Below are 130,131 nucleotides of genomic sequence, written 5' to 3' on the forward strand. Positions count from 1 at the left end.
ATTACTGAAATTCTAACTTACCATGCATCACAAACCAAGACCCAGATACGAAGAAAATGCTACACCTAAGTGTTAAACAGCCATGCAGTGGAAAAAATACCACATTCCCGCCCCGCCAAGTTATCCTATCTTTTCCAATGACCCGCCAAATCCCATCTGAGTTCAACTGTGCATAATGATTAGAGAAGTAAGCTTGACAAAGTCAAGACTGAACTCAAATGCCCAACGTACTTGTTTCTCTCTGCCCTTCTTCTCGGTGGCATGACGCGTGGCTTCATATTTAGAGTTGGGAAAGGAAGAAACATCTATGAAAAATAATACAGCGACTTGCCATCAAACCAGGTTTTCTGTTGTCCTGGAAAACCAAGTGATGCAAGTGGAAAACAAAAGGAGGATGTTGAGAGGGCTCAGTGGCACACGGAGCTCTCCACACCCGGTCTCATGGCATAAACCACATCAGACTGACCCAGACATGGTGGCCGTAAACCTCTGGGCTCTGGTGAGGCAGACCTAAAGCAATTGTCTGGCTCAGAATCAACTCAAACTTTCAGGAACATTTTCAGGCAGCAGGTCCTTACAAACATGTTCTATAGCATCCAAGCATTCAACCAGGGACAAAACAAGGTTACTTAAGTTTTAGCAGAATATGCAATTAAAAAAAGATGGCTTTTCTACATTTATAGCCTTGCTTTTAATTTTTTTTAGAATTTAAAAAAAATTTTTAGAAGATTTTATCTTAGGAAGAGAGAGCCAGAGAGAGAGAGGGGACGCATGAGTGGGAGGAGCTGAGGGAAAGAGAGAGAGAGAGAGAATCTCAGACTCCATGCTGAGAGCCCGAGGCAGGACTCGATCCCAAGACCCTGAGATCATGACCTGAGGCAAAATCAAGAGTCCGATGCTTAACCAGAGCCACCCAGGCACCCCTATATCCTTGCTTAATAAGCAAACATAAACCAAATACCCAATTTCATTAGCTTCTTAACTAGTTATCACCCTTCAAAATGGAGACTTTAACACACTTAATTTTACTTGCTAAATGTTTTCCCAATCCCAATCTTTAAATAAAAATCTGCTTGCAAAGAAATTCTCCTTCCTATTCTCTGCCTCCTTAGACTCCCACCCTAACTAAAAAAATAAATAAAAGTTGTTTCTTTTTAGGCTCAGGAGCTGATTTAAGGAACTAGTTAGAGTTCTCTTAACAGATCTCTACAGAATTGAGACATTATGAACAGCTTTATGTCTTCCTATAGTTAACTGGACATGACGATGCCTTTTCCTTTCACTTAATTTGTTTCTTTCAACACCAACACTAGAATACAAGCTTTATTTTCCTGCGTTTTTTCCAGTAAGGGTGAAATACATGCTACTAAATTAGAATCTCCCCTCTCTCACTAATAAGAAAACCAGGAAGCTGGATTTAAAGCGTTTGGTTTGTCCTTGTCCTCTTGGAAGAACTCCCGGTCTTTAAATTGACAGTGCAGCTGTTGACTGAAAATTATACAGAAAGATTAATACATTCTCAAACTGATTTTCTGTCAGGAAAGTTGAATGTTAAGGGTTTACAAAATACTTACATCTAAATAAAGGCAATGCTCTTTACATCCATAGGAAACAAAAATAATTTCGATGTAGAATATAAAGCTCAATTTTATTAACCCAGCACTAAATGACAAGAGTGTCCTGTGATGACCGAATGCTTGGACAATGTAGGGTGTCCGCCATCACTGAGCCAAAATACGATCACATGCTTCAGAGTCAGAGGCCGGTTCCTCAAAACAAGCCAGCTTTCCTCGGCAGAGACAAGAACAGGATGCCAGTGGCTTCTATCAACACCCAGATGACAAGTACGAAAGAGTGAAATTCATAGCCATAAATCTTTCAGAAGCAAAGTAAATCTCCAACTTATTAGTAATTTAAGAAAAATACAGAAAACAAGGATAAAACAGTATTATGGTGCACAGAAAAAAGCAACTGAGCTAGTAGTCAAGGCTGAATTCTAGTATTAGCTCCTTCTAACAGAACTCAGGCGAGCCCCTCTACCAGTCTGATGAGAGTTGGCCTGATGGAACTTGATGGTCTGCAGCTGTCTTTCAGCTGTGAAGTAAGTATTTTAAATGTAAGGAGGGAGGGGATCTACCTTACTGCAATTATATTTTAATGTCCATCACCTATTCAGTCTTAATAAATGTTTAAATATGGCGATATTGATGCTTAAAAATTCTTAGACTTGGGCTTGGATGAAAATCCTCACACATCTAGCCATAACCAAGATAAAACTGAATTCAGGTCAAGACATGCAACCAGTCCAAGACAGAGAGTGATGTCAATATGACACCTGGAAATTCCAGTTCCATAACATAATTTGATACTGTTAAAATGGAACTTCCTCTTGAATAGAAAATTTAAAGAAAATCCTTACTAAAGTAAGTATAAAAAATGTTCGTGGTTGTTAAAAAATTAAGGGACTTCAAATTTACTAGAAACGCCCCAATACATAAATACCTAACCTAAAAACCACCTATAAGCTTCTTAACTGTTAAATTTTACTCAAAAAAATTGTGTGCTATTCATATATTAATTTGTCAATCTTGATGGTGGTACAGACCAGTTTAGATTTACACTGGACTTGTGTGAAATTAAATACTGCACCAATAGTTAGGATGACCACTGATACAGACTTAAAAAAAAAAAGGTATGGCTTATTTATGTAGACATGTTTTGTTATAAAGCCAAAATTTTCAATGGGCTCCCTTCATGCAAAGGAGGATACATGTATCACATGTTGACATAAAGGCAGTCTTAGCATTAACTGCAAAGTATGCTCCCCATCATATTCATAACACCCAATTTATTACACCTTTTTCCAGGGGCTTCACTAAAAAGCAAAGGTTAAAAAAAAAATCCATCAATGAAAGACTAAGAGATTATAAGAGAATACTGTATTTTGGAGATAAAATCTAACAATGTCAATAAAATGTGTGCAAAGTGAAATTTCTCTTTTCCATAAAGAATTTTCTATTGTATATAAATAGACCTTATTTCTATATTTGTCCTTTAAGAACTCCATTTCTAAAGGACAGTAAGTTATTTCAGGAATTTCTCCTTTAATTAGATAAATATAATATGACAAGAGCAATTCTGAGGCATTTGTCTCTCAAAAAAAATTTTTTTTTAAAGTTTGGTTAATACATTCTTAAGTGTTCACATCTGCACAACAGAAACGAATTTTTAATAGAACATATTATTGAAATGTTTAAATTTGGCTAAAGTTCTTGGAAGGCATTTTGTAGCATCCTACACACTAGATTCCATAACTCAGTTTAATCTTCAGACACCCACTTGTGCCAAAGTCAGCAGCACAGAAAATTCTATTTATCAAAACTGAGGTTCCTGTTTAATGTACCATCTTTGATACCATTGATTAAGAACTATTTAAGTCCCACATGAACTGCTGTATTTGGCTTTTACTGAAATGACCAGTAAACTGCAGTATCATTCTGATTTTAGGGAACTGCAACATTTTCAGTATGCCAAACAGCTCCAGGTTGACCTTGCAATGTGAATGCTCTGTATACCACAGCAGTGGCTTCCAGGGAGCTGAGCAGCTGTCCCATTTCCCAGCAGAACAGGGTGTAACATTCTTTTTGCTCACCGTGTTTATTTAATGGCACACTCCCTCAGGGCATGCAGTCTGCTGAAAACTTCAACCATCATCATTCACTGCTGTGTACCCTTTACTATAATCTACAGTTAAAAAAAAAATGTTTTTATCCATTTTAATCTCTTCACAATAAAGAAAAACACAGCATTTTAGCCTATTTGGGTCAAATTAATTTTATTATGCTCCATGATGAATTGCCACCAGTGCAACATCCTATCACTATACATTTCAAAAAAATTCACATACTAAACAAAATTTCAGTTGATAAATGGAAACGAATGATTGAAAAGTCTTTATGAATCTCACACATACAATATGTGGCTAGCTGAAATTGTCTATCACGTAGCATATAAAAAGCCTCATGCTAAGTTTGTTAAATGCGAAGGCTATCAGACAATCATTTAGCTGCAGAATATATGGGAGGCTTTCAGACAACGCACAGGTACAGTGCTACCCACAGTGCAAGGTGGTGGAGGACCGAAACATGCAACCTTTACATCTACAGTGGACTTAGTCTTCATGCCTGGACTGAACCCCACAGCTGCTGTGTTTCAACCAACAGTAATTTAGACTTTGTGCAACAACAATAACAGAAAGCCTTTTTTTCCTCAAGAAGAATAAACTCAATTACCTTTGGCAAATTTTATACTCATATTACATGTTTAAAATTGTTTCCAACTCAAAGAATTGATATCCTTTTATTCAGAGCAGCTCCTGATAAATACCATACCGAAGTTAGCTGGAAAACCCTGAATTCCTTGGCCAAAAGTTAAGAGAGATCTTAAACTGGCATTACCTTAAAGACATTTCTAGGATATTTAAAATGTTTTTTATAATGTCAAATGAAAAAAAAAGGAGGATGCTTAATATTACTTAAAATAATTATAATGTTCTATTTACCATTTGCACAAATTCCTAACTCTATTGGTTAGTAGTTGTCCAGCCTCATCCACACCAGACTCAGTGTCACTGAGCTCAAGCCACGATAAAAATGAGAGTAAGCAGAAAAAGGTTTCTAGCAGCAGAGGGCACTGTTTTTGCAAGAAACAAAAAGTCTAGAATCTTTCCCATGTGTTTAAATTACTCTTGCAAGAAAGGTAACATTCTTTGAATAACTTAACTATCTTACTGCACCACTTACTGCTTTCAGCAACAAAACCTTTTAAATTATTTATGATAACTAGATGCATGATCATTAGAGATTATGTGATAACTGGTTAAAATTCAAGCCATATCTTGCAGGTCCAGCCTGTCAAGATCATGCCAAATACTAGATTTTGGTCGGTACAATTCTAGAGAGCTTAATTTTTAGTTGGATATTGTGATTATAGTACTGAAATACATTTGGAACTACATTCTGCATATGACTCAATGTGAGAAAAATACGTGTCTGTATTTAAATCAGATCATTTTCCTACCTAAAATTTAAAGTAGGTAGGTATGATAATTAGCACTATAAATATGAAAACAACCACCTTTAGGCAGATTAGTGTATTGCAGAGAGGCAAGGAAACCCTAATTTTAACACATCATTTAGTATACATAACAAATGTGCAGGTTGTAAAGTTTTATTTAAAAAAAAGAATCTATCATTCAGTCATGTGTTTCAAGAAATACGACACTGGGACCACCAATCTTTTAAGAAAAATGTAACCCTTCACCTGACATTTGACAAAAACCTTGAGAAATTATAAAAAAAAAATTTAAATAGCGTAATAGGTTCAGCATTACAGCGTTTACCTTTGCCAGCTAGATTCGATTTGTATGGCTGGTATTTCTGAATACCTCAATCCATACAGACTACACAATAAAAATAATTCCACATCATTTTTATAATGTTCTGATTTTTATAGTGTATTTAACTAGATACTGAAGTAACCATAATGTATAGCCTCCTTCAGTTCATGTAGAATATTAGCCCTAGAATCCCCCAAACTGCAAAAACTTAAACTACTGTTTAAGAGTAATACCAAAAATATTTTTAAATTTTTGCTAAAAAGAGCCTGACACATTTGCTATAGCATAAAAATAATCTCAGTCAAGTACAGGTATGCAAGGTCTCCTTATGATTCCAGCCTCCAAATACCACTTCTGTACAAGAACAGGCAATACTGTTACAAGAGGTGTGTTACTGATTTTCCCAACTAGCGTCTCTGTAGTGACATTATGCAGAGCATACTGCTACAACTTGAGAAACCGCATCAGTGTAGTGATGTCTAGAGAACTGTGCAATGTGTCAGCTTCAACATTCATGTAGCATGGTGTTCAAAATGAAGGGGCTAAATAAACTAAGGTCTGTATCACTTAAAAAAGAATGTAGTGCTATACTAGATTTTAATAAGAAAATTTAGGTACAGAAAAAGTAGGGTATGAAAATAGTGTTTTTCCTTCTGGCATTATAACTAAATTACATTAAGGTTTTTGTCAGTCTCACATATAATATTTAAACTCCCTTGTTGATGGAATGAAAAATATTCACAAATTAAGTGAGCATCCTGGTGTAAACTTGCACACAATAACAGGGAGTAGCTTTGTAGAGGATTTTGACAAACCTTTACAGATTAAATGAGGTATTGCACAGATTAATTAAAAAAAAGCAAAAAAGGCAACAAAAATATACAGCAAATTGGTAGAACATTTACATGATAATTTTACAGAATCCATAGACAGAAAGTAGTGTTTAGTATTTCACCTTAAAAATATATATATATAATATATAGATCAGTCTTCCCATTCATCATCATCCTCAAAATCTTCTTCGTCATCTTCATCCTCATCTTCATCTGGAAAAAAATCACCAAGGCAAACAATCAAAACATATGTATAAATAAAATAACATTACATGATTCTTGGATGATTCCTCCAATTATTTAACTTCTGAAACAAAACCATTCGATTCTGGAGGAATCTGGTTACTAGGACAATTTAAAATGAATCAAATAAAATACATCTAAAGAGTAGGATGGTCAGTTGAAGATTAGAACAGGAGTCAGAAGACTTGGGTTCTCGTTCCGTAGTATCTATGTAGTGAATTTCAACCAGTGTTTCTTTATATGAAAACCCACATTTGCGTTGGCCTCTCTGAATTTTCACACATCTCAAATCCAAGAGTGGCCCCTTTAATGACTATTTTTAAAGAAAAGTTGTAAAAAATACACCTGACAGATTGTTCAGCTACCAATTCCAGTTATAATTCCAGTGATAGGCAGGAAACTCACTGATACTGAGGACACTGAGCCACTAAGGAACAGAGCAGGCAGTCCAAATACCCAGCCTCCCCTTCCTACCCTCCTATTCTCTCCTGAACCCAATGACATTGCTCTTTCCAGGTCCCCAATAACCTACTGTTGCTAAAGCTAAAGCTCAATTTCCTGTTCTCGCTTTCTTGTCTGACCACATACATTTGACCCAGATCGTCACTCCATCCTCCTTCAAACACTTCATGTGGCTTCTAAGACACTCACTCTCCAGCCTTCAGACCTTATTACACCTTCTCTTCTCTATTCACATCCACTTCTTTAATGATCCCATCCCATTCTGTAACTTTAAATACCACGCCTATTTTAATGACATGCAAATTTATTTTAACAGTCCAGACCTCGCCCCTCAACTCCAGGCTCATAACCAAATGCCTGCATAACATCTACGTTTGAATTTTTAGTAAGTATCTCAAATTTAATATTTACAAAAACCAATCTCCTGATCTTTCCTCTCAAACCTGCTCCTCCTTAAATCTTACCCCACTCTGTTAATGAAAATTTCACCCCTTTCATGCTCAAGTCAAAAATCTTGGGAGTCATCCTTCACTCCTTTCTTTTTTCCAAACCTCACTTCCAACCCATCAGCAAACTCAAGGATCTCCACAGTCAAAATATACCGAGTATCCAACCCCAGCTCACTGGTGCTACCAATCTGATTCAAACTTTTGCTATCTCTTGCTTGGATCATTGCCATTCCTCAGCTAAGGACCTTCCAGTGGCTTCCCATCACATTCATGGCCTCCAAAGCCTTACTACTGGCCTCCTACCATCTCTCTTACTTCATTACCTTCCTATTCTTTCCTCAGCCACACCGGCCTCATTGATGTTCCTCAACCTCAGAGACTGCATTTGCTGTTCTTTCCATCTGAATGAACACATTTTCCCCAGTTTTCTGTATGGCTTACTCCCTAAACTCCTGGTCTTTTTTCAAATGTCACCTCAGTTAGGCCTCATCCTATTTCAAAATGAACTTCCCTCCCACATCCTTTAAGTCCTTATATCTCCCTTTCTCCTTAATTTTTGTCCTTAGTACATATGACCATTTAACATATATTTTCCTAACTTTGTTTACTGTTTGTCTCTCACTGGAATGCATCCATTCATGCTCCATGAAGGCAGGGATTTTTTTTTTTTTTTTTTTTTATTCCATGATAAGTATTTGCAGAATGAAATAGCCTATTCTCTCTTTATCACACAGTACGAGAATAAATATGTCTATTTAAGGAAAACAAATATTGGTAATAGATCCTAGATATCCACATTCTTACAGAGAAACAAAGAGAAGAAAAATGACATTTATTGAGCACTTACTATGTGCTAAGTAATCTGCTGGTTAGTTACGTATTATTTTATTTATTCTTCATATCAATCATGATTCATGAATTCTCTCCACATAACAAGTAAGAAAATTGAGCTCGATAGAGAGTAAATAATAGATTTAATAAGAACAGAGATCTGATTCTGGTACATCATGCTGGGGAAGCTCTTTAGTAAACCTCAAGCGTTATATCAAGACCCATTGCTTTCTCTTTTGAAAGTAATATCCACTTATATGGTGGTGTACATATGCTTAATAATGGCCTCAGAATAGGGACAAGTTTATTCAAATAAACCTTTTAGGAAATCACAAGAGGACACAAAAAACTTCAAAATTCTTTAGCAAATCCCAGAAAACCCAATTTCTCAGCCCTGATTCTCACAAATCAGGGAAACCTGAATTTCTCATGTCACAAGAATGTCACAGGAATGAGATCCAGAATCTCAAGCCTAATTTAGAGAGTTGCCAGGCATTCTATTAGTATTTCCAGTATAGGAAATGAAATTGCTATTTTTCTGAAGTCGTTCTTCCAGTTTATGGTTATGGCTATGGTGTCCTGGAATCCATTAAGCTTCAGACAGACTAGTCACAGTGGCAGTAACTTTTAAAAATTTGTCCTAAAATCCACATCAGTGTTACTCAACAGCAGGGGAAAAGCTAGCAAAGACTATCATAAAATCAAAAGAAAATAGAACTTCAAATATTAAAATTAAATACACATATGTACATGTAAATATACCTGAAGAATGAATGGCTTTGCTCCTTTTCTGCATCACTTCCATTAATGCACCCACAATTCCTGAAGTGGGTGCAGGTGTTGGTGGTGTAGACTCCTGGCCATCAGATACCTTGGAAAAGAAAGTTAGCAGAATTTAGAAATAAATTCTTAGCAAAAAATTTTTGTCTCCAGAAAGTCTTACGTTTTTAGAATCACTTCCTATTTAAAAAAAGGAAAGGGATAAAAAAGAGCACACAAACCCAGGACAGGATTAACCAAGTTAGGAAGAAATAAACTGCTGCCTTAAAATAATTATTCATATACTCCTTAATGTATAAAGCCAACAACACATTTGTTATTAGAATAACAAACCCTTCCCTAAATAATACTTGTCCTTGCAGATGGATTACTTCTGTTCATTTTCATTCTAGAACACAAAGCCTTAGCTGATGAAACTTTAAAACTATTATCAAGGAACATCATTTTAACAAAACTAAGGTAATGTCCAGATCCCTGGAGTTGTTAGGTGAGGACACTTAAGATATCTAAGAGCAAATGAAGAGACTTCTGCTCTCCTAGAAAAACTCAGCTTTACTAACAAGCTTATCACCTTATATACTATATTTATACCTATATGTAATTTTAACTCAAAATGAATTTTCTTTCTCATAGCATTATGAGGAGTTAATCTCTTTAAGGAGATCAGTTAGGTAGCTTTCAAAATATACCTACCTCACAAGGCAACCAACTATCCCTAACTAAAGTACTTCTATCTAGTATAAACTACATTCAAGGGGGGGAAAAAAAATCAACCTCAAGGGGTCTCATTAAAATCTAATTTCTATACAAAATACTCCCTGATTCCAACTCTCATTAAAAAAGAGAGAATACAGGAAATCTGTTGAGATTCAGGGAAAAAAAATTTAGAAAGTACTCCTCTAAGTGTACTTTGACTAAAATGAACAGTCATTTATACAAAATATTCATTTTGTTAATTTCGTCTCTGGAATTATATTACCTTTGTAAAGGTAGAATACTGGTATAATTAAAAATGAAATCACACAGCTGTTTCATTTCAATTCTAAGTCATTCTCCACCCCTACCACCACCACCCCCCGCCCCCGCCAAATTACTTTGTTATGGCAAACTTCTTATTTTGGTCTTCACAACTCTTCTCCTAATACTACTTGTCTTTCTGGATTTACAGATCTTTTTCTTTTAAAAATAGTCAAAGTAATTCCCCAAAAAATACTGACTCATTCATTAGGATTTAGGTTTTTAGAGACCAGATGTTAACTATTACTGGTATAGAAATGCCACAAATGAAAGAGACAACAGAAATAGTTTCAGAGCTCTGAATGTCAGCATGAGGCTCTCAAAGAAGTATAGCAGCAATAAGGAGAAACAGACTCCCCTTAAGCAAGCTGGTAATACGAGGCAGGGAGCACTGCAGGAGCACGACACTGCCATAAACATGTTTTCTAAAGCACTGACTTAGACATGGTGCTGTCCGAGGTACTATGAACACAGAATTCAAAATATATGTAAGTGAATACTTACACCTTTCCTGCCAGCTCTTTATAGTAAATCTGTGATCTTATGTTAGTAATTTTCATCACTGAACAAATGATTTATATAGACTGTTAAAGAAACAGAGAAATTTCAACCACAGAATGGTTTCTTAAAAAGGAAATAAAATTATGGACTCAGATCACATATATAGCATGCTAATAATTCACTGATTCATGCCCTCCAGGATATTACTTTGCAGTTAATTAAAAAAAAAAAGGTGATTATTTAGGGTAAGGATGGCTTACATTTAGAATGGAACACACATTTCTTTTTCTAAAAGAAATGCAGAGATCAATTTACAGGGTTTTTTGGACAGGGAGAGAGTTGGGATGGGAAGAAATGATGATGGGGAAAATAAAGACGGAATTTAATTCAGCAACTTTTTAAATTAAAAAAAGAGGACACAACTTAATTCATTAAATGTAACACCTTATTAGTATCAGCAAATGAGAGAAAAAAACAAAGTTGACTGTGGAAGAGAGAGGAAAGAGAAACAAAAGGTAAGTTAAGAGTGGCAGATGTGGGGATGAGTGACACACTAAGTGGCACAGATTCTAAGCTGCAAGCTTGAAAATGACTCCATTAAAACCTGTTATTCACCGTGGCTGTGGTCATTTTGACACTAATTCTTCCCACTAACAACTGTTCAAAACTCTTCAACTGTTCCTGAGAAACCTTTAGTCTAAACTAAAGGGGGAGAGGGAGCAGAGCCAACTGCTCACAGCTTAATCATATGGTAAGAAAAAGCTCTAGATACATTTTAAAGATCAGAGTTTTTTAAATCTGTGCTATGCCAATGTTTAAATGTTTTCATTCAATCAGCTGTGTTCCCTATCCACCATTCTCTTCCTAGCTAAAGTTTTGGTGATTGAGAAAGTTACCATAATTCCCTAGGTCACAAAATAATTTTCAATCAAAATCCCCTTCTTTCATCTTTATTTACTGCAAAGAAAAATCTACCGTCCGTTACCTGTCTGGAGCCCCGCAGAGCAAATGTTCCTGTTGGAACTGACAGACTACATGTACTCTCAGAAGGAAGTATGTCAACGCTGAGAGTTTAGGTTCTAGAAAAGCGGCCAGCAAACTATTGCTCATGGGCTAAATCTAGTGTGTCCTATTTTTGTAGAACTTTTTAAAGTGAAAAATGAGTTTTACTTTTAAATGGCTGGAAGAAAATCAAAAGAATAATATTTGTGACACGTGAGAATTATATGAAATTCAAATTTCAGTGTCCCTAAATAAAGCTTTATAGAACACAACCATGCCCATCCAATCACGCATCGCCAATGCTGCTGCTTTTGTGGTACAACACCAGAACTGAGTGGTTGTGACAGAGACCACATAGCCTGCAAGCCTAAGATATTTACTATGTGGTCCTTTAAAAAAAACCAGTTTGCCCACTTCTGCCTCATCCAGTACAGAGATTTCTTTCCTTTTTCTGCAGAGTCGGGTTTTCTACTAATCTAACTTTCAGAACACAGGAACTTTAGAATACAGTTTAGTTTTCATAAAGGTAATGGTCTGAACTTACCAAGGTGATTACAATTGGTCTATAAGTAGAGTTTACTTCTCTATAGTTTGAAGATTTTTCTTTAAATTTAAAGCAAATTTTATTCAGAAGTGAAGTCTAGAACAACAGCAAACATGTTGGAATATTCCACTTACCTGAGGTTCTAGAACAGGCAAAACTATCTACGGAGACAGAAATCAGACTGGTGATCTTTTTGAAAGGGGGACTAACTGGAAAGAGGCATGAGGGAACTTTCTGGGGTGATATTTCGATTACAGAAGTATGGGTTACACTGGTAATAGGTATAAATGTGTGTGTTTTACCATATGTAAAAATATCAGAAATTCAAAGGGTTAAAAATATGAATACCAAGAGAAAGAGCAAAAAGTGAAATAAAGACTTTCCAAGTTGTCTTATAAATTACTTTAAAAATTCCATTAGGACAGATAGTCTAAACTGAAAAGAACAGATTACTTACAGATTTCAGCTGAATACCCTGTCGTATCTGGTCTAAAAGTGCATCCCTTCCAGAACAGGATACCGGTCGACTGTTTTGTTCCACTTTTTTTAGCTGAGCACCCTCTCTAATTTGATCTAAAAGAGCTGCTTTGTTTCCTGCAGGAGTTGGAACTTGATGGTCACCATCAGAAGGGAGGCCAGGGGGAGGTGGCGGCCCCGGTGGGGGGGGCGGGGGTGGGGGCGGGGGCGGTGCTGCTGACCCCGCCAACGACAGAGGCGGAGGTGGTGGCGGAGGCCCTGCTGGTGCTGAGGAGGGCAGGGCTGGAGGTGGAGGAGGGTACATCCTATTTGGCGGCGGTGGAGGGACTCCTACACCTGGCCTGGACGGAGGCGGTGGTGGAGGTGCAGCTGTGGGAGCTCTAGACGGTGGTGGAGGAGGAGCGCCTCTCCCCCGGGCAGGAGGTGGGGGAGGGCCTGAGCTATGCGGAGGGGGCGGAGGGGGAGGCGGCCCTCCCCTAGATGGTGGTGGAGGAGGTGGTGCTGAAATAAAAACAGAAAAAAAGAAAGCATACTTTTTCCCCCCACAAACATCATACTGGAAAAAAAAACTTACTTCAACATATATAAAAAAAAACTATACGAGGAAAAACAAAGGCCTCATCTTTGTATCTTATTTTACAAAGATATGTGAGCACAGAAGATATCATTCTATTTGGGAATACTCAACTGAAGATCACCTTCTTGTCGTTTCTTGAAAAATATTAGCTAAAACTGTAAAATTTAGTTTTTAGGAATCAGCATCACTTCTGAAGGTAAGGGAATAAGCACTTTCTTAAATAATAACAAAAATATCACAACAAAACTAAACACTGGTCAATTAGCATTATTTAACATTTTCATAAAAATTAATGGATACCTTCCCTCTTTAAAGAACTGAGTTTTAGTTACTTTATAAAATTAACTTACATTCAGAATTAAATAGCTGATGTAGCATAACCTACCAGAGTTTATTCAAGTTAATCTGAGCTAAACCCAAATTGAATACTTTTTCTTTTAAAATTTAAACCTTTGCCACCTTATGTTTATATTTTATGTCTTCTATTTTCTATACAAGATGGTCAGTAATTCTAGTGATGGCAGTTAGGGAGGCTTACTCAGGTGAAATATTCAACTACTTATTCAGAAGACACAACTAGCTATTAATAAATTAACTGAGAATTTCTACACACTGAAAAACCAAACTAAAGTTATTAATAAAATATTAAGACTATTCTGGTATTAATGATATTCACATTCTTTTTCTACTTAAGTAAAAATGTAAGATATAACAAGGAAAAAATTCAAGGTACACATTTATTATATTTCTGGAGGCATGATTTTACCAACAGTATACACAAATTTACATAATAATGAACTTCATTACTTCTCCATTCATTTAAAGACTGGAGAGAAAAATTAACTACTTTTAGGAGTAGAGAAATCCTAGAATTCATAAAAACCATTTGTATTTACTGATATAAACTATATTATTGATGGATAGTTCTACAGTCTTACAAAATACAAATGCCAACCCTAACTACAAATAACAAGTACCTTTAGATGTTCAATAACACAATGATACCAGAGAGGGGGAAAAAGCCCTCATTTCAAAGGAAATAGAAGGTATCTTCTAATTTAACTTGGGGCAATCATGGGAAATATGCTACCAAATATAAACATTAGATAAAATATGCAGAAAGACCAATACTCACAGGGTATTATCTCCTTGCATACAAACTTTTAAAAGTAGAAATAATATATATCTGCAAACAGGAGAGTTACCCCACTTAGATGTCAGCCATCACAGAGGAAAGTTCCTATGATTTACATTCAAGGCACACTGGAGGTCTGAGTGTTGCAGCTAAGGTCCACCCAATTCTCTCACTGGATCCAAAGTGAGGAGACTTATTAAACTTGCTAAAAGCAAAGTCCTTTTCTAGCATATTTTGTAATAAAAGAGCAAAACCAGGAGGATATGACATAAATGTATTACATATACTCTGAATAGGGACAGTACATCAAATCCTTCCAGCAATGTTTTTTTTTAAAGATTTTTATTGGGGCTCCTGGGCAGCTCAGTCGTTAAGCGTCTGCCTTTGGCTCAGGTCATGATCCCGGGGTCCTGGGATGGAGCCCCGCATCGGGCTCCCTGCTCGGCGGGAAGCCTTCTTCTCCCTCTCCCACTCCCCCTACCTGTGTTCCTGCTCTTGCTGCCTCTCTGTCAAATAAATAAATTTAAAAATCTTAAAAAAGAAAAAGATTTTTATTTATTTGACAGAGAGAGACACAGTGAGAGAGGGAACACAAGCAGGGGGAGTGGCAGAGGGAGAAGCAGGCTTCCCGCCGAGCAGGGAGCCCAATGTGAGGTTCGATCCCAGAACCCCGGGATCATGACCTGAGCCGAAGGCAGACGCTTAACGACTGAGCCACCCAGGCGCCCCTCCTTCCAGCAATTTTAATCAGTCTAAGGTTTATATTTCAAATAGTTATGATTTACTCGTTTTTTAATTAAAAGGAAAATAACCACCGTATCCTACTATAAAAAGTATTAGTAAATCATTTCTCATGGTCTCATTGAGGACTCTGAATCCACAATCTTTTATACTAAAATGATCTATTTCTTCAGTAGAGAGAATAAAAGTTCTTTCGAACTTGTAGTAAGTACTTTATTGGAATAACTTGCACTCTAGCTATTATTCATTGGAATGGACATTAAATCACTGCCTAGGGGAAAGGAAGCCTTAACTGACTGTGTGTAAATTATTAACTGCATCCAGTTTGGGTACAGCACAAGTTCAGCATTTCTATGACCTTGAAAAGTGACTGGAAACATCTCTATATTTTTATGATGAAAATCTATTACCAACTTTCTCTTTTTTTATAGTCCGTATTATTTCTACATAAAAATAAGTATGCAAAAAACATGCCTTATCCCAACGTAAAAATGTGAAAGAATTAAAAAAGGAGAGGAAAGGGCACAATGGGAGTTAGATGTTTCCATGCACAAATATGCCTGCTAAGCAGATACCACACAGACCAAGAGAAAATCTGATGGCCTAGAGACTTGCAAAACTCTATGAGTCACCATAAACACCAGAATCACAATGACAATACTTCTTAGATTTCTAAAAAAGAAATAAAGTGAAAAATATGAAACAAATTACAACCAATAAAACTTCTTACTATCAAAATTTAGTTAAAAAGGAAGAAAGACTGGCATCTATGGAAAAAAACCTTGTCTTGAGGTTATACTACAAAAAAGCTCATATACTTAAAAATTATTATTATTGCAGATCAACATTAAAAGTAATAGGTAACTCTCTAGATATTTGACATTTACAGGTATTATACATAGAAATTATAAAGCAATATAAATATAACTAATATTTAAAAGAAATATAGTATTATAGAATTCAGGAAACATTAAAGAACTGCTCTCATGTACTCTCATCAAAGTAAAGCAAACAGAAAAATGCTACTCAACACAAATTTAAATTTATGGGATTACTGACAACTCCCTGAGTAGAACTAACTGTATGTATTTATATTAAGTACCCCCTCCCTGGCCCAAATTAATGTAAAAATCTAAGTATATCTTATACAGGTTACTGAAATAACGCCAAATGTGAAAAGCAATCACTAGGAATAAGTATAATAAGCAACAATAAAAACAATGGTGCTGTGGGTAAGAGGTGTTTTTAAAATATCCACATAATTTCATTATAATTATCTAAAGTCAGATGAAATATGAGCTCAGACTCATACAGAAATAAATTAGTTTGAGTAGAGGACAAATAATCTCACTGGATGCTTGGAAGCAGGATAAATGAACTCTAGCTTCTTTGAAAGTAAACGTATCAAAGCATACATAATTTAGAGCACTGGGTCAAATAACATCCCACATACATACCACTCCACTGTGGTGGACCTACACAGATTATTCAGTTAATGGCCTTCATTTTTTTTTTTTTTTAAGATTTTATTTATTTATTTTGGCGAGAGAGAGGGAGGGGGGAAGAGAGAGAGAGAGAGAGAGCGAGAGAATGGGCACGAGCAGGGGGTGGGCAGACTCTCCACTGAGCAGGGGGAGCCCGATGTAGGACTCAATCCCAGGACCCTGGGATCATGACCTGAGCCGAAGGCAGACGCTTAACCACTGAGCCACCCAGGCACCCGAGTTAATGGCCTTCAAACAACTGCACAGACACACAAAAAATATGTTGGAAATCACAAGTCTACTACTTTTAAAAACCTGATTACATAATTTTACAAAACAAGTTTCAAGAGATTTGATCAGCAGATTTTACTATATATATTTTTTTTTTCACAAAATATATTTTTAAGGCAACTTCATAAACTTCTCTAATTTTTTTTATACTTTTGAACACATATGTTCTGCCTGGAAAACATTTCCTTAATAAATCATTAGTCTTTTTACTCTTCCATTGAAAAAATTTACCTTCTATAAAGTAATTCTTTGGTGTCTAAAAGATTCCACATTGGGAGTTAGGTTCTTGAGTATGACAAGAATTTAACTTTGTTCCCAAAGCATGTTTTTTTAATGCCTGTATATTTTTTTTTTTAGGTAATTCAACTGAGGACTTTGCCTAATTTGATGCTTTAAAAGCAGCTAAAATAAAAAGCAATCACAATAAAGTTTAAAAAACAAACCCAATCAAGTTAATATAGTCAACTCTTAGTCACCGGAATTTAGGTGTAAGGGCAGATGTATGGATGGTCTAGTAAATGTCAAGAGTAGATTTATAAACTTATAAATTCAGAGAGCTCAGAGAGATGTCAGGCGACATCTGGTAGAGTAACGCCAAAGTGTGTGGTAAGAGTGGACAAAAAGAGAGTCAAGGAACACATTAAGAGTAAATGTGACTCACTCTGGGAGCATTTAAAAACAATGGTGCTATGCCCAAGGTGTTATTAAAAACCCATTCTGGAAATGTAATTTTTTCAAAAAATAAGATAAATTAGCATCACACTAGTTTCATTAAAACTAACACTGTGTTTGTACAATAGCAGTTATTGACTATATACTTGTTTAAGTATCTGTTTCCACACTAGACTGTAAGATTTCTGAGGACAGAAACTGTTTATATCTAAATATCCTGAGTGAAGACAAGTGCTGACATAATAATGTTTACTGAATATATGAATGAATGAAAAGCCGAACGAACATCAGTAGTGAAAAAGATACAGGTAAGTCAAACCCCTAATTTAAAATGACAGTTAAATTCCTCAGAAGAATGCTTTAACTAGAGCTTTTGTTCCAGTACACAAAAACTAGGAAGAAAAGCAAGCCCAAATGAATAAGGTGGCAAAGAAGAGTTTTTAATAAGAAAAACCTTATCAAAATTTAAGTTATATCAAAATAATGCAAAGCAACCAGGCCAAGCTACTTATCTATAAATTCAAATATTCTGCTTAAGGAAAGTTCACATGAACGTGTGTAGCTGTCTTCCATGAAACTGACCTCAAAAGATTCACAAGGAAAAAAAGATTTGAATGCCTGAATAGAAAAAAAAAAAAAGTTACCTTGCCTTCGTAGTTCATTTTTAACAGCTTCTACACCTCCTGTTTTTTCAATGAAGTCATATATAACTTTTGATGTTTCTCGGTCTTTAAGTTGTGCCTCTGAGATTCCACACATATCAAAAAGATTCTTCAATTCTGGATCCAAATTATTCAGCTAAAAAAGATAAAGTAACTGTTAACTATAAAATCTACCCCAATTTTTAAAAAGAAGCATGATCAAATTCAAATTTAGTTCTCACCTGAGTCCTTTATGATATTATTTTAAATTTATACACTTTTAACATGGTTAGATTATTTATAAGCCAACTAAACTTTCTTATTTAAAAAACAGAAAAGATAAGAACAAAGAATAAATTTTTCATTTTTTGTTCCCTATCTTCAAAAAGAAGGCATCTCATTTAGTTTTACTAACCCATTCCTGATTCAGATCTCCAATGTTCACCTGTTACTAAATAAGATTTAGGTATAAACACAAATAAACAAAAAAAGTAAATCAATTTGAAAATTTGAAGAAAGGACCTCCTTATAACTTCAGCATCCTGTACAGAGCCCAACATAAAGAAGCATTCAATAAATGTTGTGGAGTTAACATTGTAGTTAATAACAAAAAAAACCCAGAAGGATTTCTGACCCCAATCACAAATATTTCTCTTCAAAATAATTTTTCCAAATCCTGATTATCTGTCAAATGTGAAATACATATTACTTAAGCAACCAAAATAGATTAAAAATGTTAAAAACACTTATTTTTGCCAGCAGTTGCCTACCTTGCTCATAGTGCTAAAAATTAAATAATGACAAAACTGCCAAAAAGAATAGAATGAAAAGATTTAGATAATTTAACAACTGGATATTCAGAATTTGATTATAGTACTTTCCAGTAATTTGGTATATATTCCCCTAAAATGATCAGTTAGCAGAAATAATTCTCTTGGCTGTCAACACACAAGAATTTTATATTATAGTATGTAAGATTTTATCTATCTGTCTATCTATCTATCTATCTATCTATCTATCTATCTATCTATCTATGAGAGAGAGAGAGCAAGCAGGGGAGGAGCAGAGGGAGAGGGAGAGAGAGAATCTTGAGCAGACTCTGGCTGAGCGCAGAGCCGACACGGGGTTCGATCTCATGACCCTTAGATCATGACCTGAGCCGAAACCAAGAGTCAGACTGAACCATCCAGGCACCCCTGTATTACAGTACATAAATCCAAGGAGTATAATAAAACCTTTGTCTTTACAGACATAGCCATAAATGACAGAACAATACTAAGGTTTCCAATCTCAGTGGTATATGTACATAAACACATTCAAATAAACGCTAGAATTCACAAAAATGAATAATAAAAATCTACCCGTAGGCCACAGCATTACCACATATTTAGAGCAATAATATTTATGGTTTGAAAAGACACTTACATCAAAGCCAGTATTCGGATCCCAACCAACATGTCCAATGTGCCTAAAGAAGTAGACCAAAAATACATATAAATAAAAAATAGAAAATACATAAAAAGCATTTAAAACATAAAATATATGAAATCCAATCCAACCAATAAATTTTGGGGCTGAACTAATAGTTCTCACAGACATACCCATATTCAGGGAAAAACTGTGTGAGGAGTCAGGAGGTCAGGATTAAAACTGAGTTTTAACATTTTTGCACAATCTTTCTGAGCATCCATTTCCTCAACTGTCAAACTAGCAGAAGAATATAAGCATATATACATGAGAGGATAGGAATTTTGTAATGAGCTAATGAAATGATGTATATGAAAATGCTTAAAATATGTCAAATAAATACCAAAGGTTTGATGCCTACTACAGACTAAATGTTTGTGTCCCCTAAAAATTCCTATGTTGAGACTTAATCCCCAATGTGATGGTATTTGGAGATAAGGATTTGGGGAGGTGATTAGGTTTTGAGGGTGGATCCCTCAAGAATGGGATTAGTGCCCTTAAAAAAAAGGCCCCAGAGAGTTCTCTTGCCCTCTTCCTCTTTTTTTTTTTTTTAAAGATTTTATTTATTTGACAGAGAGAGCACAAGCAGAGGGAGAGAGAGGGAGAAGCAGGCTCCCTGCTGAGGAAGGAGCCCAATGTGGGACTCGATCCCAAGACCCTGGGATCATGACCCGAGCCAAAGGCAGCCGCTTAACCGACTGGAGCCACCCAGGCGTCCCTCTTGCCCTCTTCCAACATGTGAGGAAGACAGCTAGAAGACAGCTATTAATCAGGCAGTGGAACCACACTAAATTTTGCCTGCCTCTTCCCAATCTCCAGAACTATAGAAATAAAATTCTGTTGTTTATAAGCCACTCAGTCTACGGTATTCTGTTATAGCAGCCCAAATGGACTAAGACAGTGCCTCTAGGCAATTTCCAAATACCATTTATAGGGAAAAAGTGAGAAATCATTATGTCCAACAGTTATTTAAAGAAACAACTTAATCTGATATTTCTTTCCTGATGAGAAGGGTAAATAAACTGTAAGATGCACAGGAAGTCTACTGAGCAATAGCCTTAAAAAAAAAACAACACACATACACACACAAAAAAACCCAACTCCAACAAAATCTATAGCGAAAAAAGTATGCAGATGATAAATGTAAGGGTCCTCCAAAAAAGAAAACAAAATTTTCTAACAAGGTAAAAACCAAGAGCAGCAGTGAGTAAATGAAAAGATAAGAAAAACAAAAGAACTCTCTTACTGGAAATTGCTTGGTGTTCCAATATCTGCCTTGGTTAATCTCTTCTTTTTAGCTTTTCCTTTTTTCTTTTCTTTGGTATGGGAGATGTTGTTGACTTGTGGACCATAAAATCTATTGGTTGTGATTTCTGGATTTTTTATGTCAACTGTTGCCATGGGTAGATTAGGACCTGCAAAACAATATGAAAAGGATATAATTTAAGATAACAATTATTACATTCATAATTTATAATTTAAGTATCTTTCTCTGAAGTAGGACCACTTCACTAATATAAATTATTTAAATTTTAAAGTTGCATGTTAATTTTTTATAAATAATGGATAAAGTACTGCCAAAATTTCAAAAGCCTATAATAAATTCTTAAACACATTAGCATAGGTGGTATTTCAAAGAGAACTTACATTTTTGTAACATTAAATCTCATGGAAAATAAAAATAAAAATTTTCAATAAGAATTTAAATTTAATTGGTCTAAATCCCTTAAATTTTGACTATAATAGCCTTACACACATCCCATTACTTGTGGGTAAAGTGGTATATATGACATAACAAGCATAATAAAAATTAAAAAGAGCATATACTTTTTTTTTTAAATCTGACACAGAAATCTAGTCTTACTTCTTTGTTTCAACTTTATTAGTCCATGAGGGAAAAAAAGTACTTATACAATTATTACTACTATTTTTTCCAAAACTACCATATATAAGTCCAGTAATATTTTCCCTATCAGTATACGTACACTTTGACTTTGGAAGTACAGGGCTCAAAAATGAGATGGAAAAATTCTCAAAACACTCATCTTCCACAAGAATCAATAGTGAAAATCTCCAGCATCTTCAGATATTGATAATAGCACCTTTAGTAGTGACACTAAATATAATATACAAAACCTGTTTTATAATTCACAAAAATATCCTTGGCTTTAAAAGCATGACAGTCTAAATGAAATGTATTCAATTTAAAAATTCCTTATAAATTTAACTAATGGCATCACATGTTCCTATTTTAATATAGGATTCTCTGACAAAACCTCTTACTAGAAAATTCCTCTGAGATGAGTATATTAATGCCATCCTTAGAAAGGGCTGCTTGTAAGATTTGCTCTGAGCTGGCATCTGGAAAATGGGATTGCAAGAGGTTTTTTTATCATTCCCTGATAAGATGGGCTCATTGTGCCTCAACTATTTGTGCTAACAATGTGCTTAATGCTAAACACCTGCGTTCCTTCTGGGAGTCTAGTATCTTGGTATGTGCTAGAAAGAGGAGGACTACGTGATTAACCCCCAATAAACTCTGAGCACTGAGTCCCTAATGAGTTTCTCTTTTAGACAACATTTACCATGTGTTGTAACAACTTATTACTGGACGAATTATGTGCATTCCCCACGACTCCAATGGGAGAAGACTATGGCAAAGCTGTATGTGGTTTCCCTCAGACTAACCCCATATGTCTTTCCCTTTGTTGATTTTGTTTTATATCCTTTCACTGTTGTAAATCTTTGCCATGAGTATCCCACTATATGCCTGGTCCTGTTGAGTCCTTCTAGCAAATCAGCTGTGGGGTGGTCTTGAGGACCCCTGACACAATCATAGAATGGAAAACAGAAATCCCAAGAAATTACAGGCTAATGTATGTTAGGTGATAACTAAATGCTAATTTGACTGTATTTCTTCAACTGCATTAAAAACCTCAAATGTAGCCTATTCATTAAAGTTATATGAAAGAACAATGTTTATCTAAATGGGTATATTATATATAACCCATGTTCTCTCTTTCAACTCTACTATTCAAGATGAAATAGAGCTAAAATAAAATTTACAAAAGCCATCTACCACCTTATCGGACAAGTAAACAATTTGGAAAGATTTGTATTTTTAATATCACCAAAATTCAGCTATTTTCCCTCCATATTCAAAGTCTACTTACATGTAAGTGTCTAAAAGTTCTATCTGTATTTTCATATAAAATTCCATGGGAAATTGCTCATATCGGCAAGAAATAAAGAAGCTGTTATTTGAAAAAGATGGAAGGTAGTGAATAATATGGATAAGACCATTAAAATAAGCTGATTCAGTGTCAAGGAATAATAAAAATGACTGGATCAAAAGTTAAAGGTTAGTTATGCAATACAGAAGGCTTATGAAATAGTAGATAAAGGCTGGATTTTCAAATTTGTTCAGGTATCAGATTTCAGTGTTTACTATAGTTTCACAAAGTAAGGGACTTATTGAGAATACCCAGAACTCAAGTGTTGGAGGGTTAAATTGGTGCCATACTCAAAGGCTTATCTACTGATCTGTTTCTACTTCTCTTCCTTTCTTTTCTGCCTTCCCTCTTATTATTTAGCTTTACAAATCAGTATCAGCAACACCATCCGTGGTAAGATGCCGCAAAACACTACCTACTCTCTTATCTTTATACTTAATAGAATTTAAGAGTTAGCTTAAGACAGATTTAGGAGTATCAGAATGAGGCACTTTCCTTATACATTACCACCCCTCCTGAAATAGGTGTTCAAAGAGCAACTATAAAGAAGCAACCAGATTCACCATTTAAAAAATAACAAAACTATTACTAGTTTTTAGAAAAAAACAAAGATGAAAATATTTTTATGCTGCTTTAGGTTATATAAAAGTTATTATTATACCATGGATGTTTTAAATGGTAATAGAATGGGGTAAAGTGAAGTTTAATAGTTTAAATTATCCAAGCTAATAAATTCTTTTCTGGGAAATTTAATAAAGTTAAGATTCTTGTAAGCCTGATTCATAACTCACTAGAGAAAATAATTCAGTCATCTCTGAAGAAAGTTTAAGGATAAAGAAGACAGGAACAAAATATAAGTGGTATGTGGAATGAATAACAAAGTTTAACTCATACTGTAGTCAGACTGTTTCCCCTCCTCCCTCTACCCAAAACGGAGGTGTGGATATATTGTTACTGCCACACAGTTTATAAAGCCTTTGAATTAGCTATTTAGCGTCATTACACATGAATTTCATTAGTACTAGTTAAAACATTACTTAAGTCTATACAGGAAAATTCAAATTATACAGAATACAGAAAATTAGTATTAGCTGAGAAATTAGAGTGTTTTTCTACACTTTTCATCTTATAGATGAAAACTAAGGATGAGAAGGGTCAGGTGACCTATCTAAAGTCACACAATTAGTGGCAAAAGCAAAGGTGAACTCTATCTTGGTTCCTAGTCCACTACCCTATTAATTACTACTGTACTTTTTACACTAAAGTCAAACCATAAGGTGATTGATAATGCTAACGTTACCAATGTTATCATATATCATTTCCTTATCAATTAGTTTTCTCAATTTATATAGTTCAACAGTCCATCATTCAATAAATATAACTTCCAAAACTTAGAAAAAAAAAAAACTCCTACATAATCATGGGATTTAGGTACTTGGTTATTTCTGTTGACAATAGTCACTTACTTTAGAGTTTGAAGGTGTTTGGAAGTAAGTTTAAAACGGTGTTCTAAAGCCCAATTAAATATTTGTTTCAAAAGTGACAACCTGTGTAAGGCACGGAGTCATTTTTTAATAAAGTTTATGGAAGATCTCGTAATACAGATACTCTTATATCACTTCTAGTAAAAATTAAATTATTCCATTTATGAAATTGTACTCATCCTAAGAACATATACTAAGTAAATATATAATGGAGGGGGCGGTTTCCCTTCTTTAAAAAAAAAACAAAAACCAGTCAAATGACAAATTACCATTTTCTGATTAAAGACAACTGTCACAGAAAAGGCTTTTTAATACTCTCGCTGAACAGCATTTCTAGTTAATCTTTAGAACTAAAAGAACAAACTGAAGTCTTCCCCTTAATTACATAAAAAGCAGAGAACTCTCACCAAGGTAAAATAGTTGAGAAACAGGTGGCCCAGAGGCCTCTGATGTCAAGCAGTCATGAAGCTGAGAACAAATCATTGGAAAGCATCTAAGCTAAAAGGTGAGACTGACCGATAAAGAAAAAAGAAAGATGTATGGATTAGGAGTTAGTGAGGAAGACACTGAATTGCATTTCAGGAGTATATGTTACTTCTACATAAAGTGTCTTTTTAATAGTTATGATTTGACAAGGTCTACTAAACTGATAATCCAAATGCGGATTTAAGACAAAACACCCGAGTGGACACAGCAGGGTGGTTCAGGTGTCCACTGCGCCTGACAGTAGGGTAGAGTACCAAATGCAGGAAAGTAATATGCTGCCCTCAAAACAGCGGTCTCCACAGAGTGGGGAGAGCAAGACAAATGACTGCACTGCAGGAAAAAAAATACGAAAACTTCTATTAATTATTTCATCCTTTACTGTGTATGTAATATGTTAATACCATATTATATGTATATTTTATAAGGAAATATACAAATGCTGGCAATACATGCCATATAATTTTGCCTTTTAATGATACTATTTTTTTAAACTCTCATTTAATGAAAAGAAGTTTGGGATCACTGTGCCGAAGGGTTAAAACTACAGATCTAAAGATTTAAAACCAAGAGCAATCACAGAGAAAGAAACTATTTAATTATGAGTACCTCTCCTACTAGGAGTAATAAAATTGCAAGACACCACTGTCACCAAATTCATGAGGTGCCTGGTAGCTCAGTCGGTTAAGTGTCAGACTCTTGGTTTGGGCTCAGGTCATGATCTCAGCAGAGTCGGCTTGTCCCTCTCTCCCTCCCCTTCTGCTCCTCCTCCCGCTCAGAGCTCTCTCTCTAATAAGTAAATAACATCTTAAAAAAAAAAAAAAAGAATATCCAAATTCTGTGTATTCACGGATTAGGTGCCTCTTCAAAAGTACATTTTATATGTACTGAAAACTCCATAAAGTATTTATATTGTTAACTTTAATTATTTATACAACATCTACACTTTAAAATCTCAGGTTACTTTTCCCAAAGATGCCACTTCTAGGAAGCCTTCCCCACTGGTACTCAACACATGCTTACAGAATGCAGAATAAATTCAAAAGGATTAAAATATTGAGCATGCAACAAGGGAAAAAAATTCTAACACTGCTGTAAGAGTTCACAGATGAAGGACTTCTGACTCAGCTGCTTCTGCTTCCTTTGCCTCTGCCTCGTATCAGCTGTGTAACTTAAGGCATGTTATTTACCCAGTCTAGGTCTCAGTTTCTCCTTCAAAATCTTATGGACATAGCATAGTGATTAAGGGGCCAGGCTGTGGAGTTAGACTGCTTGAGACTGAACCCTGCTCTACCACTTACTAGTTTTGTGACCCTGAGCAAGTTACCCACCTTTGCCCCTGTGTGCTCTTCTATAAAATGGGGATAATAGCAGCCATTTCATAAGACCGCTGGACAGTGCGTGGCTGGTAGTAAATGATCATTACATAGTAGCTGCTAAAATTATTGTTGTCATTGTCTTCATCATAACCAGTATTTAGTTATACTATGCTAAGTACTTTGATTACTTCGTTTAATCTCCACTGCAGTCCTATAAAAAAGTATTAAAATTTCCACTTAAAAGACAAAGTCAAAGTATATAATACTTGGCACAAGGTAAGTCTTACTGAAGGTAGTCATTTTTTAAAAAAATTATAATAAGGTAAATAATCCAAAATTTAATACAGCAATATTTGGTTCATGTTTTTATATCAGGAAAACAAATTTAAGGACAAAATCAGAAATATATCTGATTAAGAGAAACAAACCCTAACAATCACCAATAGCTGTCACACATTGTTTGTTTTCTGGAATAAGCTATCTAAATTCTAATGAGAGGATGTGAGATGCTTTAAAAAAAAAAAAAAGCCATATTTTCCATTATAATTAAGGTTCCTGGAGCAATGGTTCCTTTCCTCCACAGGGTCAGGGACCCAGTTTAAATGTGATGAAAGTTCTGCATCCTCTCTCCCCAGAGAAAATATATACACTTAAGAATTTACCACACTATTTCAGGGAGGGTTTATGGAGTCCAGGATAAGAATTTTTGCCCTAAAGATGTGGGACTTTGTCCTTTCTATTTTGGAATGTACACCTTTCTGGTATATATGTTTTTGTTTTTTTAAAATGAATTCTCAATACTTCAAGTGCTCATCATCAAATTAAGGAGGGTAATATACAGCTACTATTACTTCTAAACACACCATTAAAGTCAGTGCTCATTCTCACAGAGGCTAGTTTCATATTACCAGTATGAAATAATATTTCAAAATAAAAAAACATAAATCTTAAAGTAAGAAGTGAACAAGTATGCTACACAAAATTTACTACCTTTAAGGAAGATATTAAGTCAAGATTATACAGTTCCTAAACTTAATCAATTGTCAATACAGAATGAAGATGTAATAGTGATCTTCACCCTACATAGTCCTCCTTCATCCTATAAAAAAGCCAAAGAATAGTACATTTCTAAGACTCATCTTTGTTATTTTTAAAATGACACAATAAACTACAGTATTTGATCACAGATATTAAAAATTAAGTATTAATGTATGATACATGTTTCTAAAAGGATTAAACAACCATCCAAAATCTTCTAGATCAATAATTTGTATCTAAGAGCTTACCATTTGGGGGGTCTCGTCTCTTCTCTGTTAGAAAATAAATTAAAATAGTATTATTAGACATACACAATACAAAAATCAACATAAAAAATTAATTCACCTAAATTCTGTCTTATTCCTAAATCAATGTATAAGTGGCTAAGAAAGGTTTCTCTTAGGAACTGACATCTGAATAAAATAAGAGAGGGAACAACATATTTAAAGGCCCTAAGGAGGGAACAGCATGAAGGAACATCATGAAGCTTGGACTAGAGTGAGCCAACAGAAGAGTAAAAGGAGACCCAGGGACTGGATCATATAGGGTCCCACAGGCCATGGTAAGGAATACAGATTGTATTCTATATATGATAGGAAGCTATTATAGGGTTTTCAGTAGGGCCAGTGACATAATCTAATCTATGTTTTTAAAAGTTAACTTTGGCTACTATGTGGAAAAGAGATCGTAGGGGGCACTGAGTGGCAGCAGGGAGACTAGTGAGGGAGTTATGGTAGTCCAGATGACAGATGATGGGGGCTTAGATGGGGGGGCGGGGCAGCAAAGGTGATGAGAAATAGATCCGGGATACGTTTTTGAAGGCAGAGACAACAGACTCACTGATAGGATTTACGAGAGACCATGGTAAGCCAGAGCAGAGCCTTCTACCAAGTTGGGGAAGATGTGGAGAGGAGTAGGAACAGGTCTAACTGGGGTTAGGGAACATGGCTCAAATGTTCTGCTCAGACATGTTAAGTTTGAAGGTTATTCTGATGCCCAATTGAAGTAAACAAGTCTGAAGGTTGGGGGAAACGTCAACAAATTTGGGGGGGCATCAGCATATGGAGAGTTTTCAAAGCTACAGGACTCAATGAAATCGCAAGAGTAATGAGAGATCTGATCACTAAAGCAGACCAAAATGATAATAAAAAGCTATAGAAGATTAGGAAGGAGTAAATCGAGGAGAACTATCAATCCATTGCACTCAGACTCTTACATACCAAGTTTGATATCATTTTGGCTTTAAGAAATTCAAAAGTGGTTGAAGAATTTTAAACAAATGTAATTTCCACAGATTTTCTAATATAAAATTGCCCAAAATTATAAGAGAAATACCCATAAATAAGGATATAATAATTAGTTTATAAACAGCCATAAACTAAAATTAATAGGATTTAACTGGGGGACAAGTTAAAAAATCCTGGCAATGGGAAACACAAATTTATTACTCCATCTGGTGGTCTGATGAAGTAACTTTCTGAAACACTGGACATAAGCAAGTCCTATCTATGTCAATGAATGTCAATCTCCCATTTCCCAGGTGATGTTATCTCTGCAACCACAGAGGAAATACTTCTTAAACTGATAACACAGATATGGAAATATACTGAGATAAATATAAAGTTCAGAGGATAAGTTCTAAAAAGTAATTTACAAATAAGACACAAACCGGGCTTGAGAGCCATTCATATGAAAAAAGTGAGAGTTTGGTTGAACAAAGAAGAATGGGAGCTATTGGTGTGAGGTATTTGCTAGAAACATTTGCAGAACAGTGTTTAATCAAATCAAGAGGTATTTTAGTATCAACTAGTAAAACTACTTGTGGAGTACTGTGTTCAGATATGACCACAGTATTTGAAGCTGGATCATTTCTTCAAATCTGGACCATCTGAAGAAGACATAAAAATCTATAGTGGATTCAGAGCACAGTATTCGGGATGATGCGTCTAGAAACTACATCATGTGAGGAGTAAGAAATTGAAACTGGTTAAACTAAAGAAGTAAAGGCATGAGAACATGATAGATGGCTTCCAGTATTAAATAGCTACTGGGAGGAAAAGAAAACAGACTAATTCTTTGTTGCTCCCAAAGTCAGACTCCATGCATCTAAGAAAGAGAGGGGAGGCTGGAGTTTGACTTAGCATGAAGCACTACCCAATGATCAATCAGCGGCCTCCCTGATCTTTCTGCTTCTGAAACACCATGCTTACAAGTTTAGGAACTACATAAAACAAAATTCCTGTACCAGCTGAAAGACACCTTTAAGTGACCTTCCTTTTTCAAAGTCAATTAGTCTATATTTTAAGAAATATTTTTTACTTGTTTTGATTTGGAAATGTCACATATTTTGACTATAAGGAGCCCCACAGAGCCCCTGGCCTAGGACCTGACTATGTCACTGAAGTAGAGCACTGAACCATAAATTATTCTATACCTTTAAATCCTTTCCTAGCATGGAATCGAGTAATTCATGTCCTTGGTCCCAAAAAGAAGTAACAAAAAACAGGTCCCTGATAATTCTGTTTACTCATTACAGTTGAGGTATAATAAGGCAATTGTGAGGCAAAACTTAGTTCATTTTATTTTCATTTTTTATCTCACCTCCCTCTTGAAAACCCATTAAAATAACAATAAAGACGTACAAAATGGAATACATGATTTTACATTTCTGTTTTCTGGATCCAATGTCTTATTTTTTCAAGGCTTAGTTCCTTTTAGTGGTAAAGCACATCCTGGAATACAGTGATCTTCAAAACTGTGGTAACATGTACCCCCAGATGTACAGAAAAACTTTCCAAGGAGCGTATGGCATAGCTAGTTTGAAGGGGATCTATTTGGTGATCGCAACTCCCATATGTCCTTTCTCCTAAAACTCATCTTCTTAAGATGTTGATTTTAGAGAGATTCACCTTTCCTAATCACCCTTCTCCCACCTGATGACAGAAAGGCCTAGTACACTGTTGTCAAATATTTCTATATCAATAAATTTAAAATTCTATACTAGACTGCATCATTCTCTATTTTATATGTATTACAGTCTCATGCATTAAACTACATTCCTTATGGTTTTATAATAGACAACATTAGGGCAAAACAGAGACAAAACAATGTTAACAGACTTTGTTTGCAATTTCGCTTATTTGCTTCTAGGCTTACCTAAAAAGTCTTTGTTGACAAAGTATTAAATATTCTAAGAATGTAAGTTAAGAACAATGCCATAAAAATGCAAGTTTAAGAGTCAGTATACATGGAATGTTATCAACAAAAAAGGTTATCAGAATGAGTTCTTCAGTAAATTTGAGAAAAATTAGTTCTTAATAAAAATATTTCTCTTAAGGATTAGTGCATTTTTTTTTTTTTGGAAGGGGCCAGAGAATAAATATTTTAGGCTTTGTGTGCCATAGTCTTTGTTGTAACTACCCAACTGTTGTGGCACAAAAGCAGCCATTAGATGTATTATACAGACAGAATGGAAACCAATGAGCGTAGCTGTGTCTCGCTAATACTTTATTTATAAAAACAGGTGTGGGCCAGATCCGTCCCATGAGCCATAGTTTGCCAGCTCCTGTTCAAAAGAATTAAAAAAAAAAAAAAAGTTTACCAGATTTCCTTTGTCGCCGGCCCAACAAGTCTGTAACTGCTTTTCGGAATTTTTTTGCTTCTTCTTCATTGGCAAAATTAAGAGCAACTTGACAAGTCTGAAATATTTTTATTAAAAAAGGTAAACAACAAAAAACATGAGTCTAGCTTTATTTAATAAAAAAGTTGATAACAAAGTACATTTCTAAAGAAGGAAAGCTGAGTTTACTAGCAGACAAGAGCTTAGCTTAGCTTAGTTTTAATTTTATCTGAATAACTTAAGAATACTGAGAGCATGGAGAAGGCAAAGTAAAAGACTACTATTAGAAAAGTTGCCTCTCACAGTAGACATTCAAATATTAAATGGAATACTCCATCTTTTTTTTTTTTTTTTTTTAAAGATTTTATTTATTTATTCATGAGAGACAGAGAGGGAGAGGCAGAGGGAGAGAGAAGCAGGCTCCAAGGAGCAGAGAGCCCGATGCGGGACTCGATCCCAGGACCCTGGGATCATGACCTGAGCCGAAGGCAGACGCTTAACCATCTGAGCCACCCAGGCGCCCTGGAATACTCCATCTTCAACAACAACAAAAAGAGCAAATTGAATTTGATCTTTCAATAGAACTCTACAAAATAATTTGGATTTCAGAAAAGGCAAACACCGGAAAAGTTGGTCAAATGCAGGTCAGCTCTATCTTCACTAGGTTGTATGTATTATTTAAATTATAACCTTAATTCAGATAAATTATTAAAGATGTGGAAACACACTGACATCGATTATGGCATTTTATGCACACTTTTATATATGTACATATATTTATATTTTATTAAGAAAAATGTGAAAAATAACAGCTAGAGAAGAAAATACTTTTTGAAAAGATACATCATCTAATCTAAACTTTTTTCTCATTATACAAAACTTAGGAAATACAAATATGAAAATAAAGAAAATTAAAATCGCCTATAACCTAGTTAGACAATCCCTGTGAGCATACAGTATGGAAATGCTTCTAACATCTTCCTCAAGTTTATGCAATAAATTTTTTTTTTTTTTTAAGATTTTATTTATTTATTTGAGAGAGAGAGAATGAGAGACAGAGAGCATGAGAGGGAGGAGGGTCAGAGGGAGAAGCAGACTCCCTGCCCAGCAGGGAGCCCGATGCGGGACTTGATCCTGGGACTCCAGGATCATGACCTGAGCCGAAGGCAGTTGCTTAACCGACTGAGCCACCCAGGCGCCCCTATGCAATAAATTTTTAAAATTCTATTCTCCCCTTATACACATTTATTGTATTTTTGCACTCTTCTAGGCCATGAACTATTCTTTCACAAAATAATTTGAATGGCAATATAACATTCAATATTTAAAAGATACCATGGATTAGTGGGCAAGTAAGACTTCATTTTTATACATAAGAAAACTAAATACCGGAAAGATTAAGCTATCTATCCAAAGACAAAGATGACAAAAAACCAAATTTCTTTTCTACATAGCAAATTATATTTACAATACTCTTTGGAATCTTTTTTTTTTTTTTTTTTTTGGCCCTTTAAAATCTTAGACATTTCTGGGGCACCTGGGTAGCTCAGTCGTTAAGCATCTGCCTTCAGCTCAGGTCATGATCCCAGGGTCCTGGGATCAAGCCCAAATCAGTCTCCCTGCTCAGCAGGAAGCCTGCTTCTCCCTCTTCCACTCCCCCTGCTTGTGTTCCCTCTCTTGCTGTCTCTCTCTCTCTCTCTCTGTCAAATAAATAAATAAATAAAATGTTAAAAAAATAATAAAAATTAAAAAAAATCTTAGACATTTCTTCCTATTTAGCTATACTATCTATGAAGAAGCTTTTAAAAGTAAAATAATTCTTTTTACTTTATACAATGTTTACACGGAAAGCTCATAAATGCTTTCCACAGACAAATATAAAAACATTTACATTAAACAGGGCAATAAAAAAAATATGACTTACATCTCCAGCAAAGGTATGAAAATATCCTCTAGGACTATTATATACAAAGTTATTGTATAGCTCTTGTTCCCACAATAGTTTCCCATCCTAGAAAAAAGTTAAAATAAGAGTTACCAAAAAGATAATCTCTAGGAATAAAACAAAATAGATGACTCATATTCAGGGAATTAGCTTTTACATGCACAGAAAACACACGTGTATAAAACATAAATAACATAATTTAATCAGTAATTTCTTAACAAAAGAGTACATTCTGGATGTTTCTTTCAAAAAACTACATAGCAAATGAGTTTAATTCAGTATGCTAAGACACAGTCTCATTAGCCTTGTATTCCCAAATACAGTTACTCAAATACAAAACTAGAACAATTACTAGATCATCATTGTTAGATAGAAGGACTAGAATACTGTTGTACATGCACTGATTATCAATGCATAGTTCCATCAGCAATAGACTGCTATCAAATATTACAGAACAGTTCATGCTCTCTTCCTCAATTCTGTAGATTCTGGGAGGGTCAAATATACCTTCTCTGTATTGTTCATTAACAATTTTTGAATCCCTAACTTATACACAGTGACCCTCTAAATAAATACAGGTAAAAGCAGTTAGTGTTGATCATGTGCAGAAAAAGACTGATGATTAAAGTGCACCGAGGTTAGAGTATAGTTAAGAGAACCATGGATGACTGGATTGTCCTATCTATGGCTGCAGTAGAAGAAATATAATTAACCTAATACCAAAGGTGGATAACTGCAAGTATTCAGCATTGGTTATCTATAATTAGAAATAAGTGGTTAGAGAAATATAAGTATTGTCCTATTCCGAAATCAAAGTTCTACCTAGACCATGACTTAAAGATATTCAGAAAACACTGTACGCACATATAATGCAATTCCTTTCTTCTCAGTGGAGTTATATGCACACTTGATTTCTAAACAGTGCTTCTCACTGGTGTTGAGAAATATGTCATAAAAACTAAACAGTTTTTTTCGAAACATGCATGTGTTCCCTATCCCCTAGAATCACTGCCATAGTGAGCGCCCACTACAGGAATATGCCATGTCTCTCAGCTGTCCTGGGGGATGGAGAAGCGGATGTTAAGCACAGTTACAAAGTACAGTAACTTAAATCTTATTTAATCTCAGGGAAACACTTTGCATTAGAACCAGATGGTTCTCCCATTTTACAAATAAATAAGCCAAGGCCCAGAGAAGTAAAACAGTTTGACTACAATCTATCTATCCTTAAGCATCATCCAGGAGAGTTCAAAGTCAGTTTATTTTTGGTAATTATTCCATTATACTTATTGCCATATCATATAAATATTACAAAAGCCTACCTATAGAAAAGGTTTTGTTTTTTTTTTAATTTATTTATTTGTTAGAGAGAGAAAGAGTGAGGCAGGCAGAGGGAGAAGCAGGCTCCCCGCTGAGCAGGGAGCCCAATGTGGGACTCGATCCCAGGACTCTGGGATCATGACCTGAGCTGAAGACAGACACTTAACCGACTGAGCCAACTAGGCGTCCCCTATAGAAAAGGTTTTAAAAGATAAATGGAGGCTTCATCTCTGCACAAAGGTAATTACTTCTACGGTAACTGTAAGAGGGTGAATACCTGAGAATGGGCATTGAATCTAGGACAATATGGATTTGTGTTTGAATGTGAGAGGTACAAAGCTGCGAAAATCTGAACATACCTATGTTGAGACAACATAAGGAAAAATGGGTAGCAAACACATTATTATAGATACTGTATCATGCTTTAAACCTAGGATGAAGTAACTAACAGTACATACTAAACTAAAATATACTTCTATAGTTCCTTGAAAGGACTATATATGCTACTCTGTAATGGACAAAATCGAATAAAAGAGTACCATTAGAAAAAGAGAAAATATAAGGAAAGCCCACGATGTAAAGGTATTAAAAACAAAAACAAAAAAGTCCTTTAATATGTGGTGGCTGTGGAAAGATAAAATAGGGAACTATTCATGTTCTGGCTTATGACCTATTCCTGTTTGGTTGCAATGCCCATGCTTCATTATCTAAAACCAAGCTTCACTCTTCTAATATTAAGTATAATTTAACAATACATACAGGATGAACAAAAATTATATATATAACAATATATATAAATATATATAAAAATTATAACTGAGGTTAAAAAACCTATTCACCTACAGTTTAAAGTGGAAACAAAACTCACCTTAATATCAAATATTCTTAAAAAATAAGATCTCTGTGGATTGTCCTTAACAAGACAAGCGACACCGCTGCACTTCTTTGACCACATACAGTTACGATCTGCTGCATATAACTGTACCACTGCTGAAGACATAGTCTGGAAAATATAAAATTTATAGCCATTATGTTCAAAATAACATTCAGATGACCACAGCCCCTGCTGACATCTTCATTGCAACCTCATGAGAGACATGCAACCGGAACCACCCAGCTATACTGCTCCTGATTTCCTGTCCCACAGAAACAAGGAGATAATAAACATTTATTGTGGGGTGCCTGGGGGGCTCAGTTGGTTAAGCGACTGCCTTCGGCTCAGGTCATGATCCTGGAGTCCCGGGATCAAGTCCCGCGTCGGGCTCCCTGCTGGGCAGGGAGTCTGCTTCTCCCTCTGACCCTCCTCCCTCTCATGCTCTCTGTCTCTCATTCTCTCTCTCTCAAATAAATAAATAAAATCTTTAAAAAAATAAAAATAAAAAAAATAAAAATAAACATTTATTGTCACTTTAAGCCATTACTTTTTGAAGTAATTTCTTATGCAGTAGTAAATAACACAATATCTACACTAAAAATAACTATGGAAAGCAAACATTTACTGATGCTTAGAATGTGTCAAAAATCATGTTAAGCACTTTAAACTCAACTCCATTTAAATTTATTACTATTATAATCTCATTTTATGCTTGCAAACCCAAGGTTAAAGGGATAAATAATTTGCCTCAAATCACACAGCAAAGTGGCAGAGTTCCAAAGAAGACAATCTGTGACTTCAGATCCTATATTCTTACTCCCTGTAATATACAGTAGTCCCCCTTTATCCATGGGGCATACATTCCACGACCCCCCCAGTGGATGCCTGAAACTGCAGATAGTACAAATCCCATATATACTATGTTTTTTCCTACATATCTATGATGAAGTTTAATTTATAAATTAGGCATAGTAAGAGATTAAAAACAATAATGAAAAGTAAAATAGAACTATTACAACTATTGTAACAAAAGTTATGCAAATCTGGGATCTCTCTCAAAATATCTTATCATACTATACTCATCCTTCTTCTTGTGATGATATGAGATGATAAAATGCCTATGTGAGCAGATGAAGTGAGGTGAATGCCGTAGGCATTATGATGTAGCGTTAGGCTACTACTGACCTTCTGACAATACGTCAGAAGGAGGATCATCTGCTTCCAAACTGCAGCTGACTGATCATGGGTAACTGAAACTGTAGAGAGCAAAACCGTGGATAAGGGAGGACTACTATACCATTTTCCAATACAGTGAACATTTAAGTAATGAAGTAGTAGTGTTAGTAAAGGCTGATGTCCATATAGCAGTTAACTACTTTAGTACGGTACTAAATCAAACCAGAGGCAAGATTTGAAGGTACAAATTATAGGGCTGGGCACTCTGAACATACCATCATCCTGGAAGATACATTCTAATATCACCTTTTTATTATTATTTTTTAAGATTTTATTTATTGGACAGAGAGACAGAGAGAGCACAAGCAGGGGGAGCGGTAGGCAGAGGGAGAGGGAGAAGCAGGCTCCCCACTGAGCAGGGAGCACAATGCGGGCTTGATCCCAGGATCCCGGGATCATGACCTGAGCCGAAGGCAGACACCAAGCCACCCAGTGCCCCTCTAATATCACCTTTTTTAAGGATGGCAAAACTAAGGGAAAAAAGACATTAAGTGACTTGCACTTGGCCATGCTTGAGAGCTATACATGAGAGCTATACTGAAGAGATGAAATTTGAGTTATTATTGTACTAATTTTCTCTAGGATATACCTAACTAGTACCCTTTTAGATGTGTAAGAGAAAAGCTAATTGTTACAAGCAAGGAACACAGCACATTAAGTTTTACCATGTTGCCACCTCCCTCAGGGCAGCATCATGAAAAATGGAAACTTTAGTTTAATTCTAAATTAAAGTTTTTTTTATATTATAATTCCGGACGTTAACTATTCGATTTTAGTTTCTGTAAGAGTGATACACAGCACTTAAAAATCCTTTGAAAATAATAATCATGTTTTCTGGTCTAAATCTAGTGATTTCACTCCAAAACTAGAAACCAACGAAATAATTTAAAATACAACAAAAATTTATTATTTGTAATATAAATATGAAACAAAATGTCTATATAAATACATTAGTTATGGTTTTTTTTTAAATAAAAGGAATTTAAATAACCGGAAGTGACGAATGATTTAAGTAAGAACAGTACATAAGAAAAAAAAAAGAACAGTACATCAGTTCAGTGAATACTGGGCATTGTTAAAGAAAATAGACTACATTAAGATTTAGAGATAAAGCTGTTTTGGGTTACTTAACTATGGCTGGGGAATGCCTTCCTTTGATAAGAGGATTCCAAAGAGCTAATATACACACACACACATACATATGCAGGTCTTTTATAGTAATAAAGTCAAAAATGTAAGATCAGTGTACTTTTGGGGACCAAAATATATAAAGACTTTCCTAAGTAACACTACTCCATGTTATGTTTTTAAGTTTTGTAGACCAAACTCATCTCTGAATTTCAGAATCATGAATAGGACACAAAGCAGCAGGAAAATTTCCACAAGAGCCATTGAAAAAATTATGAAGATAGCTTAGAAACATAAAATGTATATACTAAGATACTGGGCTTAAAAAAGGACACTGAAGAAAGTTGAGTATGCCTTTGACCTGCTCAAAACATACTTTGTTTGTTCTTCTGCAATTGTAATACATATCATCATCTACTTGGGCTCCCTGACCCCAAACTCCTAACACTAAAAACTTAAAAAAAAAAAAAAAAAAGGGGTTTGCATATATTATCCAAAGGTATTAAAGACCAGGCTGAAGGATTCAAAATCAGATGAGTAAATTCATTCTAAATCAAATTCATACAAATTAGAGCTCTTGTAGTATGATGCTGTCAAATGCATTCACTTCTAAAAAGAGAAACAACTAGGAAAATAGATACCAAGAAAAAAAAACATCAAAAAATCCTTTTAGGGGCACCTGGGTGGCTCAGTCGGTTGGGCGTCCAACTCTGGATTTCAGCTCAGGTCATGATCTCAGGGATCATCTGATAGAGCCCCGTGTCTGCTCCCCACTCTGCAGGGAGTCTGCTGGTCTCCCTCTCCCCCTACCCCTCTCCTACCTCACGCGAGCACGTGCGCACACTCTCTCTCAAATAAATAAACCTTTTAAAAAAAAAAAATCCTTTTTTTTTTTTAACCAAAAAACAAGAAGTAACAGCTTGCGAAAGAAACAACGTATTATCAAATAGAGTCTGAAATTCCATTATGGAAATTCCCTTGCCAAATGACCAAATATTAACATGTACAACACTGAATGTATATGTGAACTTAAAAAAAAGTAACAAAAAACTAAAAATCCACATTTAAACATTTATATAAAATTCTTAAAACATCTGCTTAAGAAATAAAGACCTGTGAAACAGTTCAGTAACATTCCACATAAATGTGGTTGGTACTATAAACCTCATTCTAAAACAATTTATAAAATTTTAATACTGAAGAAACCACCTAATCATAAGCTATTTTCAGTAACTGGATTTTCAAAATTTTGCTACAATCGTATCATCAGTCTAATATGCCCCTTTCACTCCCTTTTATCTTAAACTAGCAAAGTCTAAAATTATATAAATTTTATATAAATTAATCATTATATAAATAATTCTGGAAAATTACAGTGAATGCAAGAATAGCTTACACGCATAAAATTTAATATATAAATGCTAGAAATATAAAAACAGTGACTATCCCTTAGGCTCTAGATTGACAGTGGCTTAATTAAGTTTTTAAAAACATTCCTTCCATTCCTTTAAAGTAATTACAGCTAATCAACTCCATTACTTCTTGTCTTTCATAACTGAGAAGGTATTATTAAAAAACAACGGAGGGACAAGTGCTTAGGAAAGGAAATCTATTAGCCCAATAATGTTAGGGTTAAAATTTGTTAATTAAAGGAAAAAAGTACTATATCAACTTTTGTAGAAATAGAACCTGTCCTACCTTACGCATTCCTGATATTTCAATACTAAGTTATTGCCATAGCATATTCATCCTCAGAACTTCGTCAAGGGCGGAAATAAGATAAAGGATGAATTCTGGGATGTGAATCCTTCCCACTGTCCTTCAATGGGGCAATTTACCTCTCAGGCTTACTCTGCACTGTTAGGAACGATTTCCCTGATTCCGTATGTTAAATGACTTTTTTTTTTTTCATATTTCTAGAGTACAGAATACCTTGTGTAAATCTTATTACATCACAGATCTTATTCTAAAATAGGATATTTTTTTCTTTTGACTTATTACCCATTAAGTAGACTGCTTAATTCCCTTAAGCACCTAGTTTCTATACCAGAGTATAGAAAGTATAGTTTCTAGACTACACTTTCACTTCATCTACACTTTGCTCGAAGTAAGCAAACATTTGCTAAATTAAAAATTACATATTCTGATCTTGATAATACTACTATGATAATGCCCTTGATTTTAGGATCCAGATCTTGGGGATATCTGGGTGGCCCAGTTGAGTTGGTTAAGCATCCGACTCTTGGTTTCGGCTCAGGTCCTGATCTCAGGATTGTGATATGGAGCCTGGCAGAGCCTGGCATCAGGCTCTGTGCTCAGTGGGGAGTCTGCTAAAGTTTCTCTCTCCCTCTGCCCCTCCCTGCTTGCTCACATACACTCTTTTTCTCTCACATAAATAAATAAACTTTTAAAAGGATATGCATCTTGAAGTATTATAAAGGGTATTATATTGGCAACTTACTCTCAAGTGATTCTGAAAATAATAATATGTATGTGTATATACATAGAAGAAACCCTGGTAAAATGTTATAAATGCTTGACAAATCTGAATGAAAGATATGCAGGAATTCTTTGCACTACTATATTTGCAACTTTTCTGTAAGTATGAAATTATTTTGAAATTAAAAAAATTTTAAAGCCCAAATGATTCATAAAAGTGTAAGACTCTCAGCCTCCTTCCACAGCCATGACAGTCTTGGGAAGGTGGTTCTCTTCTCAGAGCCACTGCTACCTGTCCACATATAAAGCACCACCCACAATGACCCAAAACTAAGAAAACTACCACTTCTTCAAATTCCTTCTATACTGACACCAACTTTGTTAAAAGAAACTTCATCCTGAGTTAAGACTTAAATCACAAATATCCATCACTTCTATAGTTTAAATTCTTTTCACATTATCAGAACAACCGTGTTATATAACAGGTCAGAATAAGAATTTTAGATGAGGAAAATAGATGTTTCTTTTATTACAGAATCAGCTAATAACAGGAAAAGACTGGAAGATACTAGGTCTTATAGATTCTTGCTTGACAACCAATCGCCTACAAGTACTAAGGGGACTTAACAGTGAATAATTGTCTACAACTATTATTATTTTAATAGTCCAATAAATAAACAATGTTGTTAGAGGAAATAATTTTTAAAGATATATATTCAATTAATATCCAAAATAAACTGAGTGTGGAAAAAAAAAATCACATGATTGAATAAGTAAGTCTTTTCTATGGTTGCAATGGCCTAGATTAATAGTCAAAACACTCCAGCTTTTATGTGTTGTGTGTACCCAAGTACCTAAAAACTAATCCAGGAAAATCCACCGTAAGTTTTCTTACTATATAAAGCTATTTTAAATATGTTCCTAAATACTCTGATGATATATTCATGCGAAATGTCCCATTCGTATCATGAATATGAAATTTTAATATGAAGCATAAGAGGAATCACAAAAGTAAAGAAAAATAAAGAATTTGGTTGTACTTCAAATAAAAATTAAAAATTATTTAAACAAGGAATCTGGCTGAATTCTTATGATTACTTTAACTATGCAGTGATCTCAAGGAGCCATTTTCTAAATAATTAAAGTATAAAAACACCGCAGTTACAGGTCACCTAAAAAACCCAATACAGAAACCAGCAATTTAAAAAACAGAAGCAAGAGTCCTGATTGGTGAGTACCAGTGAAAATTATCCAGAAAAAGAAAACACAAATAATTTACTCTGGAAAGGAGAGATTTCATCACCTGGTAATTTCCAGAGTGTGAACCAGAAAAAGAAAGAAAAAACAACAGAAAAAGGAAGAAACTAAAAAAAAAGAATACATCAAAGATAGAAGACTCCACAAGAAACAGTAATTTTTATTTTTATTTATTTATTTTTCTTTTATTTATTTATTTGACAGAGAAAGACACAGCGAGAGAGGGAACACAAACGGGGAGTGGGAGAGGGAGAAGCAGACTCCCTGCTGAGCAGGGAGCCCGATGCGGGACTCGATCCCGGGACTCCAGGATCATGACCTGAGCCAAAGGCAGTCGCTTAACCAACTGAGCCACCCAGGCGCCCAGAAACAGTAATTTTTAAAAAAGCAAAGTTGGAGGACTAGAAGAAGAAGAGGATGAAAGCAGTAAGTAACAGAATCTCAACAGTGGAAAAAAAATGGAGCCACGTGAGAACAGCTGCAGTCTTGTGGATCAAGCAGAAATAGTCTTTTAGGCCTTAGGAGCTGTTTAAGAAAACAACCATGTTAGGTATACTCATTTACCAAATGTTTACTGAGTACCTATTGCATGCATGGAACTGTGATAAATGGGGATGGGTGGGAATGAAAGTGAGGTCAAGTAAAAAAATTTATTACACAGGCATGGTCCTCATGAAACGGGTTCTAATGGGCACACAGACATTAATAAATATTACAAACGCTATGAAGGAAAAATTCAGTACGCAGGAAAAATGTAAAACCTACCCAGCATGGGAAGGCTTCCCAAAAGTAACAATTTACCTAAAGGATGAAACTGAGTCAGGTGAGCAAAGGGGTGAAGGGAAGAGGGAGTGGAAACAACATTCTATGCGGACATATCAACAAAGACCCTACCATGGGAAAATGCTAAGGGAGTTTGGGGAGCTGAGAAAGAGAACAGTGGCATGGAATGAAGCTACAGACTTCATATTGAAGTAACATAAAAAAATAGCTCACCTCTGTGGTTTAGAGAGATAAACAGCCACGTGTAGTTTGGAAAACCTTGTCTGGAGATGTGGTACAGTGGTTTATTATTCCTATAATGGCTTTTGATGCCCCTTAGTATACCAGTTCTGGTATACTCTCCTCCCCCACTGACCCTGGGTTTGTCCATATAACTTGCTTTGACCAACAGGACCTCTGCAGATGTAAGTAGAAGCTTGAAAAATACTTGTACAATGTGGCTTGCCCTCTTGGAACTGCTGCCCTAAAATCTTGGGGTGAAAGAGCATATGGAGAGCAAGGCCCCCATCATATTACTTGACTTTGCTGAGTCCAGTTCCATTCAGACCTGCCAGCTGAATGTCACTGCATGAGTGAGCACAGGTTACAAAGTAACCACTCCACCAATCCACAGAATCATAAAAAATAAACCGATGCTGCTTTAAGTCCAACATTTTTAGGTGGTTTGTTTGCAGCAATATGTAGGAGATTATTTTTTAATATAATAGATGGTGCTAGCTCCTTTCTCCCATTCATTTATATTGAACTTGTGTTTAAAATTACCAGTGAAGTCACCAAAATTTTTTATCTACAAATCATAAAGTTCTAGAGCTCACTCTCACTATAAATGCATATTCTTTTTTGGAATCATTTTTAAAATGCACTTTATATCCAAAAGGCTTACTAAAAAGTATGTACTGAACAAGAGACTAGGCTCACTCACTAAACCACTCATAGACACACATCAATCTCATATGGTGCCTGTGATTTAAATTCATACATCAAAAAATTATAAATTATGTGGCAAAGACCTTTAGCATTACCTACAATCAAAATTATAGATGCTAAAACCACAAATGGCAAGTTTTACTGTACTCTTAATTTTCTACTTGAAGGATAACCATATATAGATAAAGGTGAGAGTAATACTGATCTCATTACAGACTGGGTTATGTTTGCGAATAGGTGAGGACACTGTGTTAAAAGAGCAGCAAACAGGTGTTGGCTTGCTCTCCTCTGCCTCTCCCTTCCCTGCAGGATAAGCGGACCTGCTGAAAGGAGTTTTTCTTCCTTCCTCTTCTGTCTCCTCTTCCCTTTGTCTGCCTCTCTCTTACAAGGTCAGTAAAACCTATGGTAAAACCTGAAGTGTGGGTTTCAATTTTCAGGGAATGAAGGTAGAGGTAGGAAGGAGGTTCCCTAGGATTACCACCTCAGCTGACCGAAGGTTAACATTTACCAGTTGAGACCCAAGCCCTGGTAACAATAGGTGTATAAGTGTATAAAATATATTATAAAATTATAAAATATATAAAGTATATTATAAAGTATACTGTTTCATAAAATATACATTACATATTTATAAAATGGTACATATATTTTATGTGTATAAAACATAAGTATATATATTTATATTTATTATATATTTTTATTATAAAATATACCTATTTATTCATTATAAAAATATATTTTTTATTCTACCACTTTCCTGTGCAAATAACAGTTTGGGAAGAGAAGGTGGAAAGGCAGGTAGTTTGGTCACTGACAGGATTTCAGTGTTCCTGAACCTAATACCACTTCACCATAAATTTATCCAGAGTATAATCCAAACCCCTCATTTTACAGAAGAGGTCAATTTATTTGCCAAAGGTCATCTTGGTCAGCTCTGGATGAACTTCACAATCAGATGCTCATTTTATATTTACCATACACTACTCACTGATTCATCTCAGTTCCTAATGTTATATTTTTGCCCTATCCCATCTAAATGATTCTCAAAGAACTATGTATCTTTAATATAATTTTATTCATCTACTAATCACATTTGGTTTACCTTATTTTGGGGGAGTGTGGCGGGGGGTTAGTGGTGGTGGAAAACAAAGGGTTGCTAGTGCATGAGAAGAAAGGATCTTTATGAAAAAAAAACTTCAAACAGATATAAGTTATACGTCCTGGGGTCATAGGTAGATTTACCATGAAGTCTGTTAGTTTAAGCTTTACTTGGAAGCTTTAAGCTTTACCTTTACTTGGAAGAGCCCCTTACAAGGTCTGGCTCATTCTCCTTTGGGGATCACGTGAGGTAGCAGCAACCCCAGCCTCACGCTTAGGGACTCTTCTCTAGCTATCCTTGAAGGTTATCCTGGTACTTCCATCAAGGCTGTACTATCTCAACATCTGCCCAGCCCCAGCAAATAACCTGTCCCCTCTTGGACCACAAAATGCATCCAGACCCAATCTTTAACCCCAAGGAAAAGGTCTGAATGACTGCTGTCTAGCTCCCTGCTGGGGGTGGCATACTAAGACCAAACTTCACAAAGTGGGGATGGCGATGGGGAAGTGGTTCAGCCAACTGAGATCAAAGGGCTGGAGTTTTCCCCAGGTAAGAAGCACCCTCTAAACAAACTGAAGGAAATTAAAGATGTATTATTACCAGTAACTGGTTTCAGGAAATTTCTTTCAGCTTCACAACTATCAACATTTTGATCAAACATACTAGAGCAGGAGTCTTCTTCTGTAAAGTGCCAGACAGTTAATATTTTAGGCTTCGCTGGCTATTTGGTCTCTTTTACCTCTGCTGCTACATGTGTACAAGAACAGCCATAGATAATTTGGAGATGCATATGTTCCAATAACACTTTATTTACAAACACAAGAAGGCTGGATTTACTATGCAGGCTATAGTTTGCCAAGCCATGTGTAAACAGAAAGGTTCTCTCTAAAAAAAATATAAAATTGTTGTCATGTAAAGAGGTGTTCAGTGAAAATGTAGCTAAAGTAGATAGGAAAAAAGTATCAAGGTGTATCAGTCAATTAATAATAATAGCAATAAGTTATAATAATAAGTAATAAGCTATTATTCTGGATTTTGTGATGTTTATGGTATTTTTTTGTTGTGATCTTTTCTCATACTATATAACTATTCATTTTTATATTAATTTTGGATTCTTTTTTTGAAGAGAATCCCTCCAAATTGTCTATGTTTCAGGCCACAAAACCTGGACCAGCCTTACTGGGAGTAAGAAAATGATGCATCAGTTGCAGCAACAGAACTCTGTATCAAAAAAAAAAATGAATTATCTAAGTCAATATATTCCTTTTGCCTAACTAAACTTAATGTAGTAACTTTTTAACATACAATGACCTTGCCCACATAAGAAAACTGTGGCCAAGCAACTTCAAAAAACCACTCAATAAAAAAAGTGTGAAAAGCCAGTGGGTACATATGTGTGTATGTGGATGGGCTACAAGTCTTTTATAGTCAACCTTCTATCCAAAGTAAAAATCCTTCATATAACATTCTTAATAGATAATTAAATAACATTTGCTTGAATGCTTGCTGTAATGAAGAGTTCACAACTTGAGGGGAAAAACTCCTATTGTTGAGCAACTCAGAAAATTAATACTGAACCTAATCCTGTTTTCCTGGCAATTCCCACTCATAGGTATTTAATTTCTAATCATTCATTTAAATATCTGTTGAACATGTGCTATATGATAGGCACAGGGCTAGTTATTGTAGCTATGATGCTATAAAACTGGAAATGTACACTGTTCCCCACTAATTGCAGCATACTTATATCTGTGTAATGGTAATAACATTTTCACTTCCATGAAGATGTACGTGTTCCAACAACCCTACTTCTCAGGTCATCTCTTTTTCAGCAGGAATTTATTTTGATTATCTTCATCTGACCTGATTTATGGATTCCTTATCAGTCTGGTAAAATGAAACAGATAATATTTACATGTGGTCTGAACAGTGCAGAACGTGAACAAAATGGTGGAGGAAATAATTTGTTTCTAATTGCAAAAAGAAATGCATGTGTGGCCTTATTCTCCTCTATCACATGGTATACAGAAGACACATGGGACCATCTTTTTCTAAATCATTATCCGCTCTCACCTCCTGATCTTCCATTTCAATTCTGTGCTCTCAAAAACAAAACACTCTCTCTCACCATCCTTTTCCCTGGCTAATTCTGCTCACCTTTCAAACCTCAGTTCAGATGTCATCTATCATATCCCTTCCCTGACTTCCTCAAAGTGTTACAACTTAACTGTTAATATCTCACTGTTTATTAGAATAACAACATAAGCTTGCCTAACAAGACACTTTAGTTAGCTTCAGTCATCAAAACTCGGAAGGAGGAATCACTTTTTCTTTTCACTGGGCCTTACCAAGAAGATTCTCTTAAAAAGTCACTGGACTGGTTAGATAATTAGGTCCTCTCAAACTACACCAATGGTCAGGTTAAACATTTTTTAGTAGACAGGAAATGCTAAAGAATAAAATGAAATATAGAATTAAAAAGTCTATAAGCAAACATGCTGAGAAACTTAAAAGTTCATTAAAAAAACATAAGGAGGGGCGCCTGGGTGGTTCAGTCGTTAAGCATCTGCCTTCAGCTCAGGTCATGATCCCAGGGTCATCCTGCATTGGGCTCCCTGCTCAGTGGGAAGCCTGCTTCTCCCTCTCCCACTCCCCCTGCTTGTGTTCCCTCTCTCCCGCCTCTCTCTATCAAATAAATAAATAAAATCTTTAAAACAAACAAACAAACAAAAAACACAAGGAACACAGTCAATAATATTGTAATAACGTTGTATGGTGACAGATGGTAACTACACTTTTGGTGGTGAGCATATGTTGTACACCTAAAACTAATGTAAGACTGTATGTCAACTATACTTCAACAATAAATAATAAATACTTGGAATAGGAAAAATTATGATCTCTGATGTAGCTAGTGTAAGAGTTTTCCCACTAGCACACAGAGATACTAATAATAACAATTCTCTGAACGGAAACCCAGTTGAGTGCTGCTTGGACAGAAGATCTGCCATAAATCCTCTGCAATAGAGCCCACATACTCAGAAAATATATGCAAGCATTACTCAAACAATCTTGCTTATGCAAAACAGTAGCAGATCTACAAGATACTGAGATAAAAGTATCTAATAACTAGCAGGGATGATAAACATTACATAAACAAAGATAATATAACATACAGTGTGAAAGAAGAGCTGTAACTGACTAGCAATAACCCTAAAAAAGTTAAGTCTTAAGCATAGACAAAATGAACAAATTCATAAGATGCAGCATGATATGACAATTTGTATCCTACAATAATGCTATACTTCCTTTGGAGCAAGGAAACAGAGCATAGTAAGATATATGGTACCCAGATTGTTCACACAGATGATCTAGTTTATCATATAGAAGTTAAAATAAATTTAGTAATGTGTTTGGTCTATTTTACTAAAACTAAACTAAACTGTGTGAAAAGAGTAACATATTTTAGAAAGCCTTCCATCAAAATCACTGGAATACTTCAAATCTTACATCTGTTAATTCAGATCTTCAAAACCTTAATATTATCCAAAATTATTCAGGCAACTGGAATTTTCTAGGTCATCAAGAAAAATAAACACTCAACTCATTAAATTCAGCTATACAATGAGATACTATACCGCTGCTAAAAAAAAAAAAAGAGAGAGAATGAAGAAGCCCTAAGTAATGATAAAAATTCTCAAGACACATTGTTATGTGAGAAGCAAGCAAGCTGTAAAATGAAAGGTATAGCATGTTAACATTTGTGCACAACAGGAGGAGCAAGAATCCGTATTTGCCTCAGTATGCATAAAACTGGAAAGGGACACAGTAGCTAGCTGTTTTATGTATGTACAGGGTGTTTTGTCAGGGAAGAAAGGACTAGGCAAATCCAAGATAGGATGGAAAAGAAACTTTTTACTTTCATACATTTTGATTTTAAACCATGTGACTCTTTTAGCTTTTCAAAAAACTAAATAGTGATTTGAAAATACGCAAGACAAAGAAAAAGACCTATTCAAGTCCTATCATGTTATAAGTCTGGGGGAAAAAAGGTCTTTGTGAACTGTAACTCAGGAGGAATTTCTAGTAGCTTTTAAAAAGCCTTCCCCTTAAAAATTAAAAGTGAACACTGCTGAGGGGCGCCTGGGTGGCTCAGTCGTTGAACGTCTGCCTTCATCTCAGGTCATGATCCCAGGGTCCTGGGATCCAGCCCCGCATTGGGCTCCCTGCTCCGCAGGAAGCCTGCTTCTCCCTCTCCCACTCCCCCTGCTTGTGTTCCCTCTCTCGCTGTGTCTCTCTCTGTCAAATAAATAAATAAAATCTTAAAAAAATAAATAAATAAAAGTGAACACTGCTGAATATAACACTACACATAACATACTGTAGTATCTGAAGGCATAAAGTAATAAAAAAGCAAACTTTGGCTACTATAAAGAGACAGCAAAGGCCAATGTCTATGCTTTCTTTCACAAACTTTCCCTCTGAGTCTTCTGAACTTTTAAACATGATTAATCAAGACAAGCAAGTTTAAATAAAATTCAATTGGCTTTGTCTTCCCTATTTGTTATTCTATATGCAACTCATAATTATGCAAGCTTTTATAGTCACAAGGATGTGTGTACATATTATATACACATATGTATATATGTGAGTACATATATTATATATACACACATTTCTTTTGTACACATTATATATTATATCCATAAACACATTTAATTTGCTTGACTTTCACATGTACAATCAAGGTGGGGGAAAGACATGCAAAGAGAAGGTTAATCTGAGAGTAAACCGATAGTTTAAATTCAACATACAACCTAACTAAGGACTTTAAATTCAACATTTGAATAGACTTTTTTTTTTTAAAGATTTTATTTATTTATTTGACAGAGAGAGACACAGTGAGAGAGGGAACACAAGCAAGGGGAGTGGGAGAGGGAGAAGCAGGCTTCCTGCTGAACAGGGAGCCCGACGCAGGGCTCGATCCCAGGACCCTGGGATCATGAGCTGAGCCAAAGGCAGACGCTTAACAACTGAGCCACCCAGGCGCCCCTAAATTCAACATCTGAGACTCATACATTATGTGTAACAATTAGGAAAAAAAAAAAAGGGAAAGGCAAGAATCTTTTTTTTTTTTCTTTAAGATTTTATTTACTTGAGAGAGAGAGAATGAGAGAGAGGGAGAGCACCTGAGAGGGGAGAGGGTCAGAGGGAGAAGCAGACTCCCCGCCTAGCAGGGAGCTCGATGCGGGACTCGATCCTGGGACTCCAGGATCATGACCTGAGCCGAAGGCAGTCGCTTACCCAACTGAACCACCCAGGCGCCCCAAGGCAAGAACCTTCCTAAAGTTGTTTTTAAGATTTACACTTTATGGTAACGAGACTTATTATGGTGATCCCTTTGTAAAGTATATAAATATTGAATCACTATGCTGTACCCTGAAACTAATATGATACTATATTTCAGTTGTTCTTCAATTAAAAAATTTATACCTTATTAACAATTTCAGACTCAAAATTATAATGTAAAACATTAATAATAATCTAGTCAATTTGAAAAATCATTTATTTAATAAACTAGGTTTTATATACTTCCTCAGAAAGCTCAATATTGCTACTTTCAGAAGGCATTTTTTATTCAAAATGCATGAACCAATATTTCTAACTGCAGTTACCATTACTGAAACTAAAGGAACATGCCTAACTAGATGTTTGACTGCAACTACCACAAAGGAGTAGGAAGCAGACTGTATTAAAATAAAAGGAAGATCATGTTATTTTTTCTTTTAAAACACCTTTACTATTAATAAACCATAAACTTGGGGGGCAGGGGAAAATGTTAAGATTTTATACAATGTAATTCTACTCTCTAATATTACACTAAGTGCTGCTATAAAGGCAAAAACAACAAGCTAATGATTTTCTCTCTAAATGGAATAAGTGGCCTGGCTCCCATGCAAACATTTAATAACTTGAATGTTTTATTTTTTAACGCTTAAATTAACTTTGAGCCAAACAGATTTTACAATGGTGGTGTTCTCTCCAGGTGAGTGCCTTATCTGGGTGGCTAGGCAGGAGGTGGAAGGGTGCAATATATTAGGTTCTGGGTTCCTCTCTGTTCTTTGGAGCTGCACTAATAAGGAGGTCAATAGCCACACAGTAGCTATTTAAAGTTGAAAATTCAGGTCCTTGGTCATACTAGTCACATTTCAAATGTTCAACAGCTATGGGTAACCACTTATTAAATGGTACAAAATATGTCCACCATTATAAAAAGTTTCATTGGATAGTACTGCTCTGGAAAATCCTGGGGAAGAGATTTTATATAAATACTTCCTTAGAATAAGACACGGAATTTATAAGGTCAAGGGTAGAAGAGAGTCAGGATCATTAAACAAAGAATATTCATAATAAAAAGAATAAAATCATATTCATGAAATGTCTGGCTAACTTAGAGACTAAGTTTGAATAATAGGTCATTAAATTCAATTTAACAGATACTTATGATATGCTGAAAATGGAAAAACAATTAAGGGCTGGTCTCTATCTTTGATGAGTTAATAACCTAGTTAGGGAGATATGTTTAAAAAAATAACAAAGTATGCTACCAAATAAAAATGTACCACATGAAATGTACCCAAAAGCAGAAATAACGTGCTCTGGGAAGGCTGAGAAGCAAACCCTGAATTCTCACTGGGGATAAGGTGAGGGCAGAGAATCAGAGATGTCCCAGGGAAGAATAATGTGAGGACTAAAGCACTAACTCTGGGATAGATCCCACCACTTACTTGCTAAGTGATTTTAGGTGATTATGCACTTCTCTTCCCTATCCATTTCCTGATCTGCAAAATGGGGATAATATTACTAACCTCATTTTGTGTTATAGAGCAAATTAGTTAATACACGTAAAGTGCTCTGAACAATTTCTTCATCATAGGGTGATTAAAATTAAATAATACACAGAAAGTACTTAGAAAATTGCAGGTCACTGTATGCACTTACTGAATGTTATTATTATGACACTGCTATTATCAGATTATCAGTTGCTACATTTCCAATCAGATCATTTTAAAGCTCTACTACTAGCTTACAGAAACTAGTAATTAGAGGATTAATATTTCCTGTTTTCAGCAAGATGGTCAATTAAAATAAGGAGAACGAGAAAGAACCCTAAGCTTGCAAAACATGAAAGACACCCTTACAACCTTCACGGTCTGCAAATCTAGGATCAGAATTATAACTAAAGAAGCACCTCAGTTACAGTAAATATTTTTTTAAGATTTTATTTATTTGAGAGAGAAGGCGAGCTGGGGGGAGGAGTAGAGGGAGAGAGACAAGCAGACTCCGCACTGAGCACAGAGCCCAACACAGGGTTTGATCCCAGGACCCTGAAATCATGACCTGAGCCAAAATCAAGAGTCTGACCCCCAAACGACTGAGCCACCCAGGCACCCCCAGTTTAAGGATGGCACCTAAAGCAGGTTTAGGTCAATAACACACCAAATAAATAATCATGTACTATATCTCAACAGAATTTTCACTTTTACACACATGGTAAACCTATCTTAAGCAGGGACTGCCTGTCCCCCATCCCTAATACTTCTGATGTTAGAAACCCACTGCCTCTCTCCAGGGACAAGCACCTGTGTTGAAGCTCAACAGAGATTCTCTACCCAAAATTCAGAATTATAAACTGAGTCACAGGACTGAGGGTTGAACGAGGAGATGACTGGAATTGAGAGAAATTCCACCAACTCCTGCTATTGTTCTCAGAACTTCCCAGCGTCCTCCTGTTCCTGAAGTTTTATTGTTCAATTCTGTTCCGGATTCCAAGGGATCCTGATAGCCAATAAATTCCTTTTTGCTTAAGCCAGCCAGAACTAGTTTCTGTTATTTATACCAAAGAACCTTAACTAACAATACACTTGTTAAAGTAAATTTTTATATTCAGTATATTCTCATACCTCTGAGTTCTTAATGGAACGAGAAAGGACACATTTTCCACTATATGTATATGCCCAACTGTATAAATGGGGATCTGAAATTTATACTTTCCTTTGGCCTGAAGTATTTTAATAGCCTAAGAGGACACTCTGCTTTTATTTTATTTTCCATATATTCTTGTCATTTTTAATTTTTAAAAATTTTAATTTTTTTTTTTTTTTTTTTTTTAAGATTTAATTTGAGAGAGAGGGATAAGCAGATTCCCTGCTGAGCAGGGAGCCTGATGTGGGGCCTGATCCCAGGACCCTGGGATCATGACCTGAGCCGAAGGCAGATGCTTAACTGAATGAACCACCGAGGCACCCCGTCAATTATCTTTTAATGTATAGGTTCATGCTCAAAAAACATAATAGGTTCCTATTTGACAAGAATAAGGTCCAACTGTTTGGCAAGGATTCAAGCTTCCCCCCCCCCCAAATTTTTTTTTTTTTAAGATTTTATTTATTTGCGAGAAAGAGAATGAGAGACAGAGAGCATGAGAGGGAGGAGGGTCAGAGGGAGAAGCAGACTCCCTGCTGAGCAGGGAGCCCAAACGTGGGACTCGATCCAGGGACTCCAGGATCATGACCTGAGCCGAAGGCAGTCGCTTAACCAACTGAGCCACCCAGGCACCCTGATTCAAGCTCTTTCTTAACCTAAGGTAATTAACAACTTTACCTTCATCTCCTCCTATTAACCCAATATATATCAGATAGCAACCAAATAATCTGCAGATGCCCATCCATACATACCATACTTCCCATCTTAACTCATGATGTTTGTTTACTCTGCTGTAATATTCAGTTTGAAACTTTTCAAATTCCATATACCTAGTTCAAATATCACACTCTTTGATCTAGTTTTTCCTCAAACACTTCTCCCTCTGCATATTCCCATGTTTCATTTACACATCCAATGAAGCACATATCATTGAATGACTTGTGATAGGTCCCTACACAGGGTCTGCTTCACCAATACACCATTCATCCTGTGAAAACAAGGGCCATGTATTTTGTATACTTAGCCCGAGGACAGTATTTTATATGCATTTTGCACTCATTCATTAGCTCAACTAAACTGAAAGCGGTGTCTTTCTTAGAATCGTATCAGTTAGTGCTACATTACCACAATTATTTTAAATAATTTTTCAGAAAGGTAGAAATTGCTAGTCTGTAGTATATAAATTATTTTTAGAAGAATGACAACAGTTCTCTTCTTGGCATTTCAATTAGTCATAAACATCAGTATGAAATGGTGAAAACCCCAAATTAATGCATCCCCATTTCTAATATTTTAAAGCCACAAACCATAGGAATTTGCTTCCATTTCAACCTCCATTCATAGACGAGAGAGGCAAGCCTTATCCTTCATCACTGAATTGACTTGGAACCTTTTTTCATAATGCCAACATAATAATGATTTGATTATTGTAGCTTTATCAAAATCTTAAAGTCAGGTACGGTGGACCAACATTTTTCTTTGTTCAAGATTGTTTTGGCTATTCTAGGTCCTCTGAATTTCCATCTAAATTTTTAAAAAAGTGTTTCAACTTTTTCCTTCTGCGATTTTGGTTGGGATTATGTTAAATCTATTGATCAATTTGGTGAGAATGGGTATGTAACAATATTGAGTTTTCCAATCTATGAACATATCTCAATATTCATTTATTTCTAGGTATTTTCTTCATATGCTATTGTAAATGGTGTTGTTTAAAATTTTTATTTTCGGGGCGCCTGGGTGGCTCAGACGTTAAACGTCTGCCTTTGGCTCAGGTCATGATCCCAGGGTCCTGGGATCGAGCCCCACGGGGAGCCTGCTTCTCCCTCTCCCACTCCCCCTGCTTGTGTTCCCTCTCTCACTGTGTCTGTCTCTGTCAAATAATCTTAAAAAAAATTTTTTTTTTATTTTCTAATTGCTAACATATACAAGTATGTAGTACATTGACCTTGTATCCTGAAACCTGTTAAATCTGCTAAATTCAATTAGCTCCAGTAGCTTTTTTTTTAAGATTCTGTATTTTTTTAGATTCTGTAATATTTTTATGCATATAACCATGTCTTCTGTGAATAATGGAAGTTTTATTTTTTTCCTCCCCATCTTTATGCCTTTTATTATTCCTGCCTTATTTACCTAGCTTGGATAGAAGTGGTAAGAACAGACATTCCATCCTTGCTCTTGATACTGGTGGGGGAAAGTATGCTTTTGTCATTGACATACTTTTTCAAATTTAGGAAGTTGCTGTTTATGCTTAGTTTGCTGAGAACTTTTATCATGAATAATGTTCAATTTTGTCAGCTGTTTTTTCTGCATCTATTGAGATGATCTATATGATTTTTTTTTCTATTTTGTTAATGAGGCAAAGTACATCGATGACCCCACTTGGTCATGATTCTTTTTCATGAATTACAATTATCAAATGAGTAACTATATGGAAAAAAATGAATCTCTAAAGAAAAAAAAATGAAATGATCATCTCATCTGACCCCTTCTGCACTCCATATACAACAATGAATTAGAGATGAAAAAATTAGAAATGAAACCTAAACATAAAAAGTTAGAACCACAAAACTTCTAGAAGAAGCATTTAACTATCATTGTAACCTTGGCATTGGCAAAGACTTCTTAGAACACAAACAGCATTTTCTGGAAAAGAAATAAAGGTAAATTAGACCTCATCAAAACTAAAAAATCCAACCCATCAATAGATATCACTTAGAAAATAATTAGGCAAACCACAGACTGGGAGAAAATATTTGAGGTACATAAATGGCCTTGTGTCTAGAATAGATAAAGCACTCCCACAAGTCATTAATAAACAGAAAACTCACTAAATATATGAGGAAGAGTTGAAAAGCTACATAAAAAACAAAGATACATAAATAGACAATAAATACATGAAAGGTTGCATAACATTATTAACTGTCAGGGAAATGCAAATAAAAAACACTCTGAGACATTACTTCACACCTACTAGAATGGCCCAAATCAAAAAGACTGACCATACCAAATGGTGGAGGAGACATGGAACAATTAGAAGTCCCATACATTGTTGGTCAAAGTGTAAAATGGCACTAGCCACTTAGAGAACTACCTGAAAGTTTGTTATAAAAGATAAATATGTATCTTCCTACAACAATGTAATTCTTCTAGATTTACCCCAAAGAAATAAAAACATGTGTGACATATAAACTTGTACAAGAACATTCACAGAAGCCTGACTTATAACTGTCCCAAACGGAAAACAACTTAAATATCCATCAATAGGAGAATGTATATTCCTCAATGGAACACCACTGAGCAATAAAAACGAATACCTATGCAGTAACACAAATGAATCTCAAAACCATGCTGAGTGAAAGAAGTCAAACAGGCAAAAACTAGGCCACTGTGATATAAATCAAAGAGTGATTGCTGGGGATGGGGTGGGGGGTAAGGAGAGGTAAGAATTAGAAAGTAATTAGTTCGATAGAGACATAGGAAACTTTATAAGGTGTTAGAGATATTCTTCTTTGTTTTTTTTGGGTGCTGGTTACACAAGTGTATCACATGTCAAAATTCATCAATTTTAGTATTTAGGTATATAAAAATTAAGTATATAAATCTGTGTGTTTTATTGTATGTAAACTATACCTCAATTGTTTTAAAAGTGAAAAATACCTTACTGTGATGAGTTTTAAAAACATACTACCAAATTAATTACTTATGCTTGACATAAACTTGTTTGCAAGGTGGCTAGATAAAATAAGGGGAAAGTTGTTAGTAATAAATAGTAACACAAACTTCTTACTTGCTTTATTTGAGAAAAAAACCATAATATCTTACTTTACAAGGGAGATACATAAAACTTTGTTACATTTATCTTCTCATTCATTCACTTTCATTTTATATTTTTTTCCCCAAGATTTTATTTAGATTAAAATTAGTTAATATAGAGTGTAGTATGTGTTTCAGGAATAGAATCTAGTGATTCATCACTTACGTATAACACCCAGTGCTCATCACAAGTGCCCTCCTTAATGCCCATCACCCATTTACCCCATCCCTCCACCCTCCTTCCCTCTACCCTCAGTTTGTTCTCTATAGTTAAGAGTCTCTTATGGTTTGCTCCCTCTCTATTTTTATCTTATTTTATTTTTCCTTTCCTTCCCCTCTGTTCATGTTTTGTTTCTTAAATTCTACATATGAGTGAAATCATATGGTATTTGTCTTTCTCTGACTTATTTTGCTTAGCATAATACACTCTAGCTTCATCCATGTCATTGCAAATGGCAAGATTTCATTTTTTTTGATGGCTGAGTAATATTCCATTGTATATCTATACACCATTTCTTCTTTATCCATTCATCAGCTGATGGACATATGGACTCTTTCCATACTTTATTGTCAATTCATTCACTTTCATTTTAAAATTGAAAAATCTCTAATACTTAAGAAAAATCATATCCAGGACTCAGGAAAATCACATTTAAGAAATCAAAACAGGGGCGCCTGGGTGGCTCAGTTGGTTAAGCGACTGCCTTCAGCTCAGGTCATGATCCTGGAGTCCCGGGATCGAATCCCGCATCGGGCTCCCTGCTTGGCGGGGAGTCTGCTTCTCCCTCTGACCCTCCCCCCTCTCATGTGCTCTCTCTCTCATTCTCTCTCTTTAAAAAAAGAAAAAAAAAGAAAGAAATCAAAACATTTTCATGGAATTAAATTTAAAAATTTATTGCTATTTATATTTGTTTAATGTTACTTAGTATTAATGGTTCCATAAGTAGGGCTATATAGCAAATGGGCACTTTCAAGAACTACAAAGAACACACTAGAGTATCATAATAAAAGGTACAAGGACAGTGTAATTTGATAAAGTCAAATTTTAAATGTGCTTATCTCTTTAAGCAATTCTATTTCTTTGAAATTATCATAGTAAAATAACAGATCAAGTCTGTGAAGATAGATGGAATATATGTATACACACACAAATGTTAGGAAGAATGTTAGGAAGAATAAAAAGAAAAGAGAAAATTAACTGTCTATCTCTCGGAAATTGGTCAATCTTCTATAATGTGTCCATCCACTGAAAACAATATACTTACTGACATGAAACAATGTCAATAAAAAATTAACATCTATATTTGTCTGGGGGCGTCTGTTGAGATTAAGTACACGTTTTTATTTATCATTCACTAATTCATGAAAAACAAAACCTAGAAGAATATACACAAAAACATTAATAAGAGTTATTTCTGGGTGATGGGGTTTATAGATGATTTTCCATTTTTCTCATTATTACCTTGTGAACTGCTTAAGTCTGCACTGCCCAGTAAAAATATAATGTGAATCATATAAGCAATTTCAGATTTTCTAGTGGCCAATATGTAAATAAAAAGTAGATGAAATTAATTTTAATAAATTTTATTTAACTGAATATATTTCTTAAACTATCATTTCAGCATGTAATCAATATTAAAATCTTTTTTTAAAGTTTACTTATTTAAGCAATCTTTACACCCAACGTGGGGCTTGAGCTCATGACCCCGAGATCAAGAGTCACATGCTCTTCTGACTGAGCCAGCCAGGCATCCCAATATTAAAATCTTAGTGAAATATTTTGCATTCTTTTTGGTACTAAGTCTTAGAAATCCAGTGTGTATCTCACAGTTACTGCACATCTCAATTTAACTAGTAATACCTCAAGTGCTCAACAGACACATGTGGCTAATGGTTACCAGGTATGTTATCAGACAGTGAAGGTCTTCATCTTTGTAATAAGCACTGTATTTTTAATGAAAAGGCAAAGTCATTTTTCAAATAATCAGTCACTTGACTTTTCCCAAAGTCTTACACCTGAATATTACATAGTTTTTTGAGTTATTCAAACTGTTTCCTAGCATTCTGTGGAAAATTCTGTTTTTAGAAATGAACAGGTTGGTCTGAGCTCATGGAAGAAAGATACAATACAAAAATTAAATAAAAATGGAGCACTAACAGTCTTTCAGTATATAGGTGGGTGTACGCATAAAGCCAATTCCCTGATTTCCACTTTTTTTTTTAAAGATTTTATTTATTTATTTGAGAGAGAGAATGAGAGAGAGAGAGAGAGAGAGCATGAGAGGGGGAGGGTCAGAGGGAGAAGCAGACTCCCTGCTGAGCAGGGAGCCCGATGCGGGACTCGATCCTGGGACTCCAGGATCATGACCTGAGCTGAAGGCAGTCGCTTAACCAACTGAGCCACCCAGGTGCCCCTTCAAATGTTTTATTAGTGAATTCCTGATGGTTAAATTCAATAAATATTAACTGATTAGCTATATACTATGAACATTATTTTGAGGTCATTTTTTTATTATTATGTTATGTTAATCACCATACATTACATCATTAGTTTTTGATGTAGTGTTCCATGATTCATTGTTTGCGTATAACACCCAGTGCTCCATGCAGAACGTGCCCTCTTCAATACCCATCACCAGGCTAACCCATCCTCCCACCCCCCTCCCCTCTAGAACCCTCAGTTTGTTTTTCAGAGTCCATAGTCTCTCACGGTTCGTCTCCCCTATTTTGAGGTCTTTTAAAGTGAGATTAAGATTATTCAGAGTATGGGGGGCGCCTGGGTGGCTCAGTTGGTTAAGCGACTGCCTTCGGCTCAGGTCATGATCCTGGAGTCCCGGGATCGAGTCCCGCATCGGGCTCCCTGCTCGGCAGGGAGTCTGCTTCTCCCTCTGACCCTCCTCCCTCTCATGCTCTCTGTCTCTCATTCTCTCTCTCTCAAAAAAAAAAAAAAAAAAAGATTATTCAGAGTATGTTTAATCAAATAAAGAATTAAAATAACTTCTGCTTTAGAAACTTCTCTGAGTTCTAAAAAATAAGAAAAAGATCATAATCATTAGATGTATCAAACACAGACTTGAAAAATTAAGGATTCATTCAGTATACTTTTAAGTAAACCTAAGAATTCCTATTGGAGGAATTTTCTGCTCCTACTGGAAGTAAGAATTGCATCAAATGTCTCTTCAGAAGCCACACAAACAAGAGAGTGGCATAAAATATTTAAAGTGCTAAAAGAAAAACCCACAATTCTGTATCCAGCAAAATTATCCTCAAAAGTAGATAAGTACTTTTTAAGACAAACTGAAATTGAATTTGTTCCCACTAGACAAGAAGCCTACATGCAGTAAGTATTAAAAATTCTTAAGAGTGAAGCAAATGATAAAAGTCAGAAACCTGAATATACTTGAAAGAAAAGTGTTAGAAAAGGAATAAATAAAGGTTAAATAAAATTTTTTATTTTTATCTAACAGGTAACAGCAACAATGTATTCAGTGATTATGGCTTATAGATCAGTGAAATGAATGAAAGCAATGTTATAAGGGATGACATGGAAGAACTGGGAGTACTCTGTTATAAAGTACTTATATTACCCATGAGGCAACAGTATTATTTGATACTGGGTTTAGACTGACTGTAAATGTATACTGCACGAGGTAGGAAAACCACTAAAAAAATTTTTTTAAGAAATATAATTGATATGTTGAGAGGAAAGAAAATGGAATCATATAAAATGCTCAATTAAAACCAACCAAAGCTTGGGGCGCCTGGGTAGCTCAGTCAGTTAAGCCCTCGACTCCTGGTTTCAGCGCAGGGCATGATCTGGCAGTCCTAATATCAAGCCCCACGTTGGGCTCTGAGCTGAGCCCAGCGGCTACTTCAGTTTCTCTCTACTTCTCCCTATACCCTTCCCCCCCACTCACATGTGCACATGCTCCCTCTCTAAAATAAATAATAAATAAATAAATAAATAACTTAAAAAGAAACACAAAGCAGAAGAAGAGTGGAAGAGAAAAAAGAAACAAAAAACAAGGGCAACAAAGAGAAAATAACAATATAGTGGATATTAATCCAATTATTATCAATAATCACTTTAAATGTAAATGCTCTAAATATACTAATTAAAAGACAGTGACTGTGAGAGTGGATTAAAAAATAGAGCCAAGTATATACTGTTGGTTTATAATTAAAAAACCATTTTAATTATAAAGACACAGATAATTAAAAGCAAAGAGAGAAAAATATACTATGCTAACACTAAATGAAAGAAACCTGGAGTAGCTATATTAATTTTGGGCAAAGCATGCTTCAGGGCAAGGAAAATTATGGGGAATGAAGAGGAATATTACATAATGATAAGGAGACCACTTCTCCAGGAAAATATAACAATACTTAATATGTCTGTATTTAACAAAAGAGCATCAAAATACATGAGGCAAAAGCTGACAGAACTGCAAGAAGAAATAGATGAATCCACTATTTAAGCTGGAGACTCCAACACTATTCAATCCATAATTGACAGATCTAGCAGGCAGAAAATCAGTGAAGACTCAACACTATTCATCAATAAGCTGGATCTAGTTCACATTTATAGAATACTTCATTCAACAGCAAAATACACATTCTTTTCAGGTCCATATGGAATAATCACCAAGAGAGACACAATTCTGGGCCATAAAATGCAACTTAAATTTAAAAGAAGAGAGGGGCGCCTGGGTGGCTCAGTCAGTTAAGCATCTGCCTTTGGCTCAGGCCATGATCCCTGGGTCCTGGGATTGAGCCCCTCGTAGGGCTCTCTGCTCAGCAGGGAGTCTGCTTCTCTCTCCCCCACCCCCGCTCAGGAGCTCTCTCAAATTAATAAAATCTTTAAAAAAGTAAAAATTAAAAAATAAAAGAACAGAAATCATGCAAAGTATGTTCTCAGACAACAATGTAAAAATCAATAAAAGAAATTTTCAAAATATTTGAAGTTAAACATACTGCTAAATAACAGGGGTTAAAAAGGTCTTGAGAAATTTTTTTAAAATTTATTTATTTATTTATTTGAGAGACAGAGCAGAGAGAGAGAGAGCACATGAGTGGTGGGGAGGGCCAGAGGGAGAGGGAGAAGCAGACTCCCCGCTGAGCAGGGAGCCCCCACACGGGGGTTCGATCCCAGGACCCTGGGACCACAACCCGAGTCAAAGGCAGACGCTTAAACAACTGAGCCACCCAGGCGCCCCAGGTCTTGAGAAATTTAAAAAATAATTTGGAATTAAATGAAAATGAAAATAAACTTACCAAAATTTGTGGCATGAAGCATAAGCAGTGATTAGAGAGAAATTTATAGCATTGAATGCATGTAAAAGTGAAGAAAAAAAGGGAAACAGTCAGATCAAACCGTAAGAGCTTTATATGAAGCCTAATTGTATTGGAGGCTTAGAGAGGTAAAAGGGTATTTTAACTTTTGACACTAGATAGTGCATTGTGTGTGTGTATATTTTAAACAATAGTGTAAGTGGATATTACTTTTGCACTCTAAAACAACTTTAAATGGCTAATACATATGATAAGAAAATTATAAAACTACAGAATGAAATAAGAACTAAATAGTAAATAAAAGAGACTTGCTTTCCAATGGGAAGCCACAATATGTCAATTCTTCCTAAATTAATCTACAAATTCAATACTATTCCAAATCAAAGCAAATATTGTCTGGTGAGGGACAGAGGTGGGAGGTAAGTCCTGAAAAAATACAAAGCACAGGCACATAAAAATAGCCAGAAGATACTGAAAAGGAGAGTAATGAGGGACTTAATGATAATCAAACTGTACCATCATTATAAAGCTACATTCACTAAAATTCTGTAACAGGCAAAGAAACAAACAAATGAAATAAATCGAACAGAATGCAGAACTACATGTAAGTAAGTACATCTGGAAATTTAGTAAATAATAAAGGTCGCATTTCAAATAGATGAGAGAAAAAATTGTTCAATAAATGGTACTGGGACAACTAGCCATTTGTAAAAATATAAAGCTGGATTTCTACTATATTCATTTTCCAAAGTCATTTCCAGAAAGATTAAAGATAAGATGTTCACCATAAAAATACTAAGAAAATTGAGTAAATATTTTTGTAATTCTAAGCTAGGACAGTATTAAATAAAAAGTTGATATAATAGGATGATTATTATATCAAACTGTACAAAACTTTGAATCCCATGCAATGACCAGAAACACCAAGTATACTTCTGTCAAAAGATAAATGACGAAGTGTCAAAAAAAAATACTGTAATATACAGTAACTATCCCTAAAGAATTCTTCAAATAACTAAGAAAAAAAACAACCCCACAGAAAAAAATGGTCTAAAGACAAGAACAAATAATTCACAGAAGAAATATCAATAACAGACATGAAAAGATATTTAACTTCACTAAAAACTACAAATCAAACAAGATTTTTTTTGACCAGTAAAACTGTCAAAATGGAGGGACGCCTGGGTGGCTCAGTCATTAAGTGTCTGCCTTTGGCTCAGGTCATGATCCCAGGGTCCTGGGATTGAGCCCCGTATCGGGCTCCCTGCTCGGTGGGAAGCCTGCTTCTCCCTCTCCCACTCCCCCTGCTTGTGTTCCCTCTCTCACTGTGTCTGTCAAATAAATAAGTAAAATCTTAAAAAAAAAAAAAAAAAAACCTGTCAAAATGGAAATGATTTTGCAATCCTAGTGTTGATGAGAATATATGGAGTTTAGAAACGCTTTGTAGTTGTTGTTTCTAAACAGCAGTATATATTAATTTTTTTTAAAGATTTTATTTATTCATTTGACAGAGAGAGAGAGAGTGAGCACAAGCAGGGGGAGCAGCAGGCAGAGGGAGAGGGAGAAGCAGGCAGCCCGATGTGGGGCTTGATCCCAGAACCCTGAGATCATGACCTGAGCTGAAGGCAGACACTTAACCGACTGAGCCACCCGGGCGCCCCAATACTTTTAATGTTCATGTCCTCTGACTTCATTTCTTAGAATTCATTCCATAGAATTAGTTTAGAAAGGATACACAAAAACATGTACTTGGATGTTCACTATAGCACTTTTTCTTTTTTTTTAAGATCTTATTTATTTGTCAGAGAGAGAGCGCACAAGCAGGGGGAGCAGCAGGCAGAGGGAGAAGCAGGCTCCCCACTGAGCAGGGAGCCTGATGTGGGGCTTGATCCCAGGACCCTGAGATCACGACCTGAGTTGAAGGCAGATGCTTAATTGACTGAGCCACCTGGGTGTCCCTTATAGCACTTTTTCTAAAAGCAAAAACTTGGAAAGTAAAAAAATACCTATTGTTCAGGACTGAATTATGTCTCCTTAAAAGATATATTGAAGTTCTAACACCTGTATCTACGAATGGACCTTACTTTGAAAGAATGGCTTTGCAAACAAAACCACGTTAAAATGAGGTCATTAGGACTGACATTAATCCAATAACTGGTGTCCTTGAAAGAGAAAACACAGACAGGTAGAGAACACCATGTGATTACATAGATAGAGATTAGAGTCATGAATCTCTAAAACAGGGAACATCAAGGATTGCCAGCAATGCCAGAAGCTAGGAGAGAGGCATGGCACAAATTCTCTCAGTGCCTCCAAAAGGAACCAACCCTGCTAACACCTTGATCTGACTGCTAGCCTCCAAAGTGAGCAAGAATAAATTTGCCTTTTAAGCTACGCAGTTTGTGATACTTCATTATGGTAGCCCCAGAAAACTAATATACCTATCAACAGTTACAGTAAGTTACAAGAAACTCACGAAACAGAGGATGTAGTAATAAGAAGGATGCAACAGATATAAACAAACATGGAAACATATGAAAGATATATTAATATAAGTGAAAAATTGTTTCAGAACAGCATGTATATCATTTTTCAGATAAATTAAAGAGAACATCTTTCTCCCCCTCCAACTCCTCACTGAAATCCACCCTTCTCAAATACCGGCCAAGTCAAATATGGGTTAGACTACTTCCCTCTGTAATCCTGACCCGCACCAACACCTTCGTAGATGGAATTCACTCCCAAGGCCTCAATAATCAACACTCTGTAAAGGATTCCAAAAGCTCTACTCCTACAATTCCTACTATCAGGAGTTTCTGTTGTTATCTGCAATTCGCACAGCCAACTAAATATTGCCAATTTTTTCTTCACAACATTTCTATTATATAGCCTTGGCATAGCAACTAGATTTCATCTATGTGAACTTGGACTGATTGGTAGTGGCTGCCTGTAGGGATATGCTGAGTATTCAGAGACCATATCTGGACATAGTAGGAAAAAATGCTATGAGTGATAGTGGTGTCTGCCATGTACACAAAGACCATGGATTTACTATACCTCATAACCCTTTTTTTGTTCCAGATGCTGCTACAATTCAGGTTCTTTAGCCAGGCCAGGTCAGCTAAGATAATGAATATGAAAATGTTTACTAAACTTTAAACCATTACTGAATTATTTCCATTATGAATGTAATTTCTAGTTTTCCCCATCTCTAGATCCTTCTAGCTTGACACTTTTTGAATCAAAAATCTTTCTGACCCTTTACTACTTAAGGACTAAAGCTCAACCTCTAAGTCTGAAGGTCAAGGTCTTCCAAAATCTGGCCTCAATTTACCCTTCAAACTTATCATTCGTTATGTTCTCAAGCAAATATCATTCTCATTTCTAGCCAAGCCAGTCTATTCAATATTTCCTAGTACTCCATGCAAATTTTCTACTCTAAACTTACACATTTCCCTCTACTTGAACTGAGCTGCTTCCTTGTTCCTGACCATTGAAGTCCTCATATTCAAGCCCCACAAGGATGTACCAAATCCCACTGTAATCTATCTATCTTTCCTATTATTTAAATCTTTATTATGTGCTGGCTTGTGAAACACATCTTTTTGTGCATGATTTTTGTCTTCCCCAGCTAAGGTGTAAGGACTAAATCTTCCTTACTCCTTTCACGTATTCCAAGATACTGAGAGGATGTTATGTTCTCAGTAAGTCCTCAGTACTTGATCATGATGACATTTCATTAATAAAAACATAGGAAATCATCTGGGTTTCTAACTAGCTTTATGCATTACATACAAATCAATCAGCACCTTTACTATAATGAAAACTTCTTAGGCATTTAAGGATCCTCTAATATTTTATGGCAACAAAAATATTCATAATAGTAGAGGGACAATTTCACTTAAAATTTTTTATTTTGGAACCAAAGACATGATAAATAAACAACTTCACCTCTATCTTAATAATTAAAAATACTAAAGAGTTTTAGCTTCTCCAAATCTAATATAAAATTTAACTTTAAAATGAAACTTGAAAAATATTTCATTGTCCAAAGGTTACTATATATTTGGCTTATGATAATTTTGACCTCCTCATATCATTTTTTTTTTTTTTAAGATTTTATTTATTTGACAGCGAGAGAGGGAACACAAGCAGTGGGAGTGGGAGACGGAGAAGCAGGCTTCCCGCGGAGCAGGGAGCCCGATGCGGGGCTCGATCCCAGGACCCTGGGATCATGACCCGAGCTGAAGGCAGACGCTTAACGACTGAGCCACCCAGGCGCCCCACTCCTCATATCATTTTTAACAGCATTTTATATTCCTAGGTATCTTTCATATTTCCCTTTTGTTTGAATTTATCTGGTGTTTAATGAGCACCCCTTTACAAAGACAGATTTCTACAGTAATCTTCAAAACAAGTCAAAAATAAGTTTAAAAAATCACTATGGCAGGGCACCTAGGCAGCTCAGTCATTAAGCGTCTGCCTTCGGCTCAGGTGATGGTCCCAGGGTCCTGGGATGGAGCCCCGCATTGGGCTCCCTGCTCGGCAGGAGGCCTGCTTCTCCCTCTCCCACTCCCCCTGCTTGTGTTCCCTCCCTCTCTGTGTCTCTCTGTGAAATAAATAAAATCTTTAAAAAAATAAAATAAAAATAGCTAAACTTATGTTATTAAAAAAAAACACTATGGCAGAGGAACCAAGGGGCCAAGGAAACTGAGAAACCAAGAAAACTAACAGAAATCCATAGTAATTGAACTATGAAGTTACTACAAATCTTTCATTTGATTCCATCTTCTAAAGGGGGCTTTTCTAGATTTGCCTCTTCAATATTACTCTAAACCCAATTATTTGGTTTAAAAAAGGGTCACAATTCCTCTATAACACATTAACTCCAAAGTGAAACTAATGTTGTCTAATGAATTTCATTCTCCTATATTGATATTATAGTCATTAATCCTCCACTACTAAGAATACACATATAGATACAATAGATATGATATGATAAATAAAAACAGGATATATTTCTGTTACATATATTTATGAATAAAGTTAAATACACCAAACATCTTCTAGTTACTAAATAATACATAATCACTTAAAAGTACTAGACTGCTCAGTAATACACCAATAAGAGTTACATTTACAGTTAACGATATATATGACTATGAAGTTGTTTTGCTTCCAAAATCTTTACAGTGAAAGTGACCTCTGTATTAATGCTGGGTTCTATAAACTCTTAGACAGATTAACTTTTCAATTAATTACCTATATCTGCTTTTATACCTCAACTTTGAATCAGTCTCTAAAATGACCAAGTCAGTTCACTATAACTGTTGAATCTAACACTTAAACAAAAACTTTTTAAAAATCTTCTTTACCTTCTTTCACATGCTTCTCCAAACAGCCAGAACACTTCAGAAGTGGCAGGTACTCCAAGTGCTATACATACATTATAGCATTATTCTCGAAATCCTTGAGTAAGCCCATTTTACAAATCTAGACATTAAGGCTCATATTGGCTAAGAAATTTGCCTATAAGCTAAGAATAACAAGAAATAGGATTTATAACCCAAATCTGCTAGATTCTTCTAAATCTCCTCCTATACTTATAGTTTATCCCATATGACACACACTTTTACTCACCTTTTTCCTCTATACTAGACGAGGCTGCCTTCTCTGCTTTGTATATTCCAAATCCCATAAATATTAACCTTTTTTCTCTTTCCATACTCAAGGTGAAATACATTCTCAGCCCTAACTTCCCACCAGTGCTGCCTTAATTCAGGCCCTAATCAAAACAATGATCCATCTAGGGACCTCTCCCTGTAAACCTATTTAAGAATTTAGAACAGAAACAAAGTAACTGTTGGACAGCTACTGTTACCACCTGTATTCAGCATCTGACTTAAATCATTTTGTTCTAATAAAGGAAGACTTAAGTCCAAATACAAACTGCATCAGAAACTGAAGATTTTAACAACCTGATTGAGCAATGAGAAATGCTAAATGAACTCCTAAGGAATAAAAGAGTTAGCAAATTATAATTAATAAGTATTCAGTGATCTGTATGCTAGATGTTATAAAAAGTATAGAAAATTACATAGACATAAGGTCTAATCTCCCAGAATTATATATAGGGTGAGAAAACAAACCAAAAAACTAACAAAGGAATATAAGCAAGTTAAGACAAGTACTGAGGAATCAAAAGAAATGAAGATGGTTAATAAAAATGGCTTCTTAAGCACCACTAATTCTTGAAACAAACCAGGTGAGCATGGCAGAAACAAGTAGCAGTCAACATTACTAACCTCAACCCATTTGGACCAAAGATGGTTATAGAGAGCTAGTATGAGATTTTATTTTTCCCAATCCTTATTTCTTTTTCAGGACTATATATATTAAACTTCACTTGGGAAGACAGCATATACTCTGTAGAAAGTAAGGGGCGCCTGGGTGGCTCAGTTGGTTAAGCAACTGCCTTCGGCTCAGGTCATGATCCCGGAGTCCCGGGATCGGTCCCGCATCAGGCTCCCTGCTCAGCAGGGAGTCTGCTTCTCCCTCTGACCCTCCTCCCTCTCATGCTCTCTGTCTCTCATTCTCTCTCTCGCAAATAAATAAAAATCTTAAAAAAAAAAAAAAAAGAAAGTAAGTTAAATCACGGTACAACAGAACTACAAAATAAGACCTGATAATCTTTTTTTTAAAGATTTTTATTTATTTATTGGAGAGAGAGAAAGAGACAGAGATAGCGAGAGAGCACAAATGGGGAGGAGAGGGAAAAGCAGGTCCCCTGCTGAGGAGGGAGCCTGAGACAGGGCTCCATCCCAGGACCTGAGCAGAAGGCAGATGCTTAACCGACTGAGCCACCCAGGCACCCCGAAACCTGATAATCTTGTTTTTTAACTCTTAATTATTCTAAGAAAATACTACCAGCTAATGAATTGCATCAGAACTATTTCTTTTAAGCACGTAACATATACTGATTTATTATATATAACTTTAAGTGAAACCTCATCTTTCACAAAATCTGTTTTTTAAAACTGTGGCAAAATAGATTTAAGATGCACCTCTTCCATGAAACCAATCACCAACCTGTAGTCTAATATAAGGCACATTTCCATTTAGTAAAGTATGCAGGTTTCTGCATACTTTTTCTGCTGGTGGTTGTACCTGTCTTTAACCTAATTCTCTTCCCTCACCCACTAAATCTAAAGGGGATGAAATCCTACTAAAGACTTTTTAATTGTCCTGGAATTTCCACCAGCAGTGCCTTAATTTAGGCCCTCATCATATCTTATGTGCACTACTCTTAAACACCTACCTGATCTCCTTTGTCTCCATTCTTACAATCCTCAATCCACCTTCTACAGTGCCTTCACCTTTCTCCCCAACTTTCTAAAAGTCATCCCTGATCTTGTGCACTAACTAGTGCAATACTTCAACTGTATCCCTCTCTTACATCTGTGAAATACACACTGATATCTTAACAGGTTAGAGCCTGTACTAAAAAAAACAAACAAAAAAACAAAACAAGACAAAACAGAACCCCCCAAAATCCCTTTGTTTTAATTTAACTTTAACTCACAAAATATACACCCAAGATTGAAGGGAAACATATAAACATTTCAAGTATGTTTCAAGATTACCCTATCAGAAAACAGTAAACTTCATAAGCTTGCTAAAAACAGAAATGCCCAAGTTCCCCCTCAGACCCACTGAATATTATCTAGGAATTCGGGTTAGCAATATTTGTAATCTCCACAATGTTTCTAATGCATACCTAAATTTGAGAACCCAAACAGAAAACCCTCCTTGCTCCATAACAAACTACTAGTAGGCCCCCACCTTTCCAAGCTGTTTCGTTCCTCTCATCAACCTGGGAGCATACTAATCTTAAATATTCAGGTATCACCCATCCTAAAATATTTTAACACATCCTCTTTTAATCTCCTAAACTTTTGCAAAAATAATAATATCTATATATTTACATATGGTCCTTCTAATCCACAAAATCATCCCACAAGACAGTATCCCTATTTTAGAAATAAGAAAACCCATTCTACCACAGGAAGTTAAAAAAAATAGAAAACAAGAACAAAACTTGTCCTAAGTGACCAAATAAGTTTGAACTCTGGTGTGCTGACTACAAAGCCAAGACATTTTCCATTGTGAAATGCAGCATCTTACACATCACTCTGAAGTACTGACTTACTCATCAGTTTGTTTCCCTTCTGAGACATAGTAAAGCTCCTTGAGGGTAGGCATCAACCCTGATTTTGACCTCAACATTTACTTACTCCATATATACGTTGAGTCAAAGAAGGAATGCAGTTCCTCCAGAACTGGGACTATAAGTACTTCTGTTTCATTCCTTGAACTCTTAGGTAGGGCTCTGAATACACTTCTTCCCTAACAAATTTGGTCTTGTAAATGTTATTGCTGATTTTTTTAATGAGATAATGTATTTCACTATTATTTTAAACTACAAAAAGCTGCATAGTCAGCAAAGAAGAAAAAAGGATTGTTCAAAAAAATTAACTCTCAAGTAACTGGAGACTTCAAATATTAAGGTTAACCTTCACAATAATTTCAAACTGTTTAAGAATGTGGTTTTAAATGACATATTCAAAAGATAAAGGTGATTAATAATAGATGACATAAAGATATAGAGCATTGAATACTGATGGCTTATTCAGCAATCCACTTACGCTAACCAGAAAGCAAGGCTATCTTTCTCAATCACAGTATTCTTTCACATCTTTCATTTTTTTGAAACCAGTAAACATTACAGGTAAGCATAGAGAAATTAGTCAGTGTACTCGTGTTTAAATGTAATGTCCTTCCTCCCTAAAGTTAATGTGTCTGGTATGTAAAACATAATACAACTACTTCCTTTCTGACATAGACTACATAGCAAATGAAAATAAACCAGTGAAATTTTAATTTTTTTTTTCATTTGCAGATAATGTTAACATTTAAAGAGCTGGAGATTTTCCTAAATTGAAAATATGCAAAAATTAGTGCTGCTTTAAGAATCTTGCACTCTAATTATATCAAAAAGAAGTGATTATTCCTTTTGCACCACTTTTTGAAATAAATCAGTAACAAGTAATAAAAAAACCCTTCTAAAACAACATAATGTAGTGAAAGTACAACAGACTAGGCATCAGGAGTCCTGGTTTTCTAGTTCTGGTTACATCACTGAATTGCTGTGTGACTTAGGGTTCACTGCTCAGTTTTCTCGTTTGTTTAAAAGCGGTGGGGGTGGGGAGGGGACTTGATTATCTTTAAAGTTGTTTCCTAAAATATTGGTTTTAAGCCAGTCCTCCTATTTCATTCTTCTAATCAGTAAAATATGAAACACATCTGAATTAAATGCAATGATTCAATCTCCAAGAGGATACAAAAGGTTGACTCCTATAAAGTTAACAATTAACCCACAGGGTAACTTTCCGGAAACTGTCTAATCCTAACTTCTTAAACAAGCAGATGTAGCCTAGTTTGACATATTTAACACTACTAAGAAAAGCTGTAAAATGGTACTGCTCTGTTGACACTTCGTAGGGGTTTCCTGGGTTCCCGTGACACATACTGTGCAGGTGCTACCACGTAAGGAGGGGAGAAAGAGACCCAAACAGCGTTTCAACAAACTCAACCACAGTTCAACCCAGCTACCGCAGTGAGATGCAGCCTGACAAGGCCTACACCACAGAGCAGAACCTCCCCACCCCCAGAAGTGCCAGCAGCCAATGTAATGAATGCTTCCGTCAACAACACACATTCCCCTTCCCACAGCAAACTGCCTGCTCCCAACCGGCCATCTGGGGTTGGAACAGGCCGCACAGCACCAACCTAAGAATCACTCTCAGGCCCCCAAAGGCCAAGACCTACTAGAGATTGCGGTTCCCCTGCGCATGGTTGTGGGGAGAGCAGCACCTCCTCCCACCAATGAAAAAAAAAAAAAAATCAGTGGGGAGGAGAGCAGAAACCAGGCCTGGGCGAGATTGCTGGAGAAATAAAGGCTGTTTCTCTGCAATGGGGAGCAGTAACATTTCCTGCCCTCATTCTGAACCGATACACTCGACTTCATTCCCTCCTGGGATCCTAAAGGGGGATCAAAAACCCCATTCTGGTCCTCTTCATTCATATCTCGGCTTCATTCCCCGACCTATCCACTCCTGAGACCTCTGCCATTGTCAAAGAAGGTACCCCCGGATCAAGCAGCAGGAGGTGAAGCGAGGGCCAGTACAGAGGCCCGGTTTTTAAGATCGAGCAGCTCGTGCAAGAATAAAATCCCCTTGCGGCCTGAGAGCAAAGTTTGAGCCAGCAGCAAGGGCGCAGACCCGGGCCCGGCCAGGCAGGGTTCCAGGACACGGCTGCGGAGGTGACACTTCCCTGCTCACGGGCAGCTTCGGGAGGCGGTGTCCGCCCGCCCCGGCCCGCACTGCCCATACCCAGGGAGCCGGGCTGGCTGGAGGCCCGGCCGGCAGCCGGACCCTCCCCGCGCCGCTCCCGCCTTCTTCCCCCCTCCCACTTCCCGGCCCTCAAGCCCGACCCCGTGAGGTAACGTCGGGGACGGCGACGCGGGTCTCGGCCACTGACCACACATTTCTTGCCGAGGAAGGTGAAGAGAGACTCATTCTCCTGCGGGGTGAGCAGCAAGGACCCCACATTGGTGACCCTCCGCGGTGGCGGCGGCTGCTGCTGGCCGGAGCTCATGGTTTCGCCGGCGGGGTTGCGAGTCCAGGGCCGTCTCCCGCGAGTAGGCGAGCGCTCTTTCCCCTCTCGGTGACAGGGGTGGGAGGAGGGGAATCAGAGGCGCAGCATCTCGCAGCTCCTCGGGCGCGGGGAGGCGGCGGCCACGGGAAGGAGGAGCCAACGACGGGCCGCGCAGAGAAAGGGAAGCTCCCCGCTCCCGCCCGGCCGGGCTCTGGCCGGATGGTAGTTGTCCTCGTACTCCGGCGACTGCGCTAAACTCCCAACTCCTCCTCCAACCCTCCTTCGGCGGCGGCGGCGGCGGCGGCGGCGGCGGTGGCGGCCGCACAATCCAACATGGCAGCGGGGGCGGACGAGACCACAGGACGCAGGACGCGGGGGAGCGCGCCGGAAACGCGCGGCTGCGGGCCGGGCCCCGGAGGAGCCCCCCCAACCCCACGCCGCGGCCGGCCTCGCCGCGCCGGCCCGAGGCCCCGCCCCCTTCCGGCCGGGCGCGGGCTGCGAGGTGGGAGGGGGGACGCGGGCGGTGATCGCGCGTGCGGGCCCCGGCCTCCAGCCTCGTTTCTGCGGTGTTTGGGCCCGGCGGCAGCCGCCTGCACAGAACCGGAGCCGCCCGCCCCTGTAGTGCGGACGCACACCTTTGCGAAGCGTCGGTGAAGACCCAGGTCTCCCCTCCCCACGATAGCTCTTATTTCTGGGGCACGGAAGCAGGACGTTCACGTTGCAGGTCAAAAAGATCTGGGATCTGGAAACGGAAAGCTGTCAAGAAGTGACGCGCTCCGCTGTGCTCTTCGCCGGTTTCGGTCAGAGCCGCAGGTGCCTGGGGTTTCTCAAACTTTGTCCAGACTTCAGCAGTGGGACTGGAGGAACAAACAGGCCTCTCCCAGTATTGTGAAAGAGAGATTTTGCCGATGGATGTTAACAAAAACCAAACGCACTTAAGAAAAATTTCTACTGCTCGCCTGGAGTGTTGCGAGGGATAAATGTACTTGGAACATTTAAATTCAGGCTCTTTTCTTTGACGTGCCCTGAACACATTTTTCCCCATCTTGTGGCTTGGAAAATAAACTCCCCCTTCCCATTTTTTCTTTCTCTCAAACCCCAAAGACCTGTTTCCTTTTTATCCGGAACGAATGCGCCCATTCGGGGGTGTCACACAGGAAAATACGTACTCTGATTTACTCCTTAGAAGTAAATCTCAAGAATTTTTGTTAAAATTTGTATGCCTCAGAGTATTTAAAGTTACTTAGGATAATGCCCTTTGTTCAGTAAATTAAATACTAAAATATTGTTAAACGAAGTTTTGCACTTACCAAAATGTAAAGAATAACCTCCGCAGCAATAAGTATCTGACTTCTCCATTTTAAACATCATTTATTGTATAATCTTCGCCATTATGTTTGCTAATTATTCAATTTCAATAAACAAAGAAGTTGCCATATATTAAACTTGACGTCCATGTTACGCCAGATAAAATTGGGTAAAACTATTTGATTTTAACATCTCTGATAGCTTCCAATACAAGTCTCCTAAAGAAATTGGAAAGCCATTATCAATGAACTTTGAAAATATTATAAAAATTCAAAATTAAAGGTGCCCTTATGAAACTAAGCAGGAATAAATCTAGAAAGGAAAATGAGGTATGTAGTCCTGGGAGTCCTCTTATAAAATATGGATATCTCAAAATTAAACTTGATTAGTAATGTTGGGGGGAAAGGGATTCAAGAAAAGCAAGCTGACTTTTTATAAAATAATTAGGTTTAGAAAGGCAGTAGAAATGTAAACCTGGAGTTGCCTCTGAATTAGGAAGCTAACAGACACTAAATCAGTTTGTCTCTTACATCAAAAGTGAGGTTCCTTGAAAACCACAGTGACAGCAGAAAGCAGTACAAATTCTTGAGAAATAATGGAAATCAGAGTCCTAATAATTGTCAAACCTGTGAACCACAGTGATAAGAAATACACACTTTAGATAGGCCTGCGTGGAGTTCTTGTTATGCCATGTATATATGTATATAACCTTATGGACCTTGGACAAGTTGCCTCTCTGAGTCTGTTTCCTCATCTGTAAAACGAAAATAATTTCTATTTATTAAAGGTGTAGTATAGAGATAATTAAACCTAAAGTTGTAAAATTTACCAGGAAAGCATATGTGAAATACCTGATACATAGTGGTTACTCAAATATTACTTGTTCACCATTGACCATCTTTGTCTATGGTCTCCTTGTCTTCCCTTTACCTAAGGTCAGCTTCCCTTCCCTTAGCTAAGGATCAAAAGTTGAGTTGAAATGTGTATTTTTACCTTTGTGCTATCTGTGATATTTCAAAAACTTTCTCGCATTTAGAACTCTATGTACTTCTCCAAATATATAGTGGTGAATTTGGGGCATAATTTCTTTTTTAGCAGAATTTCTACTAAGGCTATCTATTATGCCACATGGACTATATATGTCCCACTATGCCAAAATTACAAACCTTTTAAAAACTATAAATCTAGAGACAGAATCATATTTGTTTCTAATATCTTTTTAATATTAAATAATATTTTATAATATATTTTCTAATATTAATTTTATTTGTTAATAAAAACTGAAAGGCAGCAATTTTTATGCTAGAAGGCCAGCTTTTAAAAGCTTATAGACCACCCAACTATTTTGAAGATGGGAGAGAGAGACGTGGAAGAGGACTAAGGGGAAAAAGCAGGCAGCATGGAAAGCTAGTTGAAGGGACATCAGCTATGAGTTAACTACTGGGTTCTAATCATTTCACGACCTCTTGTTAGCCTAGACTATTGTTTTAATTGCTTTTTTTCTTTCAGGAAATATTAAATGTCTTATCTATTTCTAGGTGCAATTTTCTATTTGCCCCTGTTCTTTTTTGTTTAGAAATGATGATGGAAAATTATAACCACCATAGGCTTTTTTTTCCTCAAGCCCAAATCATTTCTTTAACTTTGGCTCGAGATTTGAAATATGGTTATTTTGTCCACAAAATTGCAATCTAAGTTCTTATTTTCTACCCCTTCTTTGTTATTTTTGCTTTTCTTTGGCCTTTTTCCAACTCCCTATTCATAAAATGTGGAAAATGTTACCGTGAACGTTACATTGGAAATATGACTTCCTTACTCTTACGAGCATGTGAACAAGCAATATTTGGGGTTTTCCCTTCTTAGGGTGCACACAAGGATTTTATTTTTCCATGTTCATCCTGGGACCAAGCAGTAGCAGCTTGATTTGTTTCAAAGTTTTAGTAAGTCTCTTCTTTTATTCTCGATAGTGTATCCTCTATTTGGCAGAACACAAGACATCTTTCTCTCTGTTTTCTTTGGCAAGTTACTTTCTTATCTCAAATTCTTTTTACCCAGTTTGAGAGATTGGATTTGGTCCAGGAAATAAGAAGGATTCTATTTCCTTTCCACTAAGTATCTTGAAGTTTATAAGCCAGGTTAAGAAGACTGTAAGGATTTTATCTTCATATGGGTATAAAATGCATATGCTGTATTAAAATGTCTGAATATAAATAAGGCAATTCTTAAACTTAATTTCTTCCATTTGACTTTCCTTGACTCAGAATGTATTCTAACTACTTTTATTTTCTTCTTTCTTCACTATGATTCTTTAAGGTAAAGTCCTCACCTTAACAGAAAACATTAGGGTAGCTTATTTATGGAAATGAGGGCATAATTTCAGATGGATTACCTGCCATTATCGTTATACTCTGCAAATTTCTCCTTTGTTAATCCACTTTTCTTCTTCACAAATATAATTGTTTATAATCTATTATAAGTCCTTTGAAACACCCTGTTCTCCTTGCTAATGTTAATAATTCAAACTATAGTGACACCTATCATTGTAGAGGAATGTGGAGGTAGCTGCACGTGGTATCAGTTGCATTCAGCAGCCGTTGTAGCTTAATTACCAGTACTGACTAGCTGCTTTACTTGGCAGAACTGAGTTATAGAACAACAGCGAACCTGGATACTGCAGGGGTGACAAATGTGACTTCTACCATGCAACCTCCAAGTGCCTTGGGTTTAAAATGTGCACATTGTAAAATGTCTCTGTGCATGTTTATGTAAATGTTGCCTATAGCAATGTTTGAGAGAATTTGTCCTAGTATTTTCTCTCATTAAATACTGAATGTTTTGTTTTTCATCAACTAAAATCTTAAAGAGCTAGCAAACTATTTTCCCTTCCCTCTTCCTTTTATTTTTATTTTTTATTTTTTTTAGAGAGGGAGAGAGGGGGAGGGGCAGAGGGAAAGAGAGAATCGTAAGCAGGCTCCACAGCCAGCTCACAGCGCGCAACACGGGGTTCAATCTCACAACCCTGAGATCATCACCTGAGTCAAAAATCAAGAGTCAGACGCTAGCCAACTGAGCTGCCCAGGTGCCCTTTCCTCTTCCTTTTAAATTTATTTTGAGTATAAGCCTCTCTGGGGCTTACTTTTTAAGAAATAGCTTATTTACAATTCGTTCTAATTTCTTATTGATGTTAGTAGAAAATTGAATTCTTATCCACGCTACGAATTACAGTGATAGTCACTACCTCTATATGGCATAATCTCCAGATACCTAATACATATCTTTATTGAAGAAATTATCTAAACAGCTAAGTACGTTATAGTTCCCAGGGTGCTGCTTACTGTTTTTTTCCGCTGTTGCTCTTTAATGTTAATGAATATTCAATGGCTCTCAGTTTAATTATTTCAGATGAGAGGGGGAGAAACATTGGCTCCTTTATTATAATGTGTTTGATGTCAGTCTACCTTAGTTGAATTGGTAGGCATCTTGGATACTCGTGATAATTTGAAGATGCCATGTATCCCCATTACCTCACTAAAAGTATCAGGGTGAAGGATATGGTCTTCTCTATCATCCAGTGTGTTGTTGTTGTTATATTGATCAGGTTTATTTGATTTTCTATTTCAATAATTTTTGTGTTTTTATTGCTCTTTTCTACTTCAGGCTTAGTAATTCGTAGTTCTTTTCCCATTTCAGAGTTGAAATCAAGGCTTTTTATTTTTTTATTGAGATATAAGTGACATGTAACATTAAATTACTTTCAGGTGTACAACATAATGATTTGGTATTTCAATATATTCCAAAATGCACTTTCTAAAATCAATCTTTAGCTTTATAAAAGTGATACATGCACAAATTAAAAAAACAAACAAACAATACTACAAAGTTTATAACAACAAAAAACAGAATCTTCATGCTTCCTTCTCTACCCTCATTTACTTTCCCCAGAGACATCTACTTTGTTTCTTCTGGTTTTTACATATGTATTTATAAATAAGAGGTTAAACTACTATGTACTGATTGATCAATTTAAAGTATTATCTATTAACTTTCTATTATAAATGGTGAGGATTTATCTCTTAAACTACCACTCCCGCTTTTCTCTCTCTTCCCACAGAGTTATAGCACAATTTGTGTTTAAGTCATTATCCCACAGAACGATGTGTGTTAGTCTCTAACAAGTCAAGTATTGCACTATGATTATATTTACATTCTTGTACTACTTTAACTTTGTTGGTTTTTTTTTCACCTCAATGGTTTCCTCAAATTTTCTTTTATTTAATTTTTTCATTTCTTCCATATTCTTTAACAGCTATAAAATCCCTCCCCATACTATTTTCCAGGTATCATGTATCAGGAATCTATTAGATGTACTTATGTTGTTTGTTAGTTTGTTTTTAATCAGAGACCTCTCTCCCTGAACCCTCCCCCATCCTATGTTAATCTAGTCTATGGCTATCTTGACTACATGGCTGTTATCTGGGATTTCCCCTCAACCCTTTTATGTCTTGGGCCCTCTGTTTCTGGATCCTATGTTAATCTAGTCTATGGCTATCTTGACTACATGGCTGTTATCTGGGGTTTCCCCTCAACCCTTTTAAGTCTTGGGCCCTCTGTTTCTGGATCCTATGTTATCTACATTGGTTTATTCCCTCATTTGGTAGTGTATATCCATTAGTGACTTCCTGAGGAAAAAAAAATTGTAGAAAGTAAAATTTTTGACACCTTGCATATCAGATAATGTCTTATTCTAACCTCACCCTTGGCTGATAGTTTAACAGCCAAGTTTAACAGGATATAGATTTCAGACTGAAAATCAGTTTTCTTCAAAATTTGAAGGCGTTATTCCATTGATTTCTAATTTTCAGTGTTGCTGTTGAAATATGGTGACGTTATTCTGATTCTGATCCTTTGTGTGACTTTTTATTCTCTCTATAAGCTCTTAGGATCTTTGCTCATGAAATTCTGAAATTTGATGATATATCATAGTGGCATCTTTTATATATATACAGTCATTGTACTGGATATTCCAAAGGCCTTTTCTATCTGAAAACTCATGTTCTTTGGTACTAGAAATTTTTCTTAGGTTACTTTCTCATCATTTTCTCCACTCAGTTTTTCTCTTCTCTTTCCAGAATGCCTGTTGGTCAAACGTTAAACCTCCTGATGTATTCTTTTTTTTTTTTTTTTAAGATTTTATTTATTCATTTGACAGAGAGAGACACAGCGAGAGAGGGAACACAAGCAGGGGGAGTGGCAGAGGGAGAAGCAGGCTTCCTGTGGAGCAGGGAGCCTCAAGCGGGGCTTGATCCCAGGACCCTGAGATCATGACCTGAGCCGAAGGCAGACGCTTAATGACTGAGCCACCCAGGTGCCCTCTCCTGATGTATTCTTTACACAACTAGGAACTACACATAAGTTTCACTCTTTGGGATTGCTCCAGTGAACTCTCACCCATCGTCATCTCTGAACACAGACGCCATAAATCCCCTGCTAATATTGGGAACAAGAAACTAGAATCTAAAAGCTGTATATTTCTTTTCTTTCTTTCTTTTTTTAAAGCGTATGTTTCTGCTACCACCTTTGCCAGAATGTATTCCTTTGCCACCCACTACTTTGTGCTTTGAAATCACAGTTGTCCATGGGTTTGTCTGTTTAGAGAAAAATCACATACCTGTGCCCTAGCTGCAAGAAGGCCTGAGATTTCAGGTTCAACTTTAGGGATCTACAGATTCACAAGGTCAGAAATTCCCTGAACATAGGAGGAATATTTATAGGCACTCAGCAGCAAGTTGATTCAGTTGGAGAGAAGGTGGCAGTCGACAGTCAGGACTTTAGGACACTGGATGACTAGAGAGGAGATCTTTTTAAAGACAAAACAATAATATTAAATATTAAATACAACTAGTATTTGCTTTCCAATTTTATGAAGGTGATAGCATTTGTACATGCATATCCCACACATAAAAAATTGTAAAATTGTCTCTAGAACATAAGCAGTCCTTTTCATTCCTATTTTTTTTTTTGTCTTTAATAAGGATTATCAATGTTGTCCCCCCCACCGCCACCCCAACCCAGGTCAACTAGGTTCGTCCTTGGAAAGTTAGTAATGGCTGAGAGGATTGGTACTATAAGATTATACACTTTGATGTCATTCGTCTATGAAGAGCTGCTTTACCAGTCCATTAAAGAAAATTGTGTGTCATTTTATAATATGCTGTTAAAGCCAGTGACATACAAATTTTCTATTTGGTAAATATAACTAGTTTGTACATGTCTGTCTCCTCCATTACTAGCCTAAAGGCTCTGTCTTAGTCATCTTGATATTTCCTTATTCTTAATATTGAACCTATACAGTATTAAATGTATATTCCTAGATCAAATGATCACTTCTGATTCAAGAAACAATATATGAATGTTTCTCATAAGGTACAAAGATAGTTATACATGCTCTGAAATCAAGACCAGAAAACTTACTGACTTGTCCAAACTCTTCCACACAATACTAATCATGTAGTATTCAAAGAGCATCTGGAAAGAAAATACAATACACAGAAATCTGCATACAACCTAGTGGGAGCAGGGAGAGGGGTTGTAACTTAGAGCAATAGACATGGATGGCTCTCACTATAGGTGGCCCAGCAAATGAAGTCAAGTCCCGAGCATGAAGTGATTTTTTTTTTTTTTTCCCTGAGAAGTATCCAGGGGTCTGGTTCAGAAGAAATGTGGAATCTGTTGTTAGGGATTTCTAGGAATAATAGCTTTTAGCATGAATCATTTGCCAGAATAGTAAATTGAGGCCTGACTTGGTCTGGGAAAACAAGACTGAAAGCAAGTCCAGTATCCAGGTGTATTAAAAATGGCAGTAAGAACAAGGACCAGGACAAAAAGTCAGTAGACTGGCCATCCCTAGGGACTAGGTGAGATAGACCAGTTCTCAAAATGTGGTTCCCCCAACCAGAGGCAATAGAATCAACCTGGGAACTTGTTAGAAATTCCCATTCTTGAATTAGAAACTGAATCAGAAACAATGGGGACAGAACTCATCAGTCTATATTTTAAAGATTTTTATTTATTTATTTAACAGAGAGAGAGAGAGCACAAGTAGGCAGAGCGGCAGACAGAGGGAGAGGGAGAAGCAGGCTCTCCCCTGAGCAGGGAGCCCGATGCAGGGCTCGATCCCAGGACCCTGAGATCAAGACCTGAGCTGAAGACAGCTGCTTAACTGACTGAGCCACCCAGGCACCCCTCATCAGTCTATATTTTAAAAATCCCTCCTTGTGATTACGATGGACTGACTTTCAAGAGGACATCTAGGGGGTTAAATTTACTACTACCAACAACTACCTTCCTCCCCCTCCCCCAGCATATAAGATATATAGCATTCTACACACTGTATCTGAATTCCATTCCTTTTTGGGGAGGGAACTAAAAACCACGGGGGTTTATTCTTGTCAGCATAAGGCCTAGATAGTATAGTACCTGTAGGCACAACATCTTCATTGTTCACATCTGGCAAAACAGCTGCTAGGGCAAATGGATTAGCTATTCTAATCTGAGTTCTGATATTAACTAGCCATGTAATCTTAGCAAAGTCACTCAACTTCTGTATGCTTCCATTTCTGATTTCTGAAATGAATGAATTAATGATTGCTAAGGTCCTTTACAGCTTAAAATTATATAATCAATTCCATATTTTTGGATTGAAAAGACATCCAGCATTTTTAAAAGTAAGGGGTAAAGGGGCGCCTGGGTGGTCCAGTCGTTAAGCGTCTGCCTTCGGCTCAGGTCATGATCTCAGGGTCCTGGGATCGAGCCCCGCATCGGGCTCCCTGCTCCGCGGGAAGCCTGCTTCTCCCTCTCCCACTCCCCCTGCTTGTGTTCCCTCTCTTGCTGTGTCTCTGTCAAATAAATAAAATCTTTAAAAAAAAAAAAAAGTAAGGGGTAAAAAGGCAGTGCATAAGAGAATATAAGCAATGCTATTTTTTGCATTATTACAAATGCCCTTTGGTGGTATAAAAATGAATATATAAGCCTTATGATAAGCCCACCTCTACTGCGAGAGGGGCTGGTAAGAATTTCAATCTCTTGAGCATAAAAATCCTACTTCTAGGGCGCCTGGGTGGCTCAGTCGTTAAGTGTCTGCCTTCAGCTCAGGTCGTGATCCCAGGGTCCTGGGATCGAGTCCCACATCGGGCTCCCTGCTCGGCGGGAAGCCTGCTTCTCCCTCTCCCACTCCCCCTGCTTGTGTTCCTGCTCTATCTCTCTCTCTGTCAAATAAATAAAATAAAATCTTTAAAAAAAAAAAAATCCTACTTCTAATAACCACAGCAGAAAGGAATGGGTAATTAGTGACTATGGTTTCATGGAAATGTCACTCTAATATGTATCATTTATATTCAAAACTAGATTATACAAAACTTGATAATTGCTAAATCAGTCATGCTTCTCAATTTCCCATGGCTGAGAGTTAATATTATTAGTTTTTTTTTTTTAATAGATGAGAAAAACATTGAACACTCAAGAATTTAGCCAGAGTCAATGGTTATATTAGGATAAGTTCCTTATTCCTTGTTTGGAAATTATTCAGCTCAAATCCTTGTGTTAGAGGTAGAAGGGACCTTAGCAATTATATAGTTCAAACTACTCATTCATCTATGTCTAAAAATGGAAAAAGCAAAAAAGTATAAGAGAATATGTGGAGGGGCGCCTGGGTGGCTCAGTCGGTTAAGCGACTGCCTTCGGCTCAGGTCATGATCCTGGAGTCCCTGGATCGAGTCCCACATCGGGCTCCCTGCTCAGCAGGGAGTCTGCTTCTTCCTCTGACCCTCCCCCCTCTCATGTGCTCTCTCTCATTCTCTCTCTCTCAAATAAATAAATAAAATCTTTAAAAAAAAAAGAGAGAATATGTGGATATATTTGGTTTGCTACATAGCAACAGCTGTTGATTAAATGATTCTAAAAATTCCATTGAGAGGCAGCATAATATAATGAAAATAAGGTAGACATTATAGTCAGACCTCTATTGAAGACTAGGTCTGCAGTGGTCAAACTAACTTCACTGTATCTCATTTTTCTCATCTGTAAAATAGAGATAATACCTATCCCATGGGACTGTTGTAGGGAGTAAAATTGAAATTATGTATACAACAGCACCTGCTACAAATTTGGCCTTTAATTGTTGCTCAGTAAATGGTAGCTATTACTACTTAGAATGTAAGCACCTCCCACAAAAAAAGATTTTCAAGAATGTTGATCAAACTACTCAGCCATATTTATACATACTTTATACATATAAACACGTGTAACCTGAAAACCCTATGGCGTGTAGATCGTTTTAAAACATTTCCTTGCTGTGTTTTCTCAATTCTTAAGTTACCCATCCAAGAAAAATATTTTGCCATCTCATCAATAAGTACAAATTTGCCATTTGTTTTAAGATTGAATCCTTAAATCTTAATATTAGGTTACTAGTGATATCTTATTAAATCATTACTGTCTTTCTCCAGAATCTATTTGTCCTTCTCTAGAAGTTAAAAAAAAAAAAACAAAAAACACCCAATAATTAGTGTTTGTATTAGACCAGGTTCCCTAGAAGCAGAGCCTGAGATAGGAATTCAGGCACACATGAGTTTTTTTTTTTTTTTTTAAGATTTTATTTTTATTTATTTGACAGAGAGAGAGACAGCCAGAGAGGGAACACAAGCAGGGGGAGTGGAAGAGGGAGAAGCAGGCTTCCTGCAGAGCAGGGAGCCCGATGTGGGGCTCGATCCCAGGACCCTGGGATCATGACCTGAGCCGAAGGCAGACGCTTAACGACTGAGCCACCCAGGCACCCCTACACATGAGTTTTGAAGGGACTGTTTGTCAGAAAGCACTCAATAATGGAATGAAGGAAGCTGCAAGGGGGAGGAGAAATAGCCACGGGAATGACATCTCAGATGAGGTCTGGCCTTAGTTTGATCCAGAGTATGAGGCTCTGAAGCATAAATTATTGCACAGAAATGTCACCTTGAGGCCGAGGGGATCAGCCTTTTGTGTGTCCCATATTACACACTCAGCCATTGGTTTTGGGAGGAGGGAGCAGTTTGAGTGGTGACACCCACTAGCCAAAGGCAATGTCAAGTCTCTGGAGAAGGAGAGCAACTGTGAGCCGTTAGCAGGCAGCACTTTCAACCCTGGGAGCTGGGTGCCTGGACTGGTCAAGGGGAACAGGATAGCTCAGGAAGGTTTCTAAATCCATGATTTTTCCTTTGCACTCACAGCATCCCGAATAGTAATTTCTAGATTTCTGTAAGCTGAAATCTAATTCACGCTCTATAGCCAAGTCATGGGCCCCAGCACCCAGAGGAGACACTTTTTGCTAATTCCTACAAAAGCACTGAGTAGACTAGCGACAGCCGTTGAAGCGTAAACTGCAAGTGAAGGGCCTCAGTACCCACTGCTCAGCAGGGCCAGGAAGGCAATACTGACAAATGTTTAAGGAAAAAATAATAGCTGGATATAAATTTTCCTTTCATCAAAGCCCAATAATTGTTTTTCTCTGTTTGGTCATCACTTAATCTTGATCTCAATTGTTACCAGTGAAAAACAATAATTTCCTCGTCTTTAAAGCATCTGGAGGGGCACCTGGGTGGCTCAGTTGTTAAGGGTCTGCCTTCGGCCCAGGTCATGATCCTAGGGTCCTGGGATTGAGCCCTGCATCAGCTGGAAGCCTGCTTCTCCCTCTCCTACTCCCAGTGCTTGTGTTCCCTCTCTTGCTGTGTCTCTCTCTGTCAAAACAAAAACAAGAAAAACATCTGGAGGCTTATATTTTGTTTGGGTTTAGACTCTTGCCTTTGGTTCTGACTCTGGAGTACTATGAGACTTCAGAGAAACTTTGGCAATCAAAAACCCGCAGAGGGCCGCCTGGGTGGCTCAGTAGGTTAAGCGTCTGCCTTGGGCTCAGGTCATGATCTTTAAGTCCTGGGATGGAGCCCCATGTTGGGCTCTCTGCTCAGCAGGGAGTCTGCTTCTCCCTCTCCCTTTGCTCCTCCCATCCCCCCTGCTCGTGCTCTCTCTCTCAAATAAGTAAAATAAAAAAAAACAATACCCGTAGAGATGCTCATTTCAGTCACGGTCCACCTAAGGAATTATAAATTAAGTATTTAAGACAGAATGAATTTAACCCAGAGTAAAGATAATATGTAGAATCTGATTATCCGTAAGTGATTTAAAAGCTAGTAACGAGCAGAAACCCTAAGTGATCAAAGTCCAGTCAAGAGAAAATGAATTTGGAAATATATATATATCTTGCTATCTCTGAAGGAGACATAGGGACTGGGAATTTAGAAGGCTACATACAACCTTCTACAGTTATTTTAGCAAATAATACCATACCTGTCCTTGAGATTTTGTTATCAAACCAATTTCTCACCCTTCCTCTGTAATGTTCTGTATTGTAAGGGGTGACTCCTAGAAAGGTATAATTCGCAGCTTCCAAATCAGCTGATTTCCAGCTAGGTTCGGCTAATGAGAGGCACTTTCAGAACTGGAGGACTGGAGAGAGAAGTCAGGAAATTTCTCCCATTGTTTTTGTTTTGTTTTGTTTTGTTTTCTCCTGAGAAGGCCTCCCTGACAGTAGAGCTTCCACTGAATAGGGCAGCTGAGGATCCAGCTACTACTAGGTATCTCTGGGTCCTCCTTCTCCCTTTGTCTTTCCAGACTCAGAATTCTAGTGACTTTCTTTTTCTGCTAATCTCTGTTTCTACTGTCCCCTATTTGGTTTTTCAGCATTCCTAGCACCTGTGAAAACAATAATCAGATTCCACATATTACCTTTACTCTTCCATATTTTCCTATAATAGATAACTGTTCTTCTACAAAAGCTAATGTCCACACTGCCAAGTAGTGGTAGTCACGTTTATATTTTGTGACCTTGCCCTTAGAAAGTCAAATCTAAGGTCTAAGACCCTCCCGAACATAGAAAATTGGACCAGGGCTGAACACCTAATCTCAACTGGGCCAATCAAATTTGTTTCCTGACATCTGGGAATCATATGTACTAGACGTTAGTGCATGCTAGTTCCATAAACTGAGGACATATAAATGCAAGGAATGTGTGGTGGCCAAAGCAATTTGCAGAGAGAAATCGGAATGAAGCAGAATCAAGCAAAGATGGAAGCTCCTGTGACCCCCCTCCCCCAGGGAGGGAGATCCAAGGACGAGTAGCCTGCGTCCCTGCTAGCAATCCAGTTCCTAGTTGGGACCCAGCATGACTTCCTGCTCTTGGATACTGAGAAATACTCCATTATCCTATATAAATTCCTCTTTTTTGCCTTATTCCAGGGAGGGGGGAGGTTCTATTACCTACGACTAAAAGATCCTTGCCTAAGCTAACATTTTAACTAATTTAAACAAGTAGTTTAAAAATTAAGTTACATATTTCCTTTTCTTCTCCTTTAAGATAGGGAGATATACACAGTGGAACACTGGTACTTTTTTTTCATTTGGATACTCTTCATACTGAAGCTATTGTATGTTTACGTTATATTCAGCTAGACTGGGACTTTGAACCAATGAAAGAGGAAAGCTCTAAAAAGCATCAAAACTGACTTGGTGTGTTGATTCAGTTCCTACATAATGATGATATCTACATGCATGCACATTATAATGTTCTGACACACATAAGGAGAATGTGTCACTCTGTCACAATTTCCTGTCTTAATGAAGGTTCACACAACACATCCCAATCTTCCCCAGGCTCTCCAAGCACCACTGGATTTACTGGGCCATAAGAGACAATTGGCAGACCACTTTACCTCAGGCTGAACTTACTGGAGAGCCTTCTTTTACTCTCGGCTCCACTCCAAAAGAGCAGTTTGCAAACACTGGATGAATAAATTGAAATAAGGCACTCAATTATATCTGCTGACATAACCATCCAAAGAGGTCCACCAAGCCTCCTTTTTTACTGGAAAGACATGTTAGGAATGGCAACACGCCCTTCATTTTGAAGAAGATATTTTTACATGTCCTCCTGTAACGTCCCTATGGTATCAGACTTCTGTATTTGGTGGTATTCATTTCCCCATCACGTTCATTTATCTGACCAAGGCACCTAGGATACTTGCAACCTCCTGATCTACAGGTCAGTTTCAGCGTGATGTTGTTTTACGCAGTGAACTAACCCGATATCAAGTGGAATGGGAACATGGTCCAGGAGGTCTGACCTAGGCTTGAGAAATGAGCCGATCTGTGAGCCTCACAATACCCTTCCAATAAATTCCTCTTTGCTTTAGTTATTCAGGGTCAGTTTCTGTTGCTGGAACGAAACCCTAGGTGATTCTAACATTTCTAGCATAAAGCTGGTTGCAGGTAACATATCATCATTGGGTTATTTGGAATTGGTTATCTGGCTGTGAGGAGCAAAAGGCAGTGAAACTGTCATTCACATTCTAAGTTGGGAAACTAGCAATGAAACAGCATCACATTATTGCCCAGGCTTATTACAATCGAGAATTTATTAGGATTCCAGGAAGCTCTAGGGCAGGGGTCAGCAAACTATAGCTCAATCTGGCCTGCTGCCTGTTTTTATAGATAAAACTTTTTAAAAGATTTTATTTATTTATTTGACAGAGAGAGCAAGAGAGTACAAGCAGGGGGAGCAATAGAGGGAGAGGGAGAAGCAGGCTTCCCGCTGAGCAGGGAGCCGGACACCGGGCTCGATCCCAGGAGCCTGGGATCATGACCTGAGCCGAAGGCAGATGCTTAATCATCTGAGCCACCCAGGAACCTCTATAAATAAAGCTTTATTGGAACATAGCCATGCTCATTCTTTAAGTATTGTCTATGACTGCTTTCATGCTACAATAGCAGAACTGAGTAGCTGCAACAGAAACATGTATGACTCACAAAGCCTCAAATATTTACTATCTGGCCATGCACAGAAAAAGTTTGTTAACCCTTAATAGGTAATTAAGTGTTTTTTTTTGCCATCAAATAATAAAGGTATGAAGAATTCAATAACTGTGAGACAGCATTGAATAAATTAACCGGTGAGAATGACAAGCTCTTGTCTATAAATTCCTGCCTCAGAGCACAGCCTGATACTCAGGGACATTCTGTGATAATTCTGAAAAAAATATCTCTCTTGGACTGATAGGACTATAGGACTGAGATAGCCAGAAGTGAAGTTCATAATTTTATCCATGGTTGCTGAACTAATGACTTGTGGATTAGAGTATCTTAAATACTTTGCAATGAGATAGGAATAACCATTAAAATTACTCATAACAAAGAAACTGGCTATTTTATTGTAAATTTCTTATAAGAATCATTGACCTTAAGAAGTTATACCTTTTCTGGTCTTTTTAAATAATATAGACAGCTCGAATTCTATCCTTCAAATGACAACAAAGGTAACTCAACACGCACTGTGTCTGGCATCTCTATGCTCACGGAAGCCTAACATTTTGCCCTTCCTAAAGCCTTCCACCTGCTATACTCTACACTTCTCTGTATTCTTTCATTGGCTTTCTCCAATCAATATATAAATATGCTCAAATATTTCTCAAGTTAAAATTAAAACTACTCTGATTGTTTAGTTACTATCCTGTATCTCTCCTCTTCACAGTCAAGCTTCTAAAAAGAGTCATGTTCATTCACTGTCCCCATTTTTTCCTTTCTCTTTCACTCATCAAGCAATGTGAGCTTGTTTCCACCCCTAACATTCCAGGGACTAAGTTCACCAATGACTTAGTAACTACTAAATCCCCCCCAAAATTCATTAGTTACGTGACATATTGGTAGAATTTGACATCTTCTCTTCTTTGCAGGCTCTCTACCGCCAGTCAATACATTATCTATCTCTCCCAGTAGTGTTATCAGTCAGTCTTTTCTCTATGGGCTCTGCATCTTAAAAAATATTGATCCAGCCAGAGTTCTATCATTTTGCTTCTTTTCTTTGGCCTTGAATATCGTAGGAGTCCTAACAAGATCTGGTGAATAGATTGATTCTAATTCGTTAATCCTGTTTGTCAGAATAACATAAGCAACCATTTATTGAGGACTTATCACATGCCAGATACCGTATTGAGTGCTTTAGATACATTCTCATTTAATTGGCTTATGGGAAATATTTTTTTTTTAATTTTTTATTCTTATGTTAATCCCCATACATTACATCATTAGTTTTAGATGAAGTGTTCCATGATTCATTGTTTGTGCACAACACCCAGTGCTCCATGCAGAATGTGCCCTCCTCAATACCCACCACCAGGCTAACCCATCCTCCCACCCCCCTCCCCTCTAGAACCCTGTTTGTTTTTCAGAGTCCATCGTCTCTCATGGTTCGTCTCCCCCTCCGATTTCCCCTGCTTCATTCTTCCCCTCCCGCTACCTTCTTCTTCTTCTTCTTCTTCTTTTTTTTCTTCTCTCAACATATATTGCATTATTTGTTTCAGAGGTACAGATCTGAGATTCAACAGTCTTGCACAATTCACAGCGCTTACCAGAGCACATACCCTCCCCAGTGTCTATCACCCAGTCACCCCATCCCTCCCACCCCACCCCCCACTCCAACAACTATGGGAAATATTTTTAACATCTCTTTTCAGATTTAGACAACTTGTACAAGTCAGTGAGAGAAAAAATCTGATTCAAAGCTGGTTATTCTGACAGAAAGCCTACACCCTTAACAGTGACATTATTAATGTCCATGGCTTTTTACTGTCATCTTTGTGATTCCCATGTATCTCTCCAGACTTCTCTCCCGAGCCCCAGATCTGTAGCTTCAACTGATAAGCACATCCAAGTCATCAATGGCAAATCTGAACTCATAATCTTTGTTCCCAATCTTTCCTTTTCAGAGCGAATAGCACTGCCATATACTCTTTCTCAGTCAGAAACTTCAAAACCATCGGGTTCTCCTATCCCTCACACTGTCCCTGTCCTCTAAACTCCAGTCACCATATCGTGTCAATTTTACCTCCTTTAAGCTCTCTATCCATCACCTCGTTCATCTCCCCTGCCTGTGCCCCAAATCAGGCCATCTTTGACTGCCTTCATAGTCTCCCTGTTTTTACTCTTGCTGCCCTGCCCCCAATTCACCCTGCACATTATTGCCAGCAAGCACATGAGAAGCTCACCATGTTACCCTCCCTCCTAGAAATTCTTCAGAGGTTCTTCATTGCTTACAGGGTAAGATTTAAGTTTCTTACTTGGATGTATAAGGCCCTTCAGTGTCTCTCCCTTCCCACCGATTCAGCCTCGCGCTCTGGTAGCTCTCTCTCCCTCACCCCTCATACTTCATGCCCCATCAGTACTTAGGGTTGCCCAAACAGGCCACATTTCTTACCCCTTATTACCTCTGCTTGGAATGTCCTCTCTCCTGTTTCCTTGTTTGTCTGTGTGGCAAGCTTTCCTTCAACAACCAGGTCAAGTATTTACCACTTTTGTGAAGCCCTTTACTGAATTTCCCAGGGGAGGTGCCCCTTTCTCCTCTATGCCCACATTGCAACTTGCGTGCAATTCCACTACAGCTTAGGATGAATTAAACGTGTCTGTACTTACTTGTTTCCTCATGTGGTTCTAAAGAGATGGAGCCTGTATTTTTAATGCATATGATCCCCTACTGCCTGGCACAGATTCTCAATAAATATTTGTCGATTAACAATTAAAGAAACACAAAAGGGAAGGGAGGAAAGAAAGGAAGGAAGAGAGAAACAAAAGGAGAACTTTCAGAGTTCTAAGAAAAGACTACAGATTCCTTGTAGTTCTCTATCTCCTTTTCTTTTAAATAATCTTGGCCCTCCTGGTGTTAAATATCTGAGTCATGACTAACACTTCTGTTCTCACCCATTTGGATACAAATACCGATGTCACCCTCTGCAGCCAGGTAGGTTCCTTCAAAGTTTTCCTATCTTTATTGGAAGGTCTTTTGCGAGATACCAGCTTCTCCAATCTTACTTCCTTTCCACTGACACTCCTGATGCATAACAATTTCATAAACAAAGAAAGCCAAACTTTCTTTTGAAAGTGGCAATGACTCTTAATGACAAAAACACATTCAATAATAGTACTGGATTGACCAGGAATCATATATTATATCTAAATAATTTGTCTGAATATATTTCTCCTGCAAAAAATGCAACATCAAAGACTTAGAAGCTAATTGTTTTGAACATCTTATTCATCATTCAAGATATATATTAATCAAAAAACTTGTCAATTCTCAAGGAAATTTTTGCATCTTATTTCTTTTGAATTAACAAAGCTACAAGTGATAAATAAAGAAAATGAGTTGTCACTCTGAAGGTGAATAAAGGTGGTAACCAAGTGGTGATGTTGCCTATATAGAACAATGTTCTTGCTTTCTGACAATTATCATATGGTTTCACTCATATGTGGAACATAAGCAATAGCACAGAGGACCATAGGGGAAGGGAGGGAAAACTGAAGGGGGAGAAATCAGAGAGGGAGATGAACCATGAGAGACTATGGACCCCAGGAAACAAACTAGGGTTTCAGAGGGGAGAGGGATGGGGGATGGGGTAACAGGGTGATGGGTATTAAGGAGGGCACATGTTGTGATGAGCACTGGTGTTATATGGCAACTAATGAATCATTGAACACTACATCAAAAACTAATGATGTACTGGCTAACTGAACATAATAAAAAATTTTTTTAAAAGATAAAAAGCAGGATTCACAGTCAAAAAAAAAATGTTCTTGCTTTCTGAGCACGTTGGGGCAGGGGTAGGGAAGAGAGACCAGGTCGATATAGGTAAAGAGAGAAATTGACAGTATACAATTGTCAGGGATGCAATATGTTGGGCATTTTTGCAAGTCAAGGGTTTAAAACATAATCATTAATTGGAGAAATCACTGCTCTTAACATACAACAGTATTGGGTATCTGTTAATTCTATGGGAAACACGGTAAAAAAGGGACTTACAGTCTCTTTCTCTAATATTTTGCCCTTAATTCCCTTCTTAGTTTTCATTAATTTCTCAAAAGCAGTATCTGCTAATGAAATAGTTTGTCTTTTCAAAATTAATCCATTAGATGACAAATATTTATGTATGTAGAAGAAAGCATAACTTTTCAGTATTGAAATGATCAAAAACTAAGACTTAAAAGAACAACTGCTTTTGCAGTCCCTCTTTCTGTAGTCAGCATTTCTTCAGCTAATGCATTACCAAAACAGTGCAGGTCTTTATCTTAGTCTTCATATTTATTTAAACCAAGGCTACGAGTGAAGCAAGCAATACGCTCTTCCTGCTTCCGTAGTGTAACAAAACATTGTCCCAAGGAGGTTTATTCTCTGGATATGTTCTCTCACTCTCTCCTGGTAGGTCAGGTTTCATTTTTTTATCATTCTACTCTTCCTTTAGCTATTCTAATTTCCTTCCGAAGATATGCTTTCCAAGGCCAACTCCTGATATTTCTCTCATTTGCCCATTGCTGTTGTTCCATGACATTACTTACTCTTTTTTCAACAAATAGGTTCCTAAGTTTCCCACTCTCCAGCTTCTGTTCCTAGAGTTCCTGATTCACAGCGTCTACTAAATTTGGATTACTAATAACTTATTTTCTGTTCTGAAGGACATTATGTTGATATCTTTCTTATTATGAAACTGTTCTAATTGTAGTTGCTACAGAACTCTTTGTATTACAAAAAGACTTTTCTTTTTGTCATCAATAATAGTTGCCTTCTGTTCTCTTGATTTTCAAAGCATATGAGTCTGTCCTTAATTAGAAATATAGAACATCAGTACTCCAAAACCACCTCAGGCAGCATAAACCATAATTTTTTGCTATTCAGCTACTCTCAAACCCAGTAAGAAATGTGAGAGTTAGAAAAGTTTTCAATGAAATGCTCCCCATTGAAACCCCTAGGTAACCTAACTTTTGTTTTTGTACTCAATTAGATCCCTGGAAGGCTACATAGTTGTACCACATTAACTTAAACCTCTTGTGGGATCAGAATGCACGAAGTTATACTTTCAAATGCACTAAGTTATAGTTTAAAAACTCTTGACTTCAATAGAAGATTGTTATAAGAAAAACAATTCACTTTTATATTGAGTATAAAATTATTGTTTGGGATATTTTTCTTAAGTAATATGAGTTAGTAGGCTCTCTATAGAAGTGCTTACTGAGAAATTTCTTTTGGAATTTAGTTGAAGGGAATAGGCTCTCCGGAAGTGGTGACATGATTGCTCTTTTCTGATAAGAGCTGTAAAATAATGTACTTATACCCCATCCCCCATAGGCTCCACCTGCCCCATCTCAGCCTAGTAGGATACTCAGGGGAAAATTTGAAACTCAATCACATGAACTATCAGTGTCTTCAAAATTTCTGACATTTGCATACCTTCTGATGTTTGCCACCTCCTCACCCTCCCACAAGAATTTATATTCCCACTTTAATCAGATCTCTTTGTTTTTGCTTTAACAAATGTATTTTAAAAGAACACTTGTGTTTGATTTGCTAGCTGTATTTTTAATTCACATTAAAATAAATATTAAGCTATTAAAATAAAAAGTTTATTATACACATCATGCTTAAAATCATCTCACATACAATCCATGGTATAATTATCATCCATTGGAAAACATTGAACTGTGTTAACTTTTAGGATTGACTTATTTTGGTTCTGATTTTCTACTTAATAACTTTATTGTATATATCTTTTGTTGCCTCAAGATAACTTGCTAAAAGGGGACTCAACTATAGGTGGTAGAATTCTAAGTATAACAAGTTCATGCAAAACAAAAGAAAAAGAAAAAAAAAATTGGGTTTATTGGTTCTCATAATTGAAAAGACCAAGATAGATTTCTTAAGGCTTAGCTGGATATCTAGGGCTCATTGATGTCAGTAGGTCCCAGCCCTTCATTCTCCACATTTCAACTTTATTCTATGTAGCCACAATTCCTGGGCAGGTTCTATCCATGTGCTGGCTCCCCGCACTTCCAGTTCTTAGCACCTGCCAGCTTAGCAATTTGAAGAAAAGCTACACTGCTCTTTTCCCACAATCTGAGAAGTCTTTAGTCTGACTCTCATTGCCCCCAGGGTCATGTGCTCGTCACCACTGCGGCATATGGTGTGCTGTGTTCTAACTGGTAAAGTTTGGATCACCACCTAGGGGAGATGGGCCAGTTCTACCCACACCACACATGCTTGTAGAAAGGTAGATAGTTTCTAAAGTAAGAGAGGGGTGTGGTAAAAGAGCTAGTATGGACTCAATGTTTGTGTTGGCTCATTCCAGGAAAACTTTGGAGCTAAAATGGCCCTTTCGAGTATTCCCATTATGGTGTCAATTAGTCACTGGATGGAAGCCACCACAAAAAGGGCATTATCTTGGGCGAGGTGGCTCTCTATAGTTGATGCAATCCCTGTCGAGGCTGGCAGCAGAAAGCTGCCTGCCAGTAGCCCTTCCAGGAGCTGGGGTAACAAGTCCTCCTCGGAGGAGGATCTGAGTGACTTGTCACAATGTCCACCACAGTTAACCAGCTCGTGCAAAAGGTTGAAAGATGCAAACATCTGTCTACTTCATAGTTTATATAGTCCTTTTGCAAAGAATCTCATGGAGTATTATAGCCACCTCAAAATCATAAGGGAAAGAGATTTGAAGGGGAAAAAAATGAACATTTACTAATATAAGGTAAAATGTGATAGGCAGATTTTTGGATTTCATAGACCAAAGAAATTGCCCTTAAAAATTGAGAAGACAAACAAAGTTACCAGCTTTTATATTTACCAAGTAAGAATTTTTTTTTACATCGTCATTAAAGAAATAGGTTATTTTAAATGAAAAGTTAAGATGGACACAATACCAGAATAAAGGACAACTTATGTTTAAATAAATCTACTTTCATAAAAATGTACTGTCTTGCTATTTATCTTATTTCATCATGGACAGGAGAAAAGTATGTCACCAAAAGTGTCACTGTGAACTGGTATTTAGGAATCATTACCACATGAGAAATTAAAACAAAACAAAAAACCAAACAACCTACTGCAGAAGTTCCCTGTAGGATACGGGGGAAAACTTTGTAAGAAAGGTGACATTAAATCTGGACAGTTCTTGAAAGCTAGGTAGCAGGATGAGTCAGGGAAAAGGTTTCAGGTTACGTGAAGAATGTGGGCAAAGACATGGAGATTGAATAGAGTAGGTGTAATCACATAATGAAATGAAGTAATCCTGCTCAGGAGGGACATTAGTCATATAGAAGAGTGTTGAGCAATGAAACCAAAGTATGTTGGGACTTGATTTTTCAGTAAGCAATAGAGAAATATTAGAGGTTTTTGAGCTAGGAATTTACATGATTAAGTTTGTGCTTTAAGGAAAATAACTTATTAGTAGATAGGTTTTATTCATGAAACATGCTAAAAATGGATTATATGGTGGAGTTTCTATGTCTTGTTATAAAGCTATTGTTGTAGTCTGTGAAAGGTAAAAGGAAGACACAGATTAGGAATGTGGCATTGAGAATATTAAGGAGGAAATGGATGTGGTAAATAGAATAGGAATAGAATCAACAGGATTTGGCTATATATTGAACATAAGAGCTTCAGGAGAAGGAAGAAAAAGATAGTGGTAGTTCCATTAATAGAGAAAGAGAGTGAGCAAGAGACAGACTTTGAAAAAAGATAAAATGTTCAGCTGTAGGCATTATGAATTTCAATATTGTGCCTTAGGAAGAGTAGGCTGGAGAGAAAGTCTGTTTCTAAAAATGCTTGTCCTTGTTTGCTATTATATTGTGAATTGTTCAGCTCCACCCAACAACTAAATGAAGGCAGTCTTTGCTCTGCACGTTCACTGAATCTTGTTCATATCAGAACTGTTTCCTCACTCCTCACTGAGGTCAAACTTCAGTCAATACAGCACCATGCAAAATGAGAGCTGCCTGTATGTAGATTTCAGTAACTGTCTATCAGGGTTGCTGTACCTCAGCACTTGGTGTTTTGAACTGGATAGTTCTTTTTTTGGAGGGTTGTCCTATGCATATCCCATGTACTAAGTTTAGCAGCATCTGTGTCCCTGACCCACTAGATGCCAGTAGCCTACTCCATTGTGACGGTCAAAGATATGCCCAGACATCACCAAATATCCCCCTGGGAGGAAAAATAGCCTTAGTGGAGAACCACTGTGATATATGTACAAGTAGATATAGATTTACAAATATAAATTGACCTTTATAGTAAGAGATGAACCTCCTTATTTTTGATCCATGTTGTGATTGATGGTAAAATGCCAGTTGATGGTACTATGACCATTCCATGACCAACATTTCCGTCCTCATTACATCTACACAAAGACTAAACTTTGTTGAATGGCCACTGATGGAATGTATTGAATTTATTGCTTGTACTTCTGTGTCTTTACTTCATGGAGTCATAGTTACTTTGCTCTAAAAAGGAGAGAAACTAATTTGCTGGATATCGGGGGAATCTGTCAGCTCTCACACATACTTCTACAGCCATTACTTATATTTGAAATTGTATTTGATTTCAGTCTACCCGAGTTGTTATTCTCTTTACCTCATCATTCATGGATGTTTGTAATCCTGTATTTTTCCCCCATGTAAATTCAAATAATAGAGTTAGGCTATAATGTTTCACCTTTTTGCTAGTATAGTAGTTGCAATCTAGAAACCTTTGGTTGTTATAATATTTTGGCATTTTTGTTATGGGTACTTTGTACATGATAACAATTACTTGGATTTGGAGAGAAGTCACTAAGACCAGAAGCAGAGTGGTTAGTGGGCAGAATCCATGGTAATAGCAATATCTAGTCGGAGTTCAGGCAACAGTGAGCACCAACATCTAAAAGTGGGGTATCTCGATGGATGGCAAGGGCATCTCAGTGGGTGGCAAGAACATAATCAGACATGTGATACTCTGACATCTAGATGCAGTTGCCATCTGAGAGGCTGGTGCACAAATAATAGGCCTTCCAACCATTACAATGATGTTTCCAGTACAAAATTTCAAAACCAGAGGCTGAAGTGGTGGAAATGAGCAACTAGGCAAAACACTAGGACTGAAGTTAAGAATTCGGGACAACACAGAGGTCCACTGATTTGAACTACATGGTAAAAATTGTGACTTATAGAATAGTAAATGAAACCAGAAGTATGGTATCTTTGGAACAAAATTATAGAAAATTGGCTCAAAACCAAGCTTTGCCTGATGAAAAGTGCTTGGTTACTTACTGCCTGAAGTCAGAAGGAAATGCCATGGAGTGGGCAAATCAAAGGGCCCAGAGGACTATCTGTCAGCTGATGGCCCACAGAGGTCGATAGCTGATGTTACAGTTAAAAAATCTTAAAAAAAAAACACCAAAAAACCAAAAAAAACTAGGTTTAATGGCAGGCTACACAACACCCATGAAAAAGAATGGATGCCAACTATTGATGACACACCATGATGTCTCCTAAGATTCATTGGTTGTTTTGATTTGGTTTTCTTTTTTCTATGTCATTAGAACCTATATTCTCTCAGTAAAATATTTTTATGACGGTCTAAGTCTATTCTTTTTTTTTTTTTTTTAAGATTTTATTTATTTATTTGACAGAGAGAGAGACACAGCAACAGAGGGAACACAAGCAGGGGGAATGGGAGAGGGAGAAGCAGGCTTCCCGCAGAGCAGGGAGCCCGATGCGGGGCTCGATCCCAGGACCCTGGGATCATGACCTGAGCTGAAGGCAGACACTTAACGACTGAGCCACCCAGGTGCCCTTGGTCTAAGTCTATTCTTGACTATAGAAGCTACTGGATGTCTTTAGGCTTTTTCCTGATTCTTGTTCAGACTTTCTTTGCTTCTTTAGATTTTACAATCAATTAAGAAATTTTTGCTGTTAATAGAACAAATGGTCCATGTACTCTTCTTGGATGAATTTCTATTTGTTAATCTGCATAGGAAAGAACTATGCAAACTGTGATTTATCAGATTTGAGTCTAGTTTTATATTTTAAAAAATTAGATATTTACTATTTCAGCTATTTAGTAATTGTATTTAGGAATAATAAGTTTGCTTTGTTATTCTTCTTAATTCTTTCCCTCTTTTTAATGGAAAATTAAGATAAATATAACTTGATCACTACATGAGATTATGTTATTGGTTTATAAATTTCACGTTAATTTGTACTAATTCAATTTTTATACTAGTTCAAAAAAAAGGGGGATAACTACAGTGGATTTATATGCTCCTGGGGTAAATTTCATCATATAGAATGTTTTTACTTAGCATGCATTTCTCTCATGGTATTAGCTTTCAACAACTCTGTTTTACCAGTGTGTATGTGTTCTTTGTATCAACCAACTCATCTTTTGAGTCAGATCTTTACTGCTTGCTTTACTTAAATCCCTCAAGCTTGTGATTCAGAGCTCATAGAAATCTCAATCTAGATAAAAGTTTTTAATTGTTCAAATTGAGCTTTCTTCTTCTCTAGCAATGTTCATTCTTTGTTTTAACCTCTCCCCTCAAGTTCTCTGTTTTTTTTAGATTTTATTTATTTATTTGACAGCGAGAGACACAGCGAGAGAGGGAACACAAGCAGGGGGAGTGGGAGAGGGAGAAGCAGGCTTCCTGCGGAGCAGGGAGCCTGATGCGGGGCTCAATCCCAGGACCCTGGGATCATGACCTGAGCCGAAGGCAGACGCTTAATGACTGAGCCACCCAGGCGCCCCAAGTTCTCTGCTTTTTATTAATGAATTCATTTAGTCAGTCAATCAATAAATCTAAATCCATCCATTCCTTCATCAAACACTTGTTTCACACTATGTCATGCATGGTAGTTAGCTAGGCAGAGGAGAATCAAGGGGAATAAGACATGGCCTCACAAGCCGGATTCTTGCTTCTATGCTTTGCTCACTCAGTGGCTTACCCTTCAATTACTGAGCAAATCCTGTCTATTCTGCCCCTTTTTCCTGCCAAATCTGTCCCTTGCTGCCCCAACTAGTCTCCATTACCATCACCCTATATCAGATGTCTATCTTTTGTCATTGGGATAACTGCAACTGCTAATTACTGAAATTCTCTTCCTCTGATTCATATTCATCTCTGCAGTCATAGCATCTTCCTGAAATGCAAGTCAGATCTTGTCACAAGCTACTCAAAGCCCCTTCAATATCTTCCAGTCCCCTTACAATGACGTCCCAATCTTTAACATTCTTTTCCTGATCTGGCTCATGTATATCTCACCTGCCTGATCCCTTGGCATTTCCTCCCCAAAACTGCAGTAATCTGAGCATGTGCTATTTCACCTTTGGGTGTTCTGATGAGCTTTCCCTTCTGACTCTTCACCTTGACATTCTTTATCTCCGCACCTCCTTCACCACCTTTTTCCTAGCTAATTCCAACTCATACTTAATGTCTCAGCTTTGGTATCTCTACTTTCAGGTAGCTTTCTCTAGGTTAGGTATCTCTTCAATGTGCACCTTTACCATAGACAGTATTGAAATTGCATCTCATCTTTTACTGTTGTCCTTTATATCTCTGTCTTCTTGTTTTTATGTCTCTTCTTGTCTTTATAAGAGACAGGGAAATGTCTATGTCACTCCATATACCTGGAAACTAGCTTAGTGCTTGTTACGTTGTAGGTGCTAAATAAGTACTTGTTGAATGAATGAATGAACATCCCAACAAATATTTCAAGTGTTTTAAGAAAACACTTATAGGGATGCTTGCGGGGCTTAGTCAGTGGAATGTGCGACTCTTGATCTCGGGGTTGTTTGAGCCCCACGTTGGGTATAGAGATTTACTGTAAAAAAGTTTTAAAAATACTTTATTTTTTTTTAAAGATTTTATTTACTTATTTGAGAGAGAGAGACAGAGACAGAGGTAGCAAGAGAGAGCGGGAGCAGGAGGAGAGGGAGGAGCAGGCTCCCCCACTGAGCGGGGAGCCCGACATAGAACTTGATCCCAGGACCCCAGGATTGTGACCTGAGCCTAAGGCAGACACTTAACCAACTGAGCCACTCAGGCACCTTTGGAGAATGATTTTAAAAAGGTGGGAGGGGAGCTCTTTTTGTGGATCATTTAATGGGGAGAAAAAAGAAAATGAAATCCAGAGGTTGGAATTAAGAAGTCTAAATCTAGTCCTTGTCACAAATGTGCTGCACTCAGCATTTTACATATGGCTGTGTAGAGAAGCAGGCTCCCTGCTGAGCCGGCTTCTCCCTCTCCCTCTGCCCTTCCCCCTGCTTGCGCTTGCTCTCTCTAGTGCTCTCTGTCTCTCTTTCTCAAATAAATAAAATCTTTTTAAAAAATAAAAAAATAAAATAAGATAAAATCATGCTCCATACACATTTTTAAAATAGCAAACTTCCCTAGGCAACTGATAATGGAAATCCACTCAACCAGGAGTGGAAGACCTGTAGCAATACAGAAAAATAGAGGGGACCATATTTACCTCAAGTGCAGGTGGATACTGATCAGGCAACTTTATTCACCTAGAAAATTAGAGGAGTTGGATCACCTAATACTTACTATTCTGTAATACATTTTAAGTAGGAATTAATATACACATTTTCAACTTATATAGAAGTTTCAGGAAAATATCTACTTCATAAAGTAAGGTATATTTCTATATGTGTCTGCATTTGAATTATCATAATGTGCATGTAAATCCTTCTATGACAGGAATCTGAGCTTTACACTGGACTGGGTCCATTGTTGGAACTTATGCATAAAGGACATCTTTTGAAAATTAGTAGGACAGGCCTAAGAAGAGCCTGATTTTTATGGGTGGATTGTGATGAGGATTTTTGTTTCGAACTATAGGAAGTCTGAGGGAGTTTTATGCCCGGGCACCTGGGAGCTAGAAACAAATACTATGGGGCGGGCAACATGTCTCTTTCCTGGCCTCTTATTAAATCAGAGCCTTTTGGGGAGATGTGTTTTGGGTGGAAGCTGAAGGAGCGTTTTCATGAGAGAAGACAAGGTTTGGGAGAGGAATATTTTCCACGTTTTGGAGCAGGACACATTGCCACACAGGCACAATGAGTTGTTACTGGAACGAAGTACCATTTCTGATCCTTCAGACTGAAGATGTGGGATGCAATGGGAGACACAACTTTTGACAGTGACGATATGTCCCTTGAATGGGCTTCTCAAGGAAGGTTGGAAAGGGGATTGGTATGAACACAGGCAAGACAGCCCTGGAGACTTTGAAAAAATACTGCAGTGAAGAATTTTGCAACAGATCCTTGTCCCATGAAGTACAAAGGGAAACAACAAGGTCATTAAATTTGAATAATTGCTATGAATAAAAACTCTTTTGTATCCCCAAGATGATGAGGCTGGGGAAAACTCGGATTAAATTTACATAAGGGTCACCCGGATGCAGTTTCTAAGCCATACACTGCCATAGCGCTATTTTTATGGAAGAAATTCTCCCATCATTCTCCCATCACCTGTGCATGCTCTGTGCAAAATTGTAGCCAGAGGCCGTAACGGTCTGTTGAATACTTGAAATGTGGCTGATCCAAATTGAAATGTGCTATAAAAGTAAAATGCACACTGATTTCTGAGACTTCATATGTTTCTTTTTACTTCTTAAAATGTTGCTACAGGGAAATTAAAAATTACATATCTGGCTTACATTATATTTCCATTGGATAAGACTGCCCAATAATGAACATTTGGACACTAAATCATATGCCATTTATTTTACATTTTTTTGTTTCAAGTTTTTACTTAAATTCTAGCTAATTAACATATAGTGTAATATTGGTTTCAGGGGTAGAATTTAGTGATTCATCACTTACATACAACACCCAGTGCTCATCACAAGTGCCCTCCTTAATCCCCATCACCCATTTACCCCAACCCCCCACCTTCCTTCCCTCCACCCTCAGTTTGTTCTCTATAGTTAATAGTCTCTATGGTTTGCCTCCCTCTCTTTTTTCTTTTTCATTTATTTTACTTTTTAATTCATTCATGCAAAAATTTTTAGCTTGATAAAATTATAAGTTCCTGGAGGATAGATTCTAAGTTTCTATTTTTCATTTTCCCAGGTACTGAAAGCACTGATAGCATGTGATAGTTTTTACTGTCTACTTATTGATTTAAATTGATTTAAAAAGACTATTCATTTCCATAAATCTGTGAGCTACTTCTAGATTGTGTCCTAGATAAGTGTATTTTGATTACAAACAGAACTTTGTATTGTTTATAAAAAGTATTCAGTTCAGAAAATGTGCTAATGAATAACAGAATTATTTTAATTCCATCATGAGCTCATTTTTCCATCTCTTGCTTTATATTTCTAAAATGGGAATTTTAAGAAAGAATTCAGGGCAATTTTCTTCATTAATGTGTTTATTTCTATAAGCCTTTGATAATTTAGTATAAGTGGGAGGAATGTTAGCTGAATTTCTAGAATTGCAAATTATGATTTTTATTTTTAACTATTTATTTGGAAATAATTTTCCTCCAAAGACTTATAAGAATAGCGCACCCTTCAATCAGATTCATCATTTATATTTTGCCACATTTGCTTTATTACTCTATATCATCTATTTATCCGTATTTTTTCTTTTTCATGAATCATATGAGGTGGTTGCTGACATTATGTTTCTTTATCCCCAAAATACTTCAGTTAGTATTTCCTAGGAACAAGGATATTCTCCTATAAAAATCATAGCACAATGATCAAATTAATGAAATTTAACATAATTCAATTCATTATCTATTATATAATACATATTGATATTTCACCAATTTTCTCTATGTTATTCCTTGCTCTCCCCTCCCCCATCTAGGATCTGATTCAGGAACATGCATTGCATTTAACTGCCATGTCTTTTTTAACTGCCTTTCATCTGAAACAATTCCCTGGCCTTTTTTTTCTTTTTTATTTCATGACAATGATATTTTTAAGAGCCTGAGCCAATTGTTCTGTACTGTGTCCTTTGCGTCCTTTGATGTGAATTTCCAAGTGATTAGAAGCAGGTTATGAATCTTTTGACAGGAGTACAATTTAAGTGATGCTGTGACTTTCTCATCTCAGGCACCACATGAGGAGATCATGTCAGTTTCCCATTTTGGTGATATTAGTTTGGTAAATGTGGTGTCCACTACATTTCTCCACTATAAAATTACAAATGCAATCGAAAAAAAGGTAAAACTTTTAAAATTAGGATGCCTGGGTGGCTCAGTTGGTTGAGCGACTGCCTTTGGCTCAGGTCATGATCCTGGAGTCCCGGGATAGAGTCCTGCATCGGGCTCCCCGCTCAGCGGGGAGTCTGCTTCTCCCTCTGACCTCCCCACCATGTGCTCTCTCTCTCTCAAATAAAGAATTAAAATCTTTTAAAAAATTAATTTGTAATTTATAAATAATTAGGATGAGATACTTTACCTATCTAAATATCCTATTCCTCTTCAAATGTCCACCCACATTTTTAGCCTATATTGATGATTCTTACCTGAACTAACTCTACTTCATATTCAACCAAAGCAATATATCTCTTTTTTAAAAAAAGATTTTATTTATTTATTTGACAGAGAGAGAGAGCACAATCAGGGGGAGCAGGAGAGGGAGCAATAAGCCTGGCCGGGCTCGATCCCAGCACCCTGGGATCATGACCTGAGCCGAAGGCAGATGCTTAACCAATTGAGCCACCCAGGCGTCCCCAAAGCAATATATCTCAACAGATTAAATGCCGAAAAAGATATGAGAATCCAGATGAATTCTATCAAGCAGGCAGTAAGGAGATTTGCGAGAATGTAGAATAATGCCACTCTTCTCAATAGTTCATTTATGGTTTGGAGAATTAAGCTATTTCCATACAAATACGTTATTCATGTTAATGAGTTACGGGTTTATGATTCCACATTTCAAATAACCTTTATTGTTAGTTTAAAATGAATAGATATATTTTTAAGTTTCTCACTATTAATTTCTGACATAGTAAACATCAATAAATACAACTCATATAAGCCAAAGCTCTATGAGATCCTCTAGAAGTTGGACCGTGAAAGGTGTCTTGAAAACAAAAAGCTTCAGAACCATTGCCTAAGACCAAATGATATGCAGGTATCAGTGCTATACTCCGGAAATTTCTTAGGAAAGTGTCAATGACGGGGAACTGAAAAGTTCCGGAGTGAGTTTATCTTTGGGACAACAGTATCTTCAATATAGGCCTGCGGTTCTCCATAGAAAATTCTTATCTTTTAGAGGTATGTAATGTAATACTGAGAGGTAAAATAATATGATGTCTGAAATGGGCTTTGAAATAATACAAATAATGATAACGGTGGCCACGGTAGTGCAGGTGGAGGTCGTGGTGGCGGTGGTGAGCAGGGTACAGATGAAATGAAATTGTGCTATTACCATAGAAGTTGTGCGATTGCTACACGGAGGTTCATTATAAAATCCTATTTTGAGCAGGTTTGAAGATTTTCAAAACAAAAGTCTTTTTTAAAGGTTTCATCTCTAGATAAGCTTTTTAATGGTACAGATTTAGGAGGGAGTTAAGCTTAATTGCCTGAAATGTCATAATTATTTAAAACGCATGAATTATCGTTTCATGGACTTACGTAATACCTTTCTTCTGAAGAGTTCGAACTGATGAACCTCGGCTGGTTTTTTAAACATGAATACTCATTATCTATTTCTTTGACATTTTGAACATCTTAAGGAAGTTTGCAAAGTAAGAACAAACACATTGAGTACACATCAAAAACTATCATTCAATAAGTAGTACTGTATTTTTGGAATTAGCTGCAATAAACTAAATGTTGCTTGCATGCAGACTGTGTTGTTCTCTTTAAAAGTGTAGACCCTAAAATCAGATAGATCTGACTTTGATTCCTGGTTCTGCTACTTTATAACACTTACAATAACATTAACAATAATAGAAATAATATGCTAACAAAGCCAACATTTATTGAGCTTAATATGAGATGGGTTTTGTGCTAAATCCTTACATTAGTTCATCATTGAATCCTTACAACAATACTGTAAATACTTTTTTTTAAAGTTTACTTATCTTTTTTTAGTAATCTCTCTACCCAAAGTGGGGCTTGAACTCACAACTCTGAGATCATGACCTGAGCCGAAACCAGGAGTCACACGCTTAACTGACTGAGCCACCCAAGCACCCCAGTTCAGTTTTTCTTTTTTTCAAAGTGTATTCCAATAGAAAACTAATCCTATAAGATTAGGGTGTCCATACATCCTGGATTGCCTGGCATAACCCAGTTTACAACTATTATCCTGGCATAATTAGCAGCTCTCTCTTTTGCTCTCAAAATTGTCCCAGTTTAGGCAATAAATTACATGGTCACTCTTTGTGTAAGATCTTCACTGATGAAACAATTCCTTGGTCAAATATATTTGGGAAATGAATCTATCCTCCTCTTAGAAATTTATAACACATACTAGCATTTCAGAAGTCATATAAAAAAGAAAGTTGTTTAACTTTGTTTAAATCAATGTTTGCTAAACTTGCTTCATTGTGGAGTTCCTTTTTTCCTGTAAAACATATTAACATCCCACAGAACACACTTAAAACTAATTTAACCATATTCAGAATTTTTCAAAGCCAGATCTTTGACTAATAGTTGCAATTATTTTTTATCATATGTAAATAAATACAAATTTTTTTTTAGATTTATTTATTCCAGAGAGAGAGAGAGCAGGGGGAGAGGCAGAAGGAGAGGGAGACAAGCAGACTCCCCATTGAGCAGGCAGCCCAAAGCAGGCAGGGCTCTATCCCAGTACCCTGAGATCATGACCTGAGCTGAAACCAAGAGTCAGATGCTTAACCCACTGAGCCACTCAGACATCCATAAATATAAAATTTTTATATAATGAAACCCTTTGCCTTTTTTGAGCATAGTAGTGACATGAACAGATACCTGCTTAAAGAAATATTTTTCTTTTATTCATGATTAGAAAATCTGAGTTTCAGCTCTGAAATTCTGATTTACTTCAATAAATATTTATCATATGTCTTTTATCCATCAAGTGCTGGACTAATGCTGATAATCCAAAGATGAATCAGACATAATCATTATCCTCAAATTGCACATAAATATATGGATTGATTTGCCTCCTCTACGCAGGGACTTTTCTCTACTTTTGGTTGATTGGTTGTTTTTTAAAATTGTATTTCTAGTTAGTTCTTGCCACATTTCCAAAATTCTATAAATGTTAGTGGGGTTAATCTAGCAGTAGAGCCCAGATGATTGCATTAGGTGCTATAACACAGTGTTCCTTGAAAGGGAGGTATATGCAAAATGATTTCCAAAGGCTGAAGGAGCTGTAGGACCAAAGAAAAAGGCCGAGAAGTCCAGCTCGACAAGAAATGGTTTATTGAGGGGACTAACGAACAGAAGCATGTCTTGTGTGGCCACCAGATGAGATCTCCGCAACCCGACCTTCCCTAAGACCTGTTTATATAGCCCTAGAGGTTAGTGAGCACATGCTGGGGGGACCACCCTGGAGGGGAATGCTTGAGAACAGGGGTGTGTCACTGTCGTATCTCTAGAGTAGATCAAGGACATTATGCCTTAAGTGTGTACTTTAGGGTGTGGTTAAACAAAAGAAAAGAATGGGGGGGGGGAGCGCCATGCTCAGGAGGGCTTCAGGTCATGGAGCAGCCATCAAGGCGATTTGTCCAAGATGGTGTTAGTCTGGTTCACACAACAGGTGTCATTAAAACACAGTACCTGCTCAATGCTACCCAACGTCACTGAAAAGGATTTTACCAAGGAGGTGCTAATGTGAGCAGAAAAAATTAAAATGCTGACAGACACAAGAGGTAGAAGTATTTCCAGGCAAAGAGAATTGTTTGTACAAAGAAGCAATACCAGAAAAGTCCATGATTCACACTGCTGGCAGTAGGTAAGGGTGCCGGGGGGACAAATAGAAATTTAAAAACATAATTGGGAACAAAATACAAAGGCACTTTAAATACCAGAAAAGGATTTTTTTTTTAAAGATTTTATTTATTTATTTGAGAGAGAGAGAATGAGAGACAGAGAGCATGAGAGGGAGGAGGGTCAGAGGGAGAAGCAGACTCCCTGCTGAGCAGGGAGCCTGATGCGGGACTCGATCCCGGGACTCCAGGATCATGACCTTAACCAACTGAGCCACCCAGGGACCCCACTAGTTAAGGATTTTGAGGAAATCACCTATGATTCTCATTACTATGACTTTATGACATGGGTGAGTACACTTCAGTGTTAGAGGGCCAATTCTTGAAGATCCTGAAGAGGAACTTTCACGGGTATGTTAAAGTTCTACAAAAGAGATAAAATATGCTGAATCACCACTGTGCAAAATAGCATTTGACCACCCTCTTTCAATAAAATAATACTATGTTTATAAGCTAATCTTGTTATTTTAGCAAGAACTTGTGTTCCAGGTACCGGGTTGCTGAGTGTACGTGTGTGTGTCCATGTAATGGCCACAGAATATATTTGTAAAAGAGGGTTTAATTCTGTGGTTTGAATGTTATTTACTTTAAGTCTCCCATCTGCATCACAAATAATTGTCCTGGTATTTTAAAGTATGTCCAGCTTTGATTGTTTTCAAATTCTTTAATTTCAGTCTATTTATGAAAATAGCAAAGAAAACTAACAGAACGAAAAAATAAAGTTAAAACGTTGCCAGATGAATGATGTCAACATATTAGTCAGAAATTTAGCACACTTGCTGTGCACTGCATAATAGCAATATCATAGTCGGTTTTAGAAACTCTTGGCATGTTGGTAACTGAGAATCTTACATTTTTCACCAGTTGAGAAGCTGCTTAATTCAGTTAGAAAGTGTGACATAAGCCCTACAGTGACCTCACTTAATGACTAGCCAAATAAAAACAGAAGTTTAGAGGTTTCACAGCTGCTGACAGAGTCCTTGGAAAGAATTATTTTGGAATATTCTTACTGTTGCTAAAGAAGGGAATTAAAGAGGTCAGAAATAAGAAACCAGGAAGAAAACAAGCCTGTCAGCATTCAAAACTGATTACGAGGGAATTACTTTGTGGTTAAAAATCCACAGTGTTTCAGCAACTTTGTGTTGGAATGTTTATCCCAGAGGACTTTCGTTGCATGTATTTTGCTACAAATAAATTTGCTTACCTTAACTCTATAAAGAGCTTTATAAACCACAACTGCTTGGATCTGAATTTGCCAGTTTTCACAACCGCTACCGACTCCATTGAAAACCAGGAGACTTTCAGGATGTGGGAAGGGCCCTGGCCTTGTCCCAGGGTCCAAATATGTGGTTGTCCCTTTTGTTACGGTTCACATCTTAGAAGAAGTCAGATCATGAGCCACAGCGGCCAACATTAACAACTAGGAGCCTGTTAATTGTGTAGAAGCCCCTTAGGTTGAGTGTAACAAAGGGAAAGATGGTGTTTTTCTAACCTAAACCAGTTGGATAGTTTACTTTCATTCTTTCATTTGCTTTAATACTTGTGGAATAAACAATTATTGAAAAATTTAATATATTTAATAATATGTTTGAACAAACATTATAAATATCTATTTGAACAAACAAATATAAATATATATTTGAACAAACAAAAGAATCTCCCCCTTGGATTGGAGAGCCACGTGCCTGTCATGTGGGGTAGTGGGCTGTACCTCAGTTGAGATTCAGGGGACCTAAACTGCATTTTCTACTTATTTATTGTCAGATTACCCTTGTCTAAGATTGGTTAAATTCCTCAGTATCAGCTTCATAATCTTTACACGGAGGCGATGATAACTTAAAAGGACGTGTGGGTCAAGAGAGATCGTATATGCCAAAGTCGCTCATTAAAACACTAATTTGCTCTATTGCCTCAATTCCCCTCCCTCCCATAAACACATTTTAACTTCTCAAAGTTCCTTGAACTCAGAGTTAGATTAAGGCGTGGGCAAGGACATATTCAGCCTGGTGCCAACGTATAAAAATGCTGCACAGCCCTGGATTACACTGGAAATATGTTGCCAGATAATGCAGGCTTTGACCTGTCATCCTTGGCAAAATGTAAATTCTTGGTTTCATTTCTGCCCAAAGAGGTAAACCCTTGAGCGGAAATAAAAATCTAAAACAAAACTCCCCTTGCTAGAAATAGCTATCTATGCTGACCTTTCCTGCAAACAAGCAGTTACGAACAGCCACAATTCCAAGGTTCACAATGCAGGTCACAATGCTGCTTAATGGGGACATAATCAACTTTGTATTTAAAATTTTAATCTACGGATATATATCCAACTAAGTGGTCACATTCTTTCAGAACATTGACTATGCTCTGACCAGTAGATGTCAATCAGTAAAGGAATTTGTTTCTATGTCAAAAAAATTTTAAAGGTTTTATTTATTCATTTGAGAGAGACAGAGAATGAGCAGAGAGAGAGGCAGAGGCAGAGGGAGAAACAGGCTCCCACTAAGCAGGGAGCCCAACTCAGGGCTCGATCCCAGGACCCTGAGATCATGACCTGAACCAAAGGCAGGCGCTTAACAATCCGAGCCACCCAGGTACCCCTCAAATTTTTATTAATATAATTTTCCATACCCTATAAATAAATGCTCAACAAGTAGTTTTTATATATTAGTTAAAAGGGGTGCCAAATCATCTGCCTGCCAATAATACTCAGATTTTCTTGCACTCGCTATGCTTTTCCACATATTTCCATCTACATATATGCTGTCTTTACTCCACTTTGGTTACTAATCTTTTGAGTCAATTAAAAAATCAATCCTTATATGATACCTTCCTTTCCCCCTTAGTTCCCTAAGAGAGAATTTTGATATTTTCTCGATTCTAAGATAGTAGCTTTTTTTGATATATCAAAGCAAAACAAAGAGAATATTAGAGATGTGCATCAGTTTATGACATGTTCCAATAGAAAAATGCTAAAGTGATCAAACAAAATTTAAAATCTAGAAAATATTGTAGTTGGGGTGCCAGGGTGGCTCAGTTGGTTGGGCATCTGCCTTTGGCTCAGGTCATGATCCCAGGATCGCAGGTTATTATTGGATTATTATTATTAGATTATTATTATCCCAGGATTGAGTCCCACGTCAGGACCCCTGCTCAGCAGAGAGCCTGCTTCTCCCTCTCCCTCTGCAGCTCCCCCTGCTTGTGCTCTCTCTCCCTCTGTCAAATAAATAAATAAAATTTAAAAAAGAAAATACTGTAGCTGCTTACTCCTATGAGCACATAGTACACTCTCTGTTTTAGAACTTATCACACTATATATATTATAAGGGATATTAATTTGCCACATGAGACTCGGATAAAACAAATGTTGTATTACCTTATTTTAAAAAATCAAAATAAGGGGTGCCTAGGTGGCTCAGTCAATTAAGTGTCCTACTCTTGATCTCAGCTCAGGGCTTAATCTCAGGGTTGTGAGATTAAGATTAGCCTCACGTTAAAAAAAAAATCAAAATAAATCTCACTCTGAACTCCCTTGTCAACACCTTTAATATTAATTACTAGAGAGCCCTTCTTTGAGGTTGTTCATGATTCTACATCATCATGGAGAAAAGGATTCTTGACTTGAGTTCATTCTAGTTGCCCAGTTGTCATGTCCATTGCTCAAGCCCGTGACCTACTGGAAGGTAGGCTACTCCATTACTTGTGTAGTATCCTTCGTCCACGCTCAACTCAGACCCAAGGCTTGCAAGGCTACAGCTGTATGGACTTGACCCCCAGACACCTACATGCATTCCTTACCACAGGTCATGCCACCTGCTGGGATTCTGACTGGGAATAGGACCCTGTCCTACCGACCTCAGGGAACAGTAATTCAATTCCTCTATGCACTCTCCTTCTGAGATAATCCAGTATAATCTTCCTCAATGGGCCTGAATCCCAAACAGTTTAATTTTCTGAATAGTTCTGTTTGTGTTTACTGGATGGAGGAGGGGCAGCTGTTATATAAAGAGAGACTAGACCTTACCTTTTCAGGGACAAGTTAGGAAAGGAGACCATTTTTTTTTTACCATGGTGAACTGACAGCAGGGAAAACTAAAAATGATATTTAACAACAATCAAGATTTAACAGTCGGTTTGGTGTATATGTCCACCCCCTGCCATAAACAGTTGCTTTTGAGGGTAAGTCTATGTTTTCTTCATGGATGGGTCTTTAGCATTCCACATAGTGCTATGATATGTTATCAGTCAATATTGGGTCAATGAACTGAGTACAGTGTGGATTATTATTCTTAGCTTCTAGAGTAATTCTGGTTTTAGGAATTTTAGATGCATTAAAATGTAAAACTAGTTGAATAGAACTCAAGAACAAGTCTCTGTCCTCCAGTCATACCATTTTGATGAATTTTCTCCCAGAGGTACAAGGAATATTAGATGTCAAACACACTGAATTAGAATTTTAAAATTATTCGATCTAAAATAGATTTCAGCTCTTTTTTCCCCTAAGAAGTCATTGTATCTCTGTGCCACTGTGTCTATTCACATAATGTGAAGTTAGTAAAGTGTTCTAAATTTGGATGGAAAGTACACGCTGTTCACTGAGGGCACAGAAATATCTTTGAAAGTGAAATATTTGATGGGTACACAGACATTTGTACTTTGCTTTTGTTATAATTTTAGCAGTGAGTTTATATCACTGATAAATATCAGGAATATGTCATGGGAGAACAAGGAAGTACCTTGGTTACTGTATAGTTACCAAAGTACACTTCAAGGCCTGTGTGATTTTACTACCTCTGTTCATAAAATTCCCTCATTTAAAATGTCATTTTAGGCCAACTTTCAAGCTCATAGCTAAAGCCCCATGCTGCTCCTGTTCATTCCTTTACTACCTAATAAATACTCGCCCACCAGACCACTACCATACCAAAAAGATTACAGTCACTCTGATAGAAGTTTCTTATAAGACTTGTTAATGGCACAAATTGGAGAGAATGACTTAAAGTCCAGAGACCAAAATGACCCACAAAATTTTATTTATTCAGTATGTATTTAACAAGACACCTTAGGCAAGGACCTAGAGCAGGCTCTGATGAAAACCATGATTTATCAGTAACTGTTACCTTCAAGAAGACTGTCATTTCTAGAGGTGGGAACAAAAGAAACATTCACATAACTATAATTCAGGACATAAAGTGATGAATACTAAAAGAGGAACAGAGTTCAAAGGAGGTAGTAACCACTTTCGGCTAGAGGAATTTCGCATTTCAGCACACTGAACGGGGCTTAAAAGAATGGGTTACATCCCCTTTGGACAAAGGATGACAGGGAAGGCAGGTGTTTCTAATGCACCGAATTCCTTGAACAAAGACACACACTCAGTCCCCAAAGGCAGATCAGCAACCCCAGACAATAGCAAACATTCTTGTTTTATCCTACTTTCTACTTGGGTATCCTAAGTGTGCATATTTCATAAGAATAAGGGAAGATATTATGAAACATACTCTGTATTTCCTCTATATTTGAAAACTGACCAACAAAAAATGTCGAGAATAAAATGGTATTTTATGAAGGTGCTTTGATTGCTTTCCACATTTTTCTTGTTAAAGTAAGGGCTTCATTCAGAACAGCTATTGCATTAGTCAGCGTTCTTCAGAGAAACAGAACCAATAGGATGTCTATTGTGTGAATGTGTACCTGTGAGCACACATATGTATACACACACACACACACACACATATACCCCATATTGGTTGCACAGAGAGAGATGTATTTCAAAGAAATGGCTCATACAAATGTAGGGGCTGGCAATATGACATTTGAAGGGCTGGCGGGTAGCCTGCCAATTCTTGCAGGAGTTGATGTTGCTGTCTAGAGTCTGAAGTCAGCCAGGAGTCAGAATTCCTTTCTTTGGTGGGGTAGGGACTTCAGTTTTTTTCTTAAGGTCTTTGAATGATTGGAAGGCCTACCCATGTTATGAAGGGTAATCTGCTTTACTCAAAGTCTACAGATTTAAATGATAATCACATCTAAAAACTACCTTCAGGGGCGCCTGAGTGGCTCAGTCAGTTAAGTGTCTGCCTTCAGCTCAGGTCATGATCTCAGGGTCCTGGGATTGAGCCCCTCATCGGGCTCCCTGCTCAGTGGGGAGCCTGCTTCTCTCTCACCCTCTGTGTGCTCTCTGTTTTTCTCTCTCAAATAAATAAATAGAATCTTAAAAAATTTAATAAAATATTAAACTACCTTCACAGCAACATCTAGACTGATGTTTGGTGAAACAGCTGAGCACAATAGCCTGGTCAAGCTGACACATAAATCATCATAGTTCTCAGGAATCATGAAGATAGGGCACTAATGAAAAGAGGGAAAACAGTATCTCTCGCTTGTTTACATAGTTCATTATAATTTTATAAACATTTTTGCACATATAATTTTTAAAACCCTGTGAAGAAAGAAGGGAGCATTACTACCAACAGTTTCTAAATGACAAATCTGAGGCACAGAGAAATTAAGAATCTTAAGGGTTAAAGAGCTAGAAGTGATTCTCAGAATTAGAACTGTCTTCTGACTCATCTAACGATTTTTTTTGGTCTAATGATTTTTCCATTACACCATCTACTAGTGTTCCAATCCAAATTCCTATAGCATTTATTATCTGTAACACTCTCTCAAAACTTAAAGATATCTTTATTGATATAGTCTGTTTCTCTAACCAAATTCTAAGACATGCCTGTTTATAAAAAACCTTGTTATATCCTATACATAATTAAATATCAATAAGTATTTTTTTTTAAATAAGAGTGAATGCTGCCACACAACCTATTTATGCTGGGTGACAATCTGTTTATTTTTTTTTTCAAATATTTTATTTATTTGAGAGAGGGAGAGTGAGAGAGAGAGCATGAGTGGGGCGGCAGGGGGAGAGGCAGAGGGAGAAGCATGCTCCCCGCTGAGCAGGGAGCCCAATGTAGGGCTGGATCCCAGGAGTCCAGGATCATGACCTGAGCTGAAGGCAGATGCTTAACTGACTGAGCCACCCAGGTACCCGACATTCTGTTTCTATAGTGGGGAAGAGACTCATTGAATTAGTTTTCAAGTCATGCAGATGAAACCGTCACAGGGCTTTTTATAAGGCTGGCAAGTCTGAAAGACCTAAATGCAGGTTAAGAAAGGCTTTGAGTTGTGTGAACATGGGCAACTTGCTCAACTTCTATGGTTTAATCTCTTTATCTGTAAAAGGAGGATGATAAGAGAACTTCAGGAATGTATTGTGGGAATAGAAAGTGACTTACTATATGTATAACAGGTATGAATAGTTCTGGGACATTCAAGGTGCAAGAGGTGTCATGGTTCTTATGAAGCCATCTCCAAATCACCACTTATCAATGTCAATAAGTCCAATACCAGTTATCAGCTGGGGTTATCCTCATTGGAGCTTACAAAATTCCCGGAGCTTACATCTTCCTAGAAAAATGGGGGGGGGGGGTCTGGTTCTCGGTCATAGGATGGCTCTCTTCTCTCTTGGCTCCATGTGGCTGCTCTATACAGGGCCATTGTGTATCCAGCCTTCACAACATGGGTGGCAGCTCAGTCGTCTAACTGCTCAACTATAGCTGAGCTTCTGTGCCATGTATCTGAGATGGCTTTTGTGGTTGGGCTGACTGATATCTCTTCACAGTATTCCTCTCTGCTGATTCCTTAGCCACAACCATCCTATTCAAGGCACTCAAGATGCAGCGTTTGAGGCCAATTCTCCATTCTCATGCTCATACAAGGACTGTTATCTCCAGAACGCAGGGTCCAGGCCATTGAGAAATCCACAATCCTCCCCATGTTTCAATTGAGGAACAAACTCCAGGGTTGGGCCACCCTCCCAAAGCCTCCATTTTCACCTCCTTTGGGACAGCCCAGTTTAATCCCTTTATTGGCTGAGGGCTTTGAAATGAATCCTATTGAAACTCTCACTCTGAGGATAAGGGAAATCTATATTTCAAGGGCATGGAGCCTCATCTTTGTCATCATTCTTCAGTGAAAACAATAGAAAAAATAAAAATACGGATCAATTTCTCAGTAAGTCACACAGACGCACAGGTAAATCACTTAGCGTATATTAGCATATGTTAATTGCTCAATATATGTTACTTTTTATCATTATTGTTTGGAATATTCTAAATGCATATGGACGGTGTTCCACTGAATCTTTCATCTATTGAGAAGTTTTAAGGTATAGGGGGAAGATCCTGGCTTTTGGAGACAAATAGCTCTGGTGTTGCTTCATGGCTCTGTCGTCCATTATCTCTGTGAACTTAGGTAAATTACCTCATTCAACTTCAGTTTTTCTTCTGTAAAATTAATTGCATAAGCTAATTGCACATAACCCATATAGCCTCAGGCTTCACCTGCCAGGACATATACTTGATACTTATAATAATATCCTGAATCTCAAGCTTTGAGTCCACAGCTACTTGACCGGTAGAAAATTCAGTCTTTTGGTGGCAGCCCTTCCCATTAATTTATTCTGTCTGGGAAGCCCCATGAGTGAGGTGTGCCTGCAGTCGCTTCATTTTCACGTCTTCTGCTCTTACCCCTACACTGCTGATCTTACGCTTCTCTTTCCCTCTGGGCAGTAGGAAACATCCTTTAGGGTCCCATAATTAGAGATACTTCAACAGTTATGCCCCCTAGGTCCCTGCCTTCTCCATTTATAGCATATTCAAGCTTAGGGGGAGAGGGGAAATGTCAAGGAAGATCAAGCACAGCCTCCTGTGGCCACTGCTCCCTCTGACATTCAGGCAAACTACCAGCTCAGACCTGTTCTTCCATATCTTCTCATAGGTTCTGAGGTCCCTGTCTCCAGACCAACCTCCTTTGAGGGATCCCAGTCCCTTAGACTGGTTTCTGGATGCCTGAACACAACATGTGGACCAGGTTTGAGCTCTCTCCTACAGATATCCTGGGTGCATGCAAAACAAGATGTATGTCTGGGCATCTGTTTCAGTCCGTAGGAGCATTTTGTGATTGTCACAAAGCCCCTGGAACATTCTGTCACCCGAAGCTGTGCTATCAGGGGCAAACAGAGGACCTTATGTCATGCTCCAACCTTGACTTACTCCAAAATATTCCTTAAAGTAACTAGTGTCTGCTACATAGTAGGCTCTTAGTAAACAGAATTCCGCCTTTGTCTTCTTTGCGTAAGAACGATTTGATGCATTTGGTGGATAGTTGCCTATAAAACCTATTTTATCTGTGAAAAAATCTGTGAGCCAAAATCCTCTGGGTCATGTGGTTAAATAGAGCATCTCAGGACTTGGGAGCTTACTATCAATGTACCCTACACAGTTCTAAGCATGACTGGCTTAATCAGAGAAACTATTAGTAGAATGTAGATTAGCCACCAGGGAAGAGTCATGGCACTGTACCATGGTGGGAGCCATTTCAGTTTGGACCCCAATGAGCAAGTGGAGGAGAAAAAAATGAGTTCCTCCAGTGCCGTGTGACAGAGACACATAGAGTAGGATGCTCGGGTTAAGAGTAAAGAGCCAAGCAAATAAACAAAAACCTTCCCCACAGTTTATAAGTAAAGCAGGAAGTCAACTGTTTGCAAACTATATTGCAGGGAAATGAAGCCTCTATAAAGCTTGTATTTAGGTGAACTTTGAACTTTGCCAATGCAAAGAATAAGTACTATTTAAAATCCCTATAAGGCACTGAAGAAAAGAAGTAACAATTCAAACAGGGAATGGTGTGGGGGTAGACATGGGAAACAGAAAATGGTTGGCAGAGCTGGGACAGTACAGGAAGAAGTGTCCAGATCTGACCAAACCTGAGATTGTTCCTGATGTTATTCTGCTTTAAGGATTCTCACAAAATCTTTAAGGAAGAAAATCTGGAAATTAATATAAAAAATACACTTATATGATGTCTATGGATATATTATGAGCCTTTCACATTGTAATTTGCTTAATCTTTAAAACAACCACATGAGGTACTATTGGTCCCATTTTATAGATAAACAAACTGAGGCAGAAGTTGCCTCAAAACACGAGGCAAGAAACAGAGCCAGAATTAAAAATCAGGTAGTCTTAGAGTTATCTGGGGCACCCGGGTGACTCAGAGGGTCAAGCATCTGCCTTTGGCTCAGGTCGTGATATCTGGGTCCTAGGGTTGAGGCCGGTGGAGCCCCGGGTGGAGCCCCACGACAGGCTCTCTGCTCAGAGAGGAGCCTGCTTCTCCCTCTCCCTCTGCCACTCCCCCTGCTTGTGTTCTCTCACTCTCTGTCAAATAAATAAATAAAATCTTCTTAAAAATTAAAAAAAAAAAGAGTTATCGGGCACCTGGGTGGCTCAGTTGGTTAAGCGACTGCCTTCGGCTCAGGTCATGATCCTGGAATCCCGGGATCGAGTCCCGCATCGGGCTCCCTGCTTGGCAGGGAGTCTGCTTTTCCCTCTGACCCTCCTCCTCTCATGCTCTCTGTCTCTCATTCTCTCTCTCTCTCAAATAAATAAAATCTTAAAAAAAAATAAGTTATCATAGGATATAGTAATTTCACTCCTAGGGCCTACTAAATCTGTTCCAAGAGAAATGAAAACATATGCTCACATAAAAATGTGTGCACTAATGTTTATAGCAGCATTATTCATAATAGCTAAAAGGAGGAAAAAATTCAAAAGTCCATTGGTGGGTGTGAATGGATAAACAAAATGTGGCATATCCATACATAGGAAATTATTCAGCATAAAAAGGTATGAAGTGCTGATATATACTATAACATGGATGCACTTTGAAAACATAGTGCTAAGTGAAAGAAGCCAGTTATAGAGACCACTTATTATATTATTCCATTTATATGAAATATCCAAAATAGGCAACTCTGTAGAGATGGAAAGTAAATTAGTAGTTGCTTAGGGTGAGAGGCATGGGAATTGGAGGTGATAGCTAAGGGATAATAGAATCTTAGGGGGAAAAAATCAGGTAATCTGGTTCAAGAGAATGGGCTTCCAACCCCTGGGCTATGGCATCTCTCTTGACCACAGAAGCCTGCCGACCAGAACTTTTTGCTCTATATGCTCAGATACTTTAAAATACATATGGTTTTGGGGCGCCTGGGTGGGCTCACATCATGATCCCGGGGTCCTGGGATCCAGCCCCACATCGGGCTCCCTGCTCAGTGGGGAGCCTGCTTCTCCTTCTCCCTCTGTGCTCTCTCTCTCGCTCTCACTCTCTTTTGCTCTCTCTCAAATTAATAAATAAAATATTAAAAAATACATATGGTTTTGATAAGCATGGGGGAGAAGTCAACTAAAAGAGACCTTAAAGAAGGTTGGCTTGATGAAGCTCAATGATAAATGGATGGATAGCATGTTACACTAGGTTTTAACATCTATCTGCTGTACCCTTCCTTCCCCATGGAAAAAGCCTACCATTCTCTTTTCGTTGCTGAACATCACAAAAAATGTGGGATAAAAGTATCAGGGTAGGACTCCAGAACAGATTCATTACATTGTTGCTCTATTTAGCTAAGTTCACCTTTCAAAAATGGCCAAATTGAATTCCGAACTTAATCTCTCAAGGAAACAATCTTCAAGTTGCGAGAAAGTGTCAGGTAAGTAAATGTGCACCGATACTTCAAAACTGAAAAGCTAAAACCTTTATTTCTCTTGCCTTTGTAAAAAAAAAAAAAAAAAAAAAAGTCTCAATATTAATTTCTGGTACTCGCCGACAAACAGGTGTGAAGGGCCCCCTGCTGGCCCTTTACTAATAAATACTAAGTGAATTGGAGGCCTATACTCAGTGCCTCGGCCTGGCATGTGAAACTGTCTAAAATTGCCAAGATACTAGGCTCTTTGATGATAATAGTCTCAGGTTGTAAATAACCCTCTCATCATGACCAAGGCTGCTTTATTTTTATTTTTATTTTTTAAGATTTTATTTGACAGAGAGAGACACAGCAAGAGAGGGAACACAAGCAGGGGGAGTGGGAGAGGAAGAAGCAGGCTTCCCGCTGAGCAGGGAGCCCGATGCGGGGCTCGATCCTAGGACCCTGGGATCATGACCTGAGCCGAAGGCAGATGTTTAACAACTGAGCCACCCAGGTGCCCCAAGGCTGCTTTAATTGACCCGGGTTTCATGTGAACAACCATCAGTCAGAAATGGTAATATGAAAAGGCACACACCTTGTATTTGTCCCTGTTTTCTTAGAGGAGGATTTCATTCCTCAGGTCTCCATTCTAAAGCTCCCCAAAAAACTTTCATTTGAAAACCTGATTATGTCTATGGCAATAATAATTTTAAAAAGTGCCCACAATTGCACATTCGGTAATTTCCCACATTCTTTCCTTCTTACCCACCAGATGGTGCTACTTCCTTACATTTCCTAAAGATATCAATTTACTCATTACAGTAGGTTTTAGGTACTCTGTGTTCATATTCAAATTTGCAAATTTCTCTTATTCAACATGCTGTAATGTAATAAGGAATTTTGTAAATGGAAACCTGTCAGTTGCAACTGAAAAGCGAGGTGCTTGACTTTTTAAGTCACTCTTGTATATTTAAACCAGAAGAAAGGCCAAGTGGTAACAGGCAAGTTGTAGGGACAGAAACCACACACTCACCAGAGACCCCACCCTTCCACCTGCATGGTATCTTATTCCTAATGTGGGTAAGAGTAGATGTGTTCTCATCCTATAAACACTTAAACAATTAAAAACAAAATAGATTACCTGCAATGATCTCAGAACTGTAACTTCATCTTTATTAAGATTTGTAAAGATCCTGCAATATTCTTCCCCGATCACAAAATGTAAAGCAGTCTCCAAAATAAGGATAATATTTATTCTGAACCTAAAAGCAACCTTGGAAATGAAAAGATCTGAAATTAGGAGGGGGTAAGTACTGGATGTGTGGATCAGGTTTATAGGGCTGTGACAGAGATAGGGCAAACATTCCATTTGCTCTTCTACATTTCCTGGCCCCTTTGCAATGGAATGAGTAAAAAGGACTTAGTTCTAACCAGTGAAATCTTAGTGGACGTAAGTGTATTATTTACAGGCTGAGGTAGTCAAAAGCCCATGTGAGTTTCTCAAGTTTTTCTCTTTCCCTAACAAAATACTGAGGAAGGTGCATGTCCAGGATGGTGCAGCTAACCAGATGGCGGCAGCTCCATCTCTGTGTGGATCTCTGTGTGGAGCAGAAAGTTTGCCAACTCCTATGGGACATGTAATGGGAACAAAAAATAAATTTTTGTTGTATTAAGCTACTGAGATTTTGGGTTGATCATAATGCTTGAGCATATGCCCAGAACAATGCCAGCTTGCTTTCTGCTCTGTGGCTTTCTTACATCATTCCTAAGCAATATATTACTTGATTCTGTTTCCAATTATTTGCTTTATGGGCTTTTGTTAGAACGTAGATTTTAAGTTGATTTGCCTTCATCTGTATTACATACTGTGCTGGAATCCTTGGCTTTTATTTTCTTCTTTTTAGAAGTATTAACACAAAAATTTCAAGAGAAGGCATTTAGCATGAGTTTTGTAGATAGAATGGTTGGAGTCCCAATAATGTAATTTGATAATTTGTGTTATAAGTTAAAAGGTAAAAAGATCTTCATAAGTATCAGTTTCTTCTCTAAAATGGGAGTAATAAGATCACTGAACTTGTAAATTTGATGTGAAGATTGATTGAATCAGATAATAATTATGAGTACTTTTTAAAAATTAACAGTATAATTTTTTTTGCTTTTCTGAGCTCATGATTTTCATTCTTGGTTTTAAGGAGGCTTCCCTCTGTGTAAGATGAATCTAAAATTTGTTGTATGAGGAGTGCAGATAGAATAAATTAAAATTCTGCTTCTGATATATACATTTGAATTGTGCAGGAAGATAATAGCCATGTTAGCTTGATGGACTCAGCTAAGCAGTTCTCCAGTGATAGAGAGATGTCACTCCTACCTATGACCACCAGGCCCTCTCTGGGTAAAATATTCATTTTTGAACTGTGGGGAATAATGTGAAGAAGAGAGAAAGTGAGAGTGAAGGGAGCAGATATCTCTGTACATTTTCCTCTGTGGGCTTTGGCTCTGGCCTAGAGCTGAGCATTCTTTAAGTGAGAAGAACATTGAGAGTAGAGAGGTATTCTTTCCTCCTTTCACCATTTGAGATTCTGGGAGGAAGCAAGCATGCTAGCTGCTATATACCAATTTCAAGAACAGTCATCTAAAAATGAACTATGGTCAGGTAGCTTGCCTGAGCTGCCTCTGTTCTTATGTGGTATACATTGACCCCAAGTTATTGAGCATCTGACTAGAGAGCTTGCCAGAAGGAGTTACCTTAGCAGAACAAGAAGCCTAGTGGCCAGGATTTTAGAAGGGACTCTGATCAAGTCGGAAACAGACAGACCTAGAGCAGTGACCTGGACCAGCAGAAGATGAGACTGAGTCACCTGGGGGTCACTACCCTGAGACAAGAGAAGTCAAATCACAGCTGCACCCAACTTCAACCTCAGCCATAAATACCTCCAAAGGTAAGCAATATCCTGGTGGATAAAGAATATTACACTACAAACCAGAAGACGCAAATACATTACATTCCAGATCCTGGATTCTTCCCTGCTGCCATGAGGTTGTTTAAGCTTCCCTTATGTACCCCCACATGAAAGGACACCATTCTTTGTGAGAGATGTAGAAGAATGAAGGAGGCCATACTAAAGACAGCACTTTTATTTTATTTTTATTTTATTTTATTTTTTTAAGATTTTATTTATTTATTTGAGAGAGAGAGAATGAGAGAGAGCACATGAGAGTGGGGAGGGTCAGAGGGAAAAGCAGACTCCCCGCTGAGCAGGGAGCCCGATGCAGGACTCGATCCAGGGACTCCAGGATCATGACCTGAGCCGAAGGCAGTCGCTTAACCAACTGAGCCACCCAGGTGCCCTAAAGACAGCACTTTTAGTCTATAGAAAGGAACATTATACTTTTAAAGATGTCGGGTTTGATTAAATTTAAATGGAATTAAACAATTTGTTTTTTAACTCAGAAGTAGGGGGTTCAAACTGAAGACCAAAATAGTTGTAGACAACTACTGTGTGTGTGTGTGTGAATATATATATATATATATATATATATATTTATATTTATATTTATATACATATATATGTATACAATGAATGTATACATACATTCTTGCAAATATGTATGCATATATATGTGTATATACATAAAATGTAATTGCTTTGTTTTGTCTACAACTACTTTGGTCTTCAGTTTGAATCTGCTACATGTGAGTAGGAAGAAAATACACAACAGAGTATGACTTAAATTTACGACCCTGCTCCATATGTTAAATAATGAGCACAGTGCTCATAAGTGCTTAATACGTGTTGAATTAATGTCAACTTAGAACTTCCAGTAAGTGCAGCATCTCTTGGATATTTAAGCAGCATATAAAATTTAATATGTTAAATGAAGAATTCTTGATTCCCACCATTCTGATTTACCCCTTCTCTGCCTTATCCATGTCAATACATGGCCTCACCTTTCAGGTGATTTCCTTAGTCTTTAGGTTTTCCCTTGTCTTTTATCTCCACATTCAACCCATTAGGAAATCCTGTTGGCCTTCTTATTAAACATGTGTTGACTCTATTTCTCTCTCTGTCTCTGTTACCTAAATTGAATCAAAACCAACCAGATTTCTGCATTTTACTTCCTAAAAGTTCCCCTATCCATTCTTTTTTTCTCTCAGGAGCCAATGTAATTTTTTAAAAACATAAAAATTTTAAATCCCCTTTGTCTCCCACCTCTCTCCTCCTTCCTCCCCAGTGCAAACCATACAGGACTCCTTGCCATTTCTCAGTCATGCCAGAACTTTTACACAGGTCCCGTGTGTCTGGAATTCTCTTTCTCTGGATCTTTGCAAAACTAGCTCTTTCACAGCCTATACACATCTCTTCTCAAATATCAATTTAGAAAGATTTTTCTGACTATCCCAGTTATTCTTTATCAAATGTTTATCTCCATTATACTATTTATCACCATCTATAACTATTTTGATTTTGAAATTCTGCCTACCTGTTAATTTCCAGTGTTCCCCCATAAACTCTGTGGAGGGCAAGAATCTTGTCTATTCACTGTTGTATTGCCATCATCTAGAACCATTAGCTGTATATAGAAGGGTTCAACAAATATTTGCTGAAAGAGGAAAGAGGGAAAGAAAAAAAGGAAGGTGGAGAAGGAAGGAAGGAAGGAAGGAAGGAAGGAAGGAAGGAAGGAAGGAAGGAAGGAAGGAAGAACAGACATGAGGAATGAATGAAATGCTCCCAAGTCCAAACCATTAATAAAATTCATTATGATTAAAGGAATATATCATAACCTATTTTCTGCATATAAGTCAAGATTAAGCCATTTATTATTTATAATGAAACCAGAATTTATTTGCTTTTTACAATCATTGTATATTCTGAACTAATTTCACATGAAATTTTATTAATCTTGGTTATTGAATTGATTTACCAAATTTGAAACACAATTCATCATGTTGTAGTGCTATTTGTCAAATATTTTCAGTTTCCTGCCTTCAGATAAATGGTAGGAGTGTACTTTTGGTCCCTTTTTGGTTGGGTGGGGCCATGTGATGAGTTCTAGCTAATGAGTAATGAGTGGTGACGGAGTGGTGTGTGTCATTCTCAGACTGGAGCATATAATTACCGATACAAGATGTTTCAAAGATTTCTTTTCTTCTGCCATGGGTTCACCAGATAAAGTTGCAGTCTTTATGCTACTTTTATTATTTGTCTTTTAGATGTTTTTTCCCCAATAATTTATTAAATTTTGATGAATGTATGTATTTTTGCTGCATTTTTGTAAGGCCACCACTTCAATATGTCTTGGAAATATATATTTTTAAAATTTTTATTATTGAAGTACAGTTGAGGGGCACCTGGGTGGCTCAGTCAGTTAAGCGTCTGCCTTCAGCTCAGGTCATGGTCCCAGGGTCCTGGGATCGAGCCCCGCACTGGGCTCCCTGCTCAGCGGGAAGCCTGCTTCTCCCTCTCCCTGCCGCTCTGCCTACTTGTGCTCTCTATCTCTCTGTCAAATAAATAAATAAAATCTTTTTTAAAAATTGGCTAAAAAAAAAGTATAGTTGACATATATTAGTTTCAGGTATACAACATAGTGATTTGGTAATTCTATACATTATGCAATGCTCGTCACAATAAGTGTATTGGAAATAGATTTTTATAAATTCTTCATCATTCACTTATTCAGGAAACATCTGCTATGTATCAGGTACTCTTCTATGCTCTTGGGATAGATCAGTGAACAAACCTGACTATGACGTTCATCCTTTTGAAGCTTGCATTATAGAGTTGTAGAGATAAACAATAAATATGATATTCAAGTAAATTATATAGTATGTGGTAAGGTAATAAATGCCATGGAAAAGAGAAAATGTAAGGGAGAATGAGAAGTCTGGGATTGGGAGGAGGTGGTCAGGGTAGGCCTCACCAGGGGAGTGAAGTATAAGCAAAGTCTTGAAGAAGGTGTAGAACTGAGCGGGCAGATATCAGAGGCCAGGGCACTCCACGCTGGAGCAATGATTCTCAATGTCTTGGTGTCAGGACTCTTTGATACTTTTAAAATATGTTAAGGACCCCAAAGAGCTTTTGTTTTATTCTTGACCATTTAGATCCCATGAAAGGATCCTGAGGTCATCCTTTGATGGATGCTGGAGCAAAGGCTCTGAGGGAGGCCTGGTCTGTTGCAGGGACTTCAAGGATGCCGTTGTGACCAGAGAGAGGCCTAGAGGAGAGAGACAGGAGAGGAAACTGTGACCAAGTTATATAGGGCCTTCTAGGATACTGTAAAACCTTAATCTGTACTCTGAGGGGCATGGGGATCACTTAAGAACTGTGAGCAGAAGAATGGCATGATCTGACAAGTTTTTTTTTTTTTTAAGATTTTATTTATTTATTCATGAGAGACAGAGAGAGAGAGAGAGACAGAGGCAGAGGGAGAAGCAGGCTCCCCGTGGAGCAGGGAGCCCGATGCGGAACTCGATCCCAGGACCCCAGGATCATGACCCAAGCCGAAGGCAGACGCCTAACGACTGAGCCACCCAGGCGTCCCTGATCTGACAAGTTTTTTTTTTTTTTTTTTTAGATTTTATTTATTTATGTGAGACAGAATGAGAGACAGAGAGCATGAGAGGGAGGAGGGTCAGAGGGAGAAGCAGACTCCCTGCCGAGCAGGGAGCCTGACGCGGGACTCGATCCCGGGGCTCCAGGATCATGACCTGAGCCGAAGGCAGTCGCTTAACCAACTGAGCCACCCAGGCGCCCTGATCTGACAAGTTTTTAACAGGACATTGTGGTTGCTGTGTTCCAACTAGACTGGACAAAGCAAGAGAACAAGGCGAGAGACTTGTAAGAGGCTACTAGAGTAATCCAGTGAGGGCATCCTCATTTGTCAGTTGGTTCTAAGTGCATCAGTAGACTCATCACGAGCTCCTTTAGTACTGTTGAAGTAATGCTCTTTCCCTTTGACTGATTCGCATTCAGTGTACTTTTCTCTTCCTTTCCTTCACAGCTGTATGTAAAGACATTTTTTTCCTTAATTGCACATTTCCTTTAATTTTCTTGTTAAAAGGCAATACAGAAAAAAATATTTATTTTTATAGCTCCTTTTTAGCCAATATTTTCAATTCCCTACTCTTTTATCAGCAGGCTCATTTTTCTAGCTCTTTTAAAAATTATAATACTTTGAAAGGCAATTATGAATCCTTTTGTTAACATTTTGTTAATCATCTTTCATTTATTCATTTAGCTCCATGTTTTTTGTTCGTTTTGTTCTTTTTATCAGACATATTTTTCTACAAGTGAGTCTCTTGCATTTTAAACTAGGTCTGTCTTTGACTTCAATTCTAATATGAATTTTTTTCCCAATACATCTTTTGGTATGTGAATTCATTATAAAATAAAAATAGAAGTTCCTCCTCTTTTGGTACTTAAAAAATCAAGTAAGTCTATCATCTGCTATGATTTAATTAGGATGTAGTCACTCCATTTCTCTGTATTTAAAAAATTCTTTCTAGTGTAATACTCATCCATTTTAAATGTCAATGTTATTTTGAAATATAATTTATTATGCCAAATTGTTTTCTATGCTTATTTCATCCACTAGATTGTAAACTCCTTGAAAAATAGGCTTCACTAATCTTCCTTTACCCACCACCTATTTATTTCCATAGCTCTTGTTGGCTCATAAAAATATAATCAATTATGGCATTTATTCATATAATTTCTCATTCATTTCTGGTTTCCATACTGAGGCACTTGAAAAAAAATTTTTTTAAAGTAATCTCTAGGCCCAGTGTGGGGCCTTGAACTCACAACCCCAAGATCAAGGGTTGCTTGTTCCACTGACTGACCCAGCCAGGTGGCCTGCACTTGAAAAAAATTTACAAAACCTATTAAAATTTTCTAAAACTTAATTTTTAAAACTCTTTTTCAAATTTAAGTGGAACTGAGTGGGGGTGGGAGTAGTATTGGGAGTTATTAATCCAGGAAAGGAATTTTGGTCTCTTTTCTATCTGTGGACCTTAATATTCTCTCAAAAATAGATGAAATATTTCAGTGCACTCATTAGCTTGAACTAATGATTATATGAGACCTTTTCCCTTGTGGGAAGAAAGAGTAAAAAAGTACAAATCAGTTTATTGAAGATGGCTAACAATTCTACAATTAAGTTTAAAAATATATAAAAACTGCTTATTTCTAAGCAGTTTAAACTAACTCATATATAAAGTTAATCAAAGTATCACATCTAATTGATATCATCAATTTTACTGCATGTTTGATTTTGTAAATTTTTTTTTGCAATTTCATATTCCTCCATATTGTAGGCTAAGTAGAAAGTTTTATAACTTTTCTTCCTTCCTTCCTTCCTTCCTTTCTTTCACTCAGACTGCATCCTCACCCTCTTGCTCTCCCAGAGGAAGAGAAGAACCAACCAGGATCAATGGTGAATGGCATTCGCAGAAGCAACATCAAGAACCAGCTTCACGCTCAGGAAAGAATGCTGTGCCTCCTCCTGGTAGTTTCCAGTGCTCTCTACACATTCAGAGAAACTTCTCTAGTAACAAACTGTAGAAATGATCCTTGAAAGTATGGTCTTTGAAATTTTTATTTTTGGTATTATGTGTCTCCTGAGTATACATGGGGCAATTGCTACACATGGAGGGTGTCCATGTAATTTACTGTCTGAATTGGGGCAGTTTGGAGAATTAAAAGGTGGCACTACCAATAATCACTTGAGGACAATGGGTGTGACCTGTGACTGTCCCCAGCACACCAGAATGTCTGGTCACCCTACAGTCAAGATTTTGGGGGAACGCTTTTTCCCCCCAGGATTTTGTGTCCTAGAGAAGAAGGAATTTCTAGAATAGTATGGAAAAAAAACACTTTTATCTTTTCTCTGCCTCTTCTCTTATACCTTCCCAGGAGAGGAGGAGTGATTTTGCTGATTGATGAGTTTGGGAGAAGAAATGGAGTGTGTAATCTCCGAGTATAACTACTGACAAAGCAACCAATGTAATGCCTGATACTTCTAAAAATAAAGATTTCTCCAGATGCTTGTTGCAGAAGTTTCTGACATTATATAAAATAATATTTTTTTTTTGCTTGATAATTCTAATTTTAAATGTCCATATGGACTTTTGGAAAACTAAATTTAAGCACATCCCTCTCTTTACCACAGCTCCCTCTACTGTAAATCTTTTCATATGTTCAGGTAATATGTTCTTTAGGAAAGCTTTCCTATTTTTACACATCACCCAAAGATGCCTTCTCTGTTTCAGAGAATCCTCTGTTTATTTAAATTTAAATTGAACTCTTATCTTTTTGCATCCACTAGCTTTTTGATTTAGGTAATAAATCAGGTTTCATCTACTTTATTTTGTGTATTATTGAGTTACATTTATTAGTAATCTAACATTTTTTTTGAAAGATTTTATTTTTTTTAAGTAATCTCTATACCCAACGTGGGGCTCAAACTTACAACTCCAAGATCAAGAGTCACATGCCCCACCGCCTGAGCCAGCCAAGCACCCCATATTATTAATCTAAATTTTTTTAAGATTTTTTTTTTTATTTATTTGAGAGAGAGAGTGAGCGAGCGAGCAAGAGAGAGAGAACACCAGCGGGGGGAAGAGCAAAGAGAAAGGGAGAAGCAGACGCCCCACTGAGAAGGGAGCCCTACCCGGGGACTCCGGGATCACAACCTGAGCCAGGCAGATGCTTAACTGACTGAGCCACCCAGGCGCCCTTTTAATCTAAATTTTAAAATTTAACCCAAATTGTACAGACCAAGTTGGGACGATTTCTTTTTCTTTTTTTGAAGACTTCCCTGCAAAAGAGGACAGCTTAAGTTTGTTACTTTTGAGCACTCTATAGATCTTTCTATGATACTGAATCTTTAATGTTAAAGACAGAATCAAAAGATACTAGAGCAAAACTAAATATTAACAAATACCTATTTTTCAATTGCTTGCAAAAATGAGAATGGTTTAATAAATAATCATGAAAGATGCAGTACTATTCCAAATATAATATATATTTTAGATTAGGAAACATCTACGATTGTTTACCACTATATTACGCCCCTCTCTTAAATCTCTCAAAACCAACCTTGCTGTTATTTCAGGACTAAAAGACACCAAGCTCCATGTACCTGACCTATTTACTAGGACTCTGAATTGAGTGTCGGTCTCTTCCTTTAGCTCTTTAGGAATAAATTCAGTCGAGTACCCTGAAGTTGAGAGGTCGTACCATTCAGACATTCCTTCTCCAGAAGGGATCCTCCCTCCACCCCAGCTGAAGGAGCTTGAGCGAGAGATATAAAGAGGTCACAGGGAGACTGCACTCGAGTCTGAGGAACAATACTGCCTTCACTCAATGGACTTCCTTATTAATCCCTTCATATTTTGAGGCCAGTCAACATCTAACTGCCTCAGCAAGCTGCCTTTTCTTGGTGTTCATCTTCCACAGCTCATCATCTTCCTTAAATACTGTGGTCCCTCATCTTTAGGTACACTGTACTGTCCCCCCAATTCTCTCATGACTTTTGTTTGTTTTTCTGTTGTTGAATATTTTCTCTCCTTTGATTTTGAGGTGATCCTCAAAATTCTGTCTTCAGGCCTCATCTCTTTTCTGTAGATATTTCCCTCCTTTGTGTCAACCACCACCTCAACACAGAAGAATCCCAATTCTACACCTCTGGAAAAATTCCTAACTGCTTGCTAGATGTCACCACCTTGAGATCTCTACACCTCAAAAAGCAATGTCTGTTACCATTTGTAAGTGCTTTTTGTCTTCCTCTGTATCTTTCCTCTTGCCATTCCCTCTATCTGGAGTCTCTTTGCAATTTCAGCCTGTTCAAATTCTGCTGGTAAGTTAAGCCTTAAATATCATCTCCAGCTCAAAGCTTATCCAGATTTTCTTTCTTTCTTTTTTTAAGCTTTTATTTATTTGTTTATTTATATTTATTTATTTTTTAAAAGATTTTCTTTATTTGACAGAGAGAGACAAAGCAAGAGAGGGAACACAAGCAGAGGGAGTGTGAGAGGGAGAAGCAGGCTTCCCACTGAGCAGGGAGCCTGATGCAGGGCTCGATCCCAGGACCCTGGGATCATGACCTGAGCCGAAGGCAGATGCCCAATGCCTGAGCCACCCAGCAGCCCCTATTTATTTATTTTAGAGAGAGAGAGCATGTGTGGTGAGGGCAGAGTGGGGAGAGAGAGAGGGACAAGCAGACTCCACACTGATCATGGAGCCTGATGTGGGGCTCAATCCTAAGACCCTGAGATCAGGACCTGAGCTGAAACCAAGAATCAGATGCTTAACTGACTGCGCCACCCAGGTGTCCCTTATACAGAGTTCCTTAATCACATTTGATGTCTTCATGTTTTAAACTCACATGGCATTCCAGGTATATCTAACTTACAGAACTGGTTTTATTCCACATAATTTATAGGTTATTTATATAATCATCTTATCCTTATACTATAGTTCATAAATTACTCCTACTATATACTCTATACATGTTAAGCAAATGTAGCTTTTCCCCCCCTCTGTGACTGAGCTGATTATCCTCACAAACCACCACCTGCCTGGTATGAATAAAGCACAGAAGTAAATGGCATATGTGACGTGACATTGTTTTTCTAAAGAAATGTATGATGAGTAGGGTTATGCACATATTTTTCCTGATTTCATCCACCAGTGAGGATAAATGTTTCACATGTGAAATAATACAGCCAACCCCAGTGCTCTTAGATCCCTCATGTGGATGATCAACATTTCACTCTGATTACCCTCTCCAATTTTTACCTTGTGGACTCCTAGAGGAAGGGAGAAGAAAGATTCTCATTTAATCAGCACTTCACATCCCTTCTGCTCAAGCATCACCTGCTTTTACTTTGTGACCTATTGTCACAGTTTGCTCAAGGGTCTGGTCCCTGCCCTTTCCTGTGTGGCCACCAGTCTATCCAGACCACTACATACTGATCCTTTTCTCTCTCCCCTGGTAGGTGAGAAGCTTGTCTGAATTCCACAGGAGAACTGTAGGTCCCTACAGCAGTAGAAAACAGTACTTTTTAGTAAGGGACAGAGGGGCTAGGTAGGGAGAGACAGCTTGGAGGTTTACGGGATCAGGCTCACAGAAATCCCAATAATGTGGAGGTGTAAGGAAACCAGAAATAGGGGAACACACCAGACCACTCTGACCTAGTTGTCGGGGGGGGGGGGGGGCAGGTGTCTTTTTTATGATAGTCACCTGTGACCAACAAAGAATAACCAGACCCTAAAAAGAAGTAAGCCATTAAAGATGTCATCACTAGTCCTACTCAAGCCAAGACATCACAAGAATAAGAATGACAAGTCCACAAGCTCCCTGGCCAGTTCTAAATAAAAGACTGTCAGTGGAGGCCCATGTTGGCAACCCTGTCTGGATCCCTCTCAGTCCCGAGAGCTTTTTCTGTGTCCTTGCTTAATAAAACTCTATTGCTTTACTCACTGTCCTTTGTCCACGAGATTCATTCTTTAACTCCGTGAGACAAGAACCTCACTCTCCCACCCCACTTTCTTCTATCTCACAGCTCTCATTTCCAGAGAGCTCCTGAAGGAAGGAGCCAAGGAGAGCTCAGGAGATGGCCAAGCCCAATCTCAAACAGTCCTTGTACCTGTTCCCTCCAATGTTTGGATTCTGGAGCTCAATCTGTCTACCCCTCAAGACTATTATACCTTCTGGGGCGCATGGCTGGTTCAGTCAGAAGAGCATTAGACTCTTGTTTTCAGGTCTTGAGTTCAAAACCCATGTTGGCCTAGCACTTAAAGAAAGAAAGAAAGAAAGAAAGAAAGAAAGAAAGAAAGAAAGAAA

General features: G+C 37.3%; 1 protein-coding gene and 1 non-coding gene across 2 annotated transcripts; both read right to left on the minus strand.

Moving 5' to 3' along the window:
• Window positions 1-3,818: 3,818 nt before the first annotated feature.
• Window positions 3,819-71,887, minus strand: WASL (WASP like actin nucleation promoting factor). Its single transcript, XM_035021031.1, has 11 exons — window positions 71,417-71,887; window positions 34,855-34,989; window positions 32,646-32,732; window positions 30,704-30,800; window positions 27,351-27,374; window positions 20,792-20,960; window positions 19,504-19,546; window positions 18,082-18,235; window positions 12,518-13,038; window positions 8,979-9,087; window positions 3,819-6,444 (listed from the first exon to the last, which is right to left on the minus strand). Exons 1-11 carry the CDS (start codon window positions 71,531-71,533, stop codon window positions 6,383-6,385), a joined length of 1,518 nt encoding a protein of 505 aa, XP_034876922.1. The 5' UTR covers window positions 71,534-71,887; the 3' UTR covers window positions 3,819-6,382.
• A 53,766-nt stretch (window positions 71,888-125,653) lies between these two features.
• LOC118021453 lies at window positions 125,654-125,871 on the minus strand. The gene has a single exon (XR_004682187.1). It is a non-coding gene; the product is annotated as a small nucleolar RNA U3 (small nucleolar RNA).
• Window positions 125,872-130,131: the final 4,260 nt, after the last annotated feature.

Source organism: Mirounga leonina, unplaced genomic scaffold (assembly GCF_011800145.1).
Source record: "Mirounga leonina isolate KUSES-001 unplaced genomic scaffold, KU_Mleo_1.0 Mir_174, whole genome shotgun sequence".
Classification (NCBI taxonomy): Eukaryota; Metazoa; Chordata; class Mammalia; order Carnivora; family Phocidae; genus Mirounga; species Mirounga leonina.

Bases quoted from the DNA above. Each gene is read 5' to 3' on its own strand.
- WASL (XM_035021031.1), bottom strand. From the start codon at position 71,533: ATGAGCTCCGGCCAGCAGCAGCCGCCGCCACCGCGGAGGGTCACCAAT. The intron at 32,733-34,854 runs GTGAGTTTTGTT...ACTTTTTTCTAG, and splicing joins TAAGAATATTTGATATTAAG to GATGGGAAACTATTGTGGGA. The intron at 18,236-19,503 runs GTAAGTGTCTTT...TATCTTTTTTAG, and splicing joins ATCCGAATACTGGCTTTGAT to CTGAATAATTTGGATCCAGA.